General features: G+C 40.1%; 2 protein-coding genes and 1 non-coding gene across 3 annotated transcripts; all 3 read left to right on the top strand.

The window, feature by feature from the left end:
• Positions 1–20,394: 20,394 nt before the first annotated feature.
• On the top strand, positions 20,395–20,476 carry TRNAS-CGA. Its single transcript has one exon. It is a non-coding gene; the product is annotated as a tRNA-Ser (tRNA).
• Positions 20,477–20,774: 298 nt separating this feature from the next.
• Positions 20,775–37,896, top strand: LOC122638347 (eukaryotic translation initiation factor 2 subunit alpha homolog). Its single transcript, XM_043831261.1, has 7 exons — positions 20,775–21,250; positions 35,013–35,069; positions 35,147–35,233; positions 35,324–35,470; positions 35,587–35,691; positions 37,447–37,545; positions 37,683–37,896. Exons 1-7 carry the CDS (start codon positions 20,867–20,869, stop codon positions 37,824–37,826), a joined length of 1,023 nt encoding a protein of 340 aa, XP_043687196.1. The 5' UTR covers positions 20,775–20,866; the 3' UTR covers positions 37,827–37,896.
• Positions 37,897–56,934: 19,038 nt separating this feature from the next.
• LOC122671756 (probable methyltransferase PMT23) lies at positions 56,935–127,701 on the top strand. The gene is made up of 8 exons (XM_043869167.1): positions 56,935–57,579; positions 89,890–90,039; positions 90,734–91,004; positions 91,152–91,262; positions 91,509–91,686; positions 92,528–92,770; positions 126,559–126,753; positions 127,329–127,701. The coding sequence occupies exons 1-8, from the start codon at positions 57,049–57,051 to the stop codon at positions 127,531–127,533; spliced, it is 1,884 nt and encodes a 627-aa protein (XP_043725102.1). The 5' UTR covers positions 56,935–57,048; the 3' UTR covers positions 127,534–127,701.
• Positions 127,702–144,179: the final 16,478 nt, after the last annotated feature.

Here is a 144,179-nt window from a genome sequence, read left to right as displayed (position 1 = left end):
GAGAGCAAGGGTTTTGGAGAATGAGGGTTTTGCAGAGATTTTGGGAGAGAAAAAAAATAAAAGCTTATAGATTTGATGGTGAAGATGAGATTGGATCACCAATAGAGCAATAATCTTCAAGGGTTTTGTAAGATTTTGCCCTAGAAACTCAAGAAAGGGTTTTTGGAGAGAAGAGAGAGAGGTTTTGTGCAAAACAAAATAAGCCAAATGACCCACGGATTGGGTTTAAAACCATTCTGTCCGCGATCCGATCGACTGGTTTCGATAATCCGGTCGATCGGATGACCTAAAACTTGAATTTTAAGCCGGTTAGCCCTAGAAACTAATCGTAAGACCTATTTGGGCAAGCTCAAGTGATTTTGATTTAATAAAAAAGGATTACACATACCTAATTCACGTTGAAGAGTGTAAAATCGTTCTTCGGACGGAGGTTTGGTGAAGATGTCAACGACTTGCTTTTCGGTCTCAATGTGTTCGAGGACTACTTCACCATTTTGTACAATGTCTCGAAAAAAATGATGGCAAATATCTATGTGTTTTGCTCTTGAGTGAAGAATAGGATTTTTACTCAGATTGATGGCGCTGGTACTATCACAGAGAATTTTGGAAGGATTGAATGAAATACCATAATCTTGAAGAGTTTGATGCATCCAAAGGATTTGGGCACAACACCTGCCAGTTGTAATACATTCAACTTCGGTAGTAGAGAGTGCCACACAGTTTTGCTTCTTGCTGAACCAGGAAATGAGGCAAGAACCAAGGAAATGGCAAGTAACACTTGTGCTCTTGCGATTAATATGACAACCAGCAAAGTCAGCATAAAAAAAGCTAAGTAATTCAAAATCATTATGCATCGGGTACCATAATCCTATATTTATAGTTCCCTTTAAGTATTTAAAAATTCTTTTAACTGCACTTAAGTGAGATTGCATGGGACTAGGTTGAAATCTAGCATATGTACAGACACTAAACATAATGTCCGGTCTGCTTGCAATTAAATATAACAAGCTTCCAATCATACCTCGATAGCGAGTAGGATTAACAGGAGCTCCATTCTCATCTTTTGAGAGACTTATTGAAGTACTTATGGGAGTGTTAGAGGCCTTTTGGGAGTTAATGTCAAATTTCTTTAATAATTCCTTGATATATTTTGATTGATTGATAAAAATTCCATTTTCAGTTTGTTTGATTTGAAGGCCTAAAAAGAAGTTGAGTTCACCCATTAAACTCATTTCAAACTCATTTTTCATACAATTATTAAATTCAATGTAGAAGAATTCATCAGTAGCACCAAAGATAATATCATCTACATATATTTGTACTATGATTAATTTAGAACCGTTACGTTTAACAAACAATGTAGTATCTATCTTACCAATGATATATGCATTATCAATCAGAAATGTCTTTAACCTATCATACCAAGCTCATGGTACTTGTTTAAGTCCATACAATGCTTTCTTTAATCTAAAAACATGATCAGGGTAAGAAGAGTTTTCAAAACCTGGAGGTTGAGAGACATACACTTCTTCTTCAATAAAACCATTCAAGAAAGCACTTTTCACATTCATTTGAAAAAGTTTAAAATTTTTATGACAAGCAAATATTAAGAGCATTCTAATAACTTCTAATCTAGCAACAGGCGCATATGTTTCATCAAAATTGATTCCCTCTTGCTGATTATATTCTTGAGCCACTAGTCTTGCCTTATTTCTGACTACAATACCATTTTCATCTAGTTTATTTCTGAAAATTCATTTTGTTCTAATTATGGATTTATTTTTGGGTTTTGGCACAAGCTCCCACACATCATTTCTTTCAAATTGATGGAATTTTTTTTGCATGGCTAAAATCCAATCATTATCCAATAGAGCTTCTTTTATGTTCTTAGGTTCTATCATGGATAAGAATGCAGTAAAATTTTAAGTGTTTTGAAGTTTAGATCTAGTTTGGACACCTGATTTTAAATCACCAATAACTTGTTCTAATGGATGATTTCTTACTAGTCTAATTTCTTTAGGAAGTTCCAATGAGATTTCTTTAGATGTTTCTAGAGGAGAATTATCTTCATTTAAGGGAGATATCTCAACCCTTTTTGAGATTTCAGAAATGACATCCTCATCATCATCAACTAAAAGTTTGTACGTTTCTTTTGGAGGAGAAATATCAAATCTAATGTTCATAGATTCCTCTACTACTAAAGTATTTTTGTTGAATACTCTATAAGCACGGCTATTGCTAAAGTACCCAAGAAAAATACATTCATCTGATTTTTCATCAAATTTTCCTTTGGAGTCTTTAGTATTCAAAATGAAGCATTTACATCCAAAAATTTGAAAGTAGTCAACTTTGGGTTTCTTTTCAAAATATAACTCATAAGGTATTTTAGTTAAGATTTTTCGAATCAAAACACGATTTAATACATAACATGCAGTATTTACAGCTTCAGCCCAAAAATATTTAGGCAGAGAATATTCAATAAGCATAGTTCGGGCAGTCTCTTGAAGAGATCTATTTTTCCTTTAAAAAATCCCATTGGATTAAGGGGTTCTAGGAGCAGAGAAATTGTGAGTGATGCCTTCATCATCATAATATTTTCTAAATTGGTCTGAGTTGTCAAACTCACCACCATGATCACTTCTTATTGTAGTGACCAAATAGCCCTTTTGGTTTTGGATTTTCTTATAAAGTTTTGAAAATTCATTAAAGGCCTCATTTTTATGTCTCAAAAAAGAGGTCCAAGTGTATCTAGAATAATCATCAACAATGACAAAAGTGTACTTTCCCACTCAAACTTGGAGTAGGGATAGGGCCAAAAAGATCTAAATGGAGAAGTTTAAGTGGTCTAGTAGTTGAAACTATATTCTTTGATTTGTGAGAAACTTTAACTTGTTTACCTTTTTGGCATGCATCACAAAAATGGTTTTTGTCAAATTTTAGTTTGGATAAGTTTCGGCCAAGTTCTTTGAAGGTAATTGATTGAATCAATTTGATATTTATATGTCCAAGTTTTCTATGCCAAACATTTGAATCTTCATAGGAAACTAGGTAAGTATTGCTAGAAGATGCTTCATTAATAATACAAATATATATATATATTATTATTATTTTTAGTCCCTTTCAACACTACTTTGTTATTAGCATCCATAACTAAGCAATGTGAAACATCAAAGCTTACTTTATATCCAACACTACATAGTTGACTTACACTAAGTAGGTTATAGGTAAGTTTGTTTATCAAATAGACATTTGAGATGGTAGTACCTCCTATATTGATGTTTCAATGCCGATTATCTTTCCTTTGCCATTGTCTCCAAAGGTCACCCATCCTCCATCATACTTTCTCAACTCTATAAATAGCTTTATATTTGCTGTCATATGCTTGGAGCATCCACTGTCGATATACCATTCTACTTGGCCTTTGCTCTTCAAGCATACCTACAAAACAAAGTTTTACACATGCATTGGTTCCCATAATCTCATGGGTCCATCATTGTTAGAGTTGAGAGATTCCTTAGGTACCCAAACTTTCTTATATTCATGGTTCTTGTTTGGACCAAAGTTTGTGTCCGAAACATAGTTCTTGGGTCATTGGTACCAAGGGTCACAAATATCAAATAGAGATGGTGCCCTCTTCTGTCTTTGTGACTTTTGCCAGTCAAAGGAATTTTAAGTCCTTTTGCCTCTTTGAAAATTTTTATGGTCATAAGGTCTATAGGAGTTGTACTTCATATATGACCTATGGTTTGGTTGAGGTCTATAGCTTCTTTCCATTTTATATGGAACTTGCGGTCTTTGAAATTTTCTTTGGGGTCTTTGAGGAATATATTCCCTTTGAGGTCTATTCCTTTTTTGAGAGGTATATTGAAATGCATAATGATGTTGATTTTCATACCTTTGATTCCATTACCCTTGATTTCTTGAAGGAGGTGCATAAGAGATTGATGTTTGACTTTGATTTGTTCTTCCTTCCTCTATGTTCATCATTTTCTCTTTAGCTTTGGCATGATATGGGATTCTCCCATTATAGCCTAGTCCTTCCTTGTCTTGTGGTGCTTTTTGAGGTGTACTAAGAAGAGTGTCTAAAGATTTTTGTCCCTTGATGAAGGTTAGCAAGGCCGACGTCAATTTCTCATTTTCTCTTTCAAGTTGGGCAACGTAGGAATGTAGCTCATCTACCTTATTTTGCAATTCTATTACTTCCTTTTCTAAAAGGAGTTTGAAGCTTCAAGCTTCCAGTGTGCTTCATAGAGAGCTTCAAATCCATTTTCATCAATGTCATTCGTATCTATTTCTTCAATAGAGTTGCTATATTTAGAATTAGAAGTGAGATAGGCTGAACTTACCTCTATGTCATCTTCTGTTGCCATAAGAGCGCGATTCGTGACTTTTTCGTCACATTTTCCTACCTCTTCTTCACTTGTGTCCCATGAAATTTTAGCGGCATACGCTTTCTTTTTTGTCTTATCCTTTTGGGCACTCAGTTCTGAAATGGTTAGGCTTTCTGCACTCATAGCAAACAATAACTTTCTTAGAAGGAAGAGTTTTATCTTTGGATAGATTCTTACCTTTGCTTGCTTGTCCCTTGTTGAAATATTTTCCTCCTTTATTTTTAAGAAATTTTTGGAATTTCTTGGTAATAAGGGACATTTCTTTTTCTGAGAAATTGAGGTCCTCTTTTTCATTACTCTCATCATCAGATGGACTAGTAGTCTTGAGAGCTGTGGTTTTCTTCTATGGTTCTTTTATTTCCGACCATATTTCGTCTTCATTCAATTTAACTTCATGAGTGAGTAGAGATCCAAGCAATTCGTCCAAACTCACTTTGTCAAGATCTTTCGCTTTCTTTATTGCTATTACTTTCGGTCTCCACTTGGGAAAAAGTGACCCGAGAATTTTTCTTATATTTTCAGAATTGGTATGTGTTTTACCTAAGCCTTTCAACTTGTTGGTGATGTTAGTAAATTACAAAAACATATTGAAAATATTCTCATTTTCTAACATCTTAAATAATTCATACTCATGCACAAGTTTTTCAATTTTGGAGTCCTTCACTTCTGAGGTTCCTTCATATGAAACCACAAGTGTATCCCAAATTTTTTTAACCGTTTCACACATGGTTATTTTATTAAATTCAGAATCAGTTAAGACATATTGTAGGAAGGCGATAGCCTTAAAATTATATTGAATTTTCTTCTTTTCAGTAGGAGTTAATTAAGAGGTTTCCTTAAGAATACTTTCACCCTCTACAACTTTAGTGAAGGAATATGGTCCATGTTCAATTACATGTCAAACCTCAAGATTATGAGCACATGTAAAGTTTCTGAATCTAACCTTCCAATATGAAAATTTATCTCCATTGAACAAATGAGGCCTAAAGACATTTAGTCCCTCAAGAGGATTGTTGTAATGTGATCTCATCGATCTTTAAGTCTCAAATAAAATGAGCTCCCTCTCTGATACCAAATGTGGGATAACTTAGAGGGGGTGAATAGGTTATCACTAGTGAAATAATGTCTTTTTAAAATTTCCTTGAATTAAGACAAGATAGAAAGAGATAAAATGGGCAAATAGATGACACACAAGATTTATAGTGGTTTGGCTAAACCAGCCTATGTCCACTCCTCTCAACCTTAAGAGAATTTCACTAGTTATTTTTTTTCAGTACAGTAGATGGGAAGAACACATTTACAATCTTTTTTCACGGGATAAGAGGATCCCAATCTTTTAAGGATAAGAGAATCCGAATCTTTTAAGGATAAGAGAATCCTTGCAAAACCTAAGTACAATTTAGGATTAACGCAACAATGCTTTGTAAACTCAAAAGCATAAACAATTACAAAAGAGTAAGGTAAGAAATACCTAGGCAAGGAGTGTGATGTGTACTCCTTGCAAGTGTCAAATGATGTAGAATAAATACTTGTAATGAAGACCTTCTTTAAGACTTTTCTTTAGAGTGCAAGCAATTGAAGGTCTTAGAGCTTTGAAGTCAATCTTTGAATGATGTAGATGTGGACAAGAAGACTTCAATGATTTAAGCAAGAATTGACTTTTCACCTTTCACAAAAATTGTATTTTGGACTGCAGTGGATGGGTGAAAAGGTCTGATATGTTCTCTATTTATAGGCTCATTAATGGCCTTTAGAACATGTGTAAAATATGCTCTAACGGATCTATTTTTAACCCATCCGGTCGACCTGAACATTGATCCGGTTGACCGGATCATAGCCGTTGGAGAGTAGAACTAGCATCCGGTCGATGTTTGATCGATCGAATTATCGTCCCACTTGATCCGGTCAATTGGATCATTTCTAGGAACGTACCAGTGAAGCCACTGCTTCATCCGATCGATGCATACCCTGTGATCCGATCGACCGAATCATAATCCAGATCCCTATCTTGCCTTAATGTTGACAGTATGACTGAGGGGGTTTGCCCGGGACTTTCTCCAACTAATTTCAACATATTTTAAGGTCAAAGGGGGTTCAATTGTAACTTCTTAAAGTCTTTAATTGATGCATATGCTTTTCGTTTATATTATGCAAATGCAATTAGAAGTATGCAGTGTGTATCTAAGTATGTGCACACGAGCATCTTGACTTTCTTTCTTCAAGTGACGTTCTTCAATCTTCAAAAGATCTTTTAAGATCTTCTTTACTTGACAAGTTTCGCAAATCTTTGAGATCTTGATCTTCAAGGCTTTATCCAGAACGTCTTTACTTTGTGCCTTCTAGTTCTTTGGTATATTAGCCCTGTTGATATATTGACACAAACATGACCTTGACCAAGATGTTTGTTATAATCAAAACACTTATGGAGATAGGGTAGAATTCCCCAACACAATGATGTTATGGGCTTCTTTTATCCGGAAATGAATTACCATTAGATCATCATTCTTTCTATCTGTTAGTAATATTGTACAAAGAATATTGTCGGAGAAAAGTCCTCAAGCAATGTAACTTTCAAGCTAGCCTTGGGCTAGGAAAAATATGGAAAACGAAGATTGCTCTATTATATTGTTTAACTTCTCTATTGATAGAATAATAAACTCTCTTTACATGAGCAATAGGGCTCATGTTTATACAAATTTGGGCCCAATCCCTTTCCTATTTCATCTCTCTGATCTGCCAGAGGACCTTTCCTTTCTGGTAAGATGGTCTCTGCATGCTCGGATTAGGAGACCCTTACAAGAATCGAGATTCTCCCCTCAAATCTTGGGATCCTTCCAGTTTTGGCACGTGAATTATGGTTATTAGCGTACACCCACTTGGAAGTTTACAACAGTCTTTGTTGATGTGTCTAGGCCGATATAACTGTCTTGGGCGTGATTTTCCAGGCTTTCGATTGGAAACCGATTTAATAGTAGCCCAAGTGGGGCCACATGTAAAGTAGGGATTGGATGTACAAAAAGTGGTGTATCATTTGCCCCCTAGTCCCCTTACCTAAAATGAGGTATGGGGAGAAAATTTTCTGGCCATCCCGTGCAGATGTGAATGCAGCTCAGTTTGTATGTTCAGTCATTCTTGATCTTCACTGGGTCTATATACCTCGTTGGTGGTTGGTTTTAATGTTTGGTGGTGCTACGTACCGTTAACGAATCATTTTTCCCTTGGATTACATTTCTCCTTTGGACAACATTACTCTCTTTGGGTATTTTATAATCGCGCCGCCATTCGCCGATGTTTTCACGTGGGTCTGAAATATCTTCCGATTTTCATGCCATTTGAGGGAAGTTTGATGGGATGTCATAAAGTTCAAATTTAAACTTCTTACTTTCCTGGTGTCTTCCTTGCAGAGGCAGCTTATCTCACTCCCAAAATATGCGTCTTTTCTTCTTATCTCAGCCGTTCAAAATAAATAGATGGTTGGATTAGGAGCTTCGTTTTATTGCCCCCAAGAGTATAAAGCATTCTAACTTCCTATGTCTTTCCTTCCTCATTGTCTTCAAGTTTTCTTGCTCAAAAATCTCTTGAGTTTCTGAAGCCATTTCGCTCTGTGCCTCTTCTTTTCTTCAACCGCATCCCTTTTTGCTCAAGTAAGTTTTCCCTTTCTTTTTCCTCTTTATTTCTTCATTCGATTTGCTTTTCTATTTAGTCTAAGAGATGGGGAAATCTAAGAAAACTTCGGTCCTTGAGCCTAATCGGGATGTAGATTCGTTGTTAAAAGAGGCTGAGGAGTTGTATCATGGAGAGGGTGTGAGAAGAAGCTGAGGGGCTCCTCCCCGCCCATCCATGGAGGGCGCCGCAGTTCCTTGGGCTCCCATTTTAGTTCCATGAAGTACATATGGTGCTTCTGCCAGCACTTCCATTCGTGCCTCCCCCAAAAAATCATCGGCTTCTAGTGGGAAAAGGGGTTATCGTGTCCGCCAACCCCAATCTGATCCTATGATAGGGAAAGGGGTGGACGAGATCCCCTCAGCATCCCCTCGGCACTGTTAGTGCACAACCTTATGGAGATCCGAGAAGTTTGTTCAATCCCGGAGTCCGTTGACCTTAGAGTCCCTTCTCCCGAGGATAGGCTAAATGATGCACTTCCCAACGAGGTCAGCCTCATCTTAGATGCTTTTGAGGTGGGGCTTCGTTACCCCCTGCCTACCTTTATTTCTTATCTTCTTAAATACTATGGGGTTGCCCCCAGCCAATTGGTCCCCAACTGCTGAAGATGTGTAGGAGCCTTCATAGTTAGGTGTTCCCGCTTAGGCAAATGCCCCTCTCCCACTCTGTTCATTAGGTGTTTCTTCTTAAACTCAAAAATGTGGTCACCCTAGGTGGTATTACTTTCGTCAGCATGGCATTCCTGTCATGGGCAGGAGGATCCCGACCGCCATTCATGGTTGAAAACAAAGGTTCTTTTGGGGTTCATATATGGGGCCTAAGTTTCCCACTGCATGGGGTTACCCAAACACCTCTACTCAGAACAGAACCTCCTGCCTTAATGCCGAGGATCTGTCCACTTTGGAAATGATGGTGACTAAGCGAGAGCGTGTGGAAGTGGATGCTATTGATGCTCTAGACATGAATGACTTGGAGAGGGGTGAGCACCCCTAGAATTCGCCTCTTCCTGTCCCCTTCCCATGGACTTTTACTTTACACTAACCTTTTCTTTTATGTTTGTTGCAGTGGAGTTTACTTTGGGCTCTCTCACCAGTTTTGTGGAGACGAAGAATCTTCAAGTCATCGGGGATACAGTTCTTTCTCCCATGGATAAAGGCAAGAAGAGAAAGGAGGGCCCATCCAATCATAAAAAGGGTCTACTGAGGAAAGAACCCAAGAAGAATGTCCCTCCTCCGTCCTCCCAAGGTCACAAGATTTAGGGGCAACATTCAAGCAAGAAGAAGACATCTTCTTCCTTCGATCATGCAACATAGGAGCAGGGTTCTCTCACAGTCTTCGAGGATGCCTCCTCATTGGAAGTTGTTGAGAAGGACAAGGGGAAGGAGAAGATAAGCTCGGATGTGTTTGTCCCCAAATGGTCAATTCGTACCGACCAAAATGTGATCAGTAATGCAAAGGCTATCGAGCATCTGGCATTAAATTGCATTCCTCCAGTTGATTAGGATCTACTCGCTGACATGGATCACGACACGCTGGAGAATTCCACCCTTGCTCTGGTTTATAAGGTAATGTCCTCCCTCCTAATGGATCTTGGGGTTCTAGGTGATCATTGCTAATTTGTCCTTGTTCCAGGCCTTGGCTTTTGCTTCTGGGTTGGAAGAGCGCAAGAGAAAGATTGCCTCAGTGTATAGCGAGCTGGAGAAGGAGTGCAGGGAGCTTAAGCAAACTAGCCTTGATAGGAATGAATGGATTCATCTCCTGGCTACATAGGTGAAAGAACTGACGAAGGGGAAGAAGGCTGCGGAGAAGGCCCATGCTAAAGCAGATGCAAAGCTTGCCGCGACTGAGAGGCGCGTGGAGACTCTCCTCTCTTCTTCTAAGAAGATTGAAGAAGAACTATATAAAAAGGACCAGCTGGTAAAGAACTACAAGAAGGAAGTGGCCAGCTTGAAGTCCAAACTTAAGAATTCTAGCGTCTAGGCCGTGGAAGATTATCTCTGCTCGGAGGCCAACACCAAGGAGCATCTGAAGACGGCCTCGAAGATTTATCTACAAGTGTCTCACTCCATCTGGGAGCAAGTGAAGGAAAAGCAGGCTGACTTTGACTTCGACAACATATCTGAGGTGCAATACATGCTCACTCGGTTAAAGTTAGGGGCTTATTTCCCCACTTCGACTAGGGGTCAATTGGTGATTCCACTGCTGCGTCCTTCTTCTGTGACTCCCCTTGTGGTTAGTATTGAGGTTGGGGGGTCAACTTCTTTGGTAGGTATTGCAGAGATCACGATCGATGCTTTCGAGCAAGCCAAGACAGCTGCAGGGATTCCTGAGTAAGTCACCAAGCAGGGTACTGAGTTGGGAGAGAAGAATCCTTCGTCGGTACCGGCAGATGGTGTAGTTCCCACCCCGGATGCGCAGGATCCAAAGGAGGCTATAGTAGTTTAGGTCTCCTCCCTTTTCTTTTTTATTTTTTTGTCATGGTCTCCCTTTTTTTTTTTTTTTTTTCTTTTGTCCATTCTAAAATGTAACTCGCCTCCTGGGCTTCTAATGAAGAACAATTGCTTTCTCACTACTTTATGCATCTCTTATCCTGTTCTGGCTTCTTTGGTTTAACATCATCCGACCATAACCTTTGTATCTTATCTATAGGATTATCTTTCCATGTCTGGTAGCACACAATCTGATGCCATAGAGCGAGAAAATGAATTACAAGCCCGGATAATAGTGTACGGGACCGTAAATACTGTCCTACGGAAGCGCTATTCTTGTCTTGAGAGCGAATTAGACTACTACAAGTCACTTGAAAGTTGGGAGAAAGATTTATTGGAGAGATTGGAGTTTGCTCGGGACATTGTAGATAACGTTGCTGACTATCTCTGGGTGGAGAAGTATGACGCTGCCAATCTCACTATCGAGCACCTTGTGAAGTCGGCGGTCTTCCAATACTTCTGTGAAGATAAGGCACAAGAAGGTGCCCAATGCTTGTATGATAAGATAAGGGAAGCTGCGCCCTACTTTAATTGGGGGAACATTAAGTTGGGGTTTAATCCCTGAATTCCTTTACTGGAGGTGATGTTGGATCCATCTTCCATCTCGGAACCTTTCTTTCCTCCTCCCGAGAATGTTCCAGGAACTTTACCCCCTAATCCTCCAATCCCCAAGCGTCTGTATTTGTAACCAATTCATTATAACTCAGGTAGTAACAACTGTCATATTTTATTTATGGAATCTTCCTCTCTTTTGGTCATAATGCTCGGTATTTGTCTGGCTCATATTGCTTAGTCTCTTTACCTCAACCAGATGAAAAACCCCCCTTTTTTTTATCAAAAGTTTACCTTTATGACTGGGAGATCTTTTTCAGGGGATTTTGTTTGTAACTTCCAACGTAGAACATTTATTGCTTGCGCGCTTCTCAACGTTCTATTTACTGTGCCATTAATGGAACTTAAGTAGAAGCCGAATCGTTTCCTCCGTAGTTGGACCCTTTCACAATTTTTGAAGAATATAAGTGCAATAGGGGTTGGCCACGTGGCTCCTGGTAATTATTCCCCTTAAATCCGGTGGTTGTCGTTTTGATATTCCCCTCTTGATCTGGACTGTTGGTTCCTCTTTAAATAGTGCTTTTGTTCTCCACTTCTGTTGTTCATAGTGAAGCCATGGATTCTTTCTGCAGGTCTTCCTCCGGCACTTCCCTTGAAGCTCTCTTTCTTCTCTAGTTCTCAGGCTACCGTTGTCTTTATGGCTATACCAGACATCTATTTTTTGAGGCTGATTCTTCAGTAGGTGAAATTGCTTTCAGCTTCGGTCTTCAATCGACATTAGCCCTTACAGCTTCGATCCTCAATCGACACACAGTGTCTTTTGGGGTTCTAGGCTGTTGGGCTACCTTTCTATGTGGTGTGTCCTTTCCAATGCTTGGTGGGGTTATGCTATCGCAGAGAGGATGAGAGTCTTGAGGGGGCTGATTTCTGCTTCCCTAACCTCTTCAGAGTTCAAGGTATGGATGTTTTGCACAAACAATGCGCTGGAGGACCTAAACCGGTGTCTTGCTCATCATCTTCAACCTCCTCGTCTCTGGCTGGCTTAGGAGACCGGCAATAGGGGTCATTCTGTCTTCAGAGGAGCTCAAAGATGGCGGGATGGTGATTCCCATTTGGCGAAGCAGTCCCCCAAGACTTCTCGGGGTCGCTTTGGGACAGGGTATATTACATCGTGAATGTCAGGGTTAATCATACTCTGCCCGATGTTCTTGTTGTTGCTACTCTTGTCTCATGCTTCTCGTCCCCTGGTTCATTCACTCATCCACGTTCTTCTCTGATGGATCAATTCAAGGCACATCGTGCTCGTGGTTTAGGCGAACTTCGATCTCACCTTGCTTTCGTCCTTTAGGAGAAGAATCCAACTGGAACCGAGCATAGCTTACTTTTGTATTTGTAGCACCATTTGATCCCATTATTTGTAACAATCCCATGTATTTGTAGCACTATTTGAAATCTATCAATAAAGAATTTTTATTTTTGACTTGTCTCTTCTGGTTTTGTTTCTTTTGTTGTATTTCCCTTGCCATAGTCGGTCTTTCTCTCCACCATCGATAGTGATAACAACTGATACTTTTAAACCTATTTTGCTGTGGCGGTGCAACTTATCGATATGCTCTGATGACCATGATCTTTATTGGGGAAGCGCCTATGGTGCAACTCACCATTATGGTCGGATGACCATGATCTTCATTGGGGAAGCACCCCTATGGTGTAACTCATCATTATGGTTGGATGACCATTGTCTTCATTGGGGAAGTGCCCTTATGGTGCAACTCACCATTATGATCGGATGACCATTGTCTTCATTGGGGAAGCGTCCCTATGGTGCAATTCACCATTATGGTCGGATGACCATTGTCTTCATTAGGGAAGTGCCCCTATAGTGCAACTCACCATTATGGTCGGATGACCATGATCTTCATTGGGGAAGCGCTCCAATGGTGCAACTCACCATTATGGTCGGGTGGCCATTGTCTTCATTAGGGAAGCACCCTTATGGTGTAACTCACTATTATGGTCGGATGACCATCATCTTCATTAGGGAAGCGCCCCTATGGTGCAACTCACCATTATAGTCGGATGACCATTGTCTTCATTGGGGAAACACCCCTATGGTGCAACTCACCATTATAGTCGGGTGACCATTAAATTTTTGACACATCATTAATAATAGCACATAAAATTTATTTAAAAGAATGATTATGAAGTTTGATTGCAAGAATGAACCATTGCTCCTCAGAATTGATGAGTAAGCGTTGATGCCTTTATTAACCATAGTCATATGAAACTTTGAAACAACTTCATCTTTGATTTAAAACAAATAGAGGCTGACCTCATTGATAGAATTTTCACAAATTTTCTAAATTTCAAGACCGTGGTATGGGTACTCCCTCCAAAGTTTCCAAATGGAAAGCTCCTGGTGCCACTTGTTTGGAGATTCTGTATGGTCCTTCCCAATTGGGTGCTAGCTTTCCCATGGACCTTGGATTAGAGGCTTCTACCTTACAAAGCACCAGTTCTCCTTGGTGAAATTTTCTTGGTTTCAACTTTGCAATATAATGGTGTGCCGTCCGTTGTTGGTGAGTGGCGTTCCTTACCCGTGCTATTTCTCGGATCTCATCTAACAGATCCAAATTTGCTCTTAACTCCTCATCATTAGCTTTTGGATTGTATAATTGCACCCTCATTGATGTTTCCCCTATTTCCACGAGGATTACTGCCTCGGTTCCATATGCCAGCATAAATGGTGTTTCACCTGTTGCAATTCTCGTGGTAGTACGGTATGCCAATAAAATGCTGGGCAGTTCCTTTGCCCATAATCCCTTTGTTGTTTCTAACTTCTTTTTTATCCCATCCAGTAGGATTTTATTCATGGCTTCTGCCAGGCCATTGGATTGCGGGTGAGCTACCGAGGTCTTTCGCAGCTGAATTTTATACTGATCACTGAACTCCTTGAACTTTTGCTCAAATTGCTTTCCATTGTCAGTGATAAGTGTTCTTAGAATTCCATATCTGTATATGACAAAATGGAGGAAGAATCTCCATACCTTCGCAGCTGAAATTACTGCTAAAGCTTCTGCCTCCATCTATTTGGTAAAGTAATCAATGGTCACCACCACAAATTGTCTACCTCTTCATGCCTTTGGGAAGGGACCTAGAATATCCATCCCCCACTGTACAAAAGGTAATGGACTGGAGATTGAAGTAAGCTTCGTGGCTGGTTGACGCGCAATCGGTGCAAACGTTTGGCATTTGATGCATTTGCGTACAAAACTCATTGCTTCCTTCCGTAGATATGGCCAAAAGTATCCCTGCCTGATGACTTTGTGAGCCAGTGCTATGCCCCCCAAGTGTTATCCGCAAATGCCTGTATGAATTTCCCTTAGAACGTATTCTATTTTGGATGGCCTAAGACATTTTAAGCAGGGCATGGCATATGCTTTCTTGTAAAGCACTCCCCCAATCATCGTGTACCATGCTGCTCTCGTTCTTATCTTTTTGGCTTCTTCCTTGTCTGTTGGGAGTGTGTCCCTTTGGAGATATGCTATGAGGGGGTCCATCCAATAGGGTTCAACCTCAATGGGTAGTACATCCTCGATTTCTTCTATACTTGGCGCACCAAGCACATATATGTATAGGGTTCTACCCAGATCTTGAAATTCCAAGGTGGCTAGCCTAAAAAGCGCATCTGCCGAGGCATTTTGTGCTCGGGGTACCTGCAATATTTGAAAGCTGGTGAACTCATTAATTAAGCTGTGCGCTTTTCCCAGATATTGTGCCATGCGTGGTTCCTTCACCTCGTATTCTCTATTAACTTGATTGACCACCAACTGGGAATCGCTATGCACGGTGATGTTCTTTACGGCCAAACTCTTCGCCAGATTCAGACCTGTAATTAGGGTTTCATATTCTACTCCATTGTTCATGGTTTGGAATTCAAATCTTAGTCTATACTGCACTAAGAATCCCCCTGGGCTTGTCAATATTAGGCCAGTGCCACATCCGTTACCATTAGATGAACCGTCCACGTACAAGGTCCAAATTTATGTTACCTCCCTAGCTCCAGCCTCTGGTGCTATCTCCTCATCCAATAATATGCATTCGACGATAAAGTCTACAAGGGCCTGAGCCTAAATAATAGTGCAGGGGTTATACTGAATGTCAAATTCTCCCAGCTCTACCAACCATGTTATTAGTCTCCCAGAATGGTCGTGCTTGGCCAGGATTTTCTTCAAAGGTTGGTTTGTTATTACTTCTAAGGTATAGGCTTGAAAATAAGGTCTAAACTTTCGAGCAGACATTATCAGAGCATAAGCGTACTTCTCCACATTGTTGTATCTAGTTTCTGCATCTAGGAGCACCTTGCTAACATAGTAAATTTATATTCATTCACTAACACATCAATCTTAGATTGCTTAACTTCAAAAGTACCTTCATAGGTCACTATAAGCTTATCAAACATCTCCTTAGCGGAGTCACACATGCATGTCCTATTATACTTTTTTTCTCCCAATGCACATTGAAGATAACTTATAGCAACAGAGTTGAGTTGCATCTTAGCTTTCTCAATTGGGGTCTATTCTTCTTTGGGTTTGTCTATAGTATTGGGTCCGTTCTCTATAACTTTCCATGCATTAATGTTATTGACGCATACGAAGTTCTTGAAGCGATTCTTCCAATAGGAGAATCCTTCACCTTCAAAGAAGGGAGGTCGGGTAATGTTATAACATTCGAACTTACGGTTAGCAGAAGTTCCCATAGTCTTTAACTCTTAGTTGGATTAAAGATAATCACAGTCTTGAGCTCTCGCTCTGATACCAAATGTGAATTCACCTAGAGGGGGGGTGAATCGGTGTAGGTTCAAAAAATTAAAATAACTATGCAGAAATAAAACCAAACAATAAAGATAGAGAAGAGTAAAGACAAGCAGTGTATAAAGACACAAACAATTTATAGTGGTTTGGCCAATATGTGCCTACGTCCACTCCTCTTACCTTAGAAAGAATTCACTAAATCGAATCTTGAGTAAGAGCAAGAGGACTTGTACAAATCTTGATTAAGAGCAAGAGAACTCAACTACTCTTGATTCTTAGCAAGATGACTCAACCAATCTTGATTCCTAGCAAGAGGACTCACTAATCTTGATTTCGAGCAAGAGGACTCAACAATAACTTTAAACAAAGTAAAAGAACTACTAAATGGTTTAGAGTTACCTTAAACTTTAGTAGAAAAGATGCTACCTTTCAATGTATGCAACTTGGATGCAAGTGTGTATGAAAGAGCAAAGATGAGATTGAATTTTCTTCAATCTTCTTGATCTTGAAAGAATAATCTCACAAGGGAGTGCTTGATTGCTTAGAGCTCTTGATTGATGATTGTTGTAGTGTTTAGAACACTAATCAAGAGGGTATTTATAGGCTAGAGGCTTAGAACCAATTTAGGAATCCAATTAAGAAAAGAATCCCACATTCTATAAGTGATCCGGTATGCTGGATGGGAATCCAGTATGCCAGATTACCTACTTTCCTAAAGAGTTAGGAGAATAACGGTCATAATTGATTAGTCAAGCACTGATCTGGTATGCTGGATTGGGATCCGGTATGCTGGATCAGGGCAAAATACACCCAAGAGAGGATCCGATATGCTGGATCCTTATCCAGCACGGGTAAGGGGTTACTGGAGATGTTTCTCTGAGACACCCATTAATCCGGTATGCTGGATTGGGCAATTACAGTGTAACTTTAGTCTAATTTCCTCAGGGGTTATTTTGGGTATTTCAAACCCAATTGGTCACATGATCAGGAGTTCGAATAACCTCCTAGGGTCATTCTAGATGGATGCATGCGTGTGTATGTGCATTACATCGAATGTGACTCAAGAAACAATAGAGATTACATATTTGTAAATAGACAAAGTCTTCAATCAAAAGTCTTCAATTCTTCAATGCTTTAGGCTTCTAAACATATGTCTTTGACTTCCAAGCTTCAATCTTCTTTGAAAGTGGTTTTTGAACACTTGTATATGCTCCCCCTCACTTGATGCTATGCTTTGAGTCTAAAACACTTAGAACATAAGCATTAGTCCAAGTCTTATTTGTTATCATCAAAACATCATCATAGGGATGACTTGGAGGAAGTAGAGTGTAGGACCAGTTTCCTAACAATGACCTCCTGGATCTGATCCTGCAGTTCCAATACCTTGTCGTTCAGAGCTTGTTCAACTTTGGTCATCTGGGAACCCTGATTCTTGCCGTTCCCTGGTACTTCTTTGCCCTTCCGCATGGCGTTGTTTGCGTTGTTGTGGCTCTCTCTATGCTCCAGGGAAGGAGTTCTTTCTCTGTCCCATGACGGTCATGGGGGTATCTTGATCCTTGTAAGAAATCACGTTGCAGCTCCACCATCTGATCTATCTTATCCTGCCAGCAAGCCTACAGCGCATCAAACTGTTCCACCGTCACTTACCGTGGTGGGTCTCCTGGAAGTCTTGGATGAGATTCCTCCTGCTGTGATTCATTCACTTCGAGGATCGGATCTTTTGTCGCCTGGCAAGAGCCTGCAGGTTTGCCCAAAGCTCCTCCCTGAGCGATGGCGGGAGCAGCTGCTTCCGCAGCGGCGGCGGCGACCCTTGTGACTTTTGACTGATTTTTGGTATTAGTCATGGTGGGATCTTCGCAGGTTTCTATTCTTCACTTCCCACAGATGGCGCCAAAATGTTGCACAAAGAATATTGCCAGAGAAAAATTCTCAAGCAATGCAACTTTTAAGCTAGCCCTGGTCTAGGGAAAATATGGAAAATGAAGATTGCTTTGTTATATTTCTTAACTTCTCTATTGATAGAATAATGAACTTTCTTTACATGAGCAACAGGGCTCCCATTTATACATATTCGGGCCCAATGCCTTTCCTATTTCATCTCTCCAATTTGCCAAAGGACCTTTCCTTTCTAGTAAGGTGATCCATGAATGCTCGGATTAGAAATCCCTTACAAGAATCAAGATTCTCCCCTCAAATCTTGGGATCCTTCCGGATTTGGCACGTGAATTATGGTTATCAGCGTACACCCACTTGGAAGTTTACAATTGTCTTTGCTGACGTGTCTTGGCCGGTATAACTGTCATGGGTGTGATTTTTTGGGCTTCCGATTGGGAACTGGTTTACTTGTAGCCCAAGTGGGGCACATGTAAAGTAGGGATTGGATGTACAAAAAGTGGTGTATCAAGTAAGAACCCCAAGTTATCTAGATCAAAAAGTTAAAAAACCAAAAATCATAATTTTGGTAAATCTCTACTCTTTTTTACCAATTCAATTTTTTAGGGTTAAAAGCTGATTTTGCTTCCATTCCTTGGTGGCATTAAGGTTGTCAATTTAGAGCCAAAATCGAAAACCGAAGCCAAAACCAACCGTTTAAAATCGAACCAGAGTAAATCGGTTCAGTTTCGGTTTCCAAAGCTTGAATCTTTTCTAGATTGGGTTTGATTTCAATTTCATGCCTAAAGCCGTGAAACCAAACCGGATTACCTATTTTCAAACCGAATAAGGAGCTGATAAAGTTATATATATATATAACTTTTAATCAATTGTGGATGATAAATTGTTTTCCATTTTAGTGTTTGGGAAAAGTTTGGTGGACTATGATCCTAACAAATAAGGGTTTTTTATTGGTGAAGATGTAAATAAGTTGGTGCAAACATTTAAAATAGGACATAAACTGAATATGACATCAAATTAAAACCACTAAGAAGCTGATTGCAAAACCGGACCAAACCGAGTCGATTTGGTTTTGGTTTTGAAAATGTATTCCTCTTCTCAATTCAGTTCGGTTTTGGTTCCTACATTTTGTTTCTTAATCTGAGCCGAAACTGAACCGATTGACACCCTTAGGATGTGTTTGGTTGAAGGTGTTGGATGAGTGAGATTCTGATTTTGGATCTGCTGCATACGAATCTAGTTCAAGTGGATTCGTAGGTGAGAAAAAAAACTGTTTGGTTATCCTGAGTCTGTCAGTTGGAATCATCTTGAATCCATCTGTAAAACTGTTTGGTTACCCTGAGTCTGTCAGTTGGATTCATCCTGAATCTATTTGAAGGTGAAGTAACAACACTCCATTGTCCTCTTTGACATAAACAATTAGAAATAAACATAGCTATGAAGTAAGTTTCTATCAAATAAAGATTGCAAATTTTTGTATGAGATATGGACCAGTCATTGTACATTCCAAATTCGTAGCATGTTATATTGAAAGAGAAGATAATTCACCAGAGGAGGAAACACTGTTGCTACTTCCCACTCTTCTTTTCTTTGAACCTCTTAATTTTATCTTGTTAAGAAGGAAAAACAGAGAAAACAAAATTCTATATTGAGTAGAATACAATGTGTGTATATATCCTTATTAAAAATCCCTTTTTTTTTTTTTGATAAGAATTTAAAAAATCCCTTAATAGAAGGGAAATAGAACGGAAGATAAGAAACTGTGTGCCGGTGGAGGGTCACGAATGAGAGTTGGAAGGAATGGGGGAATGCCTTACAACATTAGAATGTGCCATTATTTTGAGATCGAGGAGTACAAATCGTAGTAGAGTAGAAAACTAGAAATTAGAATAATTATTTTCCTTATCTCACAAAAAAAAAAAAAAAAAAAGATCGACTGAAATCCCCAATTCCCAAATCTGAATCCCCTTTCTTTTATCCCTAGTTCCAAGTCTCTTTTTCTTCTGAAACTTTGTTTCCTTTTTTTTGTCCATCTTCCTTCTGCTTAAATTCCCACAGATCGATCGTAGTTTCATCCTCCCAAATTTGATCATTATGGTTCTCTTCATCCCGCACAATCTCAGACGACGAAGAAGAAGAAGAGGAAGAGGAAGGAGTATAACTTGAAGGCGCGCCATTGACATGGACATAGGAAGGATAAGAAGATAAAAGGTAAAAGTAAGATCTTGTTCTTCTAGTTCGAAAGATGACCGGTATGGAGAACAAGAATCGAGAGAGTGAGAGAGAGAAATAGAGAAGGTGGACTCGCGTGGATTCGTTGCTGAATTTACCCCAAGGGGTGAATTCTATTGGATTCTCAATATAGCCTTAAATGTGGCCTCTCATGGATCTGCGGATTCGAACATGAAACCATGTTCTCAGAACCAAACTGGAAAAAGAAACAGAATCCAGATTAGACGGATCTGGCTCGTCCTACAGCTTCAACCAAACACGCCTTAATGGTTTGAGGAATCGGTATTGGCTAGGTAACTAAGGGACCCAAGGTGTATTTCATCGTTTTTCCTATTTTGTTTTCAGTAAAGTAGTCAATCTGTCGATATGTCCGAGTGGTTAAGGAGACAGACTCGAAATCTGTTGGGCTTTGCCTGCGCAGGTTCGAATCCTGCTGTCGACGATTTGTACAATTTTTTCTTTTTTTTCATTTCCTAACATGCATTGGTTTTGTCCTTTTTTGTTTTTTTTTTTGGGTGAAAATTGGTTTTTGCCTTTTTGATAAGAGCGTAACATGCAAGCATTGTTACTCTTTAGTTTTATTCACTTCTAATTAACTCTGAAGAAGCTTTCCCATTGCTGCAATTTAACCCTAGCACCGTGCTCAATTTTTTTCTCTCCCTCGTAGTTGCTTTCCCCTTCTTCAGAGATATATAGTTTCGGAACTGACTTTCGGCTATAACTCCATCCTTTCTTCTATTTCCCCCAATTCTCTTCAATTAAAGCTTCTTTTCTTCTTCTTCTCTTTCAGAGATTTACTGTTTCTGAACCCTAGAAACCCTTTTATTGCCTCATGGCGACGAACACTCCAAATTTAGAGTGTCGTATGTACGAAGCTAAATATCCTGAAGTCGACATGGCAGTGATGATTCAAGTAAAGAACATCGCTGATATGGGTGCCTATGTGTCGCTTCTGGAGTACAACAACATTGAGGGCATGATACTCTTCTCTGAGCTTTCTCGTCGTCGGATTCGGAGTGTTAGCAGTCTGATTAAGGTGGGACGAATAGAGCCTGTGATGGTTCTTAGGGTTGATAAGGAGAAAGGTTATATTGATCTCAGCAAGAGACGGGTTTCGGATGAAGAAATCGAGGCTTGTGAGGAGAGGTATAACAAGAGTAAGCTTGTACATTCTATCATGCGCCATGTTGCTGAGACCATGCAAGTTGATTTAGAGGTACAAGAAGCATAAATTCCAGTAGTATTTGTTCAGTGCTCAACATGTTTTGTATATATGTTTTATTTTCCTTTAGCTTACTTCGATTTGAATGGTTACGATCGGATTCTACATCTGTTATCCACTGGTTGTATTAAAGGTATGGTTGGAAAGCTTTAATATGAACTTCTATTGCACTTCAACCCAGCCAGTGGAAAAAGCCCACACATCCTTAGCCATGTCATTGTATGCAATTAATTAAAGGGCGAATTCTTCATAAAATTAGGAAGACACGTTTTCCTGTACTTATTGGTGAAGTGTATTGCCCCAAACTTGTCTTGGTTCAGATGGGTGAGTAATATATGTAAGGCTAGGTAACAACTACACTAACCCCATACAGGATCACACTACTACCAAACAAAAGTACTGATTTCAGAGTTCAGACACAAGACCAGAATTTAATTATGAACTCAGCAGTACATATCAGTAGGTTGTGACAACCTCTAAGACTCCTTATGGTACACAATACAAGTGTCAAACAACCCCAGCCCAATAGTTCACTTAACAGCTTATAACAACCTATCTCAAAGCATACACAACAGTGCTGTACTTGGTAAGTAATTCTGAAATTAATTGCAAAAGAAAAGGAGGTAAGAATAGAAGGATATTACCATCAAATGGTGTTCTCACAAGGGGGAAACACTCCTCAAATCCTCAGCCTAATCCGATGGCTGAATACTGATGTGCTTCAATTTTTTTGGCAGAAATAGGAGAAATTAGATTACTCCCAAACCAGACCTCAGAAGAGGGCCAACTTCAGGTTGAGTGGTGCTTCTGATGATGAGAGTAGATGCTCCAAAAATCAGCCAAAACTAAGGCCTAGGGGCTGAAATTGCACAAGGTTATGAAAATAGAAACTAAGTCTCAAATTAGAAACTTAGTGGAATTGATCCAATCCAGCCAGTAGATGTGCATCAAAATAGGATCAAATGAAGCTCTCCAGGTACTGATCTGATCCTCTAATATCAGCCAAGGTAGCTGGGTGGATGTCCAGACTGCTCCTCCTGATTGACCCCACGTGCTATAGTGGGATTGATTGAAAACAAAGAAATTGGTTTCTTGCCACCACCGCACCCCCGAGAGAGGGATAGATTGGAAAACAGATCTCGCTTTCCCGCACCCGCGTTGAGGAGAGGGTTGATCACGCATGAAGCACCATACTGATTCCCGCGTTGAGCCCTTACCATGCCATGAAGCTTGTTGGAGCGGGTTAGAGCCCTTACTGAGCCCGCATGAGCCCATACCAAATGCCCTTATCAAGGAGAGGGTTGTCCCCACCCTCGCTATAGAGGGATCGATTGCCCCACTGAATTCTTCTACATACTTCCTTGTTTAAGGAATTATGGGAGGAGTTCGTGCGAAGATCCGCCAAGATATCGGCGGCATCGTTCACACGTTCCTTTATAGAAATAGGAGGACCCGATGTAGCTTGCTACCATGATATCCTCCATCACCTATTTGGTGATGAATTGAATTAGGTCAGGAAATGGGGTTAGCCCCTCTTGCAAACAGATAGATAACATCTCCAGGGAGATGGAGGTCTTTATAGACAAAAACAACGCATTTATAAGATGAATTAAATATCTGAGGATGTGAAGTTGCAGCAAAGCTTCAATGAGAAAACCAGAAACGTAAGGCCTGGAAAGGCCTTCTCTGATGACCAACTAATATCAACAATGTTGGGGGGCTTCAATATAGATTTCAGTGGACAAACAGTAGCCTAAACAGTGGTCTCGAATGGCCAGAAAAATAGAAGTCTGAATAGGGAAAGAGGGGAGATTGAGTGGAGAAGAAAACAAGGAAAGAAGAAGGATAGAATGGGTTGAGTCTTTCATTCTTCCTTGGGTCTCTCACCTTCTCATAGGTCGTTCACCTTACTGTATCTCACAGCATCGTATTGCGTAAAGTAAAACATCATTCATCTTCATTCAATTGTGGGGGAGGACCTAAACTCCTAAAGTTCATTACATTATATAGGACAAACTTGCCTAAAATGAAAAATTCCAGGAGATTATTAATAACTTATTCCCCAAGAAATTACGTAGTCGCAACTTAAAACTATTATAAAAGGTAACAATAAGCTGAAACTAAAAAGGAAAGAACTTAACTAAATAACACAATGACTTGCAGCCCAAGTCATCAAAAATAGGAACTATAGAAAATTAGATCTTCTAGAAGAATCCATTAAGGAAACCACCACTCCAGCAGTCATATGGGGGCCCATATCCACTGTCCACGTGATCGGTACCCTGTGAACAGTAACTATTGAACATGAACGGTAACTTGTGAACAGTAAGTTTACTGAATTCAATTTTGGTCCTTTTCTTCTTAATGCTTCGATCTACATCGGTAGTAACAAAAGGACTCAAAAAGAGAAGATACCTGAATGAACTGCTTCTTTCCATTTACTTCTGTCATCCATTGACCCTCTAAAGAATAACCCTCAATGAGATGTATCAGAGGAAGGCATATCCAGTCAAGGAAATTCCTCCTGAACTTCAAATTCTTGTTCTTATGGTTTTCCTATTCTTTCTAAGAAGCGACTTATTTGCAAGTCTGTTTTTTTTATGTCTATGAACCTGCATTTCTGTGGACAGGGTCATATAATTTTTTCCTCCTCCCACACAATCCTTTGCCTTGCTACCGATTCTTGCAATTTAAATGTCCTAGATTTTCGTAATACCTTTTTGCAAGCTCAGGACCTGTAAGTCTAAACTCTCCTGGGATGACAGCCTGGTTGCAGTTTCTATGCTTTCCTCCTTTTGTCCTCCTCCAATACGTTTCTCTTTTATTGTCCTTTTTCAGAACCACCAGAACCATATATCAAACAATGTTTCATTAGCAGTCAGTCTTCTGAGGCCTAAATCTCCAAATTTTAGGTTTACATCTTCCAACCAAGAAGATTGCACATTTTTTATTACTGTTCCTGATGCAGGTGCAATACCCTGGACAGACTCAAACCCATTTGGGTATCCAGACGGAGATGAACCAGGTCCAATTTGGGTCCTAGTAGGATTTTAAGATTTTTATTTATTTTGGGATTAACATGCAATCTTTTATTTTAATAGTTTAAGTAGGAGATAGGCACTGGGATTTAGTTTCCTAATTAATTTGAGTTTTCAATTTAGAGGAGGCTTCTTTTTCATGTGTTTTTTTTTTATTTATTTAAATACATGTAACCGTGCAAGTAGAAGGCAGATTTGATGAATTAAATATTGAGTTGGAGTTTTCACGTTTGTGGAGCCAATGGAGGCCGTGAAGCCTTCCCCCCGCTTTCCGTGCGATTTTTTCTCTCTCATATCTTCTTTCTTTCTCTCATCTCTGGATTTTCTCTTGCCTCATCCTATATCCTAATTTATTTCTCTGTTCTGTTACTTGTGTTACTTGCAGTCCCATAGTTGGGTATCGATCTCTTTGGGTTTTCCTTAGTTCACGTTGGGATTTGGGGTTTAGATCACCTTTCTATATTTGATTCAACCCAAGACTCAGATCTGAAATCCTCTTTTATTTTGAGTTAGCATACAAGTTTCACACCTGCAACTAAATCCAGATCAGAGACTACCGCCAGGTTCAGATACAGACTTCAAATACCTCTTCTTTACTTGCTGATTGGGGCTGTTACTAGCTGGAATAAAGAGGCCATTATGTTAGCAACCCATCCTTAAAACCTCGCATTGATTGGATTCCTCAAGGAGGTAGTTCCCCATCTGCAACCAGTTCTTCCTGCTGGTTTTGTGATTTTGACAATACATTGGTTATTTACTTTTTAATTTGTTTGGTTATAAAACTATCCCTCTTATTATTTATGTCTTGCCATTAAGTTATTGTCAATTCCAAGATTGCCCTTTCACTAGTATGTCTTCTCCACCCACGTATGGTACCTTTACTTTGTTAGATTACTTTCCATTATTTACAGTATTGCCACCATTGTTATATACTTAAATTTATTTACGGGTTTTGCCATCAACCCTTTTATTTGAGCCTTCCATTATTCGGTGGCCCCATAACAGATCCGATTTGGGTCTATTGAACCTCGGATCTGCACCACTTCCCTTCCCAAAGGAAATCCCTTATGCCTCATTGTCTGAATTGTAGTTGGATGGGGATGAATACTGAAGGAAAGTCTGACTAACTTCGTAGGGTGTTAAAATTCTGAACTGTTTGGTGGCCATGGGTTGATGTTTTCTTAAATTACGAGTAAATACCCGTTGATTGCCTATTGGGTGACCTTCTTTCCCACCCAACCCTCTTCAAAATTCCTTTAAATCGAGGAGACTTTGTTTTAAGACCGAGGGTAAGTTCCAATGATCTTAAAATTAAGAAAAAAAAAATGAAAAATTGCAACCAGCGGTCGTCGAGCAGTGGGAGCAGCAAGAGGCAGAAGCTGCTACTAGAAGATAAATATTGACACTCGAAGACAAACCCATCTTTCTCTTTGATCCTCCTTGACGCTATCTACCGCTCAATTGATAAAGGCGATGATGCAAGTGAAGAACAGCTGGTCCTCTATAGAGACACCATGAGAATGAAACAGAACAGCAGTGTAGTATTGTGGGATGGGATGATAAATCTCGACGAGCCGTCTTGATTCAGCCTGCCTGATACGGTCCTATTCCATCAGAAGTCGTCGTGGGCGCCATCTGTATAGACCTGATCTCGATTCCTGATTCAAGGTCTAAGAAACACGTTTCCTGATATGTACCCCTCATCCAGTTTAGGTTTCCTAACAGTTTCTTTCCTTTTAAACAACAAACCTATTGATTTCATCTTCTATCTCTCTAAGATTGAGAGCCTGAGACTCATACAGAGACATTCAATACTTTCTGATTGTGTTTCACACATTGCTTCTTTTCCTTAGCCATTCATCACTTATTGCTAGTGAAAGCTGAGTGTGCATCCCATTTCTTGTTCTTGAACTATTGAACTTACTATCATTTTGGCTTGGCGTCTGTAGTTGTATCCCTGATTCTTTTACCCTTCTCGATATGACAATCAGCGATTCTAAGCATCTAAGGTCGGACTAGGTTTCTTTTTTAATTTGTCCTTCCGATGACGATTATTTTTTTAACCCTTTTTGGCAAGAAAAGGTAGTTTGATCTGACCAAGTAACCATGGCTTTAAAATGGGAATCCTTTGGTGTTTGGCCTTTAAAGGCACAAAAGCGGTTGGTGTCGTGTGCTTGTCGTAATTCTCCTCCTCTTTGTGGTTTTTGCATCCCTTGTTTTTCCTCATTGGATGGAGTATCCACATGACCTCCACAATCATTTAGTTTCCTCTCTACTTCCACTGTGGACTTTGGTCTTCTTAATTTGGTGTACATGAGATGCGATATTTCATCAATTTGTAATGTGGCTACAATATCTATTACTTTTTTGGGTCTCTCATTGGTTTTTCGTTCTTTGAATCTCTTCACACTCTCACAAGGTTAAACAAGTGAAAATAAAAAAAAATTGGAAAGAAAACCATAATGTTCTTGTTCATTTAGAGAACGGGGGAAAAGGATGACTTTTGGGCGAGGGAGTCAGACTATGTGAAGATCTAGAAGGGTCGGTGAGCGTAGGGGGAGGGAAGAGAGGACACATGTCCTTAACTTATGGGGGTGTTGCTTTAAATAAATCTTCTTTTTCTTTTATAGGCCAACAAAACGAGGTGGAATGGAAAAATACTTTCTCTAATTAACTATCCTGTTCCCACCCTGAACATTTGGGACACAGTCCCCAAATTTTCCCACCCTACACACCCCAACAACCAAACAGTGTTTTAGATCCCATTTGTTGACGGGGAGTTAGGGATGAAAGTTTGGGGGTGGGCCCCACATGTTGTAGTGGGGTGGTGGGGCAACTGTGATAGTTGAGAAAAATACTATTCATTGATTTCATTCCCATCCCATCTTTTTTGGTTGGATTTTCCTTAGAATGAGGGAAAGAGAGATGGGGAGCTTTAGTTGGTAATCAATGTTTGTTTTTTACGACAGCCACATGTGTGATCCAATAGACCCATTAAATTTTATAATTTACAAAGGAGATGATAAATTAGGTATCAAGGTTAAAACCTTCAAAAGAGGGAGTGAAAGAGAAAGAGTGGAACAAAGGGGTGAGGAGAGAGACAGTGCTGAGCAAAGAGAGGGGCTGAGGACTGAGGAGAGAGGCGAAACAGAGAGGGGGCGAGAGATAAAGGGGCAAGGAGAGAGACGGCATAGCAGAGATGAGTGATCTTAGATGCTTTAGGATTACTTACTGAAGCGTCTTCATTGAGGTGCGATGAGGGATGCCATGGAGGTCATCGTTGTCTTCGTCGCTGTCGGTCTAGAGAAGGGAATCGAGTTTGAGCAGCTCCGTGGGAGGTCTACCACTTAGGTTTTAGTGCTTCTATTGTTGGCTTCGACTCAAGGATCGAGAACTTGCAAGATCTCGCCGAGTTTCTCGGTTTTGGGCCTTACCGAGTCGAGTTAACAGTCGGTTCCTAGGAGTGCAATTTCTCGGCCGAGATCTCAGTGATATCTCAAGGCTCAAAAACAGGTTATTTTCAATACAAAAAAAGCAATATCTCGCCGAGAGATATCGAGATCTCGGTTGGGCCCAAAAGTGCTATTTACTTGTATTCAGCCCATTTTTCACCCAAAAACCCATTTCCAACGTAAGAGAGAGCAGGGACAGAACTCGATAGGCTCTAAACCAAGGGGAAAACACCTCTCCTTCAGATTTCTTATTCTTTCTTTCGATTCTTGGCTGGAATGCACTGTTTGGAGTAAGATTGAAGTGCCAAAGTGAAGATTCAAGTGCCAATTTGGAGCATCATCACCTATTTGCAAGATTTCAAAGGTATTTTCTATTTTTTCCCCAAATCTATTTTTTCCAAAAAATTTTTTTGTAATCCTTGTTAGATTCATGTGGTTTTAATATATGTTGAACATCTTTGCCCGATCTATCACTTGATGGAGTTGGATTTTTTTTTCAGTTGATAAATTATTTATTATATTTTCTGGAAAAATAAATGATTTATTTGAAAAAAGAAAATGAAAAAAATAGGATGAATAGTGATTGTTTGAAAATGATTTTGATATATGTTAAACTACTTGGGATGTTCTACAGCCCCATGGATTAATTTTTTATTTTCACCCATTAAAAAATTTATTTTATTTTTCAGATTTAATAAATATATTATAAAAATAAACAAATATATATAATATTAAGGAAAAATACTTATTGCTTATGGAAAATTATGTACAACAATATGTACATAATATTCAAGCTCAAATGGTGTCGAATTCATCATTACATTATATTTTTCTTATATTTTAAGGTATAAATAGTTTTAAAAAACATTCAAAATATTATTTTTAATTAACAAATAAATACTAGGGTTGGGGGATAAATAAGAGATAGTTATTTCATAGTTCTAGTAGCTTGACATTACGTTTAAGAGTTATGAATAGCATACTTTAAGTCTTGAATACTTTACTTTAAGTGATCCATGGTTATTAATACATGCTTTTTTATGTAACAGTGTAAAACATAAGACATTTTGTATACAATGTCTGATATAGCATGGCAACATGGAGTCCCCATGTCCGCAGACAAAAAGAAGTCCAAATGCAATTATTGTGGGAAGTTGCTATCTGGAGGAGCCACCAGGTTAAAGCAACACTTCTCTGGTACAGGAAAGGATGTTTTCTCATGCCCAAATGTTCCTATCCAAGTGAAAGTAGCAATGACACAACATTTGAAACGAGGAAGATTAAAAAAATCTGAGAGGGAAAGAATGCAACAAGAGTTTAATGAGGCAGTACTAAAGAGGGCTAGTGTAGAGGTCCGTGGCGGAGATGATACTGACATTGGGCCTCCACCTGGTGAGTTTCAATCAGAGGCTGAATGGAGAATTTACCAGCAGACTTTGGCTGAGAGTAGACAAAGTTTTCATTTTGATAATATAAGAGTCCTGCTGATGATGATGATGATGATGGTGGTGGTGATGACACTGGTAATACTAGTGATGGTGATGGTGATGGTGATGGTGATGGTGATGGTAGTGGTGGTGGTGGTGGTGGTGAGGCTGCTGCTGCTAGTGGCATGCGGAGTGGCGGTTATTATAATGATCGTCATGAGGGGATGCGTGAGCAGTACGAGCATGATGTGGGAACGCAGGGGGACCCTATGCGTTTCACCGGTGAGTCTTAGTTTATGCATGCCACTCAAGATCAAGACCATGGTGACCACCCTAAAACATACAACAGAAAGAAGGGTCGCAAACACTCACATCAGTCATATGCTCAGGAGGAGGACAGCAGCAGTATGAACACCATGCTTACAAGTTTCGGAAGCATGAGTATAGCTACTACTAGTGAGCATTTGTCATGGCAATCATCTCAAAGATCATCATGGCTATGACTATGGCCAGCAGAGCAATCGGTATATGTTGATCAAGACTTATATGGAAGTTGTGGCACATTATCTGCAACGCTATAGCAATTCCATGACATGGGAATTCTATGTGGATCAATATGGGGATGAATTTCTTGTTCAATCTCATTTTATGTAACAAATTAAGTGAACATTGATGTAATGTACATTTTATTCGAATGTTTTGATTGATGTGTACTAATTAGAATGTTTTGATTGCTAATTTGCCATGTTTTACTAAATTATATGTAGATTAAGTTGTTTTAGTACGACTCGTCGCCTACCAACCTATGGTCCAAAGTGAAACTCATATTTGGACTTGTTTTTTGGCAAATCTGAGCATGCCATTGTATTTAAATGGTCTGAAATACGTTGGATACCAAGTTTCAGACCCAAAATATGTGTACAACCCACCGAGTTGGGGGTCCGAGTCCACAAAAAAAAAAATGCAGCAACTTGCCGAGCGGCTCGACTCGGTTTCTGGCCTGGCCGAGATGCCACCGAGACCTGAGTTTTTGAACCTTGCTTCGATTGTGCACCATCTCTCTCTTTCCTCTCTCTGCTCCACGGCTCTCTAATGGTTAATTTTCATCTACCTCCCCTGAAGGATCATACCACAATTGGTGGGATTACGAGTGAGGTTGGATGGAGAAGACAGGGCACTGACAGGAAGCCCTGATGGTCTGAGTTTGTCTGTCCACTTCCCATCATAGTTATCTAAACATCCTCAAAATACCATACTTCTCGGGAAGTTGTCAGTCTTTCCTGCACTATTCATTTAAATCCCACCGACTCCCCACTAAAATAATGGGGCCTTTGGAAAAATGGTGGGGTGGATAGTGCAGGAAAATCTGGCTACTTTCCCAAGAGTGTGGGAAATAAGACTTTTTTAGATATCTGGGATGGGAAAAGTGAGAATTATGAGGTTATTCCTGTCACTGGTTGTCGGTTCCTCACCCCATCCTTCACAAGATTCATGTTTCTCTCAGCCCATCCCTCACAAAATCAATGAGATTTTTATGGAAAAGCCGAGGGAAACTTTGCAATGATCATCTCTCTCTCTCTCCAATCTTCTGTCTCTCTGCTCCACCCTCTCTCTTTCTCTCTTTATCACACACACGAGAGATTAAAGGCCTACTTGATTGAAACCCATCTTCAAAATCAAAACTTCCGAGAACAATCCCATTGTTCTTTGTGATTCTATTGATTCCCGCCTCAGTGTTAAGGGAGACATCTTTGAATAATCCATTGAGGTGCTCTTCTTCTCTGTCTTGTTCTTTGCTTTCCCGCTCATCTTTTTCCTGTCTCTCAACTCTATCCTCTCATGTTTGACCCATCTCTCTCTACTCTGTCATGTCTAGTGTTTTTTCTTTTTTCCTCTTGTTTTCACATATTCCTTCTCTCTCGCACATCTCGGTCTTTCACACCTTCCTCACTATCTTCACTTTTGCTCTCTTTTTCTCATCTCTCTTATATAGGGGAACCCTAGGGACTAGGGGTCCTACAAGGGTTGGTTAGGTAGGTTAGACCAAAGGTAATATCCTTAGGAAAAGTTATGAAGATGGACTGACAGCTGCATATAAAGATGAATAACATGAAGCTAAAACAGGTTATAAAAGAGTAATAAGCAATAAAAATCCTAATTATATCCAGCAACATAACAAGAAAAACCGTGGGGAAACATGGGGATAGGGACATGGCAGCAAAACACTTAATTGAATGCAATTAGGTTCAAGGTTCTGAAAATAATTAGTGCTATGAGTAAAACCCTTACATGCAGCCACTAAATGATAGGACAGCAAGCTAATCAATGCAAGCAGTGGGTTAATTAATGACAGTCATATACAGGGGAATAATAGGCACAACAGAAACTGTGGGGATTGGGGATGTATTCATGCAATTAAAAACAAGGAGATTGAAGTGCATTCAATGCCCCAAAGTAATGGTCTGTTAAAAGATTAATATAAACTGGGGAAAGGGGCAGAATTAAAATTCGTTGGGGGGGGGGGGTTGGTACTTTGGTGTACACAGTAGCTGCAGTAAATAAAGGAAGGAGAAGAAAATAAGTGAAGTGGAGAGAAGAGAAGAGAACCTTACCTGGCCGAATGATAGAGAGAGAAAGAAGAAGAAGAATACCACAATTGGGGGGGGGGGGAAGCAATCCACGATAGAGAGAAGAGAGGGAGCAGCCGAGCTTTCTTACTTTTTAATTTCAATTTAATAATGATCCATTGTTGGGGCTTTACAAGGCTTTATAAGCCACTTAACCCTAAACAGAATATGCCATCCTGATTGGAATTAAATACTAACTAAAAAATAAAACAACTTAAGTGAAAATACCCATGGGTTGATCCGTGGGTCTACCCCATCGAACCAAATAGACCAAATAAACCCAAATAATCCAAATAAAGAACTAAATAGACCAAATAAACCCAAAAATAAACTAAATAAACTAACTAGACTGCACTCCATCGAACCAAACAAGAACTCTATCGATCCAAGTAAGCAAGTAGGGGCTGAAATCATCGGTCCAAGTAAACCAGGGGCTGATGTCCTCATTTATTCTCCCTTAGAGTGCCTTCAAGGTCTCCTCATCCTGTTAAGAGTAATTTAGTCCACTGATCAGGTGAAATTGAGGTTGTAGGAGGGTCCGTCATGTTTTGATACACTCTACCTCTAAGGGTGGACATGAAAATGAGTAACTTAAAGACACTTAGACTCACAACCAGCAGCAACTAGACACCTAAACCTAGGCTCTGATACCAAGATTGATATTAAAGTCCTATCGGATTAGGAAAATGGACCAGTACTTCGATTTCTATGAGATGTCCGAGGAAGTTCGCTTCAGGTTCGCTAAAATCGAGCTTACCTGAGCAGCCCAAGACTTCTGGACAGAATTAGAGTACCAAGAGAACAATCTAGGACTTAAGCCAGTGACCACTTGGGTAGAGATGCAGGAAAAGCTCAAAAGAGAGTTCTTGCCTGTCAGCTATAGGCTACAACTTTTAAATTATAGGAACACCCTAAAACAAGGGAAGTTGTCTGTAACTGAATTCATGGACAAGTTCAATGAATTGAAAATTAGGAGCCGTACCTATGAGGATGTTGAGCAAACACTCTCCAGATTCCTTACTGGACTTAATTCTGACATCCGGTCATAAATGGCGCCTCACTTGGTGCGAGATGTCCCTCAAGCCTTTTGGACACCTCTTGAAATTGAATCATCAAGGAGGACTTTGCCTCAAAAGAAGAGCTTCCAGGCTGGGGAACCCAGCTTCTGAAGGCCCCTCCCTAATGCACCCAATTTCCAAAGACCCCTGTTAACCCACATTGTCAAATTGACAACAATAACAAGGGTAAAGGCATCTTGGGAGCAGTGCCCATGAAAAGTGGTCTGCTCCAGTGTTCCAAATGCCAAGGATTTGGACACGTTGCTAGAGAATGTTCCAATAGAAATCTTTTTGTTGGAGGACAAGACCACAAGGACTATGACCCGGATGACACCCAAGACCAACAGTATGAGGATCACCAACCAGATGTGAACATATCTGATGAACAGGTTGATGTGATCGATGGTTCTAGACTTGGAGTTGTGCAATGCATGGTCTCATAACCCAAGGATAATGATGATTGGCTACGAACCAACACTTGCCACCAGGGTAAGAACTGTCGTGTCGCCATCAACAGTGGTAGCTGCATGAATCTAGTTGCCCAAAGTGTCGTTGCCAGAATGGAACTCAAATCAGAGGCTCATCCAAAACCGTACAAGGTTGCTTGGGTAGGTCAGTCTACTATTGCAGTTACTCTCAGGTGTTTAATCCCTTTGTATTTTGCGGGATAAGAGTGTGGTGTGACGTCTTAGAGATGGATGTCACTCACATCATTCTTGGAAGACCATGGTTATATGACTGAGATGTCACCAACTATGGGAAGTCTAACACCTAGGTCTTTGAATTTAAAGGTAAGAAAATTAGACCGACTCCTAGTGCTCTCAAAGAGGTAAAGGTCCTGGAACACAAGGGAATTACCTCCAAGCAGACTCGTTCCAAAACACTCAACATTCTGAATCTGCAACAATTTGAGGGTGAGTGTAAAGAGTAGGGGGTTATTTATGCTTTAGTTGTCATACAGAGTAATACCTAGTTGTCAAGAAAATTTACTGAGGTTCCTAGAGAAGTGCAACCTTTGTTTAGAAAAAATTGAGCAATTGTTTCCCTAGGAACTACCTAATGAATTATCGCCAGTGTGTGATGTTCAGCCTGCAACTGATTTAGTTCCCAGTTCTTCTTTGCCAAATTTACCCCATTACCGTATGAATCCCAAGGAACACGCCCAACTTAAACAACAAGTAGATGAATTACTTCAGAAGGGATTCATTAGGGAGAGTCTTTGCCCCTGTGCAGTAGCTACCTTGCTAGGCGTATGTGCGTTGATGGTAGAGCCATCAACAAAATCATTGTCAAGTATAGGTTTCCAATACCTAGACTTGATGACATTTTTGGATTTGATGGCTGGCTCAATGATCTTTTCTAAGATTGATCTTAAGAACGGGTATCACCAGATTTGGGTTAGACCCGGAGATGAATGGAAGACAGCCTTCAAAACGAAGGATGGCCTTTGGCTTAACCAATGCACCTAGCACTTTCATGAGAGTAATGAATCAGGTGTTGCAACCATTCAATGGCAAGTTCTTAGTGGTTTACTTTGATGACATCCTCAAAGTAAAAAAAATTGCTGGTTTGAGCTTGAGATGGTGCCCAGTGGACATTATTTTAACCAGTGCAGGCATATTCACTCAAAATCATAGTTGTTAAGGAGTCGCCTCACCTAGGTATCCAGGCGTCGCCTGGCTTAGGTGCCATGGCACATTTTTTTGGATGGGTGTCGTGGTCTACTAAGCGACTTGTTGTCTTAGTTTGACCCTCTCAACCCTTTGGTTTGCTTACAAGCATGCTCAAAACAATAAGGCATAAATAATGCAGGCTGGGCTAATGTGTATTATTTTTCTGATGCTACTGTCCAAAGTCCCTTGAGCTGCTTAATATGACAATTTTCTTCACTTGTGGGTGTTTATGATGTGCTGATTGTTTATATCTGTTGGGCTTTTTGCTGCATCCTGCTTGGGCCTTTAAGTATTTATCCACTCCCCTCATGTAATGGATTAATCAACAACTCATTTGTAGCTTCCATGAATCCAGGCTAGACATTTCAGTGTCTGTTATTCCTTCTTTTGTTGTACTATGGCTTAACTGAAGAAGTTGCATGATTGCTGATGAAATTGTCATTCTTGAGTGCACTTTCTAAATATGATAATTACAACGCAGGATCTGTATATCCATGTTGGTTGGCCTCTATACCGCAAATATGGACATGCTTTTGAGGTAAGCTGAGATCGTCTTTTGTTGGGATTATTTGCTTTTGAACCTATATTTGAACTCTAATGTTATTACTTGAACAGGCATTCAAGTTAATTGTGGCCGATCCTGATTCAGTTCTAAATTCATTCACGCGTGAAATTAAGGAAGTTGGGCCCGATGGTCAGGAGGCAATGTTCACTAGCCTTTGTACTTGTTTTACTATCTATGTATCGGAACTATGGATACTCAAGGATGTTTTCTGCTTTCTGATCTTACAGGTCACTAAGGTAGTGCCAGCTATGTCAGAAGATGTGAAAGTGGCTTTGTTAAAAAATATTAGGAGGCGGATGACTGCACAGCCACTGAAGATTCGTGCAGACATTGAAATGAAGTGTTTTCAGTTTGACGGGGTTCTTCACATCAAGGTCCTTTGTCTTCATTTGTCACCATCTGCGTGGGATTATTAGCTGAAACATTTTCCTTTAAATGTCTCTGGCATTTGGATGTTCCAATTTTTTATCTATTATCTTTGACCTTGCAGGAAGCAATGCGGAAGGCTGAAGCTGCTGGGAATAATGATTGCCCAGTGAAGATTAAATTGGTTGCTCCTCCCCTCTATGTTCTTACCACTCAAACTCTGGACAAGGTCAGCGAGAAACTTTGCAGTATTAAAATCTGTCCAACTGATTTACTGTTCTTGAGTTCTTTTTTTTTCTTCTAATGGCTGGATAAAGCAACAAGTTTTTATAAGGCTGGCCAAGGGAAGTCTGTATGAAGGATACTCAACTAGATATAAACAGTGTTTTCTTGAGTTTTTTTTCCCTAATGGGTGGATAAAGCAACAAGTTTTTATAAGGCTACTGGCCAAGGGAAGTCTGTATGAAGGATACTCAACCAGATTTAAACAGAAAACACCCTTCTGGACAGATCATATGCAGTCCAAAATTTGCCTCACATCATACAATTGGATATGGCCCTATGTACATCAACTCCCTACCCATCCCAGGTCTAACTAATGCATCTGCTGTAGAGTTTGTGGCTCTTGGCCTCTGAGCAAACGAGGTATACCCTTGATTATGTAGAGCTCTAGCTTGCTAGCTTTTATGGTATTTCTACGTTCTGAGATCTATTTTATAATCAATTTTGGGTCTACTTGTTACTAATCCTAAGCTATAAATGTCTTTCCTCATTTCTAGTAGTCATTTTTGGCCTACCCCTAGCTCTTTTAGTTCCTTCAATCTTAATCGTATAATTCCTCCTTACTAGAGCATTCAAATGCCTCTGTTGTACATGTCTATACGACCTCAAATGACTTTCTCTCAACTTATCATGTATTGGAGCTACTCCAAAATTAGCTGGAGTTTGCTCATTCTTTATTTTATCTTTTCTAGGTTTACCACTCATCCATATCAGCATCCTCATTTCAACTTCACGAAGTTAGTAGATAGTCTCCGAATAATAGCTTTAATTTTCTGTGTGTTTGGTTTCCTCTCCCAATGGGTCTTGAGAAGGCCAATAGAATGTTTCCCATGTGACCTCTCAGCATTCCTCCAATTCTAGATGGTCCCAGACTTCCAAAACTACTCCCATCAAATTTAAGCTTCACAGATTTAAACCCCCACCACACCCAAAAAAAAATCACACTGAATAATTCAACTTCTAGATTCTTTATTGTGCCTGCAAGCCTGAGTTGCTGACACCTTTTGGACAAGTGGGACCTCTTGGGTCTTCATGTGGCATGTAGTCTCCTTTTCTAGGCAGATCTCCCATGACAGTATTTTGGTAGAGTTGGGATTTCCAAATCTGTCTGGAAGGAAAGAGAGAATTTAGGGAAAGGTCTTTTCTCCCTTTCAACCTTTGTTTGGTGAAGAGAAGCTAGGAACATTATTTTCCCTCATCTCAACATCATGCTTATTGTACACTATAATCATAACTTGTTATTGACTAATTTTGTGCTATGCATGTGTCTGTGGGTGAGGTGATTTATTTTTAACATCGATAAAATTTTCAGCTATTCCATGTGGACACTTCAAAATTAGTGTGAAGCCCATCTCTTACATGTTAATTAGCAGATTCATTTTCTGATCAATGTTTTCTTTCTATTTTAAACTTAAGGTGATTTGATTTCTCTCCTTCACTTCTTGATACCTGTGGTATTTTTGTACTTAATCTTTCATGGTCGGTTCTTGGCCTTGAAAAACATACAAAATCTTTTACTTTTTCAATTTTGGAAATATCAATTATTACCCTGGTGACATTTATCAAAATAATGTTGTTTGGGCTCCAGGTATATTTTTACTCTTAACTTTATGTACTTTGGTATTAATCAGACTGTCATCCTCCCTTTTATTAAGCCACTTTCAGAGAAAATTGTATATATCATTAGTCTTCCTTTTTGCAGGAGCAAGGGATATCTGTTCTTAATAATGCGATCAAAGCCTGCACCGAAGCAATAGAGAGTGAAAAGGGAAAACTTACAGTGAAGGAGGCACCAAGAGCTGTGAGTGTTAAACTTCTTACTTTCCATGCTTTCTCTGCAACTCTGAAGACATTGATTTTGCTTCATGGCTCTATTGGAACTGAAGTATGGTCTAAGAAATTTAGTAGCCTCGTTACTGATTTTGTGCATTGCTTTAGGTGAGCGAACGGGAAGATAAACTACTTCCTGAAAACATGCCAAATCCGAATGAGGAGGTTAGTGGTGAGGAAGTCAGTGAAGAAGAAGACACTGGAATGGGAGAAATTGATCTGGAAAATACAGCCACTGGAATAACAGAGTAAAGGCAGAGATAGTTGATTGATATTGGAACTTATAATTTTTTCATGGCCATTGTTGAGAGTAGTTATTGTATAGAGCTAGCATTTTATTCAACATTTTTTTATAGTTGGGATTGGCCGTGTTCCCCTGAGTTAATTTTGAGGATACTTTATACTTCAGATTTACACCATGAAACAGTATTGCAGTTATGGTATTTGATTGATATTTGGAACTGGAAATTGTTTGCCATAGCCTCAAAAAATGATGCTTGTACAGGTGGATTACCAATAGCTTTTTTTCTATTATTATTATTATGAGAAGCAGAAAGTTAATTAATAACTCAAAAATACTACAATGTCCTGAATATTGGTGGTAGAGAGTTTCCTAGTCCTAGCCTGATAAGCTAAAATATGCACCGGTTGGATATAATGTCTAGGCTACTTCATAATTGTTACAGACCCAAATAAACCAAAGTTTGATGTCAAGAAGTAAATTAAAAAGTTTCCAAGGCCAGGGATAAGTATCAGCATCCGTCAGCCAGTTCTGCAGTTCTATCGAGTCAGTCTAAATAATCAGTTTCCTGCATTCCAATAGAAGTGCCCCTTCGAGCCATTGTTTGAGTCCTCTGAATTCTGTTTCCTATGCATTTCCTGCAATTCCAAAGTTTATTGAGGTTGCAATAAACTGTGTTTGAGATAATAACAGAGCCGCACCCTCCATTCATAGGTGTTATGTCAAAGCTATTGTCAGATATAAGAAGATGAGAATCCTGTGTATCCAAATGAAGGAAAAAAGATGGTGGTAAATAGTTAACCAATGCCTGGGACTGTGAAGTATGTTGAAGAGACTCGGAGCTGTTGGAGTTGAGTTCGAGATCTGTTTCCCATCTTTGAATTTGTTTCATAATAGAAACAGGGTTGGAAGGAACTTTTTTTAAAATAGCTCTGTTCCGGCTGATCCATATGAAATACATAATAATAGCCATAATACAGATGACACGGTTCCCTTCAAGTTTTGACATGTCCATAATTAACTTTGAGGTTAAATTGAAAAAAATTCCCTCCTTGCAAAAATTCCGTTCGGAGATAAGAGTCCTCGCCGCCAAAATTCTTTTGGAGAAAGGGCAAGAGAGGAGGGCATGCTAAGAAGTTTCAACTGCATCCTTACAAATAGGGCAAATATCAAATGTTGGATTCAATCTTTTCAATTTATCCCCTGCAGCAAGACCGTCAGCAAGAATTTTTCAGAAAAAAATTTTAAACTTTGGGTGTAGTTTCAGTTTTTAGATCCGGTTCCAAAGTTTGTTATTACCCCTCATTGTGAGATTAGCAAGGTTTGAAAACTCGGCGAGACTAATTTTTTTTATTTTTGGGGGTTTCAGAACAATGTTTCGGTGGGCAAATGACCATTGTTTGCTCTGAAACTTTATGGGAAGCTTGTTTTAGGCTTAATAAACATATTTAAAGGTTCAAATTGATAAAAAAAAACCCACCCAATTTGGTGTTTTGAATTTGCACCCTTGGTTGGCTGTATAGGCTGAATCCTTAATGCAAAATTGATATTTTACACATTTTGAAAGTAAAACAAGTAAATTATGCAATAAGAGATGAAGATTAAAGGCACAACTTTGAAAAGAAATAGTTGAAGACTTAAACCATAAGTCAATAATACATAACATAAGTCCCAAGTCCCAACTCCCTAGACCCAACAATAAGTCAATACTCAATAATACCAACTAGGCAACTACCAAGTACAGTGAACAATAATACATACGTCTCCCAACTCCCAACTCCCAAGTCCCAACAAGTGAGTGCCTACTGATATGAACTATGACGTGCTGGATCAAGTCCACTTATGATCCGATGGAGAGATGTGCATTGTCCTCTGTTTGCATGACATATGAATGTCATGTCATGTTGTTCGAGAAGAAACGACAGTAGTCATCCACAGCTGCACTGTAAATGGTCTCATCTACATACTGCATATAACCTATCCTAGTTTCATACTTATCGTCATTTTATTTTCAAACTTTTGCCATATTAATCTGAAATTTTACTATTATTTTTGTTTTTAGTGCTTATATATTCACAATATTGGAGTGGGGATTTCTTCTCACACCTCTCTCACATAATATTGACACACTCACTCTCTAGACAAAATCTGGGTCTCCTACCGAACAAATCCGTCTCCCGCCTGTAATTGGTGTATGGCTATGGGGTCCACATGGTTAGAATGTGAGATGATGTGGGAAAACATCCCCAAAGTGCATGAGTGAGGATCTTCTTTCCAAACAGATAAAGCGGCAGATGATATGCTAACCCTTTCTCTCCTTCTTACATGAAATGACATCTCTACCCCTTTTTCACGAAACCGTTCTATCGCCATCATTGGTGCACTTTGCAATGTCGCTTTCTCAGAGAATCCTCTCCCTAAAGATATATTGATTTTTGAATGGGGGAGGCATATAGGGGATCACAATGAAGTGCGATATAAAGGTATCGTTTATTGAAAGGCAACAAGATCATTTCATATAAGAAGGAGAGAGATAAAAATAGAGGTGCTAGTGGTCCCCTCCCTACGGCAACGCTCAAAGACTTTTTCCTTTTTGAATATTTTCTAAAAAATTTCATTGTATTTTTCAATAATAACCTACATTGACAATAATTTAGGTTTGCCAATTGGATGTGGATGACATAAAATATCTGACTACTTGTCTTGTTTCTTGTAACTTTGTTTACATTCTTAGAGAGGCTAACGCTCTTGGGAACTCTCAAGCCCGGAAGGCCCGGTCTATGCAGTGTAAGACAGTATGGCCAAATTTCACTCCATGGCTATGGAAAAATTGTATCTCTTCGGCCACGAGCCTAACACTTGCATCTGAATAAGATCTCCTTTTACCAAAAAAAAAATTGGTCGGTTTGGTAGGGGCTGAATCGATTTCAATCAGGTCGGTAATAAAACCAAACCAATACCAAACCGTTAAAACCAAAGTAGGTTTTGTTTTGATTTTTCATATGTATAATTATACTAGTAAGAATGCATGTGCAAATGCACGTGTGACCATACGTGGATTTTAAGTAGAGATATTAGAGAGTGAAACTAACGAAGTCAGAATTTACTCAATAATATATGCATTGGTATACCTTTGTTACATTGTAAATGTTAAATCCGTGCCCAAACCCCGATTCAAAGCCCGGTCTAACCGGTCTGGTTAAACTTGTGTAGAATCGACGGCGAGGTACTCCAGGCAACTATGGGCAATGATTCTCAAACCGACCCATAAGATCATTAATTTTGAGACGGGGAGGTCGTCGAGGATAGGTTCATCGACAAAGATACGGGGAAGTTTGTAAACAAGGGAGTATTCTTGGCGTACCCTCCGCAGGCGGACCCGCGGGGCCCGGCCCGATTCGATGTACCGCTTTACGACGACTGGGAGTAAGTCATTATTCTTATACTCCATTTTAAGCATAGATGATTGGGCTTGGGTGTATAGCACCCCTTTAATTTATAGATAGAGAAGGCCTGTGGGCCTCATAAAGTTGAGGCCCAATAACTTGAACTTGAAACTAAGATTTGGTGTCCAACCAAACAGACCCTAGAGCATTTAGGCCTAAGGACCAACATCCAGCCAAACAGGCCCTAGGGACCTTTTGGGATAGATAACACCAAAACCACTATTCTCATCTCATTCTAAACCTAAATTGATTTGGGGGAAAAGAAGAAAAGAAGAGAAAGAAGGGAAAGAAGGAGAGGAAGGGAGGAGGATTCACTCCCTCACCATCTCCATTTGGTAAGTCCCTCACCTAACCACCATTACTTCTCTCATCTCCATTTAACCTCTCCATCCTTAGATTTTGGGTGGTGTCCTACCATTAATGGCTTCACCAACCTATTGGAGGAACCATTAATGGAAGGTACTAAAACCTCCTTGATGTGGTAAGTAAAGGCTTCCATCCTCCCCATTTGGTGACCTAAGCCATCAATGTCAACTCTAGCTCAAGAATACATAAGCTAGGGTTCATTGATTTTAAATCTATAACCCATCTCATGTGTAAGCTTGGATTTATAAACCCTCTTGTTTAGGAGACCTAAAACCCTAGATTTGGGTGATAACTCTAACCATAATAGTATGGTATAACCCTAGGATATACCCATTTAAGCCATGAAACCAAAGCCCAAGCAAAATATTTCAATGTAGGTCTTTTCTGTAAAAAGGTAGATGCAATTGGCTGAAAACGGTAGAAGCAACCCAAGTACCCTTCTACCTTTTTCTCTCTGCCTAAAAAAGGTAGAATGAAAACGGTAGAAGCAACCTGTGTACCCTTCTACCTTTTTAGGCCCTTTTCTTTTCTCTCGCAAAAAAGGTAGAATGAAAACGTAGAAGCAACCGTGCCTTCTTCTACCTTTTCAGTCTGTCTTTCTACCTTTTTCTCTCTGCCTAAAAAGGTAGAATGAAAACGGTAGAAGCAACCCCAAAACCTTTCTACCGTTTTCAGAAATTGCTTCTACCTTTTTGAAATATTAACCTTTCTGAACTCCTATTGATTCCTATCCTTTTGGGAACCTTAGTAGTAGCCTCTTGTGTGTCTTTTTGTGCATCTAGGGCACCCAAACACAGGGGTCGACTCACATTCTAGCACGCCGGATCACCCACGACTCGATCAAACCAAAACTCAAGGTGAGGAAATCAGATACCCGAACCTATGTTTGAAAATGTGTTATGCTTCATGGTTGTGATTTACCTTTATTTACATGTATGAATGGTTATTGAGCATGGTTGGTTGATGGACCATGTGTTGTAAGAAATGTGTTGATTGAAATGCTTACATATTACATGTATAGCTAGGGTGCATTTTACTTTAAATTCTTCGATTGCGATATGACATTGGCATGAGAGCATATGGTGTGTGCGTTGAGATGGATAACATTATGTGACGTTATATTGAAATGTGAGAATGGTTAATGATGATGGAATGTGTGAGCGTGATGGGATCCAAGTACCGTAGTGTGTGCCGGGCTTGGGATCGATATCTGTATTGTGATTGTATGTGTGCGTGTAAAGCTGGGGGGACCGTGATGATAGCGAGCCCGGCGAAGGGACTATGGAATCGGCCCCTGGCTTACACGTGTACATACTCACCTTTTCTAGGTACTAGATGTCGTTAGTTAGGTCGATATCGTACCCCATACTACGACCCTTGCCAACAGGGGTTTACGTGTTGGATAATCCCCCATGGGGACACCAGTGTGTTCTGATTGAGGTGCTGGGAGCGACGATTCCGACGCGAGGACCGGAACCGTGGTAGTGGGATTAACTTTGGGGGTTTGTTGGATAAACCAGTGTGTACCGATTGAGGTGCTGGGACCGGCGAGTCCGATCGAGGGCCGGGACCGGTAGGCTCCCTACGCAACTCGGGTTTGACGTAGTAGGAAGGCCATCCGCGTGAGAGAGATGGAGGGTCAGGGATGCTACCTAGGGCGTTGCAGTAGTACTATACATGACTTAGAGGTTAGAGTTAGGTGCACATGTAATTATTGCTCCATGCATCATAACGTTATCATCCATGCATATTGAAACCCTTTGCATGATTTGATTTACTCATTGGGCTCAGTGGAGCTCACCCCTCGTGGAAACTTCTTTTTAGATGATGATGCAGATTTGGTGGAGCCAATCGGCTCGGAGCCTATGGCCCCTGAGGATGGCAGTGGCGAGGACTAGTGGGCCCCTGAGGAAGGGGAGCATGGACCAGACTGCTACTGTGAGACTTGCTACTTAGGAGAGTAGCTTCTTGAGACATTGGGCCGATGGCCTCTTTTGGATATTACTTTTGGATATTACCTTTTGATACTAACTACTTCATTATTTTGATCCTGTCATGAAGAATGTGTTATTTATATACTATGTAATACATAAGTCCTGATGGGATGTCATCATGGTTTTGAGTATGTTTGTGGCGGTTTATTGAGCAGGGATAAACATTGACTGTTATGTTATTATAATATCATTTAGCTTCCGTTACTCTGATTTAATTATATATTATATTCTCTCCTGATCATTTGTGTCTTATGCGGTGTGGAAGAGTTAGCTTAAATACTGCATCTGTGATCTTGGCGGTATTATGGGAGCGTATTTGTACGCTCTGGTCACAAATTCTGATGGTTCAGAATTCAGGGTGTGATAACCTGGTATCAGAGCAACGATGCTCTACCTTAAGCTAACTCGCGATCCGACCAATCCGATTTACTCCATGATAGGATTAAATAAAAGTTTGTAAGTACTAATAACAAGATAATATTATGCCTTGGATGGTACCTAGACTCACAGTCAGGAATCAAAATGGAGAAAAGAAGAAATTACATTATAAACTAAGAAACTTTACATTGCTTGTTTGAAGGGTCTAAGACCAAAGGCAACAAAAAGAAGTGGGTCTAGAACTACTGTCCGCGTCACTGTGGAGCTGGCAATGGTGGCGTATCGGGAGAACCGGCACGTCTTGTACGACGCTCCATGTGGACCACACGGGCATGGATGTCGTGGTACATAGTCCCGAACTCTGACAACTGGGCCTGGATAGCGGTCATCTGACCAGCAAGAAACCCAAGCGTGGGCTCAGCCGCCCTGGAAGAAGTCGCCTCCGCATCATGAGTGCCGACAAACTGTGAGCGAGGACGTAACCCACTCCGGCGGTTCGTCTGAGGCATAGACCCTCTAGTGTGGTAACTGCCCTCCCCAGAGTGTCGATCACTCTGCGGAAGGACCTCTGTACCAGCCTGTTCCTGAGTGTCCTGAGGATCGCCCGCCACCGACCTCGCAGCTCCCTCATCCCCACCTTCCACCTCATCTCTTCTCTCGCTGCTCTCGTCACCACTGCCCTCCTCATTATCCTCCTCTTCGCTACTATCGCTCGAGCCCTCGCCAGTATACACAGGATCCTCACCGCTACCTTCTCTTCCCCTCAATTTCATCCTACGGATGGCAGTCTTGCAAAACCTCATTGGTATCTCCTCCAACACATCTTCCACGTCGAACTCCACCCTAAAGTGCTCAAAAATGGCCGTGAGTAACCTCCCATAGGGAAGGTATCTCTCGTTTCGCCTAGTAGCTTTGAAAGCCATGGTCCGGACGATCACGTTAGTAAGATTAAGGCGACGCCCAGTAAGCAAGCAATAGGCCACAAAGGAAGTCATCAACCCCGATTCATCGAGATGATGTACTGTAGGCAACAAGTTTGCCTGTACTAACCGAGTAAACACCCTAGCAGTGGGATGGTAAACGGAGTAGTTGAAACTTCCATTTTTATTGTCTTGTCTCAAGGACTTACTAATGGTAGTGTGTTCTTCCCGAGTAAGGTGCAACGCGCTTCCCCTCCCAGGTGGGTAGTAAGTCATCTCACCTTCATTGGAGACCCCGATAATAGTAGCCAATTGCGCGGAGGTGAAGGAAATATTCTTACCCTTAACCTTGCTACGAATGCGCAATGTTCCATCGTTCCGCTCTTCCGAGCTGAGATTTGCATAGAAATATCGCACAAGATCCGGCTATGCGCTGTGAGGATATGCAAGTACAGAAGTCCATCCTTGGGCGGCAAACCTCTCCTGAACCTTGTATGAGGACAGATGACTTGTGTAGATATCCCTCTCACTCAACACAGTCTTGTTTGCACAGTTAGCCATCCGATGCGCGTGCTCCCAAGACCGAAATAGAGCTTCGTTGTATGGCTGTGGGGGTGGAATTCTACCCCTACCTCTCCCTCCTTCTTGTGCTCTACCTCTTCCTCTGCCACGACCTCTACCGGCTGTCCTTAGAGGCATGTTGGATACCTACACATCAAAGAGGATAGGATATAAGAACAAAAAAATAAATAAATAAATATATAAATAATTAAATAAATAAATAAAATTTGAGTTAAGGGGGGGGTATATACAAATATAAACCATGGAAGGAGCATATACGTAATAAGTATAGAGAACTCACTCCTAACATGGTCATGTATTACTTTGCCCAACTCACTCAAGCAATGTCACGACACTCAAACCCATGAAGAATCCGCACCCAACTAAAGAGTTCATCCATTACATAGCATAAGACATCAGGAGAAAACCCTAGAATTGAAAAATATATATATATATATAAATAAAAAAAAAAAATAAAAAAAATCAATCAAAACACTTAAGCCACCACCACCTAAAACGAAGAACTATTTTAAGACTGAAGAACTAATTGGGTTTGAAATGATGGGCAGAATTTGGGTTCTTTCATTAATTCACATCTGGGTTGGAATTGAAGAATACAAAGGATGTTATATTGACTAACACAACAATGGCACCGGAAAAAAAAAAAAAAAAAAAAAATTTAATGTAATAGGGCACATAGGTAGCTATTAAAGTGATGGATACAGCAGGATTGCGAACAAGGGTAGGGACATATGCATAAACCTAGGATCATAGATAAAGAAATATACAATAATGATACAAGGAAATGCATACCCCAACCATGATTGCAAAGAGCTTGGTTATGCAAAGAAGGAATGAGGGGAATTCAAGGACCAAAAGCATGACACCAAATTTCCAATTAGTTAACCAACTCCACCTATTAGCTTCTCACTCCAATGTTATTGGGTGTAAGAACTTCGTTTCGGGGCGATTGTAATTGAACAAGGGCATATGTATTGGTGTATAACCATGGTGGTAATCATGCATACGGGTGATGCAGGACAAGTCACTGAGGCACTATCACAGACACCTTGTATGCACAATGTAAACTAAGTTATATGAAGATTAATAAGGGAAAAGTCTTGTACAAATCTTTGCAAGCCTACCACAAGCAAAAAAAAAAAAAAAAAAAACATCAATCACATTGAATGTATAGGCATGAAAGGAATACAAGAAGAAGACAAGAAATAGGAGAACGTTAGATGCATCTCACTTAAACCCCAGACCCTACACCTACAATGGGAAATCGAATTGGGCAAGGGATGAATCTGATTCATGTGTGTGCAAATGCTGCCCATGTGGAATTGATAGAATAACCTTATGTATGGGGGGTTTAAATGGGAAATAGGATCACGGAGAATGATAAAACAAGGAGATTAGTCATAACTTTAAAAAAAAAAAAAAGGGGGGGAGAAGGAGAAGAAAACCATATAAATTTTTCCCAAAGACATACCTCGATGGGGATTGAGAGGAGAAATCAATGGATGAGTCTTGGATGCTTGAAGGGGAAGAATCAAAACCCTCTTTTGGATGCCTGGAGACTCCCTCCATGGTTTGGTGGTGTTGAAAATAATGAGAATGAAGGCCTTTGGCTCTTTATAAAAAATAAAAATTAAAAAAAAAACAAAAAACAGCAAACACTTTTTTTTTTTATGGTAGAAAGCATGCCCAGAAAAAGGTAGAAACCTTTCTACCATTGAAAAAAAAAAAAAAAAAAAGAGAAGAAGAAGAAGAAACCCCTTCTACCTTTTTGCCTCTGCCAGAAAAAGGTAGAAGCAGAAAGGTAGGAACAGAAAAAAAATACTATCTACCGTTTTCATCAATACCCCTACTACCTTTTTGCCTCTGCCAGAAAAAAGTAGCAGCAAAACGGTAGGAACAGTGGTTAACCCTTCTACCGTTTTGTTCTAATTGCTTCTACCGTTTTATGTTTTTAATGAAACCTGATTGGGCTTTGCTTGCATGTGATGTGGGGCTCACTTCCCCTTGCTTGGACAACCTTATGCCCCTAAAATGACCTATGTACCCTCTTCTTTCATGTGTTAACCTCATTATGTGGTGTACATTATTAACGACGCATGAATTGGGAAGGAATTAATATGGTCGACATTTTGGAAATTTTGGATTCCTTCTTATGAAATTTCATGCGTAATTGATGCCTATATTGTGATAATTCTAACCATTCTCAATTGATTTCTCTAGGGCCTAGCGATGGTTCTAACTCGGAGCAACTCTGAGGCTGCCGCCAATCTAGGGTAAGATTCGATCGAGAGCACAGATCCGGCCAACTTACCGCCCCAGCCGGCTCTCCCACCTCGACCCGACCCGCATGCCGTCGAGGGTTCCGGCATGTCTATTCCTCCTCCCTTAGTGCCGGGGCTATCAGTTCGTGAGGTCACTACCCTAGTGAGTGACATTCTCAAAGAATTCCGCACGGAACAACGGCAGTACATGGATACCATGATTACACAATCGAAATTGCGTCAAGAGCAACTCTTGACCTGAATTGGAGCCCGGTTCCAAGCACCATTGACCGACCAAGTGCCATGGGCTCAAAACACACCTCCACCACCTCAGGTGTACACTCCACCCCCTCATGGGTATTATGCCCCACACGTGGTAAACCCCATGATACCGATTGTGGAGAGGTTTCAGAAGTTGAAGCCCAAGAATTTTGCCGGGGCCACAAGTGGCTTACTCCTCCCCTCCAAGTGGGTGCAACAGATGGAGAAAATATTTGATTTATTGGGATGCACCGATGAACAGAGGATAACTTGTGCTGGTTTTCAACTCGAGGGAGAAGCCGAAGCATGGTGGAAATGCGAGCGTGAGACTCTCATGACCATTTATCCGAACCTTTCATGGGATCAATTCAAGGTGGCGTTCTTTGAGAATTATTTTCCCAAGAATTTTAGGGAGAAGAAAGAGGCTGAGTTTATGTCCCTCGTTCAGGGATCAAAGTCGGTGATAGAGTACCAACAAAAGTACGAGGAATTGCACTACTTCGCACCTCCTCATCTTAGGAACGACCAAGGGAAGGCAAGCCGGTTTGAGAGGGGCCTGAGGAACAGTATTGGGGCCATAGTGGTGACTCACAGTCTTCAGAGGTACGCTGATGTGGTCCAGATGGCCAAGACGGTCGAGGACCGACAGAGAGATACCTCCCACATGCAGTCTAGTATCGGAAAGCGACCCATGTCATATTAGGGAAGCCAAGGGCCCAGTAAAATTCACAAGCCCTACTATGTCAACCCCGCACCATTCCAGTTTAGGAGATCTGAGGCGCCCCAGCGCACGACCCAGTCTTCTGCTGCTTCACAGACTGCAATCCCCATTCGATGCTTCGCCTGTCAGCAGTACGGGCACATTTCTAGAAACTGCCCCCAGAGGAGAGCCAATGTGCCTCAGACTACATCTTCACGGCCACCTCCACCCCGCCCAGTCAGCCGTGCCTTTCAGCCTCACCTAGGCAACAGAGTGCCTAGGCAAGTGTTCGCAATTACCAACTCTGAGGCAGAGAGCGCACCAGGAGTGGTGACAGGTTTAATACCCAACTTATTCAAACTTTTATGCTTGCATTACTAGTTTCATGCATGCATATCATGAATTAATTTGAATTGTGTGTCAGGTACTTTATCTATTGCTAATTCCCCTGCCCATGTATTATTTGACTCTGGGGCATCCCTCTCGTTTGTATCCCCCACTTTTGCCAAGAAGATGTGCATCGACCCAAAAGATCTGACATAAGGGTTGTCAGTTAGTACACCTACAGGCAGTGTAGTACAGCTAGATTTAGTTTATGAGCCCTATATGGTGGAAGTATGTGGTAGGAAGACAACGGCACGCCTCATCGAGCTTGACATGACTAACTTCGATGTCATCTTTGGAATGGATTGGTTGGCAGACTACCAAGCAAATGTAGTGTGTGCCAAGAAACAGATTGTTTTCAAACCAGAGAAGGGGAAGAAGTTTACATTTGTAGGAGACCAGAAGAAACAAAAGAAGTTAGTGATTTCAACCCTCCAAGCGCGGAGGTTGATGGATTCGGGCTGTCAGGGTTACCTTGCTTCAGTTATGGACTTGGAAGCCACGGTCAAACCTTTGACTGAAATTGATGTGGTGAACGAATACCCTGATGTCTTCCCAGATGATCTGACAGAATTACCCCCAGATCGGGAAACAGAATTCATGATTGACCTGGTTTTGGGTGCGGCACCGGTGTCCAAGGCACCATATAGGATGGCCCCTACGGAGTTAAAGGAGTTGCAAACTCAGTTACAGGATCTGTTAAAGAAGGGTTTCATCTGGCCTAGCGTGTCTCCATGGGGAGCACCGGTCCTTTTTGTTAAGAAAAAGGACGGTAGTATGCGGATGTGCATCGATTACCGGGAGCTTAATAAGCTAACCATCAAGAACCGGTATCCACTACCAAGGATAGATGACCTTTTTGATCAGCTACAAGGGGCGAAGGTCTTTTCTAAAATTGATTTGAGATCTGGTTATCACCAACTCAAGATCAGGGATAGTGACATCAACAAGACTGCTTTTCGGTCTAGGTATGGACACTATGAATTCCTAGTTATGTCTTTTGGGTTGACAAATGCCCCAGCTGCATTCATGGAGTTAATGAATAGAGTCTTCCAAGATGTGCTTGATAAGTTTGTCATCGTGTTCATTGATGACATCTTGATTTACTCCAAGAGTGGGGAAGAGCATGCCATTCACCTCAGGCTAGTTTTGCAGAGGCTTAGAGAGAAGCAATTGTATGCCAAATTTAGCAAGTGTGAATTTTGGCTACACCAGGTTGCATTCCTAGGTCACATCGTCTCTGAGAAGGGTATAGAAGTGGACCCGGGGAAGGTCCGGGCGGTACTGGATTGGGAATCACCGAAGAATGTGGGAGAGATTCAAAGTTTCCTTGGATTGGCCGGGTATTATAGGAGATTCATTGAGAATTTCTCTCGCATATCGGCACCGATGACTAGGCTGACTCGAAAGGGGGTGAAATATGAATGGTCAGAGGCGTGTGAGGAGAGCTTCCAAGAACTGAAGAAGAGGCTGGTCAGTGCCCCAGTTTTGACACTCCCATCAGGTACTAGTGGCATGACTGTCTATAGTGATGCGTCTCAATTAGGGCTTGGATGTGTCTTGATGCAACATGGTAAGGTGGTTGCCTATGCATCTAGGCAACTGAAGGACTACGAGAAGAACTACCCCACTCATGACTTGGAGTTGGCAGCGGTAGTATTTGCTTTGAAAATATGGCGCCACTACTTGTATGGCAAGAAGAGTGAAATTTTTAGCGACCACAAGAGCTTGAAGTACTTCTTCACTCAGAAGGAGTTGAATATGAGACAGAGGAGGTGGTTGGAACTGATGAAAGACTATGATTGTACGATCCAGTACCATTCAGGCAAGGCAAACGTGGTAGCTGATGCACTTAGTAGGAAATCACAAACCTGCTCCCTGGCGGCGTTGACAGTCAATGATCGGCTTATAGAGAAAGCCAGAAGGATGGAGTTGGAACTATTAATTGATGGCACTATTCTGTCACTTGCCGCCTTATCAGTACAATCCTCATTGGTGGAGAGAATCAAGGAAGCTCAACCCGCCGATGCAGAACTACAGAAGCTGATAGATGGCATTCAGGGAGAGATGCAGGAGGAATCGGATTTTACCTTATCCGAGGATGGTACACTTCGGTTCAGAGGTAGGCTGTGTATACCTAATGATGATCAGTTGAGGAAAGAGATTTTAAATGAAGCCCATTGCTCTCTATACTCTGTACACCCTGGCAACACCAAGATGTACAAAGATTTGAAGTTACACTTTTGGTGGATAGGGATGAAAGCTGATGTGGCAACGTTTGTGTCGAAGTGTCTCACCTGCCAGAAGGTCAAGGCGGAGAGACATCGACCTTATAGGCTTTTGCAATCACTTCCAATTCCAGAATGGAAATGGGAACACATCACCATGGACTTCGTCATAGGTTTGCCCCGAACTGCAAAGGGGGTTGATGCCATTTGGGTGATTGTGGATCGGCTCACCAAGACCGCACACTTTATTCTGATAAAAGTGACCTATCCTATAGACAAGTTAGCAAAATTGTACATGGACAATGTTGTTCGCTTGCACGGAGTCCCAGTGAGCATTATTTTGGATCATGATCCCAGATTCACATCAAGGTTTTGGGGTGGTTTCTAGCAGGCTATGGGGACCTTACTGAATTTTAGTACGGCCTTCCATCCACAGACCGATGGTCAATCAGAAAGGACTATACAGACGCTGGAAGATATGCTTAGAGCTTGTGCCATTGATATGAATGGTAGCTGGGATGAACATATATCACTCATCGAGTTTGCTTACAACAACAGTTATCAGGCTACTATCGGTATAGCACCGTTCGAGGCACAGTATGGTAGAAAGTGTCGGACACCATTGTACTGGGATGAAGTGGGTGAGCGAAGGATATTGGGACCCGAGTTGATACAGGCTACATGTGAGAAGGTAGACTTGATTAGAGCCCGAATCAAGGCAGCACAATCGAGACAGAAAAGTTATGCGGATTTGAAGCGCAAGGACCTCGAGTTTAACGTGGGTGATAAGGTATTCCTTCGAGTATCACCGATAAAAGGGGTGTTGCGGTTTGGCAAGAAAGGAAAGTTGAGTCCTAGATACATTGGACCATATGAGATCCTAGCAAGGATCGGGGCTGTGGCATATAGACTGGCCCTACCTCCAACATTGGCGGGTGTTCATGATGTGTTCCATGTATCGATGTTACGGAAGTACATTCCGGATCCGACCCATGTCTTAACTCATGAACCACCTGAGCTTTCTAAGGACCTGACCTATGTGGAAGAACCTGTGAAGATTCTTGAGAGGAACGAACACAATCTCCACAATAATGGAAGAACCACTCTGAAAAGGAAGCATCATGGGAGCGCGAAAGCGAAGTTCGAGCAAAGCATTCCCACTTGTTTGACATGCCAGGTATGTCTCAATTTCATGGACGAAATTCTTATAAGGTGGGGGGAATGTTAAATCCGTGCCCAAACCCCGATTCAAAGCCCGGTCTAACCGGTCTGGTTAAACTTGTGTAGAATTGGCGGTGGGGTACTCCAGGCAACTATGGGCAATGATTCTCAAACCGTCCCATAAGATCATTAATTTTGAGACGGGGGAGGTCGTCGAGGATAGGTTCATCGACAAAGATAGGGGGAAGTTTGTAAACAAGGGAGTGTTCTTGGCGTACCCTCCGCAGGCGGACCCGCGGGGCCCGGCCCGATTCAATGTACCGCTTTACGATGACTGGGAGTAAGTCATTATTCTTATACTCCATTTTAAGCATAGATGATTGGGCTTGGGTGTATAGCACCCCTTTAATTTATAGATAGAGAAGGACTGTGGGCCTCATAAAGTTGAGGCCCAATAACTTGAACTTGAAACTAAGATTTGGTGTCCAACCAAACAGGCCCTAGAGCATTTAGGCCTAAGGACCAACATCCAGCCAAACAGGCCCTAGGGACCTTTTGGGATAGATAACACCATAACCACTATTCTCATCTTATTCTAAACCTAAATTGATTTGGGGGAAAAGAAGGAGAGGAAGGGAGGAGGATTCACTCCCTCACCATCTCCATTTGGTAAGTCCCTCACCTAACCACCATTACTTCTCTCATCTCCATTTAACCTCTCCATCCTTAGATTTTGGGTGGTGTCCTACCATTAATGGCTTCACCAACCTATTGGAGGAACCATTAATGGAAGGTACTAAAACCTCCTTGATGTGGTAAGTAAAGGCTTCCATCCTCCCCATTTGGTGACCTAAGCCATCAATGTCAACTCTAGCTCAAGAATACATAAGCTAGGGTTCATTGATTTTAAATCTATAACCCATCTCATGTGTAAGCTTGGATTTATAAACCCTCTTGTTTAGGAGACCTAAAATCCTAGATTTGGGTGATAACTCTAACCATAATAGTATGGTATAACCCTAGGATATACCCATTTAAGCCATGAAACCAAAGCCCAAGCAAAATATTTCAATGTAGGTCTTTTCTGTAAAAAGGTAGATGCAGTCGGCTGAAAACGGTAGAAGCAACCCAAGTGCCCTTCTACCTTTTTCAGGTCTGCCTTTCTACCTTTTTCTCTCTGCCTAAAAAAGGTAGAATGAAAACGGTAGAAGCAACCCAGGTACCCTTCTACCTTTTTCAGGTCTGCCTTTCTACCTTTTTCTCTCTGCCTAAAAAAGGTAGAATGAAAACGGTAGAAGCAACCCAGGTACCCTTCTACCTTTTTCAGGTCTGCCTTTCTACCTTTTTCTCTCTGCCTAAAAAAGGTAGAATGAAAACGGTAGAAGCAACCCCAAAACCTTTCTACCGTTTTCAGAAATTGCTTCTACCTTTTTGCAATATTAACCTTTCTGAACTCCTATTGATTCCTATCCTTTTGGAAACCTTAGTAGTAGCCTCTTGTGTGTCTTTTTGTGCATCTAGGGCACCCAAACACGGGGTTCGACTCACATTCTAGCATGCCGGATCACCCACGACTCAATCAAACCAAAACTCAAGGTGAGGAAATCGGATACCCGAACCTATGTTTGAAAATGTGTTATGCTTCATGGTTGTGATTTACCTTTATTTACATGTATGAATGGTTATTGAGCATGGTTGGTTGATGGACCATGTGTTGATTGAAATGCTTACAAATTACATGTATAGCTAGGGTGCATTTTACTTTAAATTCTTCGATTGCGATATGACATTGGCATGAGAGCATATGGTGTGTGCGTTGAGATGGATAACATTATGTGACGTTATATTGAAATGTGAGAATGGTTAATGATGATGGAATGTGTGAGCGTGATGGGATCCAAGTACCGTAGTGTGTGCCGGGCTTGGGATCGATAACTGTATTGTGATTGTATGTGTGCATGTAAAGCTGGGGGGAGCGTGATGATAGTGAGCCCGGCGGAGGGACTATGGACTCGGCCCCTGGCTTACACGTGTACATACTCACCTTTTCTAGGTACTAGATGTCGTTGGTTAGGTTGATATCGTACCCCGTACTACGACCCTTGCCAACAGGGGTTTACGTGTTGGATAATCCCCCACGGGGACACCAGTGTGTTCTGATTGAGGTGCTGGGAGCGGCGATTCCGACGCGAGGACCGGAACCGTGGCAGTGGGATTAACTTTGGGGGTTTGTTGGGTAAACCAGTGTGTACCGATTGAGGTGCTGGGACCGGCGAGTCCGATCGAGGACCGGGACCGGTAGGCTCCCTACGTAACTCGGGTTTGACATCGTCGGAAGGCCATCCGCGTGAGAGAGATGGAGGGCCGGGGATGCTACCTAGGGCTTTGCAGTAGTACTATACATGACTTAGAGGTTAGAGTTAGGTGCACATGTAATTATTGCTCCATGCATCATAACGTTATCATCCATGCATATTGTAACCCTTTGCATGATTTGATTTACTCATTGGACTCAGTGGAGCTCACCCCTCGTGAAAACTTCTTTTTAGATGATGATGCAGATTTGGTGGAGCCAATCGGCTCGGAGCCTATGGCCCCTGAGGACGGCAGTGGCGAGGACTGGTGGGCCCCTGAGAAAGGGGAGCATGGACCAGACTGCTACTGTGAGACTTGCTACTTAGGAGAGTAGCTTCTTGAGACATTGGGCCGATGGTCTCTTTTGGATATTACTTTTGGATATTACCTTTTGATACTAACTACTTCATTATTTTGATCCCGTCATGAAGAATGTATTATTTATACACTATGTAATACATAAGTCCTGATGGGATGTCATCATGGTTTTGAGTATGTTTGTGGCGGTTTATTGAGCAGGGATAAACATTGACCGTTATGTTATTATAATATCATTTAGCTTCCGTTACTCTGATTTAATTATATATTATATTCTCTCCTGATCATTTGTGTCTTATGCGATGTGGAAGAGTTAGATTAAATACTGCATCTGTGATCTTGGCGGTATTGCAGGAGCGTATTTGTACGCTTTGATCACAAATTCCGGTGGTTCGGAATTCAGGGTGTGCAGTAAATAGTGATAGAGAGATAGAAAGATAGAGAGATAGAGAGATAGATAGAGATATATATAGATAGATATACTTTTAGATATACTTTTTCTCCCAATTTTTTGTTAATTTTGAAACCATGAATTTTAAATAAAAACAAACATAAAAACGCATATTTTTAAATATAATTAAATATTATTGATTAAAAATAATTATTAATACTAAGGGTACCCAAGATTAAGAAATTATAAAAAAGAATGACCTATAGATTAAGAATAGAAAATTGGAATTTTAGATAAGAATGAAGGATAAAAGTAGTAATTGAAAGATTTGCTTTAAATAATAATAAATATTATTAATATTAATATTAATTAAAAATAGTAATTAATAATAAGGGTACCTAAGATTATGAAATTATAAGAAAGAACGACATAAAGATTAAGATTTGAAGAATGAAATTTTAGATAAGAATGAAGGGTAGAATAGGCAATTGAAAGATTTGCCACTAATTAAAAACAATAATTAATACTAAGGGTACCTAAGATTATGAAATTATGAAAAGGAATGACCTATAGATTAAAACTAGAAAATTGAAATTTAAGATAAAAATGAAGGATGAAAGAGGTAATTGAAAGATTTACTTTAAATAATAATAAATATTATTAATATTAATATTAATTAAAAATAGTAATTAATGCTAAGAATACCTAAGATTATGAAATTATAAGAAAGAATGACATAAAGATTAAGATTTGAAGAACGGAATTTTGGATAAGAATGAAAGGTAGAATAGGTAACTGAAAGATTTGCCACAACGTGCTTTTATATAATAATAATAATAAAATATGATAGTATGATATGATATGATATGATATATATATATATATATATATATGCATTAAAAAATACTGAAAATGATTTTTTTCCATTTACTTTTTATTGGTTTCTTTATAGCTTTTGGTCCGGGTTTAATATTGGTTTCGATTAGACCATTTGATCGATCTTATACGGTTCAAACCGATAAAGGTTCGATTCTGTTGAAACCGGGCTGGAAATTGATACCCTGTAAGGCTGTAATATCACTGGTGATCATTCCATATTTTCATGGAAACTTCTTGGAAAAAGTGACGAACTAAACCAACAAAGTCTGACATTCTCCCTCCAAATGCATTAACATATTATTCTCGTATAACAGAAACACAGTATTCAGATCCAAAGCATTAAAATAAACAAACCCAACTTGTGATTTTCTTCTTTCATGCATTCATGGCTCCCCACTTCCCAGCGCCTCTCATCTGCGACTCAGTCTCTCTTCTCTTCTCTTTCCATTTTATATAATCTTTAATGACATTTTAGAGTCAACTCTCTCCAATGCATCAATTTCTTCGTCCATGCTTGATCTTGATCTCTTTGTATGTTTCCTGCTCTTCCTTTCTGTATTTTGAGAAGCCTCTGTGAACGACTCGATCTTTCTTTAAAGAAGGCCAATAATGGAACCATCGTTACAGAGTCTCATAAAGGAGAGGAAATACCCATTTCTCTTCGCTTCCTTTGTTCTGCTGTTCTGCTTCTCTGTTCTTTTTCTCACTAACAACCGTTATACTCACCTACCCGTCACTGATCTCCAGAATTCTCGTGCGATCGCTTCGCGTGCCAATAATGCTTCGAACCCATTTCCTCGAATTCCTCCTCTTACTGCTCCTCCTCCTCCTGCTCCGCCTCTTCCCCAAAGCCCTAACAGGAAAGAGAAAGCGCGAGTGGAGCTAATAGTTTCTTCTCCTCCTGATCAGATTTCCAATGGCGGTGGAGGATTGAATTTAATGACTTGGGATCTTTGTAAGGGTCCGGTGGCTGTTGATTACATACCCTGTCTTGATAACATGAAGGCGATAAAGGCATTGAAGTCGAGACGGCACATGGAGCACAGGCAACGCCTTTGCCCGAATCCTAGCCCCCAGTGTTTGGTTCCTCTTCCTCAGGGTTATAAAATACCCGTTCCGTGGCCGAAGAGTAAGGACACGGTGAGATTGAATAAAACTATTGAATTGGATTATTTTGTCGAAGATGCTATGAATTTTGGCAAATCAGAGCTTTTCAATAGTCAAACCAGAAATTTTAGCCTTACTTGCTTGGTTTCTGATTTAAATTACCCAGGGCTGGTTAGCTATCTCCAACTGAACGAACTTAGAGACTTATGCAACACCTACATTTATGAAATGCACTAGTGGAATATGGACAGAAGTGTGTTGGAATGGTTGAAAATTTTGAAATGGAAGGAAATGAGATTAACCACTATTAATCATTTCTGTGGCAGGAGCAATATGAACCATTGGTGTATAAAACTTTATTGTTGTCTCAAAGATCGTTTCATGCAAATGTTCTTTCCATTCTCTCATTCTACTAGGGCGATAGAACATCGTTGTATGCCAGAAAATATGCTGGGCTTGGAAGGATTCGAGTGCCTGAGAAAATGGAAAACAATGTGGGAAACTCCAATGAGCTGTTCCATAGAGATTATTAAGATTGAAGGAATGTAAAATGTAAATACAATATTTTTGAAGTCAGATATGGTAGAACCATTACCATCTGATGTGGATTGGCATTAATTTGATAGAGTATCTTTTGCATGGATCCATATTATGAGTGTAATATTTTATTAATTAGGTTTTATGTCTTGTCAACCTTATATTAGGACGTACCTTGTATGTGACGCACCACGTCGGTACTCGGATGTGGTGACAAGTAGGCAAGGATTGTTCTCGCACGGTGGACGAGTGCGGGTAAAGAAGCTAGTCCAAAAGCATGGGATTAGATTAGTATCTTGGAACATTGGATCTTTAACAGGTAAGGGTCTAGATTTGATAGATGTCATGAGGAGAAGAAGGATTAATATAGCATATTCAAGAGACTAGATGGAACGGTATAAAAGCTAAGGAATTGGAGGACTTTAAACTTTGGTATAGGGGGATAAAAGTAATAGAAGTGGAGTGGGCATAGTAGTGGATAAAGAGTTAAAGAATGATGTGGTGAATGTTAAAAGATTTGGAGATAGAATAATATCCATCAAGATTGTGCTGGAGAAAGAGGTTGTCAATATAATTAGTGCTTACACACCCCAATTAGGATTGGATGAAAGTAGTAAGTTATAATTTTGGGAGCACATGGATGGATGAGTACAATGTTTTAGTCAAGGAGAATATTATTATAGTAGGTGATCTGAAAGGACATATTGGGAGAGACCGTAGAGGCTATTAAGGTATACATGGGGGTTATGGTCTTGGAGTGAGGAATGAGGAGGGGATCTCAGTTTTAGATTTTGCTGTGGCTTTTGATTTATCCATTGTAAACACTTACTTTGAAAAGAGAGGGGAGCATTTAGTTACCTAAAAAAGTAGGCATCATAGTAGCCAAATAGATTTCTTCCTAACTAGAAGGGCCGATAGAATGTTATGTAAGGACTATAAGGTTATATCAGGGGAAAGCCTAACCACTCAACATAGATTAGTGGTCATGGATATGTGCCTCATTTCTTAGAATCTTAAGAAAGGGGAGCTTATTTACCCTAGGATAAAGTACCGGAGCGTAAAAGGAGTTACCTTGAATTCATTTGTTGAAAAAGTGGTCATATAAGAAAAGTGGGACTTTTAGGGACACTAATACGATGTGGAACGAGATGACGACTTGTATTAAGAAGGTTGTTAAAGATGCCCTATGGGAATCGAAAGAAAAAAATTATTCCACATTTTCACTAGGGAGACTTGGTGGTGAGATGATGAGGTTCAAGAAAGCATTAAGACTAAGAAAGCTTGTTTTAAGACATGACCAAAGACTAAGGATGTGGAGGACCTAAAAAGGTATAAATCTGCCAGAAATGAAGCTACGAAGATTGTGGAGAAAGCAAGGGCGAAGAAATATGGAGATCTTTATAATAATTTAAACACATGAGGGAAAGGAAGAGTAATTTTGATCATGTTAGATGTATTAAAAGTGAAGATGGTAGAGTGCTAATAAGGGATGAGGACATTAAGGAGAGATGGAAAGATTATTTCTACAACCTACTAAATGAAGACATTTCGAGTAGTAGTGGCCTGGTAGACTGCATTACTCATCCACATGGCGTAGATATATACGAAAAATTAGGGTGTCTGAAGTTAAAAGTAACTTTGAGAAAGATGGAAGTAGGCAAGGAACAAGGTCCAGATGGGTCACAATAGAAGTGTGGAAGAGCTTAGGAATTTGTGGTTTATCTTGGTTAACCAAAATGTTTAACAAGATTATGAGCACAAGGAAAATGCCAGATGAATGGAGGAGAAGCATTGTGGTTCCGATTTGCAAAAATAAAGGTGATATTCAGAGCTGCAATAAATATAGAGGCATAAAACTAGAGAGTCATACTATGAAATTATGGGAGAGGGTCATTGAAATCCACTTGAGACGAGAAACTACTATTTTGGAGAATCAATTTGGTTTTATGGCAGGTAGATCCACGACAGATGCTATTAAAGGATCTCCATATGGTCTTATTGACCTAGAAAAAGTGTATGATAGAGTCCTTGAAGAGTTAATGCGCCATGCACTCCATATGGTCTTATTGACCTAGAAAAAGCGTATGATAGAGTCTTAATTTGTTTGTTGTTGTACTAGAGAAGAGAAATGTTTCAAGTAAATATGTGGACATTATTAAAGATATGTATAATGGTGTGGTGACTAGTGTGAGAACCGTGGGGGTCAAGGTAGTGAATTCCTAATTAGAATTGGGTTACATCAAGGCTTTAAGCCCTTATTTGTTTGCACTTATCATAGATGATTTAACTAGGGACATTCAAGATGAGATTCCTTGGTTTATGCTTTTTGCTGATGATATTGTTTTGGTGGATGAGACAAAAGCAAAGATTAATAGTAAGTTGGAGTTATGGAGATCAACCTTGGAAGTAAAAGGTTTTAAGATAAGTAGAATGAAGATGGAGTATATGTGGTGTAACTTTAGTTACCCTAGGATGGATAATGAAGTGGTGAAAATTGCTGAGAGTGAGATTCCGTAAAGTGATTATTTTTAGGTATCTGAACTCAATCATAAATAAAAAAGGTGATATAGAGGATGATTTTTCTGAGAGAATTAAAATAGGCTGGATGAAGTGGAGAGGTGCGTCTACAGTGTTGTGTGATCGACATATTGCTTTAAAGCTTAAATGAAAATTTTATAGGACAGTCATACAACCGGCTATGATGTATGGTGCAGAATGTTGGGAAGTTAAGAAGTGTCATTTAGATAAACTAAGTGTAGCGGAGGTGAGGATGTTGAGATGGATGTGTGACATAACTAGCAAAGATAAAGTAAGGAATGACCATATTAGAGTTGATGTGGGAGTAGCCCTGATGCATGATAAGCTATGAGAAAGTTGTTTGAGGTGGCATGGCCATGTTCAACGGGGGCCATGGGATGCTTCAGTATAGAGGAGTGATTTGATTCAGATTGAAGGAACTAAAAGAAGTAGGGGCAGGCCTAAAATGACCCTAGGAGAAGTGGTGAGGAAAGACATGCATAGCTTAGGCCTTGTATAAACTATGACCTCGAATAGAGTGGATTGATGGGCAAGGATCCATGTAGCCGGCCCCATTTAGTTGGGATAAGGCTGAGTTGTTGTTGTATAAGTTAAGAGCTTCTGTTTCCCATTGTTAAAGATTCATTTTGATATTGTAAATTAGGAGTCTCCTAGAAAAGACTCTCAAATCATATATTGATAATGTTAGGGATTGCTATATGATGAATTCTGTATCACTACTCACAAGACTAACAGCATCAAAGTGAAGAATCAAACCAAGACCATCCAAGGAATTGCCTTTATCTACCGGCCAATTGGGCCACACTGGATTCTACTTACACATTTGAAGCCATAGAATACTGTATTCTCTGGGTTGGAGAGTTGTTCAGAACCTAGCAGGCTACATCACTTAAGACCTGATGATACTCTTCAGCATCACAGTGAAAATTAAGACACCTAGCAAAGGAGCTGCTCAAGGAATTGCCTTTTTTCATCTGACCAATTTGAAGCCATACTAGACAGTTTGTACAAATATGAAGTCCTAATTTCAGATAAATTTTAAGAGCAGGGGAACCAGATATCTTATATATTAGACCAATCTTCTCAAACGATGATGTGTGCTATTTAGGAGGATGTTGACCACCATTTTTGAATCCCTCCAAGTTCAAAACAGTCCTGAGAGCATCCAAGATTTAGCTAATAAGATGCCTGCATTATCAGCCCAAGATTCTGCTGCTTTAATGGATCATCAATGAAAAAGTTTTTCTTTGAACATGATAATTCTTCCCTTGGAGTTCTTGTTTAGAAGATCCAGAACTTGTTGTGTTTCCATCCAAAGTGAGGCATATATACTTTTCATAAAAGGTTGATGTGGAGGCTTCTATTTATATGTATTCTGTTCAGATCTTCTTTCTTGGATTGAATAGTGGAGAAATAAGAGTTCTAGTCCACCTGAGAGCTGAAATTTGATGTGGGGAAGAATAAGAAGGATACTGATATGATTAGTGGCAGCTGCAGTGGCATCAAATGGGTTGTTATAACTTAAAACAACAGTGGAACAAGTACTTTCTTGCCCAAATCTGGCGAAAGATACTATGCTTTCAAAAAAAGAGGGGGAGGGGGGGAATGTTTTGAGGGTGTCTCAAGGAGATGCCTGAGATTATTATTGTGAGACAGCTAGGTGGGTGTTTACTTTGGTGAGGCTTTTCACGGATACCAAACGACTATGTTACGAGACAGTGGACGTCATTGGCTTTCTCTTCATTTGACTTTCTGCATAAATCATGAGTTGATTTCTCCCCCTTCTAATGGTGTCAAACTAAACATTGATGGTAGTTTGGTGGCCCTGGGCCGCCTGGTAGAAGGTGCATAGTTGTCAAGGCGTCGCTAGGCACCGCCTAGGTGTCCAAGGCATCAACACGCATTATTGTCACTTCACGAGTTTATGTTGGTTTGTGTTTATTGCTTTGTTTTTCATTGAATTATATTATATCCTATACTTTGTTTATTGTATGTTGATTTTCTCATATTAGGTCATTACTAGCATAATTCTATCATACTGCATTAATATGGCTTCTATGTTACAGATTGTTTTAATTATATAAGACTATTATTGCTTTATTACATATAGTCACCTAGTCGCCTTAGGCGCCCCTCTACCACCTTGGGTCACCTAGTCGCCTTGACGATATGATTAGGTGTTAATTGAGACCACATGGTTATCACTATCTTTGTTTTTTCTGGTCCTTTCAGTGTGAAGGGCTCAATTTCTGCAGGTTAAAGGCGGTGATTAAAGGCTTAAAATTGTGTCTTCCTATTGATAATCAAGTGACATTATTGAGGGCATTTTGGTGTTAGTCATCAGATAGTTGAACTTGTGTTTAGGGGTTCCTTGGAGGTACACGCATCCATCAGGACAGCTAGGTCCATCGGAAGGCCTGGGGACCTAGTAATGTAAGGCTGGACTACCAGTCCAAAAAAAACCCACAAACTTAAATTAGAAACAGAACCATAAATTAGAAGGTTAGGGTTTTAGCCAAACCAGCCAACTGATGGACACCTCCTTTGGATCAAAGGTAGAAAATGCTAGGGAGAGGCTGTCTTCAAGATTTGGTTTACTTCTGATGGCTCGATGTGAAGTTATCAAGGAACCACCAAAATATAAGGTTAAGGGAAAACCTTCCAAATCAGGCTGTGTTGGTCTCCAGCAGCAATCGAGTGTGAAACTTGGTATGTAGAACCTGTTCTGCAACTTCAAACCAATCCTGATGGTTATAATGGGTGATGGAAGGTTGAAGGTGAAAATAGGGAATGGAGGTGGAGGTGAGTATCGAGTGGAGGGAATGAATGGGGGAAACTGAGTCTCAAACCTAGCAAGGTTAGTGGTGAATGGAGGGTGATATGGATCTCCAGCAGCAGTAGCAGCAATTTAGAACAGTTTGGAGCAGCAGTCACAGATCTCGGATGGCTTTCTGTGCAGTGGAGAAGCTTCACAGCAAACCAGGCTCGATGGAGAAAAAGGAGAGTGGAGAAAATAAGAAATAGATGGTTGAGGGGATAGATGGATTAGGCTCTCCCAGCCAGGCTCCTTCAGCCCTTCAAGTCAAACACTCAACTTGAGAAAGAAAGCTCACTTGCCGCAAAGCAAAGTAAATTTTTATTCATCTTCATAAATCGTGGGGGGCTTCTTAAACCCATTACAAATATATAGAGGGCAAAGCTTGCTCCTCAAGAAAGAAGAAAATAGAAACTTAACTAATTAACTTCAATCTAGAAAATAGAAACTTTCCTAATTACTTGACTGATCTAATTTAGGAACATAATAGATACTCATACCTTCAAATGGGGACCACTATAAGTGCAATTCGGCCCCACTTGAAGTTACAAAATTCTTGTCAATAAATTGACAAGTATACCCCCACGATTCTGGGTTTGAGAGACCCAGCAACTCCTAGCCCTATTGGGCTGGCCCAACTTAAAGTTGGTTGGCCCTATGGCCCAGTAGGTTGGTGAAGTGAACCAGCGCTTCTCCCATGAGTCCCCTTCTTGTATTTCTGGCCAAAGGGCCAAACAGCTTGGCTTCTGCATCACCTAGCATTTAATTGGAGGATGCAGTTGTCTAATGCATTGGTTGATGAACTAGCTAAGGTGGAGTGGGTACACGTTATCTCCCTTTGGGACATATCCTATTTTGTAACTGTCTGGGTTGGTGACCTATGACCTATCTCTTGTTATTGTTTTACTTTCTTTTTTTTTTTTCATGAAAATGTTTCTTTTTCTTAATGTAACCATTAATTGAAAAAATTCAGATTTTTCTTTGGGAAAATTTTCTGGGTTTTGTTCTGCAAAGCTGTGGAATAAGGCAATATGGCTGAATGATGTTTCAAACATGTGTTGCTTGTGCACAGCCAAAGGATCTAATGACTACAAATTCAGATTTTTCTTTGGGAAATTTTCTGGGTTTTGTTCTGCAAAGCTGTGGAATAAGGCAATATGGCTGAATGATGGTTCAAACATGTGTTGCTTGTGCACAGCCAAAGGATCTAATGACTACAAAGTTCTCAATGAGTAGGAACATTTAAAACAGCTGCTTGGATGGAAACATTGTAAAATGAAGTCTTTATACAAGTGCTTGAATTTACTATGAGAATAACCCTGCATACTGATGGAAACATTGTAAAATGAAGTCTTTATACAAGTGCTTGAATTTACTATGAGAATAACCCTGCATACTCATACATGCTCCCTTTATAGAGTACATTGGGTGACTTGTCTCGGTGTAAGTTCCTTTCTTGATTGAGCTTTTAGGCACGCATGAGCATGTAGACATAGAAGAGAGATTTTTAGTACCCATTTCATTTTGGGTCCTGGGAGGTTGGTGTTAGAGTTGTTAGAATATTTTGTGTAAGGGTAGTTTTGTCATTGTCTTGTTATAAGACATGACTAAGTTGTATTTTTCCTTTCTTTTCTTATTTCCTTTTTCCTCCCTAGGGAGATCTGTGTAATTCATAGAAATTGTTTAATGAAGCTAATATGTGTGTTGAGAATGACTCAACACACATAATCGATGCTCCCAAATTCTCTTCTTCTTTCCCTCTTCTCTTCTCTCCTTCTTCATCTTGCTGTAAATCTCTTCTCCCTTGCTAGAATCGATCCATCTTCAAGTTCTAACTTGGTATCAGAGCTATTTCCACTGGTTTGAGAGTCGACTAAGGCTTGGTTCTTTTCTTCACCTCTTCTTGGAACCCTAGGAAGGTAGAGGGTTCCATTAGAGGCTATACTATGTGAAACAATCACACATACTACATTCTTTGGAGCTGTATCCTTCAACTCAACAACAATGGAGAGATATTCTCAGCTCACAAAGTGTTTTGAAGCCCTAGAAGCTGGACAGAGCATTACCGCCAGCCTGTAGAGCATTCTGCTCATCTCTCTCTTATCTCTTCACTATTTGGAATGAGGACTGAGGCATTTGAATCGCCTGAGGGCCTTCTTTCAGACCCCCAACAGCTTGGTTATTGAAAGGAGCTGATTGAGGAGCTTACCTCAACTCATCGGTGCTTCCCAGGTATCGATAGATTCTGGTTTCTCTTCTTGTTGAGTTTTTTATTGGCTGTAATGGGTGAAATGGTCCCTTAATTGATGATGTCAACTATTTGAATGCCTTTGGCTATTGTGGAATGGAACCAAAGTGCATATTGAGTGTTGGTTGTGACTTTTCATGATTTTTCATCAAGGGTTTGCTCTCGGGTTGCTTGTTAGCTGGACTGTTGGTTGTTGATTTGCCCCCCTTTGTTAGCTGGACTGTTGTGCAAGTTTTTTTGTTTGTTGTTGGTTTGTTGAGTATCTACATATCATGTCTACAATGTCTGGCATGTCTGGATCTGAGGTCAGTGGACCTTTGGAAGCTTTTACTGGTGGTTTGGGTGGACTCCACCCCACTATTACTTCCTTTGATAACCCCAACACCTAAATCTCTGTTGTGAAGTTGGACAATACCAACAACTTAGATTGGTCTCGGTCTGTGAAGATGTCCATGCGAAGTAGGGGAAAGTTGGGGTATATTACTGGCTCTATTAAGGAGCCTGCCACTACTGATCCAGGTTATCTGAAGTGGGAGACTGAGAACTCCACAGTTATGACTTGGTTGGTTTTTTCCATGAAACTGGAGATAAGTAGGAGATTTATGGACAAGGAGACTGCAAAAGGACATGTGGGATAGTGTCACCAGGACTTTTGATCGAGTTGGTGACTATGCCAATGTGTACCAAATCCACCAAAAAGTCACCAATATGACACAGGGTGATAAGAGTATCTCCGACTACTACAACATTGTTATTAGTTTGTGGCAGGAATAAGATCACTATAGGTACCTTCGACTGTCCAACTCTGAAGCTGAAATCAAGGCCTACAAAAACCAAGAAGTAGAAAGGATCTTTTCTTTACTTAGTGGACTCAACCCAGAGTATGGGCCCATTCGTCTGCAGATCTTAGGGAGGTCTCCCTTTCCATCCTTGGATGAAATGTTTAGTTACTTGCAAAGTAGGGAAACCAGCAGAGCTACCATGGATACGGCACCATCAATGGAGCGATCAACTTTTGTTTCTAGCTCCCATAGAGACTGGATAAGTGGGAGGAAAGTCCAAGGGCCAACTCGGGGAGATCACCGAGAGAGATTTAAATGTAATTACTGTGGAAAATTGGGGCACACTAAGGACAGGTGTTGGGGTCTTCATGGACAGCCCCCTGGTATGCGTGGTGGAACATCTGGTAGTTGGATTTTAGGTTAAGAATGTAGGTAAGAGAAGAGGAAGAAGATGGAGGAGAGGAAGAGAGGAAGAAGAGAGCAAGAGAATGGAAGAGTGATATTTCGGTTGTAATTCTTGTGTGTTGGAGAGATATCTCCACACTCTATATTACTTGAATAGAACTAATAGACTTATTACATCCATCTCCTTAGGGATGTAAATGGTAAAAAGAGACAAACAAGATAAAATACAAAATAAGACAACTAGTCCACAGTCTAGTTCCCAAACTACCCCTGTTACATATCAACTAACAACTCTAACACTCCCCCTTAAGCTGGAGAATATATATCATGCATTCCCAACTTGCTTAGGAGAGAACTGAACTGAGGAGAGGCAAGGGCCATGGTGAGGATGTCTGCTAGTTGATCACCAGTCTGCACAAAAGGAGTACAAATGCAGCCAGAGTCTATCTTCTCCTTGATGAAGTGTCTATCCACCTCAATATGCTTAGTTCGGTCATGCTGAATAGGGTTGTGGGCAATATTGATGGCAGCCTTGTTATCACAATAAGGCCTTCAGTGTCAAATCCCAGTTCCTGAACAAGTCTTTTCAACCATATGAGTTCACACACTCCATGAGCCATAGCTCTAAATTCTGCCTCTGCACTGGATCTGGCTACAACATGTTGTTTTTTGCTCCTCCATGTAACCAAATTACCTCCCACAAAGGTACAATAGCCGGTAGTAGATCTCCTGTCTGTAATAGAGCCAGCCCAGTCTGCATCAGTGAAACCTTCCACTCTCAAGTGATTGTGTCTGGCATACAAAAGTTCTTTCCCTGGGGAAGACTTTAAATACCTAAGAATGCGATACACGGCATCCAAGTGGCCACTCTTGGGAGCATGCATGAATTGGCTCACCACTCGCACAACATAGGAGATATCTGGGCGTGTCATAGCAAGATAGACAAGCTTCCCAACCAGCCTTTGGTACTTTCCCGCATCAACAAGAGAAGGACCACAATCTTCTCCTAGTTTGTGATTCTGCTCAATAGGAGAATTTGTTGGTTTGCAGCCCAACATCCCTGTCTCTGTCAGTAAATCAAGAACAAACTTCCGTTGACATATGTTGATTCCTTTCTTGGTCCTTGATACTTCAATTCCTAAGAAGTACTTCAAGGGGCCCAGATCTTTGATCTCAAACTGTTGTGCCAAGTATCTTTTCAGTGTGGCTATCTCAGTTATATCATCTCCTGTGACCACAATGTCATCAACATAAACAATGAGGGCTGTGATGGTACCATTGCCCCGCTTAGTAAAGAGAGTGTGATCAGCTTGGCTTTGGGAATATCCATTCTTCAAAATAGCTTGCCGGAAGCGTTCAAACCATGCCTTTGGTGATTGTTTGAGACCATATAGTGCCTTCTTGAGGAGGCAAACTTTTCCTTCAGCTGAAAGCATTTTGAAGCCTGGTGGGGGTTGCATGTACACTTCCTCTTCCAAGTCACCATGGAGGAAGGCATTCTGTACATCTAATTGATATAATGGCTAATCTTTGTTGGCAGCCAGTGATAAAAGAACTCTTATAGAGTTATGCTTAGCCACAGGAGCGAATGTCTCCTGATAGTCAATCCCATAGACTTGACTATACCCCTTGGCAACCAACCTTGCTTTGTATCTCTCAACAGTATCATCAGATTTATACTTAATTGTAGAGACCCATATGCACCCAATTGGAACACGTCCCTTGGGAAGATCCACCGATTGCCAAGTATCATTTTTCTCAAGTGTCATCATCTCCTCAGATATAGCTTGTCTCCACTTTGGATCAGACATAGCATCACTAACATTCCTGGGAATAGAAGCTGTAGAAAGAGCAGTAATAAAGGCAATACTAGTAGCAGAAAGAGCATCATAGGAAACAAACTGGGCTATAGGATTAGTACAAGCTCTTTTCCCTTTTCTAACAGCAATAGGAAGGTCTAAATCACATGAAGGAGAAGGGATGTCACCTGGCTGAGAGTGATGAATCTCAAGATGTGGATCTGGATCCAAAGAGGACTCTTGGTAGGCCTGCTTTCCTTGGTTATGTATGCCTTCACCCTTTTTGTATGTAATGTGGTAATAATCCTTCTCCTTACTAGGACTACTTTCAACCACCAATTTTGTATTCACACCTGATTGATCACCAGTATTAACCACATCCACAGTCTTGTGTGTACCAATGTCAAACAGAGATGGGGATAGGAGAATGAAGGAAATCAGCAGCCTGTTCACTTCCACACTTCTCCCCCTGAAGAGGATGTTGAGAAGGGGTAAAGAAAGGAACAGATTCAAGGAAGGTAACATCCTTGGAGATAAAACACCGACGAGAAGAAGGGTGGTAGCACTTGTAACCCTTGGTAGTAGAAGAGTACCCAAGGAAGAGACACTTGAGGGCTTTGGGATCAAGTTTAGTGCGTGCAGATTTGTTTACATGCACATAACAAATGCAACCAAAGACTTTAGGAGGAAGAGAGCAAGCAGAAGCCTTGGGAGATAAGATGTCCAAGGGAGATTTGAAATCAAGAAGTTTGGTAGGCATGCGATTGATGAGAAAAGAGGCAGTGAGAAGTGCAGCAGACCAAAAAGTCTTAGGGACATGCATACCAAACAAGAGACTGCGGGTGACCTCCAATAAATGGCGATTCTTCCTCTCAGCAACCCCATTTTGTTGGGGTATGTCAACACATGCTAGCTGATGGAGAATGCCATTATTAGTGAAGAAGGTTTGGAGGCCACCAAACATGTATTCCCCCCCTTTATCAGATCGAACGACTTTGATACGAGTGTTAAACTGAGTAAGAATCATCTGATAAAAGGTTTTAAAAGCCTCACAAACATCACTTTTATGTTTCATAAGAACAGTCCAAGTAGCACGAGAAAAATCATCATTAAAGGACACAAAGTAACGATAACCAAATAAAGAGGTTAGGGGAAGGTCCCCACACATCAATATGCACAATATGAAAAGGAGCGGCAGTTCTATTACGATGATATGGATAAGAGGAACGACAATGTTTGGCAAACATACATGGTTCCCATTGAAAAACATGAGAAGAAGCAACAGAAGAAAATAAATGAGGCAACTGTTTCCTCATTACAACAAAAGATGGATGGCCAAGATGACGATGCCATAACATAACAGACTCCACAGAACTACTATCAGTACGGCCACACACATAAGACTGAGCTGTGGGGAAAAAAGGATAAAAAAGATAAAGGCCTTGCTCTTCACGTCCACTTCCAATAATCCTCTTCGTCACCAAAACCTGAAAAAGACAGTGAGAAGGAAAAAATGTGACGCAGCAATTTAAAGATTTCGTCAAGTGACTAACAGATAAAAGATTAATTGTAAGGTTAGGAACATAAAGAACTGAAGTAAGAGAAATAGATGAGGTGACAGGAATACTACCCTTACCAGATATGGAGGATAGGGAGCCATCAGCTATCCTAACCTTATCCTTACCAGAGCAAATGGTATAGGAATCATAATTATGGGACGTACCAGTCATATGGTCAGTGGCACCAGAGTCAATGACCCAAGACTGGGCTGCAGTAGAGGCTGAAGTAGAGACCTGTAAAGCTGAGGATGATGAGGGGCTGGCTGTAGAAGGTGTAGAAGATGTGCTAAGCTGTGACATGACCCGACGAACCACTGTATCCATAAAGGCGGAGTCATCCTGTGTAGCATCTGCCTCAGTCATCATAGAGTGAGCTTGAGCTCCCCCTCTACGGCCACCACGACCACGTGTGCCAGGAGGACGGCCATGAAGAGACCAACACCTATCCTTGGTGTGTCCAGTTCTCCCACAATGATCACATTTAAACCGGTCTCGACCAACTCCACTAGCACCTACTGTCTCCACTGTATTGGCTACCTCTCGGTTAGGCCCCGAGCCTCTACCACCGCCACGGGTGTCTCGGGAAGAACTGGAGTTGAGGGCTGACCTCTCAAGAGAGGATACAGAAGCTGGCTCCATAGCAACACACTGAGTCTCCTCATTCGGTAAGTAACTATAGACCTCACTAAGAGATGGGAATGGAGACCGGCCTAAGATCTGAAGCCTGATGGGCTCATAATCAGGGTTCAGGCCACCAAGTAAGGTGAAGACACGCTCTTTTTCAAGAGTCCGATATACCTTAGCTTCATCCTCTGGGTCCTTCAAGTGGAGATCCCTGTAGTGGTCATATTCTTCTAAAATGCCAAGAAAGGCATTGTAGTACTCAGAAATGGTCCTATCACCCTGCCTCTTGGAGTTAATCTTTTGGTGAAGTTGGTAGACCTTGGCAGAGTCACCCACTCGATCAAAAGTCTATGAAACACTGTCCCAGATGGCCTTGGCAGTCTCCTTTCTTATAAACCTTCGTCCAATCACAGGAGTCATAGAGAAGATTAGCCATGTCATGACTGTAGAATTGTCGGCCTCCCATTGGTCATAGGTAGGTGAACTAGGCTCTGGAGCCGTAATAGTACCTGTAATGTACCCAAGTTTCCGTTTGCTTCTTAGTGAAAGCCTCACAGAGTGTGACCAATCCAAATAATTAGTACCATCAAGTTTCATAAAGGAGATCTGTGTAGGTACACTCTCATAAACAATTGGAGGAGCTGTGGGGAGAGGCTGTGAGGTAGCCGAACCAAGCTCAGATGCAGATATATCAACCATAGCGTATGGGAAAGAGCACTTGACCATAAACAGATAACAACCAGCAAGGGGGAGTGCATACTCAACCCAAAGAAATGATCCCAACACAAAACAGAGATTCCAGCAAGACAAAGCTTCACTCCCACACTCTTCAAGAAGTAAAAACAGCTTATTCAAGCTCCAATATTTCAAATACAGGTATTCATAATCACTTCTCAACCAAACAAGAAGCCCAATATACCCTAAATGCAAGAACAAGAGAAATACAGCATTATCGGGTTTACCTGGGCAGAAAAAATGTCACCACGAAACTGAGTAAGGCTCAAAGAAGGGTCTCATCCATCAAAGGAGAACACAAAGACCAGAAATAGGACCCTTATACGATCCTAGTGGGCTGCTCCAACAGCCAAACCCATGCTGAAATGGAACTGAGCCATGGATTCAACCTGCAATTGGCGGAGATCTGGGCAGAAAAACAGACCCAACGAAACTGAGCTATGCTTAGACAGTACCTTCATTCATCAAGGAGGCACACTTGGAGCATAGATAGGACCCTTGTACGATTCTATTGAGCTATTCCAAGCTCCAAAAACATGCCGAGAAAGAGAGAGACATGGCCTGCAATCTTGAGCTGGCGGAAACCCTAGCTGCAGCTTGGTTTACTTCAAAACAACTTCAATGGAGCTTCAAAGTAGCTCAAGGACCATCTTCAATCACCTAAATAGGTTGTAGAGAACCTATTTCATATCTCTTCAGCAAAAGGTTTACATAGGAACCTCTTCTTTGAAATCCTTTTAGTTCTAGGATCTCAAAGAGAGGGAAAAAATGAGGAAAGGAGTGATGATACGACTCTCAAACCTAAAGCTCTAATACCAAGTTGGATTTTAGGTTAAGAATGTAGGGAAGAAAAAGAGGAAGAAGATGGAGGAGAGGAAGAGAGGAAGAGAGGAAGAGAGGAAGAGAGGAAGAAGAGAGTAAGAGAATGGAAGAGTGATATTTCGGTTGTAATTCTTGTGTGTTGGAGAGAAATCTCCACACTCTATATTACTTGAATAGAACTAATAGACTTATTACATCCATCTCCCTAGGGAGGTAAAAGGTAAAAAGAGATAAACAAGATAAAATACAAAATAAGACAACTAGTCCACAGTCTAGTTCCCAAACTACCCCTGTTACATATTAACTAACAACTCTAACACTGGTACCCGTGGTGGTAAGTGGGGAGAGCTAGGGCCTACTCTGTGACATCCGAGACTGAGATGTTTGGACCTCAGCCTACTCCTAATTCTCTTTCCCAGGATGATATTGTAGCTTTTTGCCGGTTGATGTCACACCTTAGTCACTCCTCTACTAGTTCTACCCCTGGATGGTTAGCTGCTTTTGCCTCAGCTTTGCAGGTTTTGTTTGCATCCTCTACTGCTCCTACTTGGATCATTGACTCTGGAGCCTCCGACCACATGACTGGTATGTCACAATATTATGATTCCTATTCCATTTGCTCTGGTCGGGACAAGGTAAGGGTTGCTGATGGTTCCCTTCTATCTCTGGTAAGGGTAATGTGAGATTGTGAGGGTTACTCCTATTTCTCTCGAGTCTGTTCTTCATGTCCCTGATTTTGCTACTAACCTACTATTAGTGAGTCATCTAACCAAATCCTTAAATTGTTGTCTCACTTTCTTTCCTTTCTATTTTCTTTTTAAGGATTTGGAGACAAAGAGGGTTATTGGCAGTTGGACTGAGAAAGGAGGACTCTATCTTCTTGAACCATGCTTACCTGGTTCATCTATTGCTGTAGCTTATGTGTTGTGGTCGAGCATAGTTGTCACGGCGCACGCGATCCAAGTCGGTGGAGGTGTCCGTCGATATATCGATGGCGAGCATGTCGACGTTTATTTTTTTTTTCTATTTTTAATGTGTTAATAGATGTATACTCAAGCCATGTTTTATTTTTCTCTTGTTTCTCAAGTTTTAAGAAGAAAATTCAGAAATCGAAGAAGAAATCAAGAGGGAAAGAAGAAATCGAAAGAAATCGAAGGGGAAAGAAGACGTCGAAGAGGGAAAGAAGACAGAAGAAGAAATCAAGAGGGAAGAAGAAATCGAAGACAGAAGAAGAAATCGAAGAGGGAAAGAGAGTCGGGAAGAAGAAATCAAAGAGGGTATGGCGTAGGTCGCCATGCTCCGCGCCAGAGCATGACAACTATGGGTCGGAGTGCCAGTACTTGGAGTCTATAATGCTTTTGCATCAACGTTTGGGTCATCCCTCTTTTGTTGTTATGGGGAGACAGTTACCCCATTTGTTTACTTCTTTTCCTTCTTATGTTTTTCAGTGTGAATAATGTATTTTTGCTAGACATTGTCGAACATCTTATCCTTATCATGGTAATAGATCTACTGTACCTTTTTCGCTTGTTCATTCTAATGTTTGGGGGCCTTGTCCCACTACTTCATTGTTTGGATTTCGTTACTTTGTTTCGTTTGTAGATGACCATTCTAGGTCCACTTGGACTGTTTTGTTGAAGCAAAAAGTGATGTTTATGATGCTTTCAAGAATTTTTATCAATTTATCAGTACTCAGTTTGGTACTTGAATTCAAATTGTTAGGTCTAATAAGGGGGTGAGTACATGTATGAGGGGCTCCAACAGTTCTTTACTGATAATTGCATCATCCATCAACTGGCATGTGTTGACACCCCTCAACAAAATGGGGTGGCTGAGAGAAAAAACCGCTACTTGTTGGAAATCACCAGGAATCTTCTCTTTGCTATGCATGTGCCTAAGACTTTTTGGTCTGATGCACCCCTTATTGCTGCCTTCCTTATTAACCGGATGCCATCTCCACTCCTTGGCTCCAAACCTCCCCTGACACTTCTTTCTCCTCAATCCTCTGTCTTCTCCTTATCTCCAAAAGTGTTTGGTTGTGTTTGTTATGTTAATGTCAACAAATCAGTCCGCACCAAACTTGACCCCAAAGCCCTCAACCCCAAAGCCCTCAAGTGCATCTTCTTGGGCTACTCTGATTCAACAAAAGGGTATAAATGCTACCATCCTCCTTCCCGAAGGCGACTTCTCTCGAAAGATGTCACATTCTTTGAGTCTGTCCTTTTTTTCTTCTCCTCAACATCCTCTTCAGGGGGAGAGCATTACTAGAAGTAAACAAGATGCTGATGTTACTCCTTTTTTTATCTCTTTTATCTCCCTTACCTATCTCCACTTTTCCTATTTGATATTGGAAAATACAAATAAGTGGATGTTATTGATGCTGATGGTGTTGTTGATGTTGATGCTAGTGGTGGTGATGATACTAGTAGGGAAAAAGAGCACAAGGAAACACAGTTGCTTGTATTAAAAAAAGGTGAATGCTTGAAGGGAAAAGGAAAGCAGCCCTGCCAAAAGTCCTCTTTGGATCCTCATCCTCAGCCTCATCCTCCCTAGTCAGGTAACACTTCTTCTCCTGAGTTAGATCTTCCCATTGCTATGAGAAAGGGGAAGAGTGCCTGTACTAATCCCATAGCCCAGTTTGTCTCCTATGATTCTATATCTTCTATATGTATTGCTTTCTCCACTGCCCTTGCTTGTTCCTCCATTCCCAAAAATGTCACAGAGGCCTTATCCGATCCAAAATGGATGCAAGCAATGTTTGAGGAAATGATAGTTCTGGAGAAGAATGGTACTTGGACTTTGGTTGATCTTCCCAAGGGGAGAATTCCAGTTGGGTGCAGATCGGTTTATACCATCAAATATAGATTAATGGTACAATGGAAAGATATAAAGCTCGGCTGGTTGCAAAAGGGTACAGTCAAGTGTATGGCATTGACTACCAAGAGACTTCTGCCTTGTAGCCAAGCATAATTTAATCAAGGTTCTTCTCTTAGTGGCAACCAATAAAGATTGGCTATTGTACCAATTAGATATGAAGAATGCATTTCTTCATGGAGACTTAGCAGAAGAAGTGTATATGCAGCCCCCACCAGGTTTTAAGTGTCCCTCAGTTGGAGGGAAAGTGTGCCTCTTGAAGAAAGCTCTCTATGGCCTCAAGTAGTCTCCTAAGGCCTGGTTTGAGAGATTTAGATAGGCCATTCTAAAGAATGGGTATCACCAGAGTCAAGCTGACCATACCTTGTTTATCAGGAGAGGAAATGCTACGGTCACAACTCTCATTGTTTATGTTGATGACATTGTAGTAACTGAGATTCTGAGAATGATGTTGCTGAGATAAACAGATTGAAGTCTTATCTGGCTAAACAGTTTGAGATCAATGACCTTGGTCTCTTGAAATACTTCTTGGGTATTGAAGTATCTAGATCAAAGAAAGGCATCAATATCTACCAGTAGAAATTTGTCTTGGACCTTCTGGAAGAGACAGGAATGCTGGGGTGTAAACCAACAACCTCCCCAATTGATCCGGATCATGAGCTTGGTGATGAGTGTGGTTCTCCTCTTATAGATGCAGGCAAGTACCAAGGATTAGTTGGGAAACTGATCTAGCTCTCCTTGACTCGACCAAACATTAGTTATGCAGTTGGAGTGGTGAGGCAGTTCATGCATGCTTCCAGGAGTAGACATCTGGATGTGGTGTATCGCATCATTGGGTACTTGAAATTCTCCTCTGGAAAGGGTCTTCTATTTGCCAGGCATGGCCATTTGAAGATCGAAGGCTACATAGATGCTGATTGGGCTGGTTCAGTATCTGACAGAAGATCTACTTCTGGGTACTGCACTTTGTGGGTGGTAATCTAGATACTTGGAGGAGCAAGAAACAACCAGTTGTAGTTAGATCTAGTGCGGAGGCAGAGTTTAGAGCCATGGCTCATGGAGTGTGTGAACTTATATGGCTGAAGGGACTACTTCAAAACTTGAATTTTGACACTGAAGGACCAATGAGACTCTATTGTGACAACAAAGCTGCTATAAGTATTGCCCATAATCCGATTCAACATGATCGAACCAAACATATTAAGGTTGATCGACACTTCATCAAAGAGAAGCTGGATTCTGGTTGCATTCGTACTCCTTTTGTGAAGACAGGTGATCAAGTGACAGATATTTTCACCAAGGGTCTCATTCCTAGTCTATTTAGGCTACGTTTGGTAAATATCTGAACAAAGAACGCCCGTTCTTGATTAGATACGTTCTTTGTTTAGAACAGCGTTCTGAGACCAAAAATGACTGTTTGGTAACGGTCTCAAGAACGCCCTTCAGAACGAAAATGGTGTTTGGTAAAACTTGTTCTTCCCTATTTGATGTTAATTACAATAATGCCATTTCCTTCTAAATTACACTAAAAAATACTTATAAAACTCTTTTCTCTCTTACCATCCTTAGCATAAAATTAAAATCTCATTAACATAACCAAAGTAATTATAAAAATATGCCAAATTTAGAAAATATCATTAAAATTGGGTTCTTGTGTGGATTAGTGTCATAACTGACAATGCTATGAACAGTTGAATAAAAATTGGGCCTTGGTGGATTCGAACCACCATCCCCTTGGAACATGCTCATGTTCCAAGTGCTCTACCAATTTGAGCTAAAGACCCATCAAGTTTAGATGACAGACACATGCTATGCACAAGGCTCTAGTGATCCATTACCAACATCAAGGCTGACTAACAAATACTTACAAGAAGTCAAAGCCAAAGCCATCAGTAAAATCCAAGAGGAAACAAAACAATAAATAGGAGAACATTCTTTAATGTTCAAAACTGGAAAAGATTCAGTAATTTCAGTACTACAGAATAGCCAAAATATCAGGTACAAACAGTACAGAAACTTTAAATTAAGTTTTCCTAATAGTACCATATTTCCTTTTTCAGTTATGGTCTATTTCAGATCTAAATTTTAAAATTACTTTTAATCTAGACTCTAGATCTGACCTGCATAGGGTCTGGTTTGAGTTTCAATATGAACGTATGACTTCAATCATTATTCTGGTCATGTGTTTAAATTTAAAATTTACCCTGCTGGTTTGTTAGTCCATAATAATGGCGGGACTTGTGCTATTTTAGTTTCCAGTCCAATTTTTTTTTTTTAAAAGTTACAATAACTAGGATTCCTCCAAAGCTTTCCAACAACAGCTTGGTAGGTTACTCTTTCCTTTTAATCTTTGTTTCCATCTTCAGTATAGGATTTGGTTGAGGTCAGTCAAAATATATCCAAATCTATTCAGTCCAGTTATATATAAATAGGTGCACAGGACTTAAGCGTCCCCATGATTTTATGAATACAGTGATTTCAAATTTCTTCATGCAACTATGGATTTTGGTTCTTTTCCAAGTCCATTTCTCAGGTTGAATTTATTCAAAATTGAGAAACAGAGCTTCAAGGATGGAATTCGAACTTTCCAGCAATACAAAGAACAAAGTCACTCAAAAGTTTTAATTTTCAAACCTTCCTTGCTATAATCCTTTTTCTTTCTTCTTATTTTATTCCTCACCTAATCCATTACCATTTATACCATAATTTAGAAGAAACCATTAAACCTTATTTTATTCCTCACCTAATCCACTCAAAGGGGTCCATTGATATCTCAACAAACAGGGATAGAATAAACTCTTAGAAGGGTAATAAAGAAGTAGTTATTCAGCAGAACCACTGAAACTCCATGAATTCCACTGAACAACAGAGACTCACAATCTCAACTTACAACATAATCAAGAGATCATAGCTCAAAAAAATTTAAATGTTCTTTTTTTTTTGAAGAAGAACACTGACTCTGCATTACCATAGAAGGATAAAATCATAAGGAAGAAAATCAGATACAAAATTTATTCAAAATCAAGATACAGCCCTAATCCCCTCAAGGCCCTTTCTCTCCACCAAAAACTTGTTTCTCCAAGTTCTTGGTTTGTTCCCTCTCTCTCAGACACACACACACACAAACACATACAGAGCAATTTCTATTCAGGTAAATAGAGAAAACAAAAGAAAAAAAAAAAACCGAACTAAATCGAGTAAAAGAAGTTCAGAACAAATCGAGTTTCAGAAATTCACTTGCAAACAGCCATTACAAGAACGCCAGGGAGAGTGAAAGGTAGAGAGAGCAGAGAGCTACAGAACAAGACCTTACAGAGAGAGGGAGAGAGAGAGAGAGAGTCACCTTCACATGCAGAGGGTCGTGCTAGAGAGGATCCTTGTAGCAGAATCCTTCAAGTTGTTGTTCCAAATCCTGAGACAAAGGAGAAAAATGCAAAGTTAGATCTCCATCCCAACAAACGACCGAGAGAGTTCATCCAAAAAAAAAAAAAAAAACGACCGACAGAGAAAGAGAGAACGAGATAGGGAGAGTGAAAGGTAGAGAGAGTAGAGAGCTACAGAACAAGACCTTACAGAGAGAGGGAGAGAGAGAGAGAGAGAGTCACCTTCACACTTCAGTTGCAAAGGGTCGTGCTAGAGAGGATTCTTGTAGCAGAATCCTTCAAGTTGTTGCTCCAAATCCTGAGACAAAGGAGAAAAATGCAAAGTCAGATCTCCATCCCAACAAACGACCGAGAGAGAGAGAGAACGAGACAGGGAGAGTGAAAGGTTGAGAGAGCAGAGAGAGGAAGCGAGAGAGAGAGAGAGAGAGAGAGAGAGAGGAGATCAACCCTTTTGCTGGTTCGCCTCCTCCTCCTCTTCCTTTCCCCCCAGATCTGCCTTTGGGTTTTCTGCGTTTTTGGGTTTTTGGTTGTCTTCGAGGGTTGCTCACAATTTTGATCGTCAATCGCGATGCTTTTCGTTCTTTGTTCTTTGTAGACCGTCTCCAAGACGGTCTGTAAAGAACGTTTTTTGGCAAAAAATCCACCGGTTCGTTCTACAAAGAACAATAAAACGACCCGGCAAGCCAAACATAATTTGACCTTTTTTTGTTCTTAAAGAATGAAAAAACAGTTCAGAACGGTGTTCAGACATTTACCAAACGTAGCCTTACCTTATTGTGCAAGCTGGGAATGTATGACATTTAATCTCTAGCTTGAGGGGGAGTGTTAGAGTTCTTAGAATTATTTGTATAAGGGTAGTTTTGTCATTGTTTTGTTATAAGACATGACTAAGTTGTATTTTTCCTTTCTTTTCTTATTTCCTCTTTCCTCCCTAGGGAGGTCTGTGAAATTCATAGAAATTAATTAATGAAGCTAGTATGTGTGTGTTGAGAATCACTCAACACACATAATCGATTCTCCCAAACTCTCTCCTTCTTTCCCTCTTCTCTTCTCTTCTCTTCTCTCCTTCTCTTGTTGTAAATCTCTTCTCCCTTACTAGAATCGATCCATCTTCAAGTTCTAACTGTTGGTTCTTGAGGATAGTTATATTCAAATGTCCTCCTTTGCCACGACAGGTATGAACATACGATTAAAATTGAATGAGTTTTTCTTTTGGAAAGAATGAGGACCAAAATTTTGTTTTGGTTGATATTGGTTCAAAGAGAAGGATAAGCTCTTTTTGTATGGTGCAGAATTTTCAAGAGAAGATTTAAAATCTACTAATTTCATAGATAGTACATGATTACTATTTTTAAGAGAAACAAGTTTAGCAATAGAAGAATCTGTACTCCCAATCCTTGATTTCAAAGTTTTTTTTTTTTTGGATGAATAAAAAAGTTCATTACCAAAGAGGAAAGAAAGAAAAACAACAACCCTCAAATAGGAGGGAGAAGAAGAGGAAAACAGACAGCCTAAGACCCAAACAGGGGAATCTGAGGCTCGAAGAGAGATAGAGGAAAGACCCCAGGATACAACAATAAGCCTGTTCCTCGGGGTGTCAATACAAATAGAGGGAACAGCCGAACTAAGTTTGGCTTTAATTTAAAAAGAAATGGAATCCCAAATCTGTTGATGAGATCGAGATTTGTTGGTCCATTTCCGGATATTGCGTTTTGTCCAAATATAATTGATGGCTGCACAAAAAGCCAACTTTCCAACCACGTCACAGAGGGTAGAGCCACCAAAAGTCATATCAACCCAAATCCATTATCTGTCAAAAGGAAGAATCCGACAATTGCTTGGCCAACGTTTTGCAAGGATGCCTTTCCAGATGGAAGAGGAGAAAGGGCAGGCAAAAAATAGGTGGTTGGATCCTCAACTGCATTCCAACAAAGACCACAACTAGGGGGACCGCGATGTGTTGATGGTGAAGAAAGGACTGCATTGGAAGGCAGTTGGAAAAGACTCTCCCGGCCATAAAGCAATGACGGGGAATATGGTGCTTGAACCAAACAAGTTTCCTCCAAGGAGCTAACAAACGATGAGCACGAATGAGATCCCAAACAGCTTTAGAGCTAAAGGAACCCGAAGAACTCGGCAACCAAGTAACATAATCTCCTCTATGGTGGGGTCTTCTAATAATGGAAGGTAAGATACTCCAAATATTATTAAGCAACAGGGTTAGAGGAGTCCGGGGGGGGCCAGCCATTCGGATCAAGAATATCAGCCACCAAAGCACTTCGAGACAGCCCAGAACCATAGATAGTTCTAGGGCTGACCTGATGGAGAAGGATTCCCATAAGGTGCCAATGATCAAGCCACAGAGAAGTGGAGTTCTCATCACCAATGCGAGAGTAGATAGCTCCTAGAACAGCAGGGCGGGTAGCAAGGATTTTGTGCCAAACCCAAGAAGCATCGGATGAGATTGAGACTGTCCAAATAGAATCCGTGCGAAGGAGCCCAGAATAAATCCAATCAACCCAAATACTCCTCTAATCCTCTTTCTAGAAGCAATCTTCCATTTCAACTTGATGATGCCAGCTGAGTTCACCTCCTTGATTCTTCTAATGCCCAAACCTCCTTCCTCCATTGGGAGGCAAACTGAAGCCCAACTAATGGGGTGAAGAAACCTTGAAGAATCAGAGCCTTTCTAGAGGAAAGAAGACATAAGGGATTCCAAGGACTTGATGGTAGAGTGGGGTAACCCATAAATTCCTGACCAATAAATATAAGAAGCTTGCAGAACTGATTTGATGAGCACCAAATGCCCCGCATAAGAGAGAAGCTTGCCTTTCCAAAGTTGAAGCCTTTTCCTGGTGAGATCCAGCGTAGGAGTGCAATGATGGGCAGAGAGCCTAGCCGGGATCAAAGGGAGCCCCAAGTATTTGACCGAAAGCTGACCAACAGGGAACCCACATTTTTCCATCAAAGCAGTTTTATCCAATTCAGAGACCCCGGTTAAGAAAAGGAGGGACTTTGATGGATTAATCTGAAGACCCGAAAGCACTTGGAAATGCTGCAAGCAATACATAATTGACTCACAGGAACTAATGGAAGCCTTGGAGAAAATCATGAGGTAGTCTGCGAAAGCCAAATGGGAGAGCTTGCGGGCTTTGCATTTAGGGATAGGAGTAATGAGCTGCTGATCTGTGTAAATTTGGATATCCCGGGATAAAACTTCCAGAGCTAAAGTAAAGATGTAAGAGTTTGAACTTAAAGAGGATCGATTCTAGTAAGGGAGAAGTAATTTACAACAACAAAGATGGAGAAGAAGAGTAGAAGAGAAGAGAGGGAGAAGAAGAGAAGAGATTGGGAGAATAATCGAATATGTATGTTGAGTGATTCTCAACACACATATTCACTTCATTAATCATTTCTAAGAATTACATAGACCTCCCTAGGGGGTAAATAGAAATAAGAAGAAATAACAGAAATACAACTTAGCCATGTCTAATAATAAGACAATGACAGAACAACCCTTATACAACCATTCTAATAACTCTAACACTCTGCCTCAAGCTGGAGAATAAATGTCATACATTCCCAGCTTGCATAATAAGATATTAAATAGACTAGGAATGAGACCCTTGGTGATGATATCTGCTACTTGATCACCTGTCTTCACAAAGGGAGTACAAATGTACCAGAATCCAGTTTCTCTTTGATGATGTGTCGATCAACCTCAATATATTTGGTTCGATCATGCTGAACCGGATTATGGGCAATGCTTGTAGCAACTTTGTTGTCACAATAAAGTCTCATTGGCCTTTCAGTTTCAAAACTCAAGTCTTGAAGTAGTCTCTTTAGCCATATAAGTTCACACACTCCATGAGCCATGGCTCTAAACTCTGTCTCCGCACTGGATCTAGCTACAACTAGTTGTTTCTTGCTCCTCTAGGTAACTAGATTACCACCCACAAAAGTGCAGTACCCAGAAGTAGATCTTCTGTCAGATACTGAACCAGCCCAATCAGGATCTGTGTAGCCTTCGATCTTCAAATGGCCATGCCTGGCAAATAGAAGACCCTTTCTTGGGGAGAATTTCAAGTACCTAATGATGCGATAAACCACATCCAGATGTCCATTCCTGGGAGCATGCATGAACTGACTCCCCACTCCAACTGCATAAGAGATGTCTGGTCAAGTCAAGGAGAGATAGATTAGTTTCTCAACTAAGCTTTGGTACTTGCTGACATCTATAGGAGAAGAACCACATTCATCACCAAGCTTATGATTCAGATCAATGGGGGGTAGTTACTGGTTTGCACCCCATCATGCTTGTCTCTTTTAGAAGATCCAAGACAAATTTCCTTTGGCAGATGTTGATTCCTTTCGTTGATCTAGATACTTTAATACCGAAGAAGTATTTCAAGAGTCCAAGGTCTTTTATCTCAAACTATTTAGCGAGATAAGACTTCAATCTGTTTATCTCAGTAACATCATTCCCAGTTACCACAATGTCATCAACATAGACAATGAGAGCTATAACTGTACCATTACCTCTTCTGATAAACAAGGTGTGGTCAGCTTGACTCTGATAATACCCATTCTTCAAGATGACTTGTCTAAATCTCTCAAACCAGGCCTTAGGACACTGTTTGAGGCCATAGAGAGCTTTCTTCAAGAGACACACTTTCCCTTCATCTGAGGGACACTTAAAACCAGGTGGAGGCTGCATCTACACTTCTTCTGCTAAATCTCCATGAAGAAATGCATTCTTCACATCTAATTAGTACATTGGCCAATCTTTATTGGCTGCCACTAAAAGAAGAACCCTGATTGAGTTATGCTTGGCTACAGGGGCAAAAGTCTCCTGGTAGTCAATGCCATACACTTGACTATACCCTTTTGCAACCGACCTAGCTTTGTATCTTTCCACTATATCATCGGATCTATACTTAATGGTATAAACCCGTCTCCATCCAATTGGAGTTCTTCCCCTGGGAAGATCAACTAGTGTCCAAGTATTGTTCTTTTCCAGAGCCACCATTTCCTCAGACATTGCTTGCATCCATTTTGGATTGGATAAGGCCTCTGACCCTCTGTGACATTTTTGGGAATGGAAGAAGACTCAAGGGAAGTGGAAAAGAAAATCCTATAGGAGAAATAGAGTCATAGGAAACAAACTAGGCTATGGGGTTAGTGTAGGCTCTCTTCCACTTTCTCATAGCAATGGGAGGACCTAATTTAGATGGAGAAGTGTTACCTGACTGAGGAGGATGAGACTGAGGATGTGGATCCAAAGAGGGGGTTTAGCAGGGTTGCTTTCCCTTCAACGCATACCAGGGTTGCTTTCTTTTTCCCTTTAACAAGCATTCACCTCTTGTGAATACAACATCTTTGAATCTTATTCCCTTGTATTCTTTTTTCCTGCTAGCATCACCACCACTGCAAGCATCACCAACACTACTAGTATTAATATCAACAACATCCACTTCTTTGTATTTTCCAATATAGAATAGGAATGGGGAAGTAGAGGTAGGCAAGGGAGATAGAAAAGGAATGACATCAGCATCCTGTTCACTTCTAGTACTCTCCCCTTGAAGAGGATGCTGAGGAGAAGTGAGGAATAGACTCAAAGAAGGTGACATCTTTGGAGAGAAGTCGCCTTCGGGAAGGTGGATGGTAGCACTTATATCCTTTGGTTGAATTAGAGTAGCCCAATAAGATGCACTTGAGAGCTTTGGGATCAAGCTTGGTGCGGGCTGATTTGTTGACATGAACAGAACAAACACAACCAAAGACTTTTAGAGGCAAAGAGAAGACTGAGGATTGAGGAGAAAGAAGAGCCAGGGGAGATTTGGAGCCAAGGAGTGGAATTGGCATCCGGTTAATAAGAAAGGCAGCGGTAAGAAGTGCATCAGACCAGAAAGTCTTAGGCACATGCATACCAAAGAGAAAATCCCTGGTGATTTCCAACAAGTGGCAACTTTTTCTCTCAGCCACCCCATTTTGTTGAGGGTGTCAACACATGCCAGTTGATGGATGATGCCATTATCAGTAAAACTGTTGAAGCCCCCCACACATGTACTTACCCCTCTTATCAGACCTAACAATTTGGATTCGAGTACCAAACTGAGTACTGATAAGTTGATAAAAATCCTTGAAAGCATCACAAACATTACTCTTTTGTTTCAATAAAATAGTCCAAGTAGACCTAGAATAGTCATCCACAAATGAAACAAAGTAACGAAATCCAGACAAAGAAGTAGTAGGAGAAGGCCCCCAAACATCAGTATGAACAAGAGAAAAAGGTGCAGTAGATCTATTACCACGATAAGGATAAGATGTGTGGCACTATTTAGCAAAAATACAAGATTCATACTGAAAAACATAAGAAGAAGGAAAAGAAGTAAACAAGTGGGGTAACTGTCTCCTCATAACAACAAAAGAGGGATGGCCCAAACGTTGATGCCAAAGCATTACAGACTCCAAAGTACTACGGTCACTCCGACCACAAACATAAGCTGCAGTAGTAGATTGATTAGGTAACCTTGGTTCAAGAAGGTAGAGTCCTCCTTTTTCAGTCCCACTGCCAATAACCCTCTTTGTCTCCAAATCCTGAAAAAGACAATAGGAAGGAAAGAAAGTGACACAACAATTTAAAGATTTGGTTAGGTGACTCATTGATAATAGGTTAGTAGCAAAATCAGGACTATAAAGGACAGACTTAAGAGAAATAGGAGTAACTCTCACATTGCCCTTGGCAGAGACAGAAGAAAGGGAACCATCAACAACCCTTACCTTGTCCCAGCCAGAGCAAATGGAGTAGGAATCATAATACTGTGACATACCAGTCATGTGATCAGAGGCTCCAGAGTTAATAATCCAGGTGGGTGTAGTAGAAGGAGCAGACGAAACCTGCAGAGCTGAGGCAGAAGTAGCTGACCCTCCAGAGGTAGAACCAGTAGCTGGCCCTCCAAGGTGAGAGATCAGCCGACGAAGGGCTGTAATATCATCCTGTGAAAGGGAATCAGGAGCTGGCTGGGGTCTAGATGTCTCAGACTTGGATGTCATAGAGTGAGCCCTAGCTCCCCCTCGCTTGCCTCCACGGGTACTAGATGAACCACCACGTATACCAGGGGGCTTCCCATGAAGGTCCCAACACCTGTCCTTGGTGTGTCCCAGCTTTCCACAGTGATCACATTTAAATCTCTCACGGCCACGAGTTGGCCCTTAGCCTTTCCCCCCACTTTTCCAGTCTCTGTGGAAACTAGAAACAAGAGTAGATTTCTCTGTTGATGGTGCAATATCCATAGTTGTTCTCCTGGTTTCCTCACTTTGCAAGTAACTACATACTTCATCCAAGGATGGAAAGGGAGACCTCCCTAGGATCTGCAGACGAATGGGCTCATACTCTGGATTGAGCCCACGAAGTAGCGAAAAGATCCTTTCAACTTCTCGATTCTTGTAAACCTTGGCTTCATCCTCAGAGTTGGACAATCGAAGATACTTGTAGTGATCATATTCCTGCCATAGGCTGATAACAGTGTTATAGTATTCAGAGATGCTCCTATCACCCTGCTTCATATTGGTGACCTTTTGGTGGATTTGGTACACCTTTGCATAGTCACCAACTCGATCAAAGGTCCGGGAAACACTGTCCCACATATCCTTGGCAGTCTCCTTGTCCATAAATCTCCTATTGATCTCAGGTTTTATGGAGAAAACCAACCAAGTCATAACTGTGGAGTTCTCAGTCTCCCACTTCAGGTATCCCGGATCAGTAGTAGCAGGCTCCTTAATAGAGCCAGTAATATACCCCAACTTTCCCCTACTACGCAGGGACATCTTCACAGAACGGGACCAATCCAAGTAGTTGGTATTGTCCAATTTCACAACAGATATTTGGGTGTTGGGATTGTCAAAGGAAGCCATAGTGGAGAGACCACTAGCCGAAATTGGTCCACTGACCTTAGAATCAGCCCCAGACATAGTAGACATGGTACCAAAATACTCAACAAAACAGATTGGTGTCTTGCACAACTGGGGAGCAACCTCTACCCACACACAAGCAAGAAATCCAGCAAACAAAGAGAACAATTCACTGCCCAAACAGTTCCAGCAGCAAAAAAGGAGGTGAATCCTCAAGGAGAACTTAAATCAAACACCTTGGGTGCATCTCAACATCATTCCAGCAGCCATCCATCACATAATCATAAAAAGAACTTCCAAAAAAAGTTTCAACTAATAACCTTCAAATGCAACAAGATGTAAACAACTCAAACCTTCCATTATAACACCTCATAACCACCCAATGTGTTGGCTGCCAACAACGAAGAGAGCAAACAAGCAGCAGAAACAGAGCAGCAGAGCAGATGGTACTGTTGGAGCAGGAGAAAATCGAGCAACGTTCCTCAAAACTGTGACCTTCTTTAACCGAGTGCTAGGGGGTATGAAAAGATACCCCTAGGCGATCCAAATGCAGCAAACCTCATCCCAAATGGTTGAGGGAGCAGGAAGAAACCAAGAGAAATGTGGAGGTGCTGGCAGTAACTTGAGGAGCAAAGTTTAGGGCTTCAAACTTCTGCAACAACATCTCCAGCTTCAAACTTCATATGTTGGTTCAAGAATGGAACTCTAAGAGATGTATTACTTCACATTGTACAGCTTCTAATAGAACCCTCTATCCTTTTTGAGGTTCCAAAGAGAGGTGAAAGGTAAAACTGAGTAGCCGACTCTCAAACCAGAGAAGCTGGCTCTGATACCAAGTTTGAACTTAAAGAGGATCGATTCTTGTAAGGGAGAAGTAATTTACAGCAACAAAGGAGAAGAAGAGTAGAAGAGAAGAGAAGAAGAAGAGAGATTGGTAGAATAATCGATTATGTGTGTTGAGTGATTCTCAACATGCATATTCACTTCATTAATCATTTCTAAGAATTACATAGACCTCCCTCGGGAGGTAAATAGAAATAAGAAGAAATAACAGAAATACAACTTAACCATGTCTAATAATAAGACAATGACAGAACAACCCTTATACAACCATTCTAATAACTCTAACAGTAAGGAGAAAGGGGGCACCCTTGGCGAACACCCACAGAAGAAGCAAAATAGCCTGCAGTGCTGCCATTAACAAGCACTGAGAACCTGGGGGTAGATATGCAACAATGGATCCAATGAATGAAGACCGGATGTAAACCCATCTTAGCTAACACCTTTTCAATAAAATTCCACTGCAGAGAATCAAAGGCTTTGTGAATATCAATCTTCATAAGAGCAGTTGGGGAATGGTTCTTTCTCTCAAAGCATCTAACAATCTCATTGCAAAGAAGGATGTTATCAGAGATATTTCTACCTGGAATGAAGGCTGATTGGTTTTCACTGACAAGAAGATCCACAACAGTCTTGAGCCAGAAGGCGAGGATTTTGGCAATAAGCTTGTATAATAGGTTGTAGAGGGCAATAGGCCTGAAGTCCGACACACTGATGCTCCCTCCTTGGGAATGAGGCAAAGAAAAGTGTGGTTCACCCCTTTGATCTAGTTTGGATTTAGGAAGAAACTTCTGATAGCCTTGATGAGGTCTTCTTTGATGATTTCCCAGGTGGCTAAAAAGAATCCCATACTAAACCCATCTGGCCCAGGGGCCCGGTTCAACTTGAGAGAGTGGATAGAAGTGATAATTTCTTCCTCATTTGGAATGGCCCCAAGAGACTCAAGGAGCTCACTAGGAATGAATTTCAAAGTTGAGTTCATACTCAAGAGGGTTTCACATTCTGAAGGCAACAAAGTAAATTTCTTTTTGAGAGAAAAATATTTGTAGGTATGCTTGTCAAATTCACTTAGCAAATCAACGAAATTATGACTTAATTCATCTTAAGAGGAATGCTGACCTCAAATGGAAATTAACCAGGGCACAATGATTCTTATCAAGGTCTGACTGTCTAATGCCTAGAAATCTAAGTGCTTAAGTTATTTTGTCGTCTTCTTCTTCTTTTCTTCTATTATTTTCTGGAAGTAATCACCATCCATACTGATGGTTACTTGGTGGTTAACATCGTTGGGATGGAAATTAACCGCGGCACAATGATTCTAATTAAGGTCTGATTGCCTAGAAATCTTATTTTGTTGGTCTTCTTCTTTTCTTCTATTATTTTCTGGAATTCTATTTTTATTCTCTGCTGTTCCATTGGATTTCAGTCTAAGATATTCTACTGATATTGAATTCTCCATTCAAAACTTAACCATAGAACCAACTATTGTTAGACAGTATAGAGAACTAAGGCAATGGCCATCCATTTTATGGTTTTCCATACTGTGCCAGTAGATTTTGTTCTTGATCATCAATTCATCACAACCTTCCTAAAACTCTAGCCTTCCGTTTTCTGTTTCCACCCTTCCATTCTATGCTATCCTACACTTATTTTAATCCCTTCATCCTACTTCTACCTAAAATCTCTCATTCCAAGCATCAACTTTGGGGTACTGCTGCTTGTATGATCTGCAGAACATTTTCATACCTTAACCCCCCTTTGTCCTATCAAAGCATGTTTGTTACTTTTCAAACTTAAACCACATATTTCCAAATACTTTAATAATCTTATATCCATCAACGTAAACCTTAATTTCCTAATGTGATTGTTGGTCTGTCAGTCCCCCCCCCCCTTTTGTTCATTTCTTTGCTTCAGATTATTGGCTCTACTTGCCTTGCCTTGTTTGTGTATTTCTATTAATATGATTTTATGTGTTTATTTCTGTTAATATGAATACCATGTTTTTTGGCTGCATGTCTGTTTTTGGGTCGTTGAGCCTGATGAATACCTGACATGGTATGTTATAAAAGCAGACAACAAATATTCTATCTTACACAACCATCCTGTGGGTACTCGGTAGCAATTTGTTTTTTCTTTGGCACTGCTTCTTTTTATCCCATTACATGAGCTCTTGCTGAATGTCAGGAAGAGTATTCTATCTTCTACCATGTATGAATGAATCTTTTTTTTTTGCTATACATAAAAAATGAATTGTGTTTGAAAATTTATTTCCAAATTTCTGTCGTGCTTCCAAGATAGGTGGGTAAAAGACAATATGAAATTCATTTGCTCCAGACCAAAGCTTTGTAGTTTCCCTGGAATGGATAGAGGTTTAAACTTCCTTCAGGAAGTTATAATTGCTTACTTTTTCTTCTTTGTTTATTCACCTAGAATGATATGGTTGACTGGTTGCTTTTTCTTTGTCTCAGATTTGGTTTGATAACGTCCCTCATCCTAAACTTGTTGAATACAAGAAGGAACAAAACTGGGTGCGTAAGTCTGGTGATTACTTTGTTTTTCCTGGAGGTGGTACTCAATTTAAAGGAGGAGTGAAGAGCTATATTAAGTTCATAGACAAGGTAAATTGTATGTTGACTCTCAAAACCTGGAATAGTATCTGAAATAGGATATCTTATATTTCACCCAATGGATGCCAAAATGAGATGATCAGGTGGCAGGTTTATTTGTGAGATTTGGTGAATAATGATTTTCTGTATGGTGTAAGTACTGGTGTTGGTTTTTCCCCTATAATTTCTTGTTCTAATTTGGCTGATCTGCTTTGGCTGTTTTTTTAATTAATGTTGTTCCTGTGCCATTGAATAAGAACCCCCTCTTCCCCCCCCTCTTCCAAAAAAAAAAAAAAGAAAAAAAAAAGACTGAACATTTACAAGGTTGGAGAACAACTCTTGTGTGATCTTAACCTTGGTAGTGGTACTGTTACTATTAATGTTTGAAACATTATACTTGTAATTAATACCCTTCCAATTTATAATTGTTCCACATGCTTTAAAAGACATTTTGATACATCTTGTAATTTTTTCAATCATTAAAAAATCATATTAATAATGAGAACAAGAAGGTGCAGAAAAGTATACAACATTAACAATGCAGGACACCATCAAAATCAATTGATAAACATGAAATCTTTTTCTTTAGTTCTTATGAATAAGAGAATATTCTATGCTTCTTTTTCTATCTGGATGGCATTTTGCTTTTACTTCTGATATTTGGTGGGTTGTATTTGATTTTGCATTGGTCTTTTGATGTCACCAGACTCTACCAAGTATTGGGTGGGGAAAACAAACAAGGGTTATCCTAGATGTTGGTTGTGGTGTTGCTAGCTTTGGTGGCTACCTGTTTGAGAAAGATGTTCTCACCATGTCATTTGCCCCAAAAGATGAGCACGAAGCTCAGATACAGTTTGCTTTAGAGCGGGGTATTCCTGCTTTTCTTTCTGTCATTGGGACGCAGAGGTTGACTCTCCCAGATAATGTGTATGATTTGATTCACTGTGCACGATGCAGGGTCCACTGGGATGGAGATGGTAGGTTATACTTAAACATTTTTTTTAAATTGAGTAACCTTAGTATATATATATATATGGTTCTATACTTCTATTATATGGTCGATTTTGTCTGTTCATTGTGTTAATTATGTGAAAGTCTTGGGGCTTTTTGGGATGAAATTGTAGGTGGGAAGCCACTAATGGAGCTCAACAGAATTCTTAGGCCTGGGGGATTTTTTATATGGTCTGCGACACCAGTTTATCGGGATGACCCAAAGCACCTGGGTGTCTGGAATTGTAAGATTATATCTATCTCCTCTATGTATAATAGGATGGACTCTCATGTTCATGTAAGTTCTCCACAAGTCAACTAGATGTGTCAGTGGACGCTTTTGAAATTTGGAACTGTGGTTCACTCCCTTGATTTTATCAGTTTCTTGTCATATTAACAATTGAAACTTCTCATACAATTTTTTTAATGAAATTGTGGGGTTCTTTCAGCATGTTACTAAATTAGGGTTTAAAATTTGATGCTTCCTGCAGCTATGGTAGCTTTGACAGAATCCATCTGCTGGAAGATGGTAGCAAAGACTGTAGACCCAGTTGGACTTCGAATTGGGCTTGTCATATATCAGAAGCCTATCTCAAATACTTGTTATGAGGAACGCAAAGAAAATAATCCTCCCTTGTGTGATCAGAAGGATATGCAAAACACTTCATGGTACTTTTTTTACCCTTACCATGGTCATTGACAATGATGTCATCATCGTCGATGATAGTAGTACTAATTATACTAATAATATTAAATTATCATTAGAGGGCGGACCTTAGCGCAACGGTAAGGTTGCTCCATTGCAATCTAGTGATCGTGGGTTCGAGTCAGGAAACAGCCACTTTGTGAAGCGGGGGTTAAGGCTGTGTACATTATGACCCTCCTCAGACCCCGCAATAGCGGGAGCCTTGTGCACTGGGTACACCTTTTTTTTTAATTAAATATTAATATCATTATTTATGTAGCCGACCCCATTTAGTTGGGATAGGGCTGTGTTGTTGTAATATCATTATTTATATTGTTGTTGTTGTTGTTGTTATCAACGCAATGGTCTCCTTGATGATTGCCTAATATCTGCCACATGGACTGTTCCTTTGTTCAAACCAATCATTGGATGGCCATCCCCCTCTCCCTTATGTATCACGTTTCAGGTCTCATGTCCACTTTATGACCCAATATGTTAAATTTTACTTTTGCATCTTCAACGGATGAAGTGGAGAAGCCCCAAATTTGCTAAAGTTGAATTTTCAACCAATTTCCAAAGCCTTGTATCTCTATCTAGAAAATTGAACTGTGCTAAAATTTGCCAGACTGATAGATGGTGACATGGATATTTCCAGAATAATTTAGTGCCAACGGATCTGCCATGTGGCAGATTTTGGGCTGTCATTTTTCCCATTATTATAATCATTGCTATCGTCATTATCATTATTATTATTGTTCTCTGTTTTTAGGTGTAACAAATTTCCATTACTCTTAGTTTTATTATGAAGCTCTTGTTTGTGGGCAGGTATGTACCCCTTCGTAGATGTCTTCCCCCTCTTCCACAAGGGGACTCAGGTAAGTGGCCTACAACCTGGCCTGAAAGGCTTGGTAGTAAACCTCCAAGTTTATCAAGGGAACCAAGAGCTGAAAATTTTTTTGAGGACACAAAACACTGGTCCACACTTGTATCAGATGTTTATTTGGATGGCCTAGCAATCAACTGGTCAAGCATACGGAATGTAATGGATATGAATGCTGGCTATGGAGGGTAAGATAACGTTAGCTAAATGACGTTGGTTCATCTTGTTTTCATTTCCTGTTTCTGTTTGGGTTTTTGCCTTCCCTTTTCTGTTATACATATGGGAACAGACTAACCACGGGTCCACTTTGCTAATTTTGGCTATGACCATTGGTTTGAGCCATCTGGAGGGATCATGTGGTCAGTTATAGTGATTGGATTATCGGATATATGAGTGACTTTGTGAATTAGACATACGCCAAATTTTGGTGGCCAACTCAGCCGAATGGCCTGCTGTATAGACTTCTTATTTTTTTAATCCTTACTAAAAATGTTGTCTTTTCAATCATTTTTATAACCTTTATACTGCGATGTGGCTCAAGCTTACCTCTAGTAGGGGGTGATTTGGACATGTTTGCTTTTCCCCATATTTTTTGTATGTTTAAGTCTGCTCTATTTTGTGGTAGATCTTATTGATACATCTATGTATATCTGTATAGTTGGCCTTTTATTTTCATTTCTCCAATATTGTTTATTGCTGTTGATTGCTATGAAAATATAGTAGAAATATAGTAGCAAAGGCAGGCTATCCACCCGGGAAAGCACAAAGGAAATAGATAGATCTGAAGGAAAGTTACTCCTACCTAATAGCAAGATAGGGGTCTTAGCCCAATTTGAGATTTTGGCACAATATCTCAAATATGCTTGCCTTTATAAACCAAGTCCCTTTTCTTATGGTTTTGGCATATCATATACATTATTTCCCTTTTGAAAAGTATAATAATGACCTTTGGAGCTCAACAAGTCATTGCATGAAGACAATATTGTTTGACTTACCCAAGTAGCTTAATTGACTCTATACACTGTCAAAATACATACTGAATGCAGATAAGATGCATAAACAATTGGGTTTTCTTGAATTTTGATTCATCTCGACCTTGATTACTGAAAGTTGCAGTAGCAAACTTCTGATTACCCACTTTTATTTTTTACAAATTCCTTTTTGAAGTCTTCTTGCTCCTTAGGTTGGTTACAAAAAAAAAAGAACTGTGGAGGAATTTTGGATGGAATTTGCTCATAGCAACGTCTTGACTGGTTAGATTTCATTGATCTCAAACACTTCAGGTGGTGAAACTTAATTTGAAGTCCTCTTTAATTTCCTCATTCTATTAACTGTTCTGGATTTGTCCTTGATGGCTTCATCTTCTGTTGATCACCTTTTTATCTACATGTATTACTGTATAAAACAACCCCCTACTTCTTTATTATCCAACCATTCTGACAGTTTTTCATATAGCTCCTAGTTACCTGTTAAAACTTAGTCCAGTCCTAATCAGAATTGCTAAAATTGCGTTGAAGCCCATGTTTTAAAACCCTTAACATAGATTGGAGCTACAGTTTGATTGTCCCCTAAATAGCAATAAACTTATGTTCGTCAAGAGCAATGCGTTGGCATTTCGACTGACTACCCTCTGGATTTATAGTGCAGATAAAAGATTTCTTGGGGTAACCATAATTGTCAAGGTGTTGTCTAGGCGTCACCTTGGCAATAGGCGGATTTTCTGGGCCAAGGCGACAACACTCCTTAATTGAAGCAAGAAAGGTGACCGCCTTGGTCACCTGGGTGTCGCCTTGGACGCCTTATGGTTTGGGCGGGCACCTTAGTGTATAGTTTGTTTTTAGTTTATTTTTAGATTATATGAAATAAATTCCGTTTCTAACCCTATTTTTGGTTTCTGTACAAGATTGTACTGGCATCATATAAAATTCTTGAGTATATAGATTATAGGTGGTGTTATTGTGTATGTCAATATTGTTCAACTGCACCATATAAGAATTCTTGAGTATATAAATGATTACCTCTTCTATTGTTCAACCTCCCATTTTCCGGTATTATTGCGTATGCCAATTTATAGAGGAATATATAATGAATATGCATGTGTTATATGAGTTTTTTGACACTTCATGTTGATTTATGTTTATTGCTTGTGTTTTTTTTTTTTTTAATGAATATACTTGTATTATATCTTATGCTTTGTTTATATAACTTGTTTTTCTCATATTAGGTCATTATTAGCATAATTATATCATAGTGCATTGATATAACTTCTATGTTGATGTTAGCATAATATATATAATTATGTATACAAAAAATATACCTAATACACACCTAGGGCATCCAGGCGACACTTAGGTGGCGCCTTGTCGCCTAGGCAGCCCACCGCCTTCGGTTGCCTAGGTGCCTTGACAACTATGGGGTAACTACTTGACATCTTCTCAAATTTGGATGCAAGTATTTAAAAGAAGTGTTGCGATTTCGGGAATGATGGCTTGTCAATCGATGGAGGCGTAGGCTTTATTTATAATAGAATAGAATAGGTACAAGTACAGTAGTGCCCCTAGGACAAATCTACCCTTATACCTATATTACAACACTCCCCCTCAAGTTGGTGCACAGATATCAAACATGCCCAACTTGCATACAATTGGATGAAAAACCCTACTACTAAGACCCTTAGTAAATGCATCTACTAGCTGATCACCAGGCTTAATAAAAGGAACACAATTAACACCTGGTCTAACTTTTGTTTAATGAAATGATGATCAATCTGTACATGCTTCGTCCGATCATGCTGAACAGGGTTATGAGCTGTAATGATGGCTGATTTACTATCACAATATAGCATTATAGGGAGTTGAACTGCAACATCGAGATCCTAGAGAAGATTCTGAAGCCACAACAACTCACAAATACCTTGGGTCATCGTGGGAAACTCTGCTTCAGCACTAGATCGAACAACCACAACTTGCTTCTTGCTACACCAGGTAACAAGGTTACCACTAACAAAGGTATAGTAACCGGATGTGGACCCCTGGTCATCAGGAGAACCAGCCCAATCAACATCAGTAAAAGCTTCTACACGCATGTGATCATGGGAAGAAAATACCGCACCTTTCCCTAGAGCCGACTTTAGATAACGAAGGATTCAAAACACACCTTCTAAATGTGTAGAGTAGGGATCATGCATATATTGGCTGACCAAGCTTATAGCATAAACAATGTCTGGCCGAGTATGTGAGCCTTTATCAACTAAGTAACCATCCTTACTCTTGAGATGAGCATTAGCCTCAAGAGGTTTATCTGTAGGTTTGCAGCCTAACATCCCGGTCTCTGATAAAAGATCAAGGATATACTTCCTTCGAGACAAGAAGATACTGCAAGTGGAGCGAGCAACCTCAATACCAAGGAAATTCTGAAGTTTTCCCAAATCTTTAATCTCAAATTCCTTTCCTAAGTAGGCTTTTAGATGAGATATTTCAGTATCACTCCTTGTCACGACAATATCATCAACAAAGACTATAAGAATAGTAATGTGATCACCTGATTTTTTGATGAACAGATGATGTGATCAAAATATGAAGACAAAAAGATCAAAGCACTGTTCAGGTGAATAGTGTCACAGCCCATATTTGCCTTGTGTGGGGACGCTTTTTAGTGGATCTTGTGGGCCCATCAAGTGGAAAAAGCTTCTATCCTAATGCTGCCAAAGTTTAGTTTCTATTTTCATATTTAGAAAGTAGGCTTGAGTTTCTAATTTCAGTTTGTTACTATTTTATTTTGTTCTCTAAAATAGAAGTTTCTATTTTGATGTATGACAGCTAGAGAGCTGATCCTATCCTTCCCTTCTATACCCCCTTATCCTTTTATGTTTCTTCTTATATGTAAACAAAAAAAAGGCAATAAAGTTTCAGTTATATTTAATTTGTTCTTCCTTATTGTGTTGATGTTGGCTGCAATCGATCTCTCACTAGTTCTTCCTTGGTTTGAGGTCAACTTTTGCATTATTTGGTATCAAAGCTAAGGAGAGGCTGTTCAAGATCGACGGTTGTTGTATTCTACTTGAAGATTCATCAAGCAAGTCAGCTTTGGCATCTCTACCAAACTCGAGGACGAGTTTTTTTTTCAAGATAGGGAGAGTTGATGTAGATCGAAATATGAAGAGAAAAAGACCAAAACACTGTTTATGGTATTGTTCACTTGAAAAATTTCACAACCCATATTTACCTTGTGTGGGGATGCTTTTTAGCAGATCCTGTTGATCCATCAAGTAGAAAAAGCTTCTATCCTAATGCTGCCAAAGTTTAGTTTCTATTTTCATATTTAGAAAGTAGGCTTAAGTTTCTATTTCCTTCAGTTTCTAGATTTAGTTTGTTACTATTTTTATTTTGTTCTCTAAAATAAAAGTTTCTATTTTGAGGTATGGCGGCTAGATTTTATAGGAAGTTTCTATTTTATAGGTTTTATGAATTAGTAGTTTCCTTTTCTAGATTTATTTAGTTTCTTAATTAAATTGGGACAAGGTTGCTTTGTAATTGGGTTATTATAAATAAGAGTATTGAGGCTAAGTAGAGAAGGACAGAGATTGAAGAGAAAAGAGTTATGGTTGGAGCTGTAAGACGCAGCCAAGGTTCGAAAACTCGGGTCTCGGTGCCAACTCGGATTCTTGAAAAACCGAGTCGAGTTGAGATCCCGCCGAGTTGGTGCACTTTTTTTTTTCTCGACTCGAAGCCTCATCTCGGTGGATTTTAGACCTAGTTTGGGTCTGAAACTTGGTATTTAGCCTATTTTAGGCCATTTAAACACAATGGCACTATCAGATTTTGCAAAAACACAGTCCAAATAGGAGTTTCAGTTAGTGAGAAAGCAGGACAGACACTTACTTATGCTAGAAACCAGGACAGACACAGGACAAACACACTTATTTATGCCTAATAAAGTAAATGCTTTTGTATTTGTATTTCATTTACTTGAGATATTATTCATAAATAAGCAAATACCCCCCTATTTGAATCCAATAAAAATAGTTAAAAAATAAAATTCCAAAAGTAAAAAAAATCAACCCCCCAGTTCAAGAACAAAAATTGGATTTTCGACGGTAGGTGCAATTTTTAACTTTCTAATGCTAGGGTTTTTCTCAAATAAAAAAATTTCATAAATCTTAATATGGTAAAACATTGCTAAAAATCAAAAGTGCGGTAAAATATTCATTTGTTTTGATGTCCAAAAATATATTTTCATTCAGAGCGATTTTGATAGCATTCGCACGCACCGAATTAAGTTTGACCGGTACATAACTCTTTCAATATAAATCAGATTTAAGCAATCTTGGACTTGTTGGAAAGCTTTCAAAACAAAGCTTTCCAACAAGTCCAAGATTGCTAAAATCTGATTTATATTGAAAGAGTTATATACCGGTCAAACTTAATTCGGTGTGTGGGAATGCTGTCAAAACCGCTCTGAATGAAAATAGTTTTTTGGACATCAAAACAAATGAATATTTTACCGCACTTTTAGTTTTTAGCAATAAACTCGGGTCTCGGAGCCATCTCGGCCTAGCAAAAAACCGAGTTGGGCCGAGATCTCGGCGAGTTTGTGCATTTTTTTTTTTCCGACTCGGAAGCCCATCTCGGTGGGTTTTAGACCTCTTTTGGGTCTGAAAATCGGTATACAGCCTATTTTAGGCCATTTAAACACAATGGCATTATTAGATTTTGCAAAAACAAAGTCCAAATAGGTGTTTCAGTTAGTGTTCATTTACTTAAGATATTATTCATAAATAAACAAATAACCCCTATTTGAATCCAATAAAAATAGTTAAAACATCAAATTCCAAAAGGAAAAAAAGTCAACCCCCCAGTTCAAGAACAAAAACTGGATTTTCGGTGGTAGGTGTAATTTTTAACTTTTTAATGCTGGGGTTTTTCTCAAATCTAAAAATTCCGTAAATCTTAATATGGTAAAACATTGCTAAAAACCAAAAGTATGGTAAAATATTCATTTGTTTTGATGTCCAAAATATATTTTCATTCAGCGATTTTGACAAGATTTGCGACACGAATTAAGTTTGACCGTAAATAACTCCTTCATAGGAATCGATTTAAGAATCTTGGACTTGTTGGAAAGTTTTCAAAACATAGCTTTCCAACAAGTCCAAGATTGCTAAAATCTGATTTATATTGAAAGAGTTATGTATCGTCAAACTTAATTCGATGTCGCGAATGTCAAAAATCGCTCAATGAAAATAATTTTTGGACATCAAACAAATGAATATTTTATCGCACTTTTGGTTTTTAGTAATGTTTTACCATAATAAGATTTATGGAATTTTTAGATTTGAGAAAAACCCTAGCATTAGAAAGTTGAAACTTACACCTATCGCCGAAAATCCAGTTTTTGTTCTTGAACTGGGGTTGATTTTTTTTCCTTTTGGAATTTGATTTTTTAATTATTTTTATTGGATTCAAATGGGGGGGTATTTTCTTATTATGAATAATATCTTAAGTAAATGAAATACTATTTCATTTACTTAAATGATATTAGGCATAAATAAGTGTCTGTCTTCTCTGTCTTGGTTCCTGGCATAGATAGGTGTCTGTATACCAAGAATTTCTAGCAAGATCTCGAGATCTGGCACTCATATAAAGGACCTAGGTGGGCAGTTTCCTATGTCAAACCGAGATCTCAGAGAGATATTGACATTTTAAGTTTCGTAGGCCATCTCGACTTGGGAAATTGGAAAACCGAGAATCTTGGCGAGATTTCGGACTATGATTTTACCATAATAAGATTTATGGAATTTTTAGATTTGAGAAAAACCCCAGCATTAGAAAGTTGAAAAATGCACCCACCGCCGAAAATTCAGTTTTTGTTATTGAACTGGGGGGTTGACTTTTTTTCCTTTTGGAATTTATTTTTTTAACTATTTTTATTGGATTAAAAAAGGGGGGTATTTGCTTATTTATGAATAATATCTTAAGTAAATGAACATTTACTTAAATGATATTAGGCATAAATAAGTGTCTGTCTTGGTTCTTGGCATAGATAGGTGTCTGTATACCAAGAATTCTCAGCAAGATCTCGAGATCTGGCACTCATATAAAGGACCTAGATGGGCCTTTTCCTATGTCAAACCGAGATCTCGGCGAGATATTGTACTTTTGTGACTCAACCCCCATCTCGTCTCGGATTTTCTAAATACCGAGAAACTCGGCTAGATCTCGCGAGTTCTTGAACTATGGACGCGGCAACGACGACAGACCATGGGTTAGAGGCCCTAAGTGAGAGGATGATGGGCTGAGAGAGCTGATCCTATCTCCCCCTTCTATATCCTCTTCTTCTTATTATCCTTTTATGTTTCTTCTTTTATATGTAAACAAAAACAAGCAATAAATTTTCAGTTATATTCAATTTGTTCTGCCTTATTTTGTTGATCCTGGCTGCAATTGGTCTCTCCTTGGTTCGAGGTCGACTTTTGCATTAAGAGTATGCTCAGATCAGCATTGCTCTGCCTGTATCCAACTGAAATCATAGCCTTATGGAAACGACCAAACCAAGCCCTGGGAGATTGCTTCAGTCCATACAATGCCCGCTTCAATGTGCAATCCTTTCCTTGTGTTTCCTTGGTAGAAAAACCAGGAGGAATCTCCATATAGACTTCCTCCTCAAGCTCACCATGGAGGAACACATTCTTCACATCTAATTGTTGCAGTTTCCATCCAAAGTTGACTTCATAGGAGAGGATAACTTTGATAGTATTCATCTTCTCAACCGGTACAAAAGTCTCCGGATAATCTATCCAATTTTGAACAGGGATATCAACACAACTAGTTTGATGAAGGATACCTTGATCAGAGCAGAGGAGGAATCAAATTGATGAGCCTGTGTGCTGATGGTGGAAGTAGGAGTACCATTGTTGTGCAAGTATAAGCCACCATGCACTTTACCACTGCCAATCGTTTTCCTCGTCTCCAAGTCCTGAAAGACATAGTGAGAAGGAAAAAAGGTTACCTTACAATTCAAATACGAGTAAGGCTACTGATAGAAAGAAGATTAGTAGAGAAATTAGGAACATGTAACAAGGAAGATAAGGATAACAGAGAAGAGCACTGGATGGATCCCTTCCCAGAGACAGTGGAGTGGGTACCATCAGCAACCCTAACCCTTTCTTTACCTGAACTCAAAGAGTAGGAAGAAAATTAATTGGAAGACCCAATCATATGGTCAGTGGCCCCTGAGGCAATTATCCAAGGGACGGATACAACTGAGGCATAGTGACCATTGAAGGAAATACCTGAGTGAGAAAAATTGGAGTCAGATGTGACTGGTACAGTAGAGGCAGAGGCAGCCAATGGTGAAGGTGAGGAAGAGGGCTCTAACTTGGTCATCAGACTCCGGAGAAGTTGCAACTCGTCATGTGATAAAGAGGCACCCATGGGGGCAGCATCAATTGTCTCAGTATGGTTTACATGGGATTGGTTGGATCGGCCCCTACCATGACCACGAGAAGAATTAGTGGGACAACCATGAAGTTTCCAACAATCTATGGTTTGGTGCTCTTTACCAGAATAATCACACTTCACAACTTCCTTGTTAGTGGAAGAACAATCACAAGAACGTGTGAAACCTCCTTGAGATTGTGATCTAGAGCCTGAAAATAGAGCTGATCGCTCCTGGGATATGGTTTGAAGCATGGCAGTATGGTGACTGTCTTCTAACTGAACCATAGCATAATATTGCTCCAGAGAAGGAAAAGGATCACGACTGAGGACATGAGCACATATCTGATCATATTCCACATCGAGACCTGCCAAGAAATCATAAACCCGAAGTTTGTCTTCGTGCTTCTTGAAACTAGTAGCATCTGCAGAACAAGTGGCTTGAAACTTGAAAGTCTTATAGAAATCTAACTCCTGCCATATACCACGCAACTCAGAGTAGTATTGGGATAAAGACATCTCCTTCTCTTTGTTTTCATGTATTTTCTTCCTCAATTCATAAACCTGGGTGTCATTCCTAACTTGAGAGTATGTGTCCTTGGTAGCCTTCCAAATCTTTGTAGCCGTATCCAATAATAGGCAACCCCGTGCAATATTAGGATGCATGAAATTCATAAGGACATTACCAATGAATTATCCGAACTCAACTTCTTCAAAGTTGGACCAGTAGAAGTAGGCTTCTCAGATTTACTTGTCAAATACCTTGAAAAACCACGGGAATCGAGAGACAAGAAGCAGGATCGAGACCACATCAAGTAATTGCTCCCATCCAACTTGATAGAGCTAACAGGGAACAATGGAAAGTCACTACGACCATTCCATCAGTTCTAGTAGATGTAGTTGTGATGTCAAACATGGTTGCTGATCTCAAATCAATCAAAACTTTAAAAGAAAAGATTTGATGGAGAAGAACTTCTCACTCATGCTACAGGAAGGGCAGCAACCTTATCAAATCTTCACTGTAGCATCAAATCTTCTCCGTGAACAATATACTATCAAGAAGAGGATCCCTCAAACCATATGTGAGGAAATAGGAGGGATCAGCAAAGGGCAAAGCCCTCGTTGGGAAGAAACTCTACCACCGACGGAAGGATCTCTCTCTCGGTTCGATGGAGAGAAAACTGAGAGGAGACTGGAGAGAGAGGAGATCGAGAGAGGCGAGAAAGAAAGGGGACTGAGAGAAAGAGAGAAGCGAGAGAAAGGGAAATTGAGAGGAAGAGGAGGTGAGAGGAAAAGAGGGCGAGAGAAACAGAAATCAAGAGGAAGAGGAGGCAAGAGGAGGGGAAGGTTGATGCTAGGATTTGCGCAGGTTTGGTATAGGGTTTGGATCCCAAGGTGGATCCTTGCTTTGATACCATGTTATGATTTGGGGAATGTGGAATGTCAATTGACAGAGGCTTAGGTTTTATTTATAATAGAATAGAATAGGTACAAGCATAGTTGTCAAGGCGGCAAGGCGACCTAAGGCGGTGGAGGGGTGCCTAAGTGCCCAAGTGTTATTTTTTTATTTCCCCTCTTTTCTAACATTATTTATTATGCTACAATATGTACCTTAGATCATAAAAAATCAACATTAAGACACATTAAGGCATAAAAATTCAATAGTAAGCAACATCAAGTCATCAAAAATCAACATTAAGTAATCAAAAATCAATATTAAGCCACATAAAATCATCAAAAATCAACTTAGAACTAGAAGACAGTAGAATTGAAGAAGCAAGTTATTGGAAGTTTGAAACAATCAAAACATACATTTGGTTTATACTGTTCTTAGAAAATATGATCTTATCAATAAGTAATTAAACTGCTCTTGATTTAGAAAAATGTTCTTGTTCTCAAAGAAGTTTGATTGATCAAATGATTTTATTTTTATATGAGACTTTTTATATTAGGTAGAACACAAAACCAGCTTTTCAACAAATTCAAGATTGCTTAAATTTGATTTATATTGAAGGAGTTATGTGCTGGTCAAACCTTATTTGGTGTGCGTGAATGCTATCAAAATCGCTCTGAATGAAAATAATTTTTAAATATAAAAACAAATGAATAATTTACCACACTTTGGGTTTTTGGCAATGTTTTACCATATTAAGATTTATGGAATTTTTAGATTTGATAAAAAAAACTAAGCATTAGAAAGTTGAAAATTTTACCTATCGCCAAAATCCAGTTTTTGTGCTTGAATTGGGGGGTTGACTTTTTATCCTTTTGGAATTTGATTTTATAACTATTCTTATTGGATTTAAATAGAGGGTATTTGCTTATTTATAAATAATATCTTAAATAAATGGAATACAAATATAAAAACATTTACTTAAGTGACATTTGGCATAAATAAGAGTCAGAACCTGGTCCGATACCAATTAAAACAGTGCAAGGGACCCTACACTATGGCGGCAGTCGCATAGGCCCCTAGAGATCCGCCTGGACGCCTTGACAACTATGGGTACAAGTACGGTACTGCCCCTAGGACAAATCTACCCTTATATCCATATTACAACAAGAAGAATGGTATATGAGGCAGGAAGTGGAACATACTAACATAGACATTGTAACTGCTTCACTGTCAAGCATATCAAAGCATTTTGTAGGGAAATTTGATTACATTGTTCGACAAAATACTTGGCTTCTCATCAATTTAAGATATCTGTCTTTGCTCTGTGAATCACCAAAGTATTCATTTTTTACAGTCTTCAGACCCTATAATCCTTCAAAAACCATTTTTCTGCAATTCAATTTATGGGATTGCTAGAATACCCTTGGAATGTATACATTACTTATAGGTCATTATCCTATTATGATTGGGTTTGACTATAAGCCATGCAACTCAAGTCAGCTCAATAAATTCTTATTCCAACTAGTTGATAAGCTCTGCTACCCTGACACTTCATTTATCCTTGGATCCATACCCATCTTTGGACATATGTTCCATACCTAAGCACTTGGATTATTAGAGTTCAATACCCTATAGGAAGCTTGGTTTAAATCACAAACTATGTAATTCAACTAAGGTCAGCTTGACCAATTTGTACCCCAACTACACGTCTTTTATGTGAATCCAGTTCGACAATTCCACTCTATGTAGGGCCTTCAACTTGAATCCTCATGTTCAATTTATTTCTATCACACTTTAAGTGATGTGAGGTATTTTCTCACTCTTTTGATGTACATCCTTTCTGGCCTATCCTTTGTCCTTTGTATAGCCTTCAATGTGTACCATATCACTTGTCAGTGGTTTGATCGTGGGCCTGTGTTGCATATGATCATACCATCTCAATCAGCTTTCCCCAAACTTTTCATCCATGAGTGCAACCTTTAAATTCTTCCAATGCTTTCGTTTTAATCATTTTCTTCTTAGATACATATTACTTGCAAGTGTTGCTTTTGATTCCCCAATGTTCTACTTATAAATTCCCAGTCAATATCTTTTGTATAATCAGTTTTTAACATGCTTTCTTCTGGGTTCATGGAGTTATTAATTTTGTGAGTTTCTGTATTATTTTATGCAGTTACTAGAGTTGCTAAAAATTATATAGTATTTTGAAAGTTTTGGGAAAGCTAACATTGCCAGTCTCCGACAGCCCTTTCCCACCTTCTGCCAGCCCCTGCAGGTCCCTCCACCACCTACCGCCACCTCCGCCAGCCACAGCAGGCCACCCCACTACCACCTTCTGCCAGCCCGGAGGCTTCTCGCCTCCTCTCTTTCTCGCGAGAGGCCCCCCCACTTTTGCCGTGTTTTTTTCCCCACCCTTGGTGGTGAGTTGACTCCCACCGAGGGTTCTTTTTTTCCCCTCCATATGTTCTGATTTTTTTTGGGGCTTTGTTTATTGGTTTCTGCGATTTTTTCCAGCCACAATGCCTAACGTTTCAGAGATCACGTCTGCTCCCTCTAGTTCTGATGGTTCATCCCAACGTGACTTTATTCTGTTTCCGGTGAATCCCATCAAATTAAATGGCAGCAATTATCTTTTCTGGTCTCGTTCCTGCTTGTTCACAATTGGCTCCCGTGCTCTCTCTGTCTATATCACGGGCACTCAGGTCAGTCCTACCGAGGCTGGTTTTGCACTGGGTCGATGGATGAACTTCAATTTTTTGGTAATGTCCTATCTTGTCAATTCAATGGAACAAGATATTGCCGGGCGCTATCTCCTTGATTTGGCTGCAAAGATTTGGAAGACAGCCAAGGACACCTATTCTCAGGTTGGGAATGCTACCCAATGTTACGAGCTTCGTCAGAAGATTAACTCTACCGAGCAGTTGGAGTTGTCCTTATCTCAGTATTACAATACCATGTGTACTATGTGGCAATAGTTAGACTTTCTGGGCACCTTCACTACCACCTACAACGTTGATGTGACGGCCTTCCGTAAGTGGGAGGATGGCTTACGTGTTTTCGATTTTTTGGCCGGCCTCAATATTGAGTTTGTTGAGAGAGTTAGAATTAGAGAATAATGCTTAGATGGTCTAAGGTAGACCCTAAGCCATATATTTATAATATGAGATTGAAACTACATGGATATAATTGCCCCTAACTAAGCTGCCATGGCTGTACATGAAATAACGAAAGGAAAAAGACCAGAATACCCCCACGGTATTTTGGTGTACAAACTTTAACACTCCCCCTCAAGTTGGAGCAAATATGTCAATCATGCCCAACTTGACTAGATTAGGATGGAACAATTTTCCAGACATTCTCTTAGTGAAAATATCAGCAACCTGATCATTAGACTTCACAAAGGGAACACAAAGCAATCCTTCTTCCAATTTCTCCTTAATAAAATGTCTGTCCACTTCAACATGCTTGGTGCGATCATGTTGTACTAGATTGTGTGCAATGCTGATTGCAGCTTTGTTGTCACAGTACAACATCATAGGAAGATGAACAGGAACACCAAGGTCTTGTAGCAAGCCTTTCAACCAAAGTAACTCACAAATGCCCTGTGCCATAGCACGAAACTCTGCTTTAGCACTAGAACGAGCCACCACATTCTGCTTTTTTCTACGCCAAGTGACAAGATTGCCCCCTCCAAAAGAATAATACCCCGAGATAGACTTCCGATCTGCAGAACCAGCTCAGTCAGTATCGATATATGCCTCTACTCGTAGGTGACCATGAGGAGACAGAAGAATGCCTTTTCCAGGAGTTGACTTCAAATAGTAAAGAATCCGAAGAATAGTCTCCATATGAAAAGAATAGGGGTCATTCATAAACTGACTCACAGTACTCACAGCAACAGCAATGTCTGGACGTGTGTGTGAGAGATAAATCAGCTTCCCCACTAGTCTTTGGTACTGGCCTTTATCAACAGGTTCACCCTCCTTTTCTTTGAGATAGATAGTAGACTCCATAGGAGTATCTGAAGGGTGACATCCTAACAAACCAGTTTCAGCCAACAAGTCTAGGACATACTTCCTTTGGGAGAGAAAGATGCCTTTAGAAGACCTGGCAACCTCAATCCCTAGAAAGTACCGTAGCTTCCCTAGATCTTTAATCTCAAATTCCTGCCCAAGAAACTTCTTCAACCAGTTGATCTCATCACCATCGTTGCCAGTAACCACAATGTCATCCACATAGACTATAAGAACAGTGAGTTTTTTACCAGCCCTCTTTATAAAGAGAGTGTGATTAGCTTTACTCTGCTTATAGCCCACATAAATCATGGCCTTGTGAAACTGACCAAACCATGCTCTAGGTGACTGTTTCAGCCCATAAAGTGCTCGCTTCAACTTGCACACTTTACCTTAATTACTGTCACAAGAAAACCCTGGTGGAATATCCATGTACACCTCCTCACCAAGTTCTCCATTTAGAAAGGCATTCTTCACATCCAGCTGTTGTAGATCCCATCCAAGATTGACTACACAAGATAGCAAAACCCGAATTGTATTCAACTTTGCAACAGGAGCAAAGGTCTCCTGGTAGTCAATCCCATATGTCTGAGTGAAGCCTTTTGCAACCAGACGTGCCTTATATCGATCCACAGTCCCATCAACCTTCTGTTTGACCACAAACACCCATTTACATCCCACTGGTTTTTTCCCTAGAGGAAGATCAATAAGATCCCAAGTATTATTTTTTTTCAATGCTCTCATTTCTTCCAACATAGCTGCCTTCCACTTTCCATCTGCATTAGCTTCCTGCCAATTTTTAGGAACAGAAACAGAGAAAGAGAAGACACAAATGCACGAAAAGACGAAGAAATAGAACTATAAGAAACAAAGCGAGAAATGGGATGCAAAGTGCAAGTCCTAGTACCTTTGCGATGAACAATAGGTAGTTCGGAAGGAGAGGTCTCACCAGTAGGAGGAGGATCTGGATCCTGAGCCTGCAATTGGATAGGTATTGGTGCCACAGTGGATTGATGCTGCCCTCTTTTGGAGCATCTCTTTTGGTAGGTGATAACATCCGAGTTGTCAATTCTCTTTTGAAACTCCCTGATGGTTCTCTTGACTGGAGTCTACTCCCCCTGACTAGGAACATGACCATCATTATTTTCTACAAGCTCCCCCTGTAAAGGAATCCCTGCAGAAGAAGGGGCAGCAACCGAAGGAGATGGGGCAGTACCCAAAATAGGCTCAAAAGGTGGCTGGATAGCAGCCAAAGTAGGCTCCAAAAGAGGCTGGGCAGCAACCAAAGTAGGCTCTAAAGTAGATGGGAGAGGAGGAACCTCAAGGAGAGGAAGCACAAACACATCTTCACTAGAACCAGAATTCTCCCCCTGAAGATGTGGAGATGGATAATAGGAAAGACGTTCATGAAAAACGACATCCATACTGACCAGAGTACGACGGGAAGGGGGATGGTAACACTTATAACCTTTCTGGGTTGGAAAGTAACCCAAAAAAACACACCGCAACCCACGAGGGTCAAGTTTGCCATGAGATTTCGTGTCTCTGGCATAGCACACACAACCAAACACTTTGGGAGGAACCACAAAGGTGGAATTCCCATGTAAAAGTTTGGCCGGACTGCGGGAGTCAAGAACACGAGAAGGCAACCGATTAATGAGATAGGTTGCAGTGAGGACAGCATCCTCCCAATATTGGGAGGGAACATGGCGCAAAAACATCATCGCCCTGGCCACTTCCAAGAAGTGTCGGTTCTTCCTTTCAGCTACACCATTTTGGGCTGGGGTATCAGCACAACTAGTCAAGTGAATAATCCCATTATCAGCAAAATACTTTTGAAATTGGTTCTCCTTATACTTGTGCCATTATCACTTCTCAAAACCTTGAGAGTAGCCAAGAACTGAGTTTGGATCATTTTATGGAAAAGCTGAAAACAGGAAAAAACTTGACTCTTGGTGTGCATAAGATAAACCCATGTATGTCTAGAATGACAATCAATAAAAGAAACAAACCAAGAAAGACCAAAAATGGAAGTTTTATGACTAGGGCCCCAAACATCAGAATGCACCAATTGAAAAAATGAAGAACTCCTTTTATTTGAAATCGAATAAGTAGAACGTGTGTGTTTGGCCAGAACACAAGCCTCACAAATAAAATCGGTCTTTTCACGTGTTTTAACCAAAGTAGGAAATAAAGATACTAATATTCCTAATGGAGGGTAACCTAATCTAGAGTGCCACTGGTAAATTTTAGAAGAGACTAAGGAATTCTGATGTGGAGATGGTAACGGGGGTGGAGTGAAACGACCATCATCAAGCAGGTACAAGCCACCATGCACTTTACCCAATCCAATCGTCTTCCCAGAGGCCAGATTCTGAAACACACAATGGGAAGGAAAAAAAAGTCACTTTACAGTTAATAGAAAGAAGGTTAGTAGTAAAATTAGGAATATGCAAAACCGAAGACAAAGTAAGGGAGGAAGTGCAGTTGATGATTCCTTTTCCAGATATGGAGGAAAGGGAATCATTAGCTACTTTGACCTTGTCTTTCCCATAAGTGGGAGAATACCGATGGAAAAGGCTAGAGGAACCGGTCATGTGATCCTTAGCCCCAGAATCTATGATCCAAGGATGGGAAGCTACAGAAACACAATGACCACCAAATGGAATACGTGACTGGGCAAAGTGTGAACCTGAAGGAGCAAAAGAGGTGGCAGGAGCTAATGTAGTAGAGGTAGCAGCAACGGAAGACCTTAGTACTTGTAGGAAAGCTTGTAGATCATCCTGGGATAGACCAGTGTCAGTAGCCGGGGTTGTAGCAACAGATTCAGAGTGGTTTGCCTTATTTTTTGTCTTTTTCTTGGCAGCCCATTTAGCCTCAAAGTCAGCTGGTTTCCCGTTAAGTTTCCAACACTTCTCTTTGGTGTGGTAAGGCTTGTGACAATGCTCACAAGTAACAGCCCTTGTAGTAGAATCACCAAGAGAAACATGTTCGACAAGTGAAGGGGTAGCCTGGGCGACTGGAGGGCACATCTGTCAGTAACAGGAGGATGCAGCATAGCAGCCCGATGGTTCTCTTCGGAGGAGACCAAAGCATAGGATTATTCAAGTGTGGGAAAAGGGGAATGACCCAAAACTTGAACATGAATCTGGTCATACTCCATGTTCAAACCAGCCAAAAAATCATACACCCTAGTTTGTCCAGATGCTTCTTATATGCAGTGATATCAGCAGCTATAGTGGGATGGTAATCAGAAAAGTGGTTCAGGTGCTGCCAGAGACTGCGCAAAGTAGCATAGTATTTGGAGACAGATAACTCCCCCTGAGTAGTATTATTGGCCTTCTTTTGGAGTTCATACACCTATGCATCATTACCGAGCTGTCCATATGTCTCCTTGTAAGCAGACCAAATCTGATGGGCTGTATCAAGGAGAAGGAAACCACTGGCAAGGTTTAATTGCATTGAGCCAATCAAATAGGACATAAGTATACCATTGTTGGAGATCCATCTGGTCAAAAGAGTGCCAGGGGCAGTTGGCTTGGTAATAGTACCATCAATATGGCCAGTAAGCCCACGACCAGCAATAGCAAAGTATGCCGAACGAGCCCAGATCAAATAATTGCTCCCATCCAGTTTGATAGGATTAGGGAGGAGATCACGGTTGTCATTCTTACCAAGCCCATTAGCAGCAGAGGTGCCAGTAGAGACTTCAGAGTCACCCATAATGCTGCCAAAAAACCCAAATCGCAGAGAAGGCTGTGGTGATAAGAAACCCAAGAAATCATTCAAATTAAGGGCTGAAAATTGGAGGAGAATCCCCTTTCAATGTGAGAATATGTCTCCAAAAATCAGCAGCAACAAACAAGTGTAGCCCCAAGATCGATATTTTTAGGGTTTTGAAAAAAACCCTATTTGGTTGAAATCGATGTAGGGAAGAATGGGCCCAAAAACTGAACTGTTGAAGCTCAAATTGCAGTCAAGTGTGTCTTTATAAGTGAAGAACCAGCCCTAAAAAAATCAGAACCAATAGAAGGCACAAACTCTTAGATCGACAATTGTCAGGGTTTTGAAAAAAACCCTGTTTTTGTGAGAAATCGATCTTAGGAGGTCTTGAATTCAAGGGAAGACAAGAACAAAATCTGAGGAGAGAACCTGCTGCAGTTCTTGGTCTTCAAAGAGGAGGATTGGTCCCTTGTAGAGATGGAAGCAATCCCAAAAAAAACTGAAGTTCCAAATATCGCAGACAGGTAGTTGTTGTCCCTATCAATCAAAAAATTGCACCATGGAAAGAGGTAATTGAGGGCAACATCTGGATCTGTAGATCACCTCATCTTGGCCTGCCAAAACGAGACAAGCCGAGACTCACCTGACTAACGCATTCGGTGGGTCCGCCAGTTGGTTTCCCACATTTTAGCATTTAAACACAATCGTTATCGCCGCGAAAACAAAGTCCACTTTTACATCAACCCTAAGTTTAGGCGATCATCATAATAACCACCACCCGCATGCCACCACCACCATCACCACCATCACCACCAAACAGGTCATCACCATCACCATCACCATCATCATCAAGAGCAGCTCCGCTGCAGCCTCAAAAGGTCTAGGTGATTCTCAATGCGCATGCCCTCATGACATATAGTCTCAACATCCGCAGACTGCCACGACGCAACGCGGAGTCAGCCCTACCTCCGTGCTCATCCATATCCGCACACCACGATACCTCACCCATCCGACGGGGGGGGGTGAATAATAGGGGATCCTCATCATCATCATGAGTCCTCCTGGAATATGTTGGCTAGTTTGATGGGATCTTTGTCATTGGTGTCAAATTCTTCACGTATGTGCCTCATCCTTAGTCTCATATTGTAATGCACATACACCAGCTGCTCCAGTCGCTGACTACCCAATCTGTTCCGCCTCTTTGAGTGTATCAATGGGAATATACTCCAGTTGCGCTCGCACCCAGAGGATGAACAAGTTTGTGAGAGCACTTTCACTGCTATCTTCCTCAGGTTGGGTGAACTTGTACCATAAAGCACCCATCAGTCGGCTGCATTATAAATATAGAATATTAAGAATATGTGCATTCTAAAGGGATAAAATTATAATTCATAAATGTAATGTCATGCCACCTACTAGGGTCTGACTTTTGTCTACCCTCCACTGCAGCTTTTCAATTGAAACTTGCTGAGGCCTCTCTGAAGAACTTGATCTATTTTCATTTTAAATTTCAAAAATTGTTAGAGGCATTAGTATTTGCTATTTAGTAATTACATTCCTTTACTTACTACCAAAGTACCAAAGTCCCATACTCTCACATCGTCATTGCAGTCAGCTTGTGTCTTGGCATTGGGCACCAACTTCTCAATAACAGTTTGAACTGTCACTAACAAATCTGTGTCTAGCCCAAGATCATGCGAGTACTGGTACTTTAGATTCAAATAGTATGTTAGTAAAGGGGAAACCACAAATATAACTTGTTAGTGACTTGATACTTTTGAGTTTTGAATATGTAAATGTAAAAACTCATATAAACTGTAAAGTATGTTGAAGTGTTGAACTCACCAGCTTTATGCAATGGATGACTCAAGTGCTTCTCCCACCCCTCATCAATGATGTTAATGTATGACCTAGCACTTCGGGGTATTGTAGCTCTGACCATTTCCTTCATCTTCTTCAGGGCAGCATATATGTGGGGCAAGGCAGGCTTTTTCTCTGTATCAACCATTCTTAGTACTGCCACCACTGGCTCTAATATGGCAACAATTTTATGCAAATCCTTCCAGAATTGATCACTTGTAATGGTTTGTTATGTTGCCCTCCCTTCTTTTGATTTAGAACCATGCCAACCAAACCACTGTTCACTTGCAAACATAGACCTCAAACCTATCACCTTCGTCTGAAAGCTCTTCAATGTAATGTAATTGGTGGCAAATCGAGTGACACCAAGCCTTACTAAATCCCCCTTGCATTTTCCCTCATCATGGCTAAAGCATAACCATGGTTATATACAAAGTTGGTCACTTGCCTTGCCCTATTGACCACACCTGCCACCAAAGCTTTGTCCCCATGTCCTTCAGCATTAAATCAATGGAATGTGCTACACATGGAGTCCAAAAGAGGCGGATCCTCTTGCTCTTCTTGTTCATCAACTTCTCTCCAGCCTTTTTAAAGTTAGAACCGTTATCTGTCACAATTTGGATAACGTTCTTTGCTCCTATATCTTCTTCCACCACTTGCTTCAGTAGCTTATACAAGTATGATGCATCCTTTACATGCTTCGATGCATCGACAGACTTAAAAAATACTGTCTTCCCAGTGCAACTCACCATGAAATTGATAATGGACTCTCTAGTAGGTCCAGTCCAACCATCTGCCATAAGGGTAACCCCATATGTGTCCCACCTTGGCTTTAGACCCTCAATGTACCTTTCAGCTCCTCTACCTCTTGAGGCAAATATACATTATATAACTCATGTGGTGAAGGCCCCTTCCATCCTGGGCCAGCCCTCCCGACAGCGTCAAGGAATGCATTATAGTAGGTTCCTTGTGCTACATTAGCTAGAATGCCATTGTATAACATGAACTTGCTTAAGGCTTTCCGTGCTTCCTTTTGTTTACCACCAAACACTTGCGGGATGCTTGGCTGGTAGGCATCTTGTTGCCTAAAGGTAGATGTATTTTGCTAAAAAATGGGATCTTGGGAATGTGCTCATGGTCGGGCTGGGGGCCGTGGGATTTCTCTTGTGTCAGTGCTTCTCCTCCTCTCAACTTCTTGCACTGGTGCAGCTGAGCCAGATCCACCAGCTCCTCTTGCTTGCTCATATCTTCTCACATTCTCATAATGCAAATTTTGTCTACTCTCTGCCAAAGTCTGCTGGTAAATTCTCCATTTAGCCTCTGATTCGAACTCACCAGGTGTAGGCCTATATTCAGTATCATCTCCTTCACGGATCTCTACACCAGGCCTCTCTAGAACTGCCTCATCTAAAGCTATTTGTTGTTTTTCCCTCTCAGCTTTCTTTGTTTGTACTCCTCTCAAGTTTTGTGCCATAGCCAGTTTCACTTGGCTCGGAACATTTCGGCATGAGGCAACGTCCTTACCTGTACCAGACAAACGTTGCTTTAACCTAGTTGCTCCTCCAAAATTTAGAATCTTTCCACAATAGTTACACTTCGACTTCTCTTTGTCCTTGGACATCGGGACTCCATGTAGCCATGCTATATCCCCCATTGTGTAAGAAATGTCTTATTTTTTACACTGTTACATAAAAAAGCATGTATTAGTAACTATTACAGACTTAAAGTAATGTATTAAAGACTTAAAGTATTGTATTCATAACTATTAAACATAATGTGAAGCTACTAGAACAATCAAATAGCTATTTCTTATTTATTCTCTAACCCTAGTATTTATTTCTTAATTAAAAATAATATTTAGAATTTTTATTAAAAATAATTATACCCTAAAGTATAAAATATTATAACATAATGATGTATTTGATACCATTTGAAGTTGGACATTATGTACATATGTTGTGCATAATTTTCCAACAAAAACAGGTATTTTTCCTTAATTTTATATATTTTTTAAACATTTTAATAATATTTTTATTAATTCTGAAAATTAAAATATTTTTTTTAATGGGTGAAAAAATAAATAACTCCATGAGACTGTAGAGCATCCAAAGTTGTCCAACATATATGAAAATCACATCCAAACAATAAGTATTAATCCTATTTTTTTCAGTTTCGTTTTTAAAAAAATTCATTTTTTTTCAGAAAATATAATAAAAAAATTAATAACCGAAAAAAAATTTGGACTCCATCAAGTGATAGATCGGCCAAAGTTGTGTAACATAACTTAAAATCACATGAATCTACCAAGGTTTCGACAATTTTTTTTGAAAAAAAAAGATTTAGGGAAAATGACTTACCTTTCAAAAATCCTTCAAATACTTTATGAATCTTACAAAAGTGGAGTTGAATCTTCAGTTTGGCAGCTAAATCACCCTCCAAAGCTTTCAATCCATGAAAAAATTCAAGTGAAAGAGAGGTTTTGGGAGAAGAAGAGTAGAAGAGAGGTGTTTTGAGGCTTTCTTGACAGAACTTGCCGAGATATGCGAGTTCTATCGAGTTAGCCTCATAAAAGATAAGTGAAATGGGCCAAAAAATGGGTCAAACCTGAAACTAGAACCGAGATCCGATATCTCGGCGAGATCTAGGTGAGATATTGGACTTTTTCCACTCGACCCCTGTCTCGTCTCGGCTTTTCGAAATACCCAGAAACTCAGTGAGATCTCACGAGTTCTCGAACTATGCTCATCATTGCTGCCCTAATAGGAGAAGAAGAAGAAGAAGAAAAAAAATCGAGACGAGGAAGGTCCCTAATCCATAACCTGCTCTTCAACCATGTTGAGAGAGTTAGAATTACAGAATAATGCTTAGATGGTCTAAGGTAGACCCTAAGCCATATATTTATAATATGAGATTGAAACTACATGGACAGAATTGCCCCTAACTTAGCCGACATGGCTGTACATGAAATAAAGAAAGGAAAAAGACTAGAATACCCCAACGGTATTCTGGTGTACATACTTCAACAGAGTTTTATCAGATCCGTGCCAATATTTTGAACCGAGACCCACTTCCATCTCTGGAGCAAGCCTTTGCGATATCGGTTGAGGACAGTAGGCATACAGCCATGGTTCATCCTGTTACTCAGGAACGATCGGCTCTTACCTCTGGTTCACAGTCTTCCCGAGGGCATTCTTCCCGGTCTACTAGTACTGATCAGACATCTGGTGATCGCCCTCCCATTAAATGCGATCACTTTGGGAAGGAGTGGCATACCAAAGACCGATGTTGGAAACTTCATGGTCGTCTTGCAGAGACTTACGGGCGTGGGAAGGGTGGTTCCAATTGGCCCAGTAACAGCCATGCCCATCAGGCAACTACTGACGACCAGCCTGATCAATCTCTTTCTCAAGTTGGGGTGAATTGCAAAATCTTCGGGGTATGGTGAATCGATTCGACACAACTTCTTTGGCATCAATATCTCCTTCCATAGCTGCCTCGGCTTTGTCTCTGCCTACCAATCCCAACACATCTTCTTCCACAAGAATTTCATTTGGTGGGAATTGCACCTCGGTCATGCCTGATTCTTGGGTAATTGATTCGGAGGCAACCGACCATATGACAGCTTCCTCATCTATTTCTTCCAAATATTTTCCTCTTTCTGGTCATAACAAGGTTCATGTTACTGATGGGTCTCTTTCTCCTATCTCGGGGAAGGGATTTGTGCAGTGCACTTCTTCTCTTAGCCTTTCATCTGTGTTACAAGTTCCAAAGTTTACTACTAATTTGCTTTCCATTAGTAGCCTAACTAAGGATTTAAACTGCAAAATAACATTTTTTCCAACCCATTGTTTGTTTTAGGACTTGGCAACGGATAATACGATTGCATGTGGTAAAGTGGTTGGTGGTCTGTACGTACTTGACAGTTCCCAGGCAGCTTTGACATCTCAGCCAGCATCTTCTGATTTTGATTTTGCAATATTTGAGTTGAATAATTGGCATCGTCGTTTGGGCTATCCTCCGATTGGAGTTTTATCTGATTTATTTCCTAGTCTAGTGAAACGGTGTAATAAACATAATTTTTCTTGTGATGCTTGCACTTTGGCAAAACAAACTAGAAGCATGTTTCCTATTTCTGATAATTGAAGCAATGTGCCTTTTGGTTTGATACATTCTGATGTGTTGGGCCCTGCCCGATGTGTTTCTACTTCTGGGTTTAGATGGTTTGTAACTTTCATTGACTGTTTTAGCCGGACAACTTGGGTGTATTTGATGCATAGTAAAAGTGATGTCGTCACTTGTTTCACTCTATTCCATAAAATGGTCTAGACCCAATTCGATGCCAAGGTGAAGATTCTCCGATCAGATAATGGAAAAGAGTAGATGGATGGTGCCTTTCGATCCTATTTGGATAGCCATGGAATCATACACCAGACTTCTTGTGTTGACACTCCTGCTCAAAATGGAGTGATTGAACGCAAGAACAGACATCTATTGGAGGTGGCTCGTTCTCTTATGTTTACTATGGCTGTTCTGTTAGAGTTATTAGAATGGTTGTATAAGGGTTGTTCTGTCATTGACTTATTATTAGACATGGCTAAGTTGTATTTTTATTATTTCTTCTTTATTTCTATTTACCTCCCTAGGGAGGTCTATGTAATTCTTAGAAATGATTAATGAAGTGAATATGTGTATTGAGAATGACTCAACCCACATAACCGATTATCCTAGCTGTTAACCCTTTGATATCTCACTAGAATCGATCCATTAGAAGATTTAACTTGGTATCAGAGCTAGAAAATCTGGTTTGAGAATCAATTGAACTTGTTTGCTGTCTTCTCCTCTCTTTAGAACCCTAGAAAGGTAAAGGGTTCCATTAGAGGCTGTACTATGTGAGATACTACACATATTACATTCTTTGGAGTTGTATTTTTTAAACCAAATCCATATGGAGTGATGTTAGGAGATGCTGAAGTGGATTGAAGCTTGAGAAGATGCCTACCTAGCTACCGCCAGCTTGTAGAGTGGTCTGTTCGATTCTCCTTCATCCCTCCTTCTTTTTGAATGAGACCTAGTGCATTTGAATAGCCTAGAGGTCCTCTATGAGACCCCTAACCTCTCGGTTGTTGAGAGGAGTGCTGTTTGGCTGAAAGCTGCTGTGAAGACCTTGAAGATAACCCAGTTTTTTCCGCCAGCTATGGGTTGTTTGAACTTCGATTCTGCCTTTGGCAGATTGGTTTGCCTTGAAACCAGGCTTGTTTGAGTCACATATGAGTGCTTATTGAAGCCCTAAAAACCTGGTCCTTAAAGGGGGAAGATTGGAGAGTAGTGCTCTCTTTTTTGCTGCTGTACATGTATCGCCTGCTCTGTTTCTGCTCCTTGTTTGACTCTTTGTTTTGAAGATTGATGGATTGGATGGTTGTTTGTTGCTGAGAATGGAATGTTTACACCTTGTTCCACTTGTTGGGTGTTATGAACTGAAGTTCCTTGGGTGTAGAAGGATTTGGTTTGAGTTATGCAAGTGTTTTGCTCTCTGTATGCCTGCTGTTTTTTAGGCTTTGCCCCAGCCTAGTTGATTTAGAACCATTTGTGTACTGGTTTACCTCCTTTATTTTGGTTGAGTATACTCCCCAGCTAAGCAGCACATTAGTTTGACTGTTGAAGTGTCTGCATATTGTGTCTACTATGTCTGGGCAAGATTCTGAGGTCAGTGGACCAACTACAGCTAGCAGCCTGAGTAGTGGTTCCCAAATGACGGCTTCCTTTGATAACCCCAACACCAAAATCTCTGTTGTGAAATTGGATAATACCAACTACTTGGGTTGATCCTGTTCTGTGAAGATGTCACTGCGAAGTAGGGGAAAATTGGGGTATATTACTGGCTCTATTAAGGAGCCTGCCATTACTAATCCAGGATATCTGAAGTGAGAGACTGAGAACCCCACAGTTATGACATGGTTGGTTTTCTCCATGAAACCTGAAATTAGTAGAAGGGTAGTGTTGTCCCAAAGGAATTCAAATTGCCTTGGCATCCCTGGTGTAATTGTAGCACCATGGCTCAGGGACTCTTCACGAGATGATTCTAAAGCCAAGGCAAACGAAAACTAAGTAGGGCAGTTAGTCAGTGCCCTCGATTGTTCCAGAGAGAAGGATCATGACGCCCTAGAACCTTGACATCCAGCTGTAGCATCTCCTTGCGTGCGAGAGACTTCTATGCCAGCCGTTTTTGGATAAGGAAACTGCTAAGGAGATGTGGGACAGTGTTGCCCGGACCTTTGATCGAGTTGGTAACTATGCAAAAGTGTACCAAATCCACCAAAAGTTCACCAATATGAAGCAGGGTGATAGGAGCATCTCTGACTACTACAACACGGTTGTCAGCCTGTGGCAGGAATATGATCAGTACAGGTATCTTCGATTGTCCAACTCTGAGGACGAAGCCAAGGTTTACAAGAATCAAGAAGTTGAAAGGATTTTTTCTCTACTTGGTGGGCTCAATCCAGAGTATGAGCCCATTCGTCTGCAGATCCTAGGGAGGTCTCCTTTTCCATCCTTGGATGAAGTATGTAGTTACTTGCAGAGTGAGGAAACCAGGATAACAACTATGGATATTGCACCATCAACAGAGAGATTTGCTCTTGTTTCTAGTTCCCACAGAGACTGGAAAAGTGGGGGGGGGGGGGGAGGCCAAGGGCCAACTCGTGGAGATCACCGTGAGAAATTTAAATGTGATCACTGTGGAAAACTTGGACACACCAAGGACAGGTGTTGGGATTTTCATGGGGAGCCCCCTGGTATGCGTGGTGGTTCATCTAGTGCCCGTGGATGCAAGCGAGGGGGAGCTAGGGCTCACTCTGTGACATCTGAGTCTAAGACATCTGGACCCCAGCCTGCTCCTGGTTCCATTTCACAGGATGATATTGCAGCCCTCCGCCGGCTGATGTCTTACCTTGGAGGGTCAGCTATTGATTCTACCTTTGGAGGGTCAGCTGCTTCTGCCCTCAGCTCTACAGGTGTTGTATGCTCCTTCTACTGTACCCCCCTGGATTATTGACTTTGGAGCCTTTGATCACATGACTGGTATGTCACAGGGTTGCTGATGGTTCCCTTTCTTCGGTCTCTCGTAAGGGTAATGTGAGAGTTACTCCTCCTATTTCCCTTGAGTCTATCCTTCATGTTCTTGATTTTGCTACTAACCTATTATCAGTGAGTCACCTAACCAAATCCTTAAATTGTTGTGTCACTTTCTTTCCTTCCTATTGTCTTTTTCAGGATTTGGAGACAAAGAGGGTTATTGGCAGTGGGACTGAAAAAGGAGGACTCCACCTTCTTGAACCACGGTTACCTGATCAATCTACTGCTGCAGCTTATGTTTATGGTCGGAGTGACCGTAGTTCTTTGGAGTCTGTAATGCTTTGGCATCAACATTTGGGTCATCCCTCTTTTGTTGTTATGAGGAGACAGTTACCCCACTTGTTTACTTCTTTTCCTTCTTTTTATGTTTTTCCGTGTGAATCTTGTATTTTGCTAAGCATTGTTGCACATCTTATCCTTATCGTGGTAATAGATCTACTGCGCTTTTTTCTCTTGTTCATACTGATGTTTGGGGGGCCTTCTCCTACTACTTCTTCGTCTGGATTTCGTTACTTTGTCTCATTTGTGGATGACTATTCTAGGTCTACTTGGACTGTTTTGTTGAAACAAAAGAGTGATGTTTGTGATGCTTTCAAGGATTTTTATCAACTTATCCATACTCAGTTTGGTACTCGAATCCAAATAGTTAGGTCTGATAAGGGGGTTGAGTACATGTATGGGGGCTGCAACAGTTCTTTACTGCTAATGGCATCATCCATCAACTGGTATGTGTTGACACCCCTCAACAAAATGGGGTGGCTGAGAGAAAAAACTGCCACTTGTTGGAAATCAGTAGGAGTCTCCTCTTTGGTATGCATGTGCATAAGACTTTCTGGTCTGATGCACTTCTTACCGCTGCCTTTCTTATTAACCGGATGCCAACTCTACTCCTCGGCTCCAAATCTCCCCTGGCTCTTCTTTCTCCTCAATCCTCAGTCTTCTCCTTGCCTAAAAAAATCTTCGGTTGTGTTTGTTATGTTCATATCAACAAATCAGCCTGCACCAAGCTTGATCCCAAAGCTCTCAAGTGCAGCTTCTTGGGCTACTCTGATTCAACCAAAGGGTAAAAGTGCTACCATCCTCCTTCCCGAAGGCGCCTTCTCTCCAAAAATGTCACCTTCTTTGAGTCTATTCCTTACTTTTCTTCTCCTCAGCATCCTCTTCAGAGGGAGAGTACTAGAAGTGTACAGGATGCGGATGTCATTCCTGTTCTATCTCCCTTGCCTACCTCCAATTCCCCATTCCTATTTGATATTGGAAAATACAAAAAAGTGGATGTTATTGATGCTGATGGTGTTGTTGATATTAATGCTAGTAGTGGTGGTGATGCTAGCAGAAAAAAAAAAAAAAAAAATACAAGGGAATAAGATTCAAAGATGTTGTATTTACAAGAGGTGAATGCTTGTTAAAGGGAAAAGGAAAGCAACCCTGGTATGCGTTGCAACGAAAGCAACCCTGCCAAAACCCCTCTTTGGATCCAGATCCTCAGTCAGGTTATACTTCTCCTTCTGAATTAGATCTTCCCATTGCTATGAGAAAGGGGAAGAGAGCCTGTACTAACCCAATGGCCCAGTTTGTTTCCTATGACTTTATTTCTCCTATAGGTATTGCCTTTTCCACTGCCCTTGAGTCTTCTTCCATTCCCAAAAATGTCATAGAGGCCATTCGATCCAAAATGGATGCAAACAATGTCTGAGGAAATGGTGGCTCTGGAAAAGAACAATACTTAGACACTAGTTGATCTTCCCAGGGGGAGAACTCCAGTTGGATGCAGATGGGTTTATACCATCAAGTATAGATCCAATGGTACAGTGGAAAGATACAATGCTAGGCTGGTTGTAAAAGGGTATAGTCAAGTGCATGGCATTGACTACCAGGAGACTTTTGCCCCTGTAGCCAAGCATAACTCAATCAGGGTTCTTCTTTCAGTGGCAGCCAATAAAGATTGGCCAATGTACCAATTAGATGTGAAAAATGCATTTCTTCATGGAGATTTAGCAGAAGAAGTGTACATGCAGCCTCCACCTAGTTTCAAGTATCCCTCAGCTGAAGGGAAAGTGTGTCTCTTGAAGAAAGCTCTCTATGGCCTCAAATAATCTCTTAAGGCCTGGTTTAAGAGATTTAGACGAGCCATCTTGAAGAATGGGTATTATCAGAGTCAAGCTGACCACACCTTATTTATCAGAAGAGGTAATGGTACAGTTACAACTCTCATTGTCTATGTTGATGACATTGTGGTAACTGGGAATGATGTTACTGAGATAAACAAATTGAAGTCTTATTCGGCTAAACAGTTTGAGATCAAAGACCTTGGACTCTTGAAATACTTCTTGGGTATTAAAGTATCTAGATCAAGGAAAGGAATCAACATCTGCCAAAGGAAATTTGTATTGGATCTTCTGAAAGAGACAGACATGATGGGGTGCAAACCAACAACTTCCCCCATTAATCCGAATCATAAGCTTGGTGATGAATGTGGTTCTTCTCATATAGATGCCAGCAAGTGCCAAAGATTAGTTGGGAAACTAATCTATCTCTCCTTGACTCAACCAGACATTTCTTATGCAGTTGGAGTAGTAAGTTAGTTCATGCATGCTCCCAAGAGTGGACATCTGGATGCAGTGTATCACATCATTAGATACTTGAAATCCTGGCCAAGAAAAGGTCTTCTATTTGCTAGGCATGACCATTTGCAGATTGAAGGCTGCTGATTAGGCTGGTTCAGTCTTTGACAGGAGATCTACTTCTGGGTGCTGTACCTTTGTGGGTGGTAATCTAGTTACCTGGAGGAGCAAGAAACAACCAGTTGTAGCTAGATCCAGTGCAGAGGCTGAGTTTAGGGCCATGGCTCATAGAGTGTATGAGCTTATATGGTTAAAGAGACTACTTCAAGACTTGAGTTTTGAAACTGAAGGGCCAATGAGACTTTATTGTGACAACAAAGCTGTTATAAGCATTGCCCATAATCCGGTTAAGCATGATCGAACTAAACATATTGAGGTTGATCGACACTTCATCAAAGAGAAGCTGGATTCTGGGTGCATTTGTACTCCCATTGTGAAGACAGGTGATCAAGTAGCAGATATCTTCACTAAGGGTCTCATTCTTAGTCTATTTTGTACTTTATTGTGCAAGTTGGGAATGTATGACATTTATTCTCCAACTTGAGGGGGAGTGTTAGAGTTATTAGAATGGTTGTATAAGGGTTGTTCTGTCATTGTCTTATTATTAGACATGGCTAAGTTGTATTTTAGTTATTTCTTCTTTATTTCTATTTACCTCCCTAGGGAGGTCTATGTAATTCTTAGAAATGATTAATGAAGTGAATATGTGTGTTGAGAATGACTTAACACAGCTAACCGATTATTCTCCCATTCTCTCTTCTTCTCTTCTCTTCTCTTCTCTTCTCTTCTCTTCTCTTCTTCTTCTTCTTCTCTTCCTCCTAGCTGTTAATCCTTTGATATCTCACTAGAATCGATCCATTAGAAGATTTAACTTGTTCCTCCTCGCTTCTAGGATGATGCTGTCCTTACAGCTCCTTATCTTATGAATTGGCTTCCCTCCCAAGTCTTAGGTGGCCGCTGTCCCTTGGACATGTTGTTTGGGAAATCCACTATTGTTGTGCCTCCAAAGGTCTTTGATTGTGTCGTGTTTGCCAGGAATCACCATGTACACGACAAGTTTGATCCCAAAGGACTGCAGTGCGTCTTTCTCGGTTATTCAGCTACCCAGAAAGGCTATAAATGCTATCATACTCCTACACGAAAAGTAATTGTCACTATGGATGTAGTATTCCGGGTGTCTGAGGCTTATTTCAGACAGTAGGTACCTCTGCAGGGGGAGATTCTAAGTGGTGAAGAGGTCCCGTTGATTGCTCCTCTAGACATTAAGATTCCTACTATAGAGGATGTTTCTGTTGAACTAGAAGATGGAGTTACAAGTCAAGAACAAGAAGTGGGACAGACTGAGCAACAACAACAGGTCCAGGGGGAGAAGAATGTGAAGACTTCGAGGAACTGATTTTCCTCTTGATGGCCCTTGATACAAAGAGACCACCACCACCGACACTACACAATCGGCATTTGTTCCTACTCCAAGTCTTACTCTGAGTCATATTTCTGGTAAGCCTCCTCTTGATTTCAGTCTTGATTTACCCATTACTATTCGAAAACCAAAAAGGAGTTATACTCAACATGCTATTTCCAACTTTGTGTCATACAACTCTCTAACTCTTGCTTTGCATGCCTTTATATCTTCTTTATCCTCTGTTTCCATACTTAACAATTGGCAGGAAGCAATAGTCGAACAGAAACGGAAGGATGCGCTGAATGAAGAAATGCTTGACCTTGAGAAAAATCAGACCTGGGATTTGGTGAGTCCTCCATTAGGGAAGAAACCTGTTGGTTGTAAATGGGTCTTTGTTGTGAAGCACAAAGCTGATGGCTCAGTGGAAAGATACAAAGCAAGACTAGTAGCCAAAGGGGTTATCAAACCCAAGGTATTGACTATCAAGAGACCTTTGCTCCTGTAGCAAAGATGAATATTGTGCGGGTTATCATTTCTTGTGCTGTGAATCAAGGATGGGAACTCCAACAACTTGATGTGAAGAAGGCCTTCCTACATGGAGACTTGGAAGAAGATGTTTACATGGAGATACTTCCTGGATTTACCTCTTCAGAGACTCAGGGAAAGGTGTGTAAGTTGAAGAAGGCTCTGTATGGTTTGAAACAATCACCAAGGGCTTGGTTTGGCCGATTCCATAAGGCTATGGTTGCTTATGACTATAAGCAGAGCAATGCTGATCATACATTGTTTGTCAAAAGGATGGGACAGCAGGTGACAATTTTGATTGTCTATGTTGATGATATAGTGATCACGGGCAGTTATACACAAGAGATCCAGAAGTTGATGACTTATTTGGGCACCGAATTTGAAGTCAAAGACTTGGGCAGATTAAGGTATTTCTTAGGGATTGAGGTTGCCTATTCAGCTTAGGGCATATCTCTCTCACAAAGAAAATATACCCTGGATTTATTGAGTGAAACAGGAATGCTTGGGTGTAAACCAGCAGATACCCCTCTTGTGCCCAACACACATTTGAAGAGTAAGGAAGGTGATCCAATGGACAAGGGTAGCTATTAGAGGTTAGTTGGCCGATTGATATACCTCTCACATACCCGACCAGATATCACATTTACTGTGAGTGTTGTCAGTCAATACATGCATGATCCTCACTCTTCTCACTTGGAAGCAACATACAAAATACTCCATTATCTCAATCCTGTCCTAGAAAGGGAGTCTTGTATTCTCCACATAACCATCTCCGGATAGAAGCATACACTGATGCAGATTGGGCTGGCAGTCCTGATGATAGGAAGTCGACATCCGGGTATTGCACATTTGTTGGAGGGAACCTAACTACTTGGAGAAGCAAAAAACAAGCTATTGTAGCTCGATCTAGTGCTGAAGCTGAATTTCGAGCTATGGCACAGGGTATTTGTGAACTTCTCTGGCTCAAGGGACTCCTCCAAGATTTGGGGATGAATGTTGATCTTCCAATGCGACTCTACTATGACAGCAAGTCAGCAATCAGCATTGCTCACAACCCGGTCCAACATGATCGTACCAAACATGTTGGGATTGACTGGCACTTCATCAAAGAGAAATTGGAATAGGGAATTATTTGTATTCCATTTATTCAGTCTAGTGAACAGCTGGCTGATATCCTTACCAAAGGAAGCAGTTATAAGTTATTTTTTCTTGTAGTTAGCAAGTTGGGCATGTTTGATATGTATGCGCCAACTTGAGGGGGAGTGTTGTAATATAGGTTTAAGGGTAGAATTTTCCTAAGGGTATATTTGTCCTTGTACTCATTCCAGAATGTTTTTCTCTTTATTATAAATAAAGATGGCTGTAGTCACTCTGACTCAAGCCAGTATTCACGGAATTCAACAGTAACACTCCCTGGTGTTTCTAGTGCCTTTTAACTCCGTGGGAGTGGGAAAGCACTGGAAACATGTTTGGTCACACCGGTTTGTTTTTATACTTCCGTGGAGTGAACTGGCTGTCTGGAGGAGAAATTTCAGGTACACTGTGGAGAAACAAATATCGAAACACCCTTCAAACCTGACTTTTCAAGCCTCACCTCTCTTCCCAATGAAGGACAGACCAGATACTACCCTTCATTGCCATCTCCTTCCCTCTCTCTCTCTCTCCGACGAAAGCCATCAAAGCTCTCCAACCGTCCTTTTCTTTCTCTTACCCTGTCTGTCTCTCTCCAACTCTCCTGCTCTCCTTTGTATCCCTGCGACTTTGTTTCCCATTCCCAGTCTCTCTCCTTCTCTCCCTCTCTCTAACAGCAGTTGTCGTCTCTCTGGCTGACATTCTAGTTGATGTTTTTGTTGGATTTTGATTAAGTTTATATAAATTATTAGGCATTAGAGAAAGTAATTATCCCTTAAGAAATGCGGTTCTTTTGTTACTGTTTCAACTCTGTTCATTGAGCAGCACTTTCGAATCAGCTCTATTTCATTGATATGAGTGTAATGTTGCAGGAACACCCTTTATTCTTTTCATCCTTACCATGAAGGGATCAAGGGTGTTTAATTGGTTTCTACGATCTATCTCTTTGCCACCAATTGTAACTATTTTGTTGTTTCTACTCATTTTTCAATTTAAATTGCACCCTGATTCTTCTAAAGCTAGAAATGTGAGCAGTACTATGATGCTGCTTGTCAATCACAAAATCCACTTGCCATTTTCGATGCCATTCTACAACAAAGTTTTCCAAAGAACATTCTCTGGGCTGAAAAAATGTTATGTGCCATTGTGAAAGCAGGGGTAAGGCTGCGTACATTATGACCCTCCCCAGACCCCGCGGTGGCGGGAGCCTTGTGCACTGGGGGTACGCCCTCTTTTTTGTTTTAAAAATTATCCTATTAAATATGTCACCTAAGAGAATCTTGAATTTCTGCATGTTGATGAAAGGGCCAGACGTGTTGAAAATTTACATGATGTGGAACACCAAGGAGTTCATGAAATTTCATCTAGCAGCTGCTTTTTTCTGATGGAAAAAATCTATTGTATTTGGTAGGCCTGCTTCCAGAATTTACAAAATGTCCAATCAAGTTCACTGAACTCACACAACCAAAGAAGTTTTTAGAACTTTATGATAGATGCTTCTTGATCTCCACTTCTGTTATGTGAACCTGTTAGATGCTTTTGCTAAATCATATGTAACCATATGTATGACAAGTTGCATTGTGAAATCCAAAGTTTATGTGTGCAATACCCAGTGATTAATTTTTAACTTCTTAGTTCTATCCATTGCTTATGCTAACTTTATATTACTGGAAGTCCTTTGAGAAAAAACTTTTCGCCCTCCCCAGGTCTTGATAATGAGTTGCTGTTACTTGCAGATTCGCTGCAGCACTTATTGACCAACCTCTTTGGGTAATGAATGTAGTACCCATCAATGGGGCAGATACTCTTGCTGTAATTTTTGACAGAGGGCTGATTGGAATTTATCATGATTGGTGTGAGGCTTTTAATACATATCCTCGAACTTATGATCTCCTGCACTCCAGTTACTTATTTGGTAACCTAACTCAGAGGTATAACCAATATTTTTTCTGTATCCGTAATTGTTGTATATCAAGATATGACATGAGCTAAGACCGTTTGACCATGGGATATACCTTGTGGTAGCCTAGTTTGCACCCCCAGAAGGTTTCCATGTTGGTCATACTACCCTCTATGTTGTACAATTCAGTCTATAAGACCCATGGCACATGAAAAATAAAGAATTTCATTTGTTGGCCATTTCTGAGTTGAAAATGGGAGAGTTGTTTGTGGATGATCCACCTAAATTCCTTCCTGAGCAGCCCAATTCTACCATGTGACAGGTTGGATAGGGCTGAAATTTTTGTGGACAGGTAGATCCAAGGTCCCCTGCTCGTATGTCCAGTCCAAATGGAGTTGCCCAAGTAAATATATATATTTGAAAATCCAGTGAAAAAATAGAACTTAAAAGAAATGGACAGCTCTAAATACAAGGCATAATGCCAATACAATGGGGGGGGGGGTATATGAATGAATTTGAGTATAAAATTTGTCAATGGTTTGCACTATTTGTTAACCTTGTACTCTTCCATCTTGGGACCTGAAATGTTGTTTCTTTTTGGGTCAGGTGTGACATTGTAGTCGTGGCAGCAGAGATGGATCGGATATTGAGACCAGGTGGATGGATTTTAGTGCAAGAAAACATGGAAATGATTGACAAGCTGAATCCCATTTTTCAGTCGCTGCACTGGGAGACTGCCATACATAAGGATCAATTCCTTGTTGGTAGAAAAGGTTTTTGGCGTCCCACGGTTAGCGGAGCCAAAACATGAGTGGAGGTGCCTATTTTTCCCCCTTGTACAATCTTGCACTTGGTCTCTATTCTTTTATTAATGTTAGAAACTGTTAGTTGTTACTCTCTATTCTTTTATTAATTTTAGAAACAATTAGTTGGCCTAGTTTATGTAGCTCCGTGATTTCAATTTCATTATTTTGCTTGTTAAGATACAAAGTTTCAGTTTTATGAATGGGGCATTTACGACATGTGTTATGGCAACATGTGCATGTGTATGCTTGCATACATGTGAAGCTGTTGGTCAGATCTGGAAATGTTGATGGTACTTTCATGTAGAACAGGTTTGAAGGTTCAATCAGTCCCAAAACAGGATCTGAAATCTAGGATATGGTTCAGCCCGATGGGGATATGCCTTGAATGGTTGGGTAGGTTAACGCAATGGTCTAGGGTTAGGTTTAAAGTGAGGGAATAGGTCTGAGACAGTAAGGAATTCAAGGGTTTAAACAAAATCAATGCTGTATCAGGTTTACCCTCTGCCAATTTCAATAAGAGGGCAGAAAACTGGGTTTTTGAAGGCTTTTCTTGTAGCAGTCAATCTGCTTGGTAGAATGGGCTGAAATTGGAATCGAGTGGAGGTCTTAGGAAGGGGAAGTGTGCTAAAAAAATTGAAGGTGATGGGTAGGTTGGGCAGAAAGAGGGGGTGATTGAATTAGAAGGTTAGGTTCAAAATAGAAAAAAAAAACCTGAGAATAATGGTCTGAACAGCAACAGAGTGTCTCGGTTGTGTGGGTGAGGCTTCTAATGGCTTGATAGCTTGTAGAGGACAGAGAACAGAAACTAAAAGTGACCTCCTGGGCTTCCCACGGCAAGAAGTCAGCCAGATCATACACCCGCTCCTTCCTCCATGGATCAAACACCAAGGAAACACTTCAACAGAAGCACAACAAGCTTGGCAGCAATAGTAGAGAGTAAAATCGTGGCCTGGTATGGCCTCCTGGGTTGCTTTTATATATTGCAATAAAGAAAGAAATAATAAGGGATCAAAATTGGAAAGTCTCAAAATTATAAACTGCCATTCTTGACCCTTTACTTGGGTTACAAGACACTATCAACCAGAGATGATGTGAGACTGACTTAAATAAATTAAAAGATTTGGCCTAACTAAAATATGGGACCACAACTTAACTTAAACTAGACCAACTGAACCAACAGGTTCATTGGTTTGTTACAAGACTCAAAATTAAAACATTGAACAACCCATTAGAATCGTGGCCTGCTGCTGGGCAGCAGCCGCCTTCTTTTTCTTCCTTGAATACACTCTCAGCTCTGCATCATACTTGATGAATTATGGTCTTAGTTTTGGGTTGTAATGAAACCAGGACCTGAAACCAGTACCTGTGATTGTGAAGAGAGAGGAGAGAAGAGAATTGCTGAGAACCACGATAGACTCAACTTAGTCTATCGTGTGATGCTTTGTTCTATTTATAGGAGAGTAAACAGACTTTTAGTAGGAATTCTACTTAGACTTAAAAGTATAGTTACAACAGGAAATAAAAGAAGACTTAAACTAGACTCAACCTGAGACTTAACTACTAACTGAACTAACTCATAATACAATAGGGACAAACCCCTTTATTGTGACAGCCACTAAAACTAATGTACCTTAGGGTACATATCTTAACACTCCCCCCCCAAGCTGGAGTACATATATCTATCAAAAGGCTCCAGCTTGGAACAAAAAATAGTTATTAAAAGCAGCACCAGTCTTGAACATATATTGCAGTCGTAGACACCAATGAGCACGGGGAGAACTTCAGTCTGGTAGCAAATTATAAGAACCTCAATCATCAGCATCAATACTAGAGAAAAATATTCGTGTCAAATAAATTTAGCCAGCAAAGAACAAACATAAGCAAGAGAAAACACCAATCACAATCCAAAAATATCACAACAACATCATAAGCCCTTCTCAAAGAAGGCAAGTAGTAAGTGGTAATCTTCACAAAGAAGACATATAACGGCAACAACAACAACATCATAAGCCCTTCTCAAAGAAGGCAAGTCGTAAGTAGTAATCTTCACAAAGAAGACAAATAAAATTGCGAATAGCGATGCACTTATGAGCCCCAAATAGAGGTCACAAATGAAAATTGCAGCATAGGTAGCTGCGAAACAGGTAACTGTGCAGCATCAGGTTGTTGGAGACTAAATAACTCAGCATAAGGTTGCTGTAAACCAGACAATATAAGGTTGTTGTGAACCAGATAACATAAGGTTGCTGTGAACAGGACAGCGTAAAGTTGCTGTGAACCAGAAATCATTAGGTTTTAGTGGACCACTGATAAATTGCATTGTTGCTGAATACCACAAATAATTATCCTCATAAGGTAAAATTGTTACCGAGGACACAAGCAGATGATATCAGCAAATAAATAATAATCTTCAGCTGATGACTTAACAGATAATAATAATAATCTGCAATCTCCCTCCTCACGTGTAACATTACAAGTGGATAATTACAACAGCAACAACTCAGTCTTATCCTGACTAAATGGGGTCGGCTACATAGATCCTTGCCCTCCAATCAGCTCTATTTGAGGTCATATTTAAAACAAGCCCTAAGCTATGCATGTCTTTCCTCACCACTTCTCCTAAGGTCATTTTGGGTCTGCCCCTGGCTCTTTTAGTTCCTTCAATCTGAATCAAGAATATGGCAGCAATAACCAACATCACAAAGTTTAAGCATTCATATAAATCCATAATCAAGAGCTGCCACCGCTAATAAGATCCGTTCAACAACCATCACTCCATGCAAGTACCGATTTTCAAAAAATTGCAACCCCAAACTGATTCGATCTGGGGCCACTAAAGCAAGAAATTTGCAAATATACAGAGCAATGACGATTCTGAAAATACTGGCCATACTTACGGGTCCACTCAAGCAAGAGAATACTCAAAATATGTCAATAACAAGAGATGGTTGCTGTTTTGTAAATATATCAAGTTCTCAATGGGGAGTGGCATTACCGTATTTTAGGTGAAATCCAATTATAAGCCAAGCCAAAACCAACGGAGGGGTAAAATTAGTAGATCAAAGGAGAAAGAACACAGATGGAATTACAATTTATTAAGTGGGGACAAACTAGGAATAGACACAAATTAGGGGACAAATCTTACTAAATGAAAAGTGGAGGTTATTTTAAGAATATAAGAATAAGGACTCTTAAAACAAAACCACAAATTGCTGGAGTGGTTCTCTTCTTCTATGAAGAGTAAGTCTTCTTCCTCACGATACCAAGGGGGCGATAACCAAGGGAAACAGCAGCATTTGATACCGACAGTGAAGAAATCCAAGACGGTATTCTGGACTTGCGTTGGCAGAAGAAATCCAAGAAGGTTGCGGGAGTAGGTTCCTCACCTTTGTGAGAGAAACCACTCGACAGCAATCTAATCGAGGTGAGATTGCGGGAGTACGTTGCTGATCTCCCACCCTAACAGTCCCAACTAGCAATCAAAGGAATCAGATCAAAATTGCAACGTTAGCAAAAACACTAACCAATGTTAGCAGCAAATTGAAGGCATATTTGAAACCAGCAACCACCATCAGTTCTTCAATCAGTGGTTGCTGGAGGATATCGATTAGCAGAGAATAAATCTTCGATCAGCTAGATAACCTAGATAACCCTTGTTCGGCAGCAAGTAGAATTCACAAAACCCTAGTTCATTCAGCAAGTAGCATCAATCTTCAGGTATGATTCAGCAAGTAAACAACAACAGCACATCCACAGGCCATAGGGAGATCTATATCAGCCGCAAGGGATCAATCGTCATTAAAAAAGCAAGAAAACCCTATTTTTTTGGGGTTTTTTTTCCCTCAACTAGAAGAAGAAGAAATCAAAGGGAGAATTAATTTTCTTCTTCTTCTTCTTCTTCATAGCTCTCAAAACAGATGTCAAGTAGAATCAGGTAGTGGTTACATATCTGATACCATACAAAACCCGGACCTGAAACCAGTATATGCGATTGTGAATAGAGAAGAGAGGAGAGATGACAATTGCTGAGAACCATGATAGACTCAACTTAGTATATCAGAGTAATCGGATTCTTAGTAGGAATTCTACTAAGAGTCAAAGTACAGTTACAATAGGAAATAAAATGAGACTCAAACCAGAGTTAACTTAAGACTCAACTACTAACTAAACTAACTCATAATATGATAGGAACAAACCCTCTTATCGTGACAGCCACGACTAATGTACCGCAGGGTACATTTCTGAACTTGGGTGCTAGTTATTGTTTGTACATTGAACATCACTGGGCTATGCAAGTAAGGGAAACCCACAATTTGATGAGTCATCATAGGAGATCTTGTAGTTCAAATGTCATTCATATAGAACAATTACAGGTGTACAGTACAACATGGCCTTTTCTCAGACGGACCCCTCGGATGGTACCTGCATGTATACCATGCGTCCTGCCTTGTTTGTTTATAGATGATCAATAATCTTGAAAGCTGCAGATTCAGTTGGCCGTGGCATCTTTTTGTAGCATCCACAGTAAATCATCAATTTTAGTTTTTCTCTGTGTTGCACTGTGATAGTATGTTCTAAGAGATGATGTACTCCGGTCACAAACAATTGTTAAAGGAAATTAAATTTCTCTCATAATGAGTTAAATATTTTTCACTATAATTGTATTGTAAAATGAGGTTTCATTGTCTTGCACTCTTGCTTGAATATTCCACTAGACAGATTGAAGAGACATAATAGGAATAAAGCAGGGGTGGAATAAATTGAGAGGCTTTTATGGATTATGCTGTGGGATTATATTATTAAGCTTGAAGAAATGATTGTGATGATTTATGGAGTAGAATTAATGCAGTTCATACTTCTAGACGAAATCTAGAAAAACAAAAGGCTGCAGAACTGCACTAACAGCCCAGGATCGATAGAGCATAAAAGGGACAGAAATAGGAGAAATTCATTGTCTTTCAACTTAATGGACAGCTCAAGCAGAAAACCTGGTCCAATGTAAGGTTTTAGCAGATCTAGTAATCAATATAAGAATCTTGAAAATTAGAGGCAGTAAAATATATGAATCCAGGTTGCTTTATAAGTATGCTGTAGTCAAGAAGTAAGGAATCTCTACAGAATCTAAGGATCAGAATTGATAAACTGATCTCTAATAATGTCAATGGAATAAAGATGATTAGATCTGAAGTGAAAATTTGAATCGGCAAGAAAGTACTTAGTTTAACAGATCAATGGGAAAAAATTAAGTAGAAAGTAGTAGATACAACTTAATGGGGTCGGCTACATGGATCCAAACAAAACAAAGTAAGGAAAATTGAGTTTTAACCAAAAAAGGGAAAGACAAGATGGGAAAATAGGGATGGGGAAAGAGAAGAAAAACGAAAAAATCGAAAATGAAAAAAAGAGAGAAGGAAATAGATAGAAAAATGAAAGGTGCAATGTGACAGATGAAAGACAGTAATAGGAAAGAGGCACAACCCAACACATCAGGAGAATCTCAGCTAAATGGGATCTGGTACATGGATCCTTACCCTCCAATAGGCTCTATCTGAGGTCATACTTGGTACAAGACCTAGACTATGCATGTCCTTCCTCATCACTTCTCCTATGGTCATTTTAGGCCTACCCCTAGCTCTTTTTTCTCCTTCAATCAGAATCATCTCACTCCTTACTGAGGCATCCCTAGGCCTCCGTTGAATATGACCATACCACCTTGAACGACCCTCTCGAAGCTTATCATTGATCAGGGCCACTCTCAAATCCGCTCAAATACGTTCATTCCGTACTATGTATAATAAATAGAAGAAGATATTCAGCAAAAAAAAAAAAAAAAAAGGTGAGGAAATATAGCATCTAATAATAGTGATATTCATAGCTAGAAGAAATAGAAGAGAAAAGAAAACAGCAAGAGAGGAGCCGTCAGCCACGTATTCAAGCTCAACAGTTTAAAAGCTCTTGAAAAAAAGTTAATTTCTACTGCCAATCATGTCTAACTGATGGGAGTGTACATATGTATAATAAATTTCTTAAACTAACTTATAAAAGGACTCCTAATCTTTCATATAATAAAGTCCATAAAAAGTATCCTGAAACCTATAGAACCCATCCATGGCCCAAAATAAAGTTGTCTAAGGTCCAATTAGGAAGTCTTAAACTATTGATTGTATCACTTTTCATGAACATGTACAAAATTAGTGACCCTCAGATCCTTGTTATCAAATAATTGTTGGAGGAGAATGAAATCTAAGCATTCGATCTCTGTGGGGATCTCAATTTATCAACAAAGTTCTCTTGGGAGACAAGGTGTCAAGTATCAGTATATGTCAGTGAATTGGGAGGGCACAAGATACACTAGTTTAAGTCCAGGATAGCTCAGTTGCACCAGGGGAAAAATAGTAGAAGCATCTGACTCATTCATGCATGCTCTACTTGGCTCGGCAGGATATAGCTCAGTTGATAGTGCACCACTCTTGCAATTGGGTCGTTGTGGGCATGGAAATTCTTCAAAAACATATAGATTTGCTTAGGTTATATACAAAATATTGTTTTGAAGGATAATAAATAAACAGTAATTAGGTTCGACCACAGGGCGTGAGGTAGTCTGATCCAGTGAGGAGCCAATTTTTGTGTATAAGAATTCTCTATGATACCCTAATTATTTGTCAAATTCTGAACACATGGTCCACGCCTAGTTTTGTCAACCCACTTTATATAGTAAATTAGTAATAAAGACCTTTGTTTTTTTCTTCAAAGAATTGATGAAAGATATGCACTTGTTTGTGATTGGGGTTATGCTAACATGCACCCACCTAGAAGAGCGCCATATGTGATATGTATAGCAATTGTGCAGCATGTTTTCAAGTCACTCTTGGCCATGGTTTGAGGTATCAGTCTTGGATTGGACCGGTATTGGTTGAGACCTATTCGATACACCGATCCCAAGATTATGAACCATGCTTTTGGCAAGTCATCATCATTATAACCGGTAAGTGGTTGTCACCAGTTCCTTTAATCACAAGAGAGAGAGAGAGATTGCTGCCGCTGCCTCGTTGCAGGTTAGTTCTTATCTGGCAGTGGTGGTTGCTGCTGCCACTGGACGACGGTGGTGGCGGCTATGTGGTGGTCTATGGCGGTGACTGCTGCTGCTACTGCTACCAGTCGGTGGCAGTGACTTTAGTAATACATTACTTGCAGAAACAGGGGACACAAGGTCTTGGGGAGGGTTTTATCTGGGGTTAATAACCCGAGACGGGTAATTTTTCATTTTCTGTATCGTTTCTTACCTGTATTGTATCGGGCACCGTGTTTCCGATACGTATTGGTCATATTATTGAGACTTTATGCCCTGATGGGAGATTACTCAACTTCAATCGAATCATCCTTTAATTTATCTTCAATTTCAATCGTTTTCTTCTCTTGAGGATTTTCATCTCGAAGGAACTCCGTGTTCAACTCATCTTCTGCTCGTCGTCGTTTTTTAAGGCTGCATTTGATATGCATTCTGGAAATGCCTTCTATGTCGTCAAAGAATGTGAAATCGACCTAGAATACATTCCAATAATGCATACCAAACACAGCCTAAGTTTAATTTCACCTTTATGATTGAAGTTTTTCAATGCCTTTCTATGATACTGCCTAAAGTCTATAAAGGTAGGTCTCGTGTCTCTCACATACCTTCTTCGATTATGTAAATATCATCTTTCACTGGAAGTATCAAGTTGATGAAGATCTTAGGTTTGGCCTTCATAGCAAATAATAATAAAGACTAATCTCAGACAAGAAAAGTCCAATAGAGACTTGTTCAGGCCAGATCGCAGAACAGGGAATACAAATCAGAATATAGAGAAAAACTTATAACTCTGGACAAAAAGTTCAGAATAGCACATAATTCTAGTCGAATGGTCTATTGTGTCAGTTGTGTAGGCTTGCACAATCTAAGAACTTAAGCCCTGGTACTACTAGGAGCGCAAGTAGCAGAACTTGAACTATAAGAATCGCCTGGAGTTCTTCAGAAACTGTGACAGAGTTTCAGAGAGCAAGATAACAGGACCTTATGTCGCAATTTGCACTTAAAACTATATCGGGCAAGAGATCGCTGCCTGGGTTGCGTGGCCGCTGCACCAATTTGGTTTGGGGTGGGGGGGGGCAATGAGAGCACGTGCACGGGTATCAACATAGATGATGGGATTTTATTTTTTACAAGTTGGGGTGGTAATTTCACATGCTCCTATGTCTGGCTTTGGCAGATATATAATTTTTTTGGGTAAAGGCACTGCAGATTTGAAAGAAGTAATAATAGAAGTAAACAGGATTGAAGAGATAACACATGATCCACGTATTTAGAGCATAACATCTCATAAACTATTGAAAAAAAAAATTACAATGAAGATTTTTCATATTAAACTAACCCCATAATAAGAATTTGTAAACCATCACACACTTAGAATAAAGTAACTAGACTTAAAAATAACTCTATACTTGCTAATAAGTATCCGAATCTAACTCCAACACTTAACTACTACTAATTAAAGTCCAATATTCAACCAAAAAAAAAAAAAAATTAAAGTCCAATATAGCAAATAACACATCAAGAAGTATCCCATTGCCCGTTAAACCCATCCATGGCCTAAAATAAATTCTTCCTAAGCCTAATTGGAAGTCTTGACAACAATAAAAAGTGGCCAACGAAGTGAGTACTATCATATTACCATGTGTGTGTGTGAGTGTGTAAGCATAAGAGATGTTGATATTGAAATGGATAAGTGGGTAGAATAGAAGAGATATATGATTTTGTTAGGCCAGAATTTCTGTAGAAATAAGATCTTGGGAAAACCTTTCCAATAAATTAATCACCATGTTAATCAGATTTTTTTTTTTTTGACTTTTTGATTGAAACTTAATACAACAACCACAACAGCAACAACTTAGCTTTGTTCCAACTAAATGGGGTCCCCTACATGGATCCTTGCCCTTCAATCAGTTATATTCGAGGTCATCTTGATATAAGGCCTAAGCTATATGTCTGCTTCTGATTCTTTTAGTTCCTTCATTGAATCAAATCCTCTATACTGAAGCATGCAAAGGCCTCCATTGAACATGGTCATGCCACCTCTAACAACTTTCTCGTAACTAATCATATATTTGAATTACTCCCAAACTAGTTCTAATATGACCATTCATTACTTTATCCTTCGTAGTTTTTGCCACTCATCAATCTCAACATCCTCATCTCCGCCACACTGAGTTTATCTGTATGATGCTTCTTAACTGCTCAACATTCTGCACCATACATCATAGTTGGTTGTATGATTGTCCTACAAAATTTTCCTTTAAGTTTTAAAGAAATACGTCGATCACATAATACTCCGGACGCACCTCTCTACTTTATCCATCTTATTTTAATTTTCTATGAAAAATCATCTTCTATATCACTTTCTTTATTTATGATTGAACCAAGATACCTAAAATAATCACTTTATAGAATCTCACTCATCAATTTTGCACCACAACATTAGTCATCATAGTATAACAAAGTTACACACCATATACTCCGTCTTTGTTCTACTTATCTTAAAACCTTTTGATTCCAAGATTGATCTCCTTAACTCTAATTTGGCGTTAATCCCTACTTTTGAGTAAAACTTAATGAATTACTTAATTTAGAGAACAATTGGGGCCAATAAGCTGACATAAGTGACTGGACAATTTCCAATTATTTTACAATGCCTACGTGTTAAATTTCAAAATTAACCTTTATTTCTAGAAAGTCTTTCTCAATTGGAGTTTAGCAAATACTTGCCATGTGGTAGACTAGAGAGCTGAATCTTATAGACAAGTAGATTCCAAAGGCCTTTGCTAAAATGTTAAGTTCTAGCCAAAATGAAGTTGACACAAATATTTGCCTTGTGGAAGATTGGAAATAGTTGAAATATTGTGGCTAGGTAGAAAGGCCTCTGTTAAAATGTTAAGTTTTAACACAAATATTTGCCATGTGGTAGATTGGACAGAGCTTAAATTTTGTAGACAAGTAAACCACAAGAGCCAATGCCAAAATGTCACGTTTCAACAAAATGTAGATGGCCAAGTGATTTTAATAAAACTCTGAGAATCTAATGAAAAATGAAACTTTACTAAAGAAGATGGGTGAAATACAAAGGAGTACGCCAATACATGGGAGGGATCCATATCTAGTCCATTTTCTAGATGTCAGTACGGTTGAAATTTCCAGATCACCCTTCTTTATGGCAAAACTTGGTTCTAGTTTAGAAAAACTCTCTAAAGTTTTCAAACTAGAAAACTTTTTGCTGAAGAGAAGTTTTTAGATCTTTGAACATCTTCCCTACGCATTATGCATCCAATCCTAATTGAGTTATTGTTAGTGAATGAAAATTTTAGGGCATCCTAATCAACTATGAGAAATACAAAATGGGCTAGTAGGTCCATATTGAGTTGGAAATGTAAGGGAAGCCCAAACTAAGTCCAATTTGCAGTCATAATGAATTTCTGTTGTTTGAGATGCCCAATTCTCATCGCTGGTCATGGAAGATTGAAGCACCCTTTCTGGGTTGACTTGGATCCACTGCTTTGAGGTCATTCGCACCTAATCACGTTTATGACCCGTCCATGTATGTGGAATTTTTCTCCTCTCAAGTTCCCTGCCCGGTCAGGTTCGTAGGTTCCTCTCATAGGGAGGACGGAAATGACGACCTCACCCCACCCGGGTAGTGTGTTCGGGCAAGGGGTGAGGTCATCATTTCCGGTCCCCTATGAGAGGAACCTACGAACCTGATCGAGCAGGGAACCTGAGAGGAGTTAAGTCCCTCCATGTGACACTGAGCAGATCCTAAGTAACGCTAATTGACGGATGCTTTTCCAGCCTTTTTTTTTTTTTTTTTTTTTAACTTTTACTACATGCCCTGCCATGAGACAGATGATGTGGCTATTCTGACCGTTGGATAAAGAGGTCATGGTTTAGATTAGCAATATGTCAAATTTGTCATGCATTCATGTATGTCTATGCATGTCTACAGTACTCCAACAACTACTGTGTCCTCTCCCATGTCCTTGAATTTTCAAAATTATGTTTTGCCACATGGAAATATTTGATAGGGCTAAAATTTGACGTGTGTGTAGAGGACCTAGGGATTTACCTATCCACAAAATCTGAATTCCATATGAGCAACCACGTGGCAATTGTTGGTTTTTAAAGTTGGCCTGTAGAAAAGGGTCCTACCATAGGCATATAGGAACCACACTCCCTTTTTTAATTTTCCGTTTTAAATTTTTAAAGACACAGTTGCAAAAGCTTATGATAGAACCCCTAGAGAATTAATTTTGGCAATTAATAAAGAAGAAAGATGTTTCAAGTAATTATGTGGACATGGTTAAAGATATGTATAATGGTGTAATGACTAGTGTAAGAACTGTGGATGGTAGGAAAATAAATTCTCAATAATAATTAGACTACATCAAGGATTAACTCTAAGTCCATATTTGTTTGTGCTAATCATAGTTGACATCACTACAAAAACTAACGATAAAATACCTTGGTATATGCTTTTAACTAATGATATTATTTTGGTGGATGAAACAAAAGTATAGATAAATATAAAGTTAGAATTATGGAGATCAACTTTGCTATCAAAGGGTTTTAAGATGAATATAACAAAAACAGAGTATATAGTGTGTAACTTTAATAACAATAGGATTGAAAGTATGGTGGTAAAAATTGATGATAGGGAGACAGCACAAAGTGATTGATTCAAATTTTAAAAATTTCTACGATATCTCAGTCATTGATTTAAATGATGTTCCAATGATTGAGATTATATCTTAATTTAGGAAAACTCTATAGCTTTTTCTCCACTTTCTTGTTGGTTGTTCCAAGCAATAAGTACAAAATGCCTTGATTTTTGTTTCAAAATGCCTTGATTATTGTTTTGAGGAGTCTTGATGTTATCTTTAAGAGAATACTCAAGAGGAGAAGAACTTAGTCAAAGATATTTTGAAAGTAAATGCTACATCATCAATCCACTAGGGTACCTTAAGAGGCATTGTAAAGATTCTCCACTAGCAATGCTCTTGTTATCTTGAACTGATTTCCTTTAGGTCTGATGCTCTTGGACCTGATTTGGTCTTAGGTAACTGCCGGCCTTACTTGGGCTGTGGTTCAATTAAATTTATGATGCAGGATGGGCCTACATCAAAAAATTTTATACAACGTTAGCTCAAAAGTGAAATTGCACCCCCCCTCGAACATCACCGTTCATGTGAAGGGGTGATATGTCATAAATGCCCCTCCCCCTTTTATCAGATTCCAAAGAAGATTCCCTTATTTGCTCGAAACTGCACTCAGGTAGAGTAGGGAACGGGGAACCCTCTCCCAAAAGTAATATATCGTCATTTGACATACAACTTATGAAATATTAACCCATATCCATAAAAAGAAATGCATGAGTTGTCCATATCAATTGGTTCCTTTGTCTCTCCACCATTTGTAAAAGGAATGACTATATATTGTAGCTGACCCAATCTTCTACCATGATCTTAAATGTCTGGACCTTCACTATTTATTTAAGATATATTAATTATCTCATCTTCTCAACCTCAACATTTTGAGGGTCTTGGGAACCCCACACCACCCCTGAAGATCTCATCTCTATAACATGATTAATTAAAGAGAATGAACCATACAATTCTACTTTGAAATCATACTTAGCCATGTGCATGGATAAGTACATTCATATATAGACATGGATAAGCTTTGAATCCCCTCCCTAATCTGAAAAGAGGCCCAACTTGAAAACCTACCTTCTAATTCTATCCTTTCTTATGATAAACACAATTGCTAAGATAAAGCGTCACTTAAGGATGTTAGAATTCTAGTTCTAATAAAATTCCATATGGACATAATTAAATCCCTAAACCAGGCTAATTAGGGTTTTGGTCTAATAAAGTGGGGTCATTAAGTTATATTAGAAGTCTAATGTGGACTGGCTTAGTGTGGGCCAGATAGATTCCTATTGGGACTGTGATGAGTTAGACCCTATAAGGATTACTATATAAGGAGAACTAGGTCCCCCTTCTACCCAAGACAACTAATTATTCTCAATCATTATTGAGGAGTGCATTTTGAAAAGAGAGGGAGATATTCAGTGTTCATCGTCCCTGCGCATACAGTATTCTCATCAGGCCAGTTACTTTGGAAATAGAGGGGAAGCACCTAGATCTTTGTTCTTTATTTTCCGCTACAATCATCATCACTATGGATGCAAAATAAGGTTGGTGGTTCTATCCCTATTTTCTATTATTTATTTGATTGTATTCTTGAACGCCCTATGGAGATCCTGGCTTTTGGGATTTTGTCCCTATTCGGATCGATTCATTCTAACATGTGGTATCAGAGCCTCCATAGATCCGTTCTTGAACCTATATGGATTCAAAATAATAGAACATAATAAGGGAATCAAAATTTTTTTGATTCGAATCAAGGTTTTTAGGGTTTTTTCCAGTTTTCCAAAAATCCGTACGGACACTGGCATTCTGTCGATTTTTTTAGCTGGCGAAAACATAATCTGACTACATGGGTGCGTAGAGCACAAAATTTCAGAATTTTTGGCGGGTGGATCGCCCCCGGCTGCGGCGGGTGATCTCACTCGCCGTCAGGTTTATTTAAGAAAAAAAAACAAAACAAAAAAAAAAAATTTCTGGGGTTTTGCTATCGTGCGCCCCTGGCAGATACATGGTAATGCTAATGTGTGCCGTCGGGTCGGGTCGACCCATTTTTTTAACCCGGAGACCCAACCCGTTGACCCGGATTTTGACCCGGTCCCGATTGGTCCATAAGTGAATCGGTCTGATTGAACCGGGTCTGGTTCAGAACTGATTCGATTTGGCTGAACCGGTTTGACCCTTCGGACCGATCAAACCAGTATAGTCAACCGTTTTGGACTGAAAACTTTGACCGGGCTTTCTGGGGGCTACGAGACTCCGTTTGGGGTCCCATTTTTTGCGTTGGCTCTGTTTTTCTGTGCTCTACACAGTGGTGCCCTCTGTTTTGATCAGATATCCATATTTTAAATATTTTTGGTATTCTTTTGATGCATACCTTTTTATATAATTTATCGATTCGTTCTATTGGGAATCGAACCAATTTCTGAATTGCTGGAATACCTACTTTGATGAACATAATTATTATTAATTTTGTGTTAATTTTAAGACATTTAAAGCCCCTTGTCATAAATTATAAAATAACACATTGTTTAAGGATGTAAGTAATTTTGGAAAATCCCGAAAGAAGGTTTCATGTTTTCGACAGGATGCAGCCGCCAAAGCGACCTTCCTTGTTGGATTTGTGAAACACCGGTCTTATACAGTTGTGGGATGTCCTTCAACTCTGATGTGTGGTCATACACCCAAAGGTGGTGGTCATGTATTGGTACTTGAAGGGGTATATATACAGTATGCATGTGAATAGGTTGACCCTAGAATTCTGCACACCCAAAGGTGGTGGATTTTGAAAATTGAGCTGCATTCCCATGGCCATTGGTATGTAGAGATTTTTACAATTGCATATTGAGAATTCAGTCCAAAGGTGTTTTCACAATGATGTGTGTAAAATTCTCATTAGCTTATAAAGTTTTCAAGCTGTACTGGCATCATTTTAATTATTATACTGTTCATTGTTTAAATTTTCAGTCACCTTCTCTGTCAATAATAACATGGTTACTATTAAGCTCCTCACTGGGTCAAACTTTAAGAAGTGAAAAGAGGACATTATGTTTGCTATGGAAATGGCAGATGTGCACACATCTCTTGTTATGGATACACCAATGGAACTAACTGCTGATAGTACTGAGGATGAAAAGTCTGTGCATGCTGCATGGCAAAAGAGTAATCGACTTAGTATACTGTCCATAAAGAGATCGATACCGGAACACCTAAAAAGTGGTATGCCTGAGAAATGTACTGCCAGGGAATTGCTAGATGCAATTTTCAAGAGATACAAAGTTTCATCGAATGCTGAAATTGGGACACTTCTGCAAGGGTTATTTAATATGGAATATGATGGTTCTGGGGGTGTTAGGGATTACATTATTAGGATGGTTGATTACCAAACTAAACTCAAGGCCTTAAACATTCCTCTTCCAGATGCCCTAATTGTCCATCAAGCCTTAAATACCCTACCTTCTGAATTTGGCATCATAAAAACCAACTACATTTCCCAAGATGGAGTCTGTAGCATTAATAACCTAATTTTTAGGGTTGCATCTGAGGAAGAGAAACTGAAGAAAGAGAAAAAGCCTACTGCCCTGTTTACTTCCAAAGCCCGTAAGAGTAAAAAGTCTAAAAACTATACTCATAAGTCTGCCAATAAACAGTTCGATCGGACTAACAATTTGGGACCCAAGAAAGACTCTTTGAAGAAAGAGAGTGATCGCGCTTCTTTTGCAAGAAGAAAGGTCACATGAAGAAGGATGCGACAAATACAAGGCTTGGTTACTCAAGCCCAAGCGCCATCGTAATGATTCTTTGGCTTTTGTTTGTGAATCCAATCTATCAGAAGCCCCATCCAGTTCTTGGTGGCTAGATAGTGGTGCAACTAACCATGTTGCTTTTACCATACAGGGGTTCATAAACCGGAGGAGGCCAAACAAGGATGAATCAAGTCTGGTCGTAGGAAATGATGGACATTCTGATGTAGAGTTCGTGGGAGATGTCATTTTATTATTAGATTCTGGTTTTAAATTGACTTTAAAGAACACTTTTTATGTACCGTCCTTTAGGCGGAATTTAATTTCGGTTTCAGTTTTGGACATTAGTAGTTTCTATTTTGAAATAAAGAATACTATGGTTAATTTATTTTTTAATTCAACTAAAGTTGGTTCCTGCTTTATGTCCAACGGATTGTACAGATTATGTTTGTCTCCAACTGATATCTACGTCTTCTATAATGTTGAAAGCGTTGTTTCTAAAAGACCCTTACCTAAAGAACGGTCATTCACATTGTGGCATAAGAGGCTAGGTCATATTTCTAAGGCAAGAGTGGAAAGGCTGATAAAGTCTGACATCCTGCCTACTCTTGAAAGTAATCTAGAAACTTGTGTAGACTGTGGTAAGGGAAAGATGACCAAAATAAAGAAAAAAACTGCAGTCTGTAGTTCTGACCTATTAGAGGTCATTCACACTGACATCAGTGGTCCCTATTCAGCCACATTGTGTAAAAATTTTTATTTCATCACTTTTACAGACGACTATTCCCGATATGGATACCTGTACTTAATTAAAGAAAAGTCTGAATCTCTTGACAAGTTCAAGATTTTTAGGACTGAAGTTGAAAAACAGTTAGGAAAAGTTATTAAAATTGTTAGATCTGATCGTGGGGGTGAGTATTATGGCAGACATGGCGATGCTGGACAGCTTAAGGGCTCGTTTGCCAAATACCTTGAGGATTCTGGAATAGTTAGTCAGTTTACTATGTCAGGAAGCCCTGAACAAAATGGGGTCGCCGAAAGGCGTAACCGTACCCTTATGGACATGGTGAGGAGTATGGTTAGTAGGATAAATTTACCTAAGTTTTTATGGGGTGAAGCCTTGAAAACTGCTCTTTATATCCTTAACCGTGTACCTACTAAAGCCGCTCCTCTTACAC

The sequence above is a fragment of the Telopea speciosissima genome, chromosome 8 (genome assembly GCF_018873765.1).
Source record: "Telopea speciosissima isolate NSW1024214 ecotype Mountain lineage chromosome 8, Tspe_v1, whole genome shotgun sequence".
NCBI lineage: Eukaryota > Viridiplantae > Streptophyta > Magnoliopsida > Proteales > Proteaceae > Telopea > Telopea speciosissima.
Note: the sequence above shows the minus strand (reverse complement) of the source record. Positions and strands in the feature narration are given on the sequence as shown.

What these genes read in the sequence shown, in the direction of transcription:
- LOC122671756 (XM_043869167.1), top strand. Translation starts at nt 57,049, where the DNA reads ATGGAACCATCGTTACAGAGTCTCATAAAGGAGAGGAAATACCCATTT. An exon ending in GCACCTGGGTGTCTGGAATT is followed by an intron (nt 91,263 to 91,508) that starts GTAAGATTATAT and finishes TGCTTCCTGCAG; the next exon opens with CTATGGTAGCTTTGACAGAA. An exon ending in TTTGGTAACCTAACTCAGAG is followed by an intron (nt 126,754 to 127,328) that starts GTATAACCAATA and finishes TTTTTGGGTCAG; the next exon opens with GTGTGACATTGTAGTCGTGG.
- LOC122638347 (XM_043831261.1), top strand. Translation starts at nt 20,867, where the DNA reads ATGGCGACGAACACTCCAAATTTAGAGTGTCGTATGTACGAAGCTAAA. An exon ending in TTGGGCCCGATGGTCAGGAG is followed by an intron (nt 35,234 to 35,323) that starts GCAATGTTCACT and finishes CTGATCTTACAG; the next exon opens with GTCACTAAGGTAGTGCCAGC. An exon ending in CCACTCAAACTCTGGACAAG is followed by an intron (nt 35,692 to 37,446) that starts GTCAGCGAGAAA and finishes TCCTTTTTGCAG; the next exon opens with GAGCAAGGGATATCTGTTCT.